This window comes from Jaculus jaculus, chromosome 8 (genome assembly GCF_020740685.1).
Source record: "Jaculus jaculus isolate mJacJac1 chromosome 8, mJacJac1.mat.Y.cur, whole genome shotgun sequence".
In the NCBI taxonomy this organism is placed as follows: domain Eukaryota; kingdom Metazoa; phylum Chordata; class Mammalia; order Rodentia; family Dipodidae; genus Jaculus; species Jaculus jaculus.
The window spans coordinates 136895065-137038202 of NC_059109.1; the positions used below are offsets into that span (position 1 = coordinate 136895065).

Consider the following 143138-nt stretch of genomic DNA (forward strand, 5'->3'; position numbering starts at 1 on the left):
AGCATCGACATCTAAAGCTCAGGGACCATTGAGGGGTGATGGTGGAAAGAATATTAAGAACCAAAGGAAGGGGGGGAGTACTTCCAATGGTGTCTTCCAGACACAAAAGCGACCTTGATATTCATGGCCTCGCAGTGTCTGATGCTACCTATGCAAGACTTGCATCACAGGAGGAAAAAATTGTGTCATAATAGAATAGCGACAAGTTGGGAAGAAGAGATTCAGTGGAGGGGGCTTTGGAAGGGGGAAAAGGAGGTGGTGAGAAGGAATTATAATCATGGAATATTGTCTATTATAGAAGTTGTCAATAAACAGCTTAAAGAAAACTGAAAAGAACAAAGAGAACTTGGGTCAGTGGGGAGGCCAAATGTGCCCTCTTTGGGACTTGTTTCTTGGGCTTCCTTACAGCACAGGGCACAGGCCTCTGCTCTATGCCTTCATCTTGCTTTGTGGCTTGGGAAGCTGCTCTATTTTTGCTGTTTCTGGGGCAACCGCCTTCAGGTCCTGGTCCTCTGAGATCCCCACTGATGAGGTACATTGGCATGAAACACCCCTGAGTTCAGACGGTGTTTATTGGAAAAACTTGAATTTGGTTTAAACTTCACAAAACTTAGAGTGGACAGCATGGAGCCATGGACTCTTGGTGTTCCAAGTGGGCTGTTTGATTTTCTAGTAACTCTAGCTCCTGTTGCTGAAGTTGTAAAGAAGTCTGTGATGATTAATCTCCAGTTGTCAACTGGACATGATGTAGAATCACCATGGAAACAAACCTCTGGGCACATCGGTCAGGGAGGTTCTAGATTAGGCTAACTGAAGACCCACCCTTGATGTGGGTGACACCAGGGCATGAGCTGAGGTCCCGGACTGAGTAAGGAGGAGACAGTGAGTTGAATACCAGCTTTCCTCAGTGTCTGCTTCCTCATGTGGACTGAATGGGGCACCACCTGTACTCACGGGCTGGGGTCTCCGACTGAGTAAAAAGGAGAAAGCAATCGGGCCACCAGCAGTCACCTCTCTGCTTCCTGAGTGCCGATGCACTGTGAGCAGCCACGCCACGCTCTGCCACCACGCCCGCCCTGCCTGATGGACTTTTCCCCTCAAACCATGAGCCTTCCTCCATTTGCTTTCGTCAGGTATTTTATCTGTCACAGCAAAGACGAAAGTACCTCACTACCTGGAAACGGATCTGCTGCTGTGGCAAACCTGACCATGTGGTTTTTAGGCCTTTCGAACTGACTTGCGGGCGGCATCTGGGCATGGTCAAAATTTCAAAGGTAGATTAGCACTGTCCACTAAGCCTAGTGGGGCAGGACCCATCTCAGCTATTCGGGAGGCTAAGGCAGGGACACTGCAAGTTCAAGGTCTGCTTTAGTTACGGAGTGAGCTCAACACCAACTTGGATAACTTAGTGAAAATAAAAAAATAAATAAAATAAATAAAAAGTAAAAAGAAAGGGGTTGGAAAGATGGATTAATGGTTAAGGCGCTTGCCTATGAAGCCTAAGGCCCAGTGTTTGAATCCTCAGAGCCCACATAAGCCAGATGCACAAGGTGGCACATGCGTCTGGAGTTCACTTGCAGTGGCTGGAGGCCCTGGCATGCCTATTCTTTCCCTCTCTCTTAAATAAATAAATTAATAAAAATAAAAATATATTTTAATAAGTAAAATGAAGGCTGGGCTTGTAGCTCCATGGTAGAGCACATGCCTAGCACGTGCAATGTTCTAGGTTCAATCCTTAGTACTACAAAAAAAAAAATGATTAAAAATTTAAAAATATAGCACTTAGGGAGTTGAAGGAGGAGGAAGGGAAGGAAAACAAAACAAAAATTGTTTGAAAATCAGCATAGTGAAACCTGCTTCTTTGTATGCTAATGAAGACTAAGTAAGTAAAGAGGATTTGTACTTTTGCCAGGCATTACAGCTACACCTGTAACCTTAGCACGGGCTGTGGAACTGGGTAAATTAAGCCCTGGCTGGAGCAAGGCAAAGCCATGCATCAGTTAGGTTGGTGTCTGTGCAGTTCATTGAATGAACTTGGCCTCCATTTCTCTGGCTTAACTTCCTGTGACTTCTTCAACCATCTTATTGCTAAACTGCGGGGCCTCAACTCCCCGTACAGAGACGATTTCTTGTGCTGGGCCCAGGGACCCTGTTCTTTGTGTAACACAAGCCGGCACAGCCCCCCTCCGTTAGGGAGGGCTCCCCTCTTAATCGGAGCAAACTTACAAAGCACTTTATAGGTTGTCCCTTTCCTGTCCTCCCCCCTGCCAAGACCCTGGGGAAAGCAGCACTTTCACAGCACGGCATTTTCTTCACTTACTCGATCGAGCATGTGGCATGCCAGGATTCTATTCCTATGATAGCTATTAAAAGCTACCACTCATGGGCTGCAGAGACGGCTCAATGGTTAAGGCGCTTGCCTGTAAAACCTAACGACCCGGGTTCAATCCACTCAGTACCCACGGAAAGCCAGATGTACAAAGTGGCACATGCCCATCCTCTCTGTCTCTTCTAACTCTCTCTGATTATAAATAAGTAAAAATGTTTTTTAAAAAGCATCACTCTTAGTCATAGACACAGCTTCTCCCCAACTCTGATTCAGCCAACGACCTGTCACGTGTGTCACACCTTTCCCCAGAAGCTCATTCATTATGAGAAGACCAAGCCCTTTAACTGGAGGGTGCCCAACAGTCACTGCTGGCTCCCAGGGGTACCACAGTTAGAAAGAGGACATAAAGTACGTTAGAACCAGCTGTAGGTTCTGAGGCTAAGGAAGTGGCATTGGGGTGTCCATCCAAGCTAAGGCTGAAGATGTTCAGCACCCTAAGGAGAGATTCCACAGAAGATGCTCCGGGCATCCTCACACCCTGTTCTTCCTTCTCAAGAGGAGCCCTTTGGGAGAATCAGACCAGCAGTTCTCCCATTTTCTTTTGTTAAAAAAATATTTGTGGGCTGGAGAGATGGCTTAGCGGTTAAGCGCTTGCCTGTGAAGCCTAAGGACCCTGGTTCGAGGCTCGGTTCCCCAGGTCCCACGTTAGCCAGATGCACAAGGGGGCGCACGCGTTTGGAGTTCGTTTGCAGAGGCTGGAAGCCCTGGCGCGCCCATTCTCTCTCTCTCCCTCTATCTGTCTTTCTCTCTGTGTCTGTCGCTCTCAAATAAATAAATAAATAAATAAAATATATATATATATTTGTCGCTGGGCATGGTGGCGCATGCCTTTAATTCCTGCACTCAGGAGGCAGAGGTAGGAGGATCACTGGGTATTCAAGGCCACCCTGAGACTACATAGTGAACTGCAGGTCAGCCTGGGCTGGAGTGACACCCTGCCTCGGGGATATATATATATATTTGTGTGGTGTGTGTGTGTCTGTGCGCACGTGCACACATGCAGGTGCATGCATGCACATGGCAGGACCTCTTGCCACTGCAAACAAATGCCAAACACATGCACCACTTTATGTGGTCTGGCTTTCAGTGGATTCTGGGGAATTGAACCCACGCTAACAGGCTTTGTAAGCAAGCGCTTTTAACCACTGAGCCATCTCCCAGATGCATTTCTCCCTTTTCTTTTTTTCTTTCCACTGGAAAGTTATCAAGGATCATATCTGCCCCCAACGCAGATGTGTTCTTAATCATTGCAGAAGTTTGACCCGGACAACCTCATGAAAGGGTAGATATTATTTTATTGTAACACTGCCTGGCCTCAATATAGACTGGAGGATGAAAAGAGATGGTCCCAGAATGGCTGCCTCAAACTATAGTACAATTCTTCAATTAGATCTTTTCAATACATGCCAAGAAAGCACTAAACAATGTTTGTGGCCCCATGCTCTTAAGAGGGTCGCCTGTCTTTGAAGAGGAACAATGAGTCTCCTTCCCATTCTTCCTTGATATGTTATCAAACCAAACAAAATAATGCTATCGAGGTAGTACCTGAGACCTGTGTCAGAGATCTCCCCGCTTTGCTGGAACCTGCTTATATCACGTTTCCATCTGTGTATTTCCAACTGCCTTAAGGAGAGCGGGGGAGGGGATGGAGGAAGAGTTAACCAGAACTAAAGATTTTATAAATAAGCCATACAGAAACCTATGGTTTTGTTAGCTAATTTAAAGTATATAATTTAAAAAAAAAATGGACAGAAGTACCCCGTGGGGGTACATAATGCTATGGTCAGAGCAATGAGCTGTTACAGGAAAACCCCAGTGCCCAGGGTGAGAACCCTCCCAGTGGGCTGCTGATAGGGGGGCCCTAAGGCCCTAAAATAATGCAGGCCACTGCCAGCACTTAGATCCCCACCAGAACTGCATGGTGAGGTCCTATTGCTGAAGACAGTACATACTCCAGTTCCAGGACACTGGGAAATCAAGCAAAAGCGGAACTGGAGCTCTCCTGCAGACTCGCTGGCAAGTGCTCTCTATGCTGGGCATTAAAGTAGAAATGTCAACAGTCTTAACCCCCAGGGGACCCTGTGAGATTCACAGCTGGCCAGCCAGGGAGGACTGTCCTCTAGTGCATTAGTATCATGACGGTTATGAGAGAAACCAACTGCTCTCTGGTTGGATCTGAGGCCTGCTCCATGGGCGGGAACCTGTGCCTGGTACTGAAAGCCTACTCAAAGGCCTGCAGCTGGGAAAGTCATGGGCCCTGGGGACGGGCCTGTGGAGCTGTTACTATTGTTTGGCTAAATAAACATGTTTTACCCATCATGTTGCCCTCTACATATTTATGTTTATGCCCATAGATTAATGCTGCTCTTAGTTTTGGTCAGAGAAGCTTCCTTTATACAGACGGCAGTGACCACAGGGGAGATTCAGAAGCCATCCAAAGAGGGGCTGGAGAGATGGCACAGCCCTCATGGCACTTGCTTGAAAAGCCCACTATTGCAGTCAGACTCCCCGGTAGCCATGCAAAGCCAGATACACGAAGCGGTGCACGCATCTGGAGCTTGTCTGCAGGAATTAGAGGACTTGGTTCACCTATTTCTCTCTCTCTCTCTCTCCTTGCAAATAAATAGAAATATTTTAAAAAGAACTTATCACAGGGCTGAGAAGAAGGGACAGTGGAGTGTTCAACCCTAAATGAGACATCTTTACCACGCCCTCCAAGGCTCAGGCACCACGGTGGGTGAGGTGGAAGAAAGACTGTAAGAGCCAAAGGAAGGGGAGGAAGGCTTTAGAACACTGCCTTCTGGACACAAGGTGCCTATTGCCTCCTTGACCTCACAGTGGCTGCTGTTCCCTGTGCAGCATTGAGCCCTCAATATATCCTCACGGGTGATGGAGGAAAACAAAAGAATAACATTAAAATAGCAGGACTAGTTGGAAAGATGGGTTCAGTGGAAGGGACATGGAGGTGGGAGGGGAATAAAAGAAAAGTTTGGGGAACAGAGGGGATTATGCTCAAAATACATAATGTAGAATGAGGAGATCATAATCAAGAAATATACATATATATGGAGGTTGTCAATGAAAAGTTAAAAATATATTATGTACATGTATGAAACCTGTCAATAAAAAGTTAAAAGAACAAGAATAAATAACAACATCTTGATTAAAGGCTGGAAAGATGGCTTAGCAGTTAAGGCACTTGCCTGCAAAGCCAAAGGACTCAGGTTCAATTCCCAAGTACCCATGTAAGCCAGATGCATAAAGTGGTGCATGCATCTAGAGCATAGTGGCTAGAGACCATGGCACGCCCATTCCCTGCCCCATCTTCCTCTTTCTCTCTTTCTAATAAATAATAAAATAAAGTATTAAAAATAAAATAAAATGTCTTGACTTATAGCCTTTGTTCTGTTACTATAAAAGGAACTTCATTACATTAAACAGTTACCATGTGAGGATCTGAGGTAACCTCATTCTGGGGTCCTGGGCTGCGGTCACTCATATTCAGCTCTCCATTGTGCCATCATTACAATTTCTCTTTCACAGTGTACTCGGGACCATGGCGACTTGTGTAAGCCTTCCTTCAGTGTTTTGAGTAAGATGCCAAGAACCTGGAAACACCCACAGACCACCGACAACACCTAGAGCTTCCAGGCTAGCTGGTGCAAGTAGGTCAGTGAGCTCTGGTTGCAGCCAGGGAACCTGCCTCATAAATACAATAAGAGCAACTGAGCAGGACGCACATCACCCTCCGGTCTCCACACTCACGCACTTGCAAAAGCCCCCCTACACACATATGAACCCCCACACGCACACGTACACACCCCAGCATGACCCACGCACGATTGCCCCAGCGTGGCTGTGATTATCTCATAGATCGGCACGGCTCTTGGTGTTGCTCAGAGAAGCTTCTTTGTCAGAGGGCGGTGACTACAGGGGAGATGCAGGACTCATCAAACTGGGGCTGGAGAGATGGCCCCAAAATTCTAGGAGGCAGCATGGTACATGGTTAGGTGCGTGACTGACTCACACCTGACCTGCCGTGGTCCTTTCCACACCTCAATATTCTCCTCATGAAGGCTGGAGTGAGATTCAGCAGATGAACTGATGTGAAACGTGTGGGTCACTTAACCCAGAGAAGACGCTGGCTATGTTTCCTAGATCATCACTCATTTGTCCCCACCACAGCCTTTTTCTGATCTCTTTTGATGCCAGCATACTGAATGCATCTGCGTGTGTACATGGTGCTGGGGGTGGAATCTATGGCCTTGTAAGCAAGCATTCTATCATTGAGGCACCTCTCTTGCATGTATATATATATACGATTAAGCCTTGATAATCTTCTCACATACAATTTTTTTTGTTGTTGTTTTTGAAGTAGAGTCTCACTCTAGCTCAGGCTAACCTGGAATTCACTGAGTAGTCTTGAACTCACAGTGATCCTCCTACCTCTGCCTCCTGCATGCTGGGGTTAAAGGTTTGTATTATGTATTTTGAGCATAATCCCCTCACATTACTTTCTTTGTTCCTAGTGCTTGGTGTCACACCCTCCAGGTCCTGTGTCCTGTCTGTCTCCAGAAAGACAAGCTGGGGATTCAGCAACTGCAAGCTGCTCAACAAACAGGACCTGGTGAGTGTGGATTGGAGCCAGCACTGGCCACAGGAGCAAGTCAAAAGCCAGCCTCATTTCCGAGGCCATCCTGCTCACCTAACAGCTCTGGCAAGACCTGGGACTATCCCCACCTGGCTGAAGAGAACAGGCTCCAGCTTGGCGTACAGGGACATCTGCGACACCTTGCCACATGGGTAAGAGAGCAGATCAAATGCACTGGGGAAGAAGTTTCAGACTACACCGTGGTTCCTGGGAGGTCAATGACTCAATGATGGCTGCATTTCCTTCATTAGTTCTCAATTTCCTCACAACTTCTGTCATGATCAGAAAAGAGCTTATGCCACAGAAACACAGAAAGATAAGATTAGAAGAAATATGACTCCATATTCCTTGCTAGAGCATCACAAGGTGCAAGAAACATTGGAGGAGGAGAAATGTCACCAACCGTCTTTCCCAGCTGTGGACTGTGCATGCCACCCTGGTGCGATGGTGGTGTGACTGTCACGGAGGTAACAACCACTTTCTGATTGGGTTTGAGGCCCATCCACAGAAAATAATGTGTGCCTTGTACTGTAAACCTAGCCAAAAGTCTATGACTGGGACAGCCATAGGCTTTAGGGAATTAAATATATCCTATACATACATATCCTGTGATATAAATCCTATAAATACATATGCTAGCATACACACACAGACACACACTTAAAAGAAAAGAAATGCCGGCAAGAAGGTCTGGTAGGAATCACGAAGGACGAGTGTTCAGCTCAACAGCCAGTGTGGAGCCATGAGAAGAGCTGCTTGGAAGGTAATCTTTCGTCTCTTCCAGTGGGACTTTAGGTACAAGGCAAGCTGGGCTGTTACACTGGATCTTCAGGTGGATGACAGATAACAGCTCTGTGTTGGGAGCTCTCTGTGAAGCTGGGCCCCAACCCCGCCAGTGCCGACTTCAAGGCTACGGTCCCCTGAGCATCCACCCATGGATTAGACTAGGGCTCAGAAGACCTGGTAGGTTTCCCATGAGAGCTGCTGTGGGTGCACAAGTGGCATGGCTGTGTGCCAATAAAACATGACAGGAGATTCAAATTTGGATGCCACACCCCAATCCCCATGAATCAAAGAAGACAGATGTTCTTTTAATTTCTTTTCTACAAGTATTGAAAAAGTGTAAAAAAAAAAACAAAAACAGGGGCTGGAGGAATGGCTTAGTGGTTTAAGGTGCTTGCTACAAAGCCAATGGGCTCAAGTTTGATTCCCCAGGACCCATGTAAGATAGATGCACAAGGTGGTGCAAGCATCGAGTTCATTTGCAGTGGCTGGAGGCCCTGGTGCACCCATTCTCTCCCCCTGCCTGTTTCTCTCTCTCCTTCTCTCTCTCTCTCTCAAATAATAAAAGGCAACTTTAAAAAATTTTAAAAAAATTCTTTGTTAGCTAGCAGGTAGGATTGGGATCATGGGCCACAGTTTGCTGATCCCAGTCCTGTGCTTTCTACAAATCCTCCCCTCAAGACTTCCTCCACTGCCCACCACAAAGGCCCTGAGAAAACTCTGTTCCATCTGATAGGCATAAGAAGATGATTTTGTGGAAAGATTGGAAGGGATGGGATTTTCAAGCTGAGTCTGTCCTTCAGTAACCTGCAGGAGGCTTCCAGGGGTACTGGATGTCTCCAGAGAGCTAGCTGAAGGTCCGGGCGTGGCTCCTGCTCCGGGAGTGAGCTCAAGGTTTGAGGATTGGAGGCGCCATGACAGAAAGGCCAGGCGATTCACAGCCCGCTGTGCTCACCCAGCACAGCCGAGGGAGAGAAAGGCAGCGAGGCAGGTACGAGGTCGGGCTGGCGGCCCCGCCGGACATGAGCGCAGGACAGAGAGGCTGACACTTCGTCAGGAGGGGCTTGCGAAATCAACCTGGAAGGATTAGATTCTGGCTCTTCCCAAGTGGTTTGTGAATTTTCTGAATTTTTTTTTTAAAAGGAAATAAATAATTCTATGGATTTTTTTCCCCTCAATCAGTTGCCTGTCTGAAATTAACCATTCTTCTGGCCTTCTTTCTGATTGGGATCAAGGCCTCCGGTCCCCCGAAGTGCTTTGGACTGGGTGTTACTCCTCAGCCACACATAATGTAACTTGGAAATGCGATGAGAAAAAATTAGCACTTCCAGTGAACTGCAAAGAATGCAACTGATTCCAAAATGTGTACTTAAAAAAAAAAAAGAAACAGAAAAAAATAAGTGCAACCAAATTGATTCTACCAACTATAGGGCCATTCTGCCTAGCCAAATCCTAAATGCATTTTTGCAAAAGGACAACTTTATTTATAATTTTTTAAAGGAAAGAAATATGAAGACCCAGGCACAGGAAGAAAAAAAAATGCATCGTGAGGAATTAATACAGCTTGGATTAATCAAAGTGCCTGCTTTTAAGCAGAATGCCCCCATGGAGGAGTGAATTAATGAGCAATTTATGCTATGAATATATTTTTTTTCTTTCATTATCTAGGTATTTCAGAGGAACGTGCTTCTTCTGACTGAATTCTCCAGATACTTCTCTGAGATTTTAGCTTTGCTTTGCATGTATAATTACAGCCTCGAGTTGTTTGGAGAGCAAGTCTCAAGGTGGTAGAAAACTTCTCGCGCCCCCCGCCCTCATGCAAATCAAGCCTGGCTTACCACTCCACCTCAATTCTCATCTGACTCCTTCCGAGTGAAGAATCCACTTGGAATTGTCCTCGGGCCAGTATCTCTCTAGGGCTGGCTTGGGGAGGGGGTTTTCACAGGAACGCAGATGACCAGCCCCCTTCGAGGAGACTCAGGACCCAGGCAAGACCTGGGAACCCCTATTTTTCAAGGTCCATGTCGTAGGGGGGGGCCATGGCTGGTTCCTGTGATCACAGGTAAATGTTCGATTAGGCAAGCTAATGTGTGTGCGGCTTCAGGAGGGCAATCTGCGCACCCAAGGCTGAACCTGACAATAAGGGCAAAGCCAGCCCTGAGAGCGCGGGTTCGCCCTCCCCCCCACACCTCAAGCTCGGTTATAATGAGGACCCCCGGGTAGTGCATGGGGTCTGTGAACAGGACATGGCTGCGCAACCTTTCTTGCCCCAGCAGTGCCTAGCTGGGCTAGGGTTGTGGTCTAGCCTATGTTCCAAGGTTGTGTCCAGTGTCCAGGAAACGGAGACCAAGTGGGTGGAATTCCCAGACCCACAGCCTTAGCTCTCTGCAGCTTTGCCAAACTGTGAGGCCACGTTGCCAAAGACAATGGTTGCACACTGCCAAGGAGGCTGCAGCGGTTGAAAGCTCTGGGCACAGATGTCTGTGTGGTAAGTGGAATGTCTCTTCTAAAAAAAAAAAAGAAAAGAAAAGAAAAGAAAAGAAAAGAAAAATGCACCTGAGGGGCTGGAGAGATGGCTAAGCAGTTAAGGTGCTTGCCTGCAAAGCCTGAGGACCTGGGTTTGATTCCCCAGTACCCACTTAAAGCCAGATGTATAAGGTGGCACATGTGTCTGGAGTTCGTTTGCAACACTAGAGGCCCTGACACACCCTTTCTGTTTGTCTTTCTCTTCTCTCTCTCTCCCTCTGATTGAAGATAAATAAATAAAAATATAGTTAAGTTTTTTTTGTTTATTTTAATTTATTTATTTGAGCCAGAGAGAGAAAGAGAGGGAATGGACGCACCAGGGCCTCCAGCCACTGCAAATGAACTCCAGATGCATGCACCACCTTGTGCATCTGGCTTTAAGTGGGTACTGGAGAACCAAACCCAGGTCCTCAGGCTTTGCAGGCAAGTGCCTTAACTGCTGAGCCATCTCTTCAGCCCAGTAAAAATAATTTTTAAAAAATCTAGAAAGCACCTGAGAGCAGAAGCTCAGCGACAAGCCTCGGAGGCGGAGCCCGGACGTTGGCACGGCCCTCCCACCAGTGCTTCTGCGCTCTTCCTGCCCCAAGCACGCCCCATCCCTTTTCTGCATGTATATGTGTGTACGGTGCTGTGTTTGAATGTATGCGGGTGCGTGTGTGTTATCCTTAAGCACCCCTCCCACCTCCTTTGAGATAGGGCATCTCACTGGCCTGGAGCTCACTGTTCAGGCTTGGCTGGATGGCCAGCCAGCTTCAGGAATCCTCCTGTCTCCGCCTCCTCCGTACTAGGACTACAGGTGCCCCCTAGGCCCAATGTTTAAGATGTGTGAGTATTGGGGATGAACTCAGGTCCTCATGCTCATGAGGCAAAAAACTTTACAGGCCAAGCCATCTCCCCAGCCCCTTTAAAGGAGTGGTGTTGATCACAAGAAAGAGCTACTGTGAGCTGTCTCCCTCTCATTTGCTGTCCCCACCCCCACCCTGTCTCCTGTGTTGAGGTGCTCGCATCTGTTTCTGGGTTCGCTCTTTCCCATTTAGCCACACTCATGATTAAAGAGAGGGGAGGGGGCTGGACCTGCAGCAGGCTGAGACAGTTCCCTGGCTGGTCTCTGATCTCCTCCACCTGAGCCCTTTCTGGAACCAGAAACTTCAAGTTCAGGAAAACAGGAGCAACCCTCCTTCCGGCCACCCTCCCCTGCCATATTTCCATTAGCACAAGCATTGCGGCATCCGGAGCCTTGAAGGCTTCCCGGCTTGGATAATTATTTTCTCATTAGTTCCATTCACATTCACCTGCAACCTTCATTAGACATTGGTATATAAAATGGTCATCTGTCTGTGCACACGGCCAACGGGGGCTGAGCCAGCCAGCCAGCCTTCCACCCACGCCTGCCCCCTCGATGGGGACAGCTGGCAGTGGTTCTGTGTCCCCACTGTATGCAGGAGGAAGAGCTGTGGAGGTAGGACAGGACATTGGCCTTGCACTCTCTCCAGATACCCTCCCCCCTGCTGCCAAAGTGCCCACCATTAGCAGGCCAGTGTGTCTGGGCTAATTGCCATCTTCCTGTTTCTGGGCCAGGTATGGTAGGATCACATGGGAATGGCAAGGCCTCGGAGACACCTGTAGCATGTCCAAACCTAATGTCTTTCCATAATTTCCAAGAGCTGGTCCTGCCTCTGGGACTGGTGGCCCAAGAAGTCAGCATGCCTTCCCCATTCCTGATGGCCCAAGAAGTTGGTATGTCCTCCCCAAACGGCTGCCCTTGCTCATTCACTCAATAGCGCTTATCAAATGCTTACTTGGTGACATACTGGACTTCAGCAGGGACCCCAAGAAAGCCATGCTCCCACAGAATTATCAGGTCAGAATGACGCTGGTGATACGCGGCTGTCCTGAACAAAAGCTGTAGTGTTATCTTGGTTCAGGCAAAGAAAATTATAAACAGAGGCCATGGGCAGACACACTGTTGACGCTGATCTTGTGGCAAATGAGCAGACAAGAGAAGGCTGGTGAGGGGTGGGTGGGGAGATCCCAGCAAGATCTCTAGGGGCAGACTGCATGTCATTGTCAAGACTGGCCCAGGGTGAGGAGCTGAGGTGGAGAAGGAGGCAATTTCTAATGCCTTACTGGGAGAAGCCCATCTTCACCCATGACACAAGCTCAGAGGAGTCTGGGAAGGTAGAGACAAGGTCAGTGGACACAAGCTTGGGCCAGAGCTGACTGGCTGGACCACAAAGGTGGACATTTACACCGTGGGCCTTGCCCAGTTCCTCCCATAGGCCTCTTCTCTCTCTTTGTGGGAAGGGGAGATGACATGCTGAAGAACCAGCTGCGTCTCTCACCAAGACCCTGAATTTGGAACAAACAGCAGTGTGGTGGGCTCTGAGTCCACCGTAGCTCCAAGGCTGCTGCATCCTTAGGCATCCAGAGGTACTTTCAGTTCCTCTTCCCCATCAAGCTTCCTGGCATTAGCTCCTGGTGTCATATTTGGTGTAGAGACCTGTTTCCAGAGTATTCCAAGAAGGAGCGTCTGCCTCGCTCATGAATGGGACCAGCACCGCACACCCTCTAAATCTCAGCAAGTTCGATTCCCAAGCCTCAGGTAGCTGGAGGAGAGTCCCTGAACACAGGTCTCTCCTCTGCTCCAGCCCTCCGCTTCCAGCACCATTCTAAGGATTATCTTAAAAACACACAGGATGGCACATTTCTGACCATTCAGAATCATCTCTGTGGACCAGCAGGAGCTCGGGCGCTCTAGAATTGGCTTCCCCACGTCCACAGCAGAGATTAACATTGGATGGAGGGCTCAGAGGCTTTCTGGCAGGAAGAAGCAACAAAGACAAGCTTGCCAGGCAGCAACGTGAGGGGACCCCGCTGGCCACTCACAAGTAGACACCTTGGGTATTTCAAAAGTTGGGTTCGAGGACATGCTCTTCTGGGTGACAATGACTCTGCAAAATTTCACCTCAGCCTATGTTTCCTTTGTCCCAGGTTGCCTGCTCTGAGAACGCCTGTCCTGAACCCCCCGCAGCGCGGCACCGCCCGCACTTCTCCAACTGGATCTCCAGGGCGGTGGGCTTTATTCCCCAGCCCAGCCCTGGTGCTGTCCGTCTGTCTGTGATCTCTGGGAAAGGACTGCAGGCAAGTGTTGATCTAGCCAAACCCTGGAGCTCATTACGACCTCCCTTTCCAGTAGGATCTGCAGCACTTACGGCGTAATTGACATGAGAGGACGTACAATACATTCTAAAACAGAACAGAAAATACACTTTAACATGGAATAGCCAGCGAAGGTCACCCCGCTGTTTAGAGATGGACAGGGCCAGCAAGGAGCATAGTGTACTTTGGGGAAATGGTCTCCCCCACATCTGATTTGCTGCTCAACAGTCTCTGAAAGCTTACTGCAAACAAGTATTTTCTCTCTCTCTTGGTCTCTTCTGTTTATCACTGATTTAGAAAACTCAAGAGGCTTTGGAAGCAAAGCAGATTTTTCTGGGGTGATGGATGCAAAACTGTTCACCCCAAATCTGAGCCACTGGAGTCCTGCTCTGTGGGTTTTGCATGCCCACAGGCCTAGTGAATATTTCCTTAATCTTGCTTTGTTCTTTCTTTATGTAAATGCATGATTTGGAAAGGAAATTTTATACTCCCACAGTGAATGGAAAAATCTATCACTTGCCACAAATAGGAAATATCCGTAATAACCGTCCACGACATGCCGATTAGCATAATAAGCGCCACCACCCCAACCATGGGCACCTCCCCCTCGCTCTGGGAGGCGGCAGGCTAAGGCACAGGAGCTGTGGGACACGCCTTGGCCCATCACTGGAGGGTGTTGATGCCTTGGGTCTCTGGAAAACCCCAAAGTATCACGGAATATTAACAAAGCAAAAAGACCCTTAGAAAATGATGCAAAGGGACTTGGGGTGTGGCGCGTTGGGGAGAGCGCCTGCCTCACATGCCTGCCAGCCTGGGTTCTAGCCCCACTGCCACCTAAGCCCATTTTGGTGGTACACACTTATAATCCCAGCATACAGTGAGTTCCAGGCCAGACTGGGCTATGTGAGACTCTGTGTCAAAAAAGCCAAAAGACAGGAAAAAAGGAAGTAAAAAGGAAAAGAAAAGAAGAAAGGAAGGAAGGTAGAAAAAGAAGGAAGGAAACATCAGCAAGGAAAACACGCTGAGAACCAGATTGGGGGCACAAGTTGCTTCTGGTTAAGAGATGTGTCTGGGGCTAGAGAGGTGGCTTAGCCATTAAGGCACTTGCCTGCGAAGGCTAAGGACCTAGGTCTGACTTCCCCAGAACCCAGGTAAGCCAGATGCACAAGGTGGCTCATGTGTCTAGAGTTTGTTTTCAGTGGAGGGAGGCCCTGGCACACCCATTCTCTTCCCACCTCCCTCCGTCTCTGTCTCATAAATAAATATATAAATGAAAATTTAGAAAGAAAAAAGGAAGAGATGCATCTGAGTTTATGTCTCTGGAACCCACTGGGCCTACCTATGGTGTGACGTAGCTTTCATAACAAAAGTAACACTGATTGGTTTTAGTTATTTTGCTTTCCGCAGGCTGTGCGCGAGCCAGCTTCGGTTCTTCTCTTGTAACCGAGATGACAGGTAAACACGGCTCTGAGCCACGCGTCGACCGCGCGACGACATGATTCTCATCACCACACGGTGAGCCTCACAGCCTCACAGTTCTTTTCCCTTTTTCTTCTTCTTCTTTCTTTCCTTTTCTTTTTAAGCCCTTCATGGTGACGACTACCCAAGAGGCAGAGAGGAATGGGATGTTGAGCCAGCCCTCGGTGGCGGATGCCTTCCCTGTTCTGAGGCCACTGCTCATGCGGACTGCTCCACATTGCGTAAACCTGGCTGCTCACCACCAGAGCCTATGTGGACAACAGTAAGATAAATTCCAAGCAGTGTGATTAGCATGTGTTTTAGAAGGCTGTTTAGCACATGTTTATAATGTTCCCATCCCTGTGGGGTGGAGAGGCCATGTAGCAAGGAAGTAAAGACCAGGGGATATGAGCTCAGAAAAGTAAACAGAAAAAGAGAAAAGTTCTTCTCATGAAAATGCCTCTCCCAGCCTCCTCAGTCTGTAGAAAAAGATAAAAAAAAAAAAAAAAAAAGATAATTCAATTTGAGCTGCACACCCCTGACTGGGTTCTGTATGAATTATGGATTTTTAAAAGACAGGAAGGGAGGTGAGATATTGGATTTCCCAAACTGGTTTTATCTTACTCAATTTAAAGTTCATCTTCTGTTCTGATTTGGGTGCTGGCGTGAAAAGTGGGCGCGCGGCCTTTCTCTGGACCTTTTCACAATTAGTCCGTGGGTTTATGCAATCCTAAGAAACAAGGGATTTATTTTGTGTGTGTGTTTGTGGGCTTGTTTCTGTTTCCTGTGAGCCAGGCTGCTGGAACATTGCCTACCTGCCCTTTGATTATGTGTAGGAAAACCAGAGCCCCAGCCCCCGGCTTCAAATGGGTGTAGGGACTTGTCAGAAAGAGCTCTCAGGCCACCAAGGGGCTCAAGGGGCTTGTGCCTGGGAGCCTGGCTGTCTCGGAGGGACCAGACACAAATGGAAGATTTTTGACAATGGAAAACAGAGGCAGTGACTCAGAAATGCAGCCCACCAGGATCCTGACGCAGGAGCCCGTGTCATCTCTATGAAGTCTTTCTGTGCAAACACCAGGCAGCCTGGAGCCCAGGGTCTGCACCAGCCTTGGCCTTGGCCACCCCCGCCGGACATTTGCCCTTGTCTGGAGACATTTTTGGTTGTCACGACTTGCTGGCGGGAATGCTGTTAGCATTTAATGAGAAGAGGCCTGCCACGCTGCTAAGAGTCTCACAGGGCCCGGGAACAGTCCCCATGAGAAAGAATTATCTCGCCCAGATGGCTGGTGGCACTGTAGTTGAGAAACCCAGCACTGGCGCAGCCTTGATATAAATTCAGACTTACGCCCGGACTAAAAGCTGTCTTTGCAAGGTGGGTGCACCCATCTCCGCGCCCAGGGGGAGGAGAGACGCTGGGCCCACCCCGCCCATGCTGTCCGGGCAGCTGGCACCAAAGGCCTTGCAGAGGCTCTCTGTTTTCTGCGCGGCACCACCGCACATCACCTCAGAGGGAAGATGCACGAGAGACGCAGCATGTTAGGATGCTCAGCAATTTTTCTCCTCTGATCTCAGAGCGCTTCTTCAGGACAATGTTACTTTGTATCCCTATAATATAATGCAAGCAGCATTGCTCTGCTCGGGTTCCAGATAGACATATTTCCCGGAGAGCTGCTTGCGACAGCTAGTTAGTGAGGGGGCTGGGTCAGGATTGATTCGTACTGAAGCCCTTTTTTATTTTTACAAAATGAAAACAGCTCTTTTTTTTCTGATTATAAAAATGATACATGCATGTTGTTTCTTAAAAAATTCAAACAGTACAGGAAAACATAAAAAAGAAAGAAAAAAGATTACCCAAATCCTTTCAGCAGGAGATAAACAAATGTAGACATCTTGGTGCTTATCTTTCTAGCTCTTTCTCTGGTGTGGGCCTGTGCAACTTTTACTGACACCATTCTCCTGAAGTCAGGGTGTCTCTGCCTCAGAACTGTTGATGTCTGAGGCTGCATGGATTCTTTGGGGTGACTGACGTATTTTGTGGAATGTTGAGCAGTATCTACCCACAAGATGCCAAGAATTTACCCAGCCCCAATTGTGACGACCAAAACAGGTCTCCAAGCATCACATGTTCCCTGGTCCTTCTCCCAGTTGATAACCTCAGATAAACCGAAGCCGGCACTAATTATGGCTGGAGATATTCAGAGCAGAAAAAAGTAAGGATTCCTTTGAGTTTTGTGAGCTTGGTTTTTAGTATGATAGTTCAGGGTCAGGGCTCAAAACTTTCTTTAAAAACTTTGGACAAGGCTGGAGAGATGACTTAGTGGTTAGTGTGTTTGTCTGTAAAGCATAAGGATCAGATTTGATTTCCCAGGACCCATGTAAGCCAGATGCGCAAGGTGGTGCGTGCATCTGGAGTTCATTTGCAGTGCAGTAGCTGGAGGCACTGGAACACCCATTCCCTCTCTCTCAAATAAATATTTTTTAAAAAGAGCTTTAGGGCTAGAGAAATGGCATTTGCTTGTAAAGCCAAAGGCCCCAGGTTCAATTCCCCAGGTCCCATGTAAGCCAGATGCACAAGCTGGCACATGTGTCTGGATCTCATTTGCAGTGCCTGGAGGCCCTGGTGTGCCCATTCTCCCCTGCCCATCTCTCCCCCTCTCTCTGACTCTCACTCTGAAATAAATAAATAAATAAAATATTTTTTTTTTAAAAAAGAACAGCTTTAGGTAAATTATTTATCTTCCGGAACCTCAGTTTCCCCACTGAGAACTAGGGGCATCTGCAGTGAGTAGTTACAGGGCTGTGTCGTGGCAATGGTGGGTGGGAGGGAGGTTGCCTGAGCCCATGAAAACTCCATGGCTGCTGGGTAACATGGGTGCCTGGCATTGTGCTTCCTGTGGGGGTTGCTGAGAAAGGAGACAGCAGCTGATCCTGGCCAGGAAGCCCAGGGTTGGTTTGTTCCAAGCCTGAGGTAGTATTGGGCTCCAGGGGCTGGTGAGGAAAATGTCAAGGTTGCCTGAGACTTGGTTTTAATTCAATTTTTTTGGAATCTGGAAGACATAAATCTGCCTCAATCTAGTTGGCTGAGACTTGGGGTTCTGGGGGTCTTTTTTATATAAACTTTGATTTCTTTTGAGCTTCAGGTGTTAAAGAAAAAAAAGGATAAGGAAGACAAATGTTTGAGACCTATGGGGGACCTGAGCAAAGCGGGGGTGGAGGGTGAGTCACAGCCTAGTTTTGCTGGATTTTTCACTCAGCAGCCTGTGGTCTCAGTGCTGCTGAGAAGCACGAAGGGGCCCTGGAAGCTTGTCTGTCCAGCCGGTCTGCATTTCTGCATGTACCCCTGCACCGCAGCATGGTCACGGGAGGCCTTGCGGCCCATCTTGTTTGTGTCAGGTTTTCATGGACAGAGACCACTCCCCCCTTCTGTGGTCCCCAGGGCAGACCTAGAGGGTGGCCTCAGTGAGCCCTTGCCCTCACTGACCTCTGTTCCCGTGTCCATGGTATGATGACGTACTCACCCTCCTGAGACGTCAGGTCCCTTTGGCACCGTGCTCCCTAGGGGCCCACAAGCCCCAGAAGGCTGGCTGTTTGCCCTCCTTCCCACTGCCCTCCAGTGTTGGCCTTCTGTGGAGGGAGGGGACCCTTTGAGTGTGCCACTCCAAACCTCCTGACCCTCAACCTTGGGCCTTTTGTCCTTGGGGTCATGCTGGGCGTGTTTCAGCACACTCTCTCCTTCTCCTCCTCCTCCTCCTCCTCCTTTTGGCTTCCTCCTCCTCCTTCCCCTCCCTTCCTCCTCCACCTTCTCCTCCTTATTCTTCTTCTGAGGTAGGGTCCTACTCTAGTCCAGGCTGACCTGGAATTCACTATGTAGCTCGCCTTAAACTCACAGCGCTCCTCCTGCCTTGGCCTCCCGAGCGCTGGGATTAAAGGTGTGTGCTCACTTCTTTAAGAGTTTCACTCTCATGCTGCCTTCATTAACCCATTCAGCTCCATCTCTCCATGAGGCTGTCAGCACCCTAAGGGCTCACAATTGACAGGTACTATCTCACACATGCACCTACAGCATCAGTGGCTATTTGGGGAGAGGCTTCCATCAGTGAAAGTGTGATTTTGCCATGCGTGGTGGTGCAAGCCTTTAATCCCAGCACTCGCGAGACAGAGGCAGGAGGATTGCCATGAGTTCAAGGCCACCCTGAGACTACATAGTTATTCTAGGTCAGCCTGGACTAGAGAGAGATCCTACCTTGAAACATCAAAAATAAAAGTGTGATTTTATTTTCACTTTAGCCATCACTATCTTCCACATTCATCTCTCCCATTAGTGGACCGAGGAAGACACATACATTAAGCTACCTGCCCGTTGGCCCCGGAAGGACCTTTGCAGAAGTGATGACTCAGCACTGCCTTGCTCAAGTGACCGAGGTGGCCCACCCCAGCCTTTCCCAGGAGCGACCTCAACCATTCTGGAGAAACGGAGAGGTGTGATTTGTAGTACAAATCACACGGGCATTAATTCTGGTGAGCCAAGCCTGCAGGAAACAGCACTGTGCTGCTGTGGATGGAGGCTGCAGCTAAGGAGGTCTGAGCAGCAGGAAGCATGCTGGGGCCTGACCCCTTCTTGGTGGTGTGGTTTGAGTGTAAAATGTTTCTCGTATTAATTGGGCCTTCTGGATCCAGAAGACTTCGTCGCAGGTGCTAGATGCCGGCACGGAGCTGCAGCACCCACGCCTGCCCTGCTGGTGTCGGCCTTCATTCTGCAGCGGCAATGCTTTACTGGGCCACAGTGTGCTGGAAAGAAGTGAGTTCTGTTAGTGTTGTTTTTTAAAAGTTATTTTACTTATTTGAGGGAGACAGAGAGAGAACAGGCACACCAGGGCCTTCAGCCATGACAAACAAACTCCAGATGCGTGCACCACTACGTGCATCTGGCTTATGTGGGTCCTAAGGAATCAAACCTGGGTCACTTGGCCTTGCAGACATCTTAACCACTAAGCCATCTCTCCAAACCACAACTTGAGTTTTGATTTTACAGGGATCACAGTTAAGGGACAGTAGACTTTAGACTTTTGAAGAGTGTTGGGCTTGATAAAGACTACAGGTCTGAGTGCGTTGTAAGATGGTCATCAGTGTATGGGGATCAGGGATGGAATGTGGTGGCTTGAATATAAGAGTTTATGATTAGGGTACCTACTTAGTACCCAGCTGGTGGAGCCACACTGCTAGTGTGCTGCCAGGGATAATCTTGGGGGTTGATTAACCCAGCCCACTGGATGTTCAGAACCAACTTTCTTCTCTCTCTCTCTTTGTCTCTCTCTCTTTCTTTCTCTCTCTCTCTCCCTCCCCCTCTCCCTCTCGTAAACCAGCTTCCTACTTATGCTAAGCTTCTCCTCACCACAATGAAACTTCTCTTTGAAACCACAGGCCTAAAATAAATCTTTTCTTGTCACAGGTTGCTCCTGGCCAGGTATTTACACACGCCCTCATCACCTTTGTGGGGGAGATCTTGAGCTAGGTGGGATCATGTAGCATGTGGACTGTCACAAAGGGAGCACAAGACCAGGTAGACAGCCAGCTTCCTCTCCTGCTATTCCTGCAGGTATCTTCCCATGACTGCTTTGTGCCCCCCTCAGCCCTTGGAAACCAGAGCTATAAGGGCTGCTTAGTCTCATATCGTTCTCCTTTGTCACCTCCTTTCTCACTGGAGCACTGTTACCTCTCCAGGACATCATCTCCACAACCCAGGGCTATGAGGACTGCCTGCTCTCATATTGTCCCCCTTTGTCAACTACTGTTACCTCTCCAGGACATCATCTCCACTACCCCCTGCTATATCTTCTGGTTTCTGCTTTAGCTTCAAATAGCATTCTACAAAGACTTTTTCAGAAAACACACAAGTGGTGTCACCTGTCTCTAAGAAACATGCCAAGGGTTTTCTTCCATCCCTGGTAAAATCTAATCTGGGGATGCGGGGGGCTCCGTGAGGTCAAGACTTTCCCGTGTGCTGCCCTTTCTACCCACTCAGACTCCACTTCCTCCAGGAAGCCTGCCTGCTATTGTCTCTGCCGAGTGCGCTTGGGACTGATGGTGTGTTCCACAAAGGCAAGCCTGTGTCCATCTTGCCTTACTGCACTTGGGATACCCAAAGCAAGGCCTTCCAGCAGTGGGTGCTGTATGTCCTGTGGACGTTCTGCAGAGTGCTGGGAAGTGACCAAAGTGGGGATGCTCCAAGGGGCCCTGTGCTTTTTATCCCTCCCCCTCAGCCTGCCATAGACCCTGTCCCAAAGGAAAGCTACAGAGGGAATGGGCTACCCTCACTCCCAACCCCTCCCCACCGCAGGCCCCTCTAGTCCTTGGCAGTAGGCCGTGTATCCCTCTCCCTTCCAGGGGCTAACTGGCAGCTAAGACAACCCCTGGGTGTGAAGGCGCAGGCCACAGGTGGCTCCTGTTTGCAGGTGTGTGTGAACACCTAGTACGTGCGTACACTTTCTCTCAGAGGATGGCACCAGCCCAGAACCACATCAGATTAACAGAACGTTCCGCCTTTCAAGACAGTGAAGAACTTCAGGGCAGTGTACGGAGACATGCTGGGTGATCAGGGCTCCCCTGAGCTCCTTCTGCCAGGTGTGCCCCGGATTCTCCTCAACCTGCGGAAAATGCCACTGACGGCCAGGCTGGGCCCAGAAGGTGGTTCTGGCCGATGGGACAGGCTCTGCTGAGCAGAGCCCGGCTGGACAGAAGGCTCCTGGCCTGTGTGTCTCCCTTTCAGGTGAGCAATGCCTTCCCCTGGACTGTCTCCCTCCCAACACCCACCTGTATGTGGAATTGTCCCTTCTCATCTGAGCTGTTACAGCTGCCAACGCACGGCTCGTGAGAGCACGCACCTTCTCCCAGGGGTACATGCAGACCCCACCAGCGTGTATTCGCGTGCTACACAAGTTCATACACATGTACTCCTTTCACAGCCACTTCAGGCACAGACACTAAGCATACATGCAAACACGCCCCCCACGCAGCTGCTCACCACACTTCACCCCTGAAGGTTCTTGTGGGCTCAGTGAGCCTCCATCTGGGTCTGACACTGGCCATGGCTCACAGGGGACCCAGCCGCCTCCCACCGAGCCCCTGCGTCCTCTTCTCACCTTGCTCATGGGCTATCAGGTAAGAGGCCTCTTGTTAGAATGTCAGAAGTACTGGGCAGGAACTGTTTACATATGTGGCCAAGAACATTTTAAATAAACTTGTGTTTTGTAAAATTACAAAGCTTCAATAGCCCAGAGCTCTCCTGTGCCTGGACCTCAGTTTCTCCCCGTGTAATTCTGTCAGGTTCTGAGCCAATCCCAAGGCACTGTCAGCTACCCTTGCACCGGCTGACATCGCTGGTTTCCCCTAACAGCCCTTCCAGGTTAGGCGCCAAAGGATGCTTGGACCTCACATCTTCCCAAGCTCCTTGTTCCCCATGCCCTTGGCTCTTTTGAGTACTTGTAGAATCTCTCTCAATTTGGGTTGTCTGTTTGGCTTGTGGTCAAATTGGAGTGAAGGGTTTGGGGAGGAAGGCTATGTGATGAAGGCTCTCCCTTGTCATCATGTTGTACCCCCAAGTATGTGTCATGCATGGTTATTGAAGCTCTGTCCGTCCATCCTTCCATCCATCAATGCACCCCAACCCATGCCATCCCGTCTACCCAGCCCATCCATCTCTCCATTCATCTTTCACTTCCTCTACCCCATCCCATCTACCCACCCACACATTTCCTGAAGGGTTCTACAGTGCTGCTGCCCTCTTAGAGGTGAGTCTAGTCTAATTGGTGGGGGATAGACCCTAAGAAAATGCGACTTCACAGAGGATGTCTGCTATTACCACCTGGCCGAGGTGTAGCCGACCTTGCTGGCTTATCTACCGGGGGCTCAATACCCTCCAGGACCTTACAGTAGAAGCCCATCACCAAGTGTCACATGGTGGGGGATTGCAGTTCGTTCTTCCCTGTTGAATTGTTAGTGGCTCCATGACTGACTGTTCTCCCTTCCTACCTGTTTCTTCATGTAGTTGTTCCTAGAGTGTTACGGATATTTTATGTTGGGCTACCATCCACTAGCGCTTTGCTAGTCCAACTGACTCAGCCTCGATGCCTGGAGCTTTCCTTTGGCTCCCATGCAACCCTAAATGCTCCCGTGACCGGTCTGACTTTCCTTACACCCACTCCCTGTGCAATGTTCCAGGCTTATCCAGTGGCCCAGTGGCAGCCAGCAAGTTCTACAGGAGCCTGGTTCTTTTCGCTGATTAGCACTGCTGTCACCAAGACATAGTCACTGCCTCTGGGCTTCTTAGACAGCCAGGCCAAGTCACTCCTGTCTGCAATGACCGTGGGCTCACATCTGTGTAGACCAGGCCAAACCTGATCCGTGTGTACACATACCTGTGGAGAATCCACCAGTCTTTGTAAGAAGCACTCTACCCTCACACCACCAGGGCGCTTGGAGGTACCAGGACATCCCTGTTCCCAGTGCTCTGGGCAGCACAGTTAGGCATACTGGGGAGATGACAGGCCATGTGGCAAATGCACTGGCCTTTGCTTTCTCAGTAGAGCTGGCACAACTCACGAACCCCACTAGTCCAGCCTGGGGTGATTTGTCCTCTAAGAGCACATGGGGCAAATGTCTGCAGACATTGCTGTTTGTCCACTTGTTTGTGGTGTGGACTTACTAGCGTCTACTGACTAGGGTCCAGGGTGGGTGCCCCTCAGAGCCCAGGAGGGCCTCCACTGTCCTGGCCCGGCCCCATGTGTGTAGTGCCCTGGTGAAGACCAGGAGTGTGCTTCCAAAAGGAAGGACCCTTGGGGAGCCCCAAAGGGCAGCTCCACCTCCCCAGAGAACATCTTCTTCAGACACAAAGTAATTCACACACTCTTTTTATTTTGTTTTTTTGAAAGCACAGAGATGGGGGGGTGGGGGGGTGTAAATAGGTGTGCGCCAGGGCCTCCAAAGCCTCCAAGGCCTCTGCCAATGAACTCCAGATGCATGCACTGCTTTGTCCATCTGGCATCATGTGGGCACTGGCAAATCGAACCTGGGCCATTAGGCATTGCAGGCAAGTGCTCTAACTGCTGAGCCATCTCCCCAGCCCCGTAATTTCCATCTTCTTGATGCGATTATTCTGTTCCCTCTAGAAGTGCACCCCTCAACCCAGGAACCTCCCCTGCGAGGAGCGGCTAGGGATAGGGACTGTGGTGGAAAGACAAGGAACAGGAGGCATTACCAAAGAAGCAGCCAAGTCTGCTCGGAGCTGGGCAGCAAGACAGCAGACCTGACAGGGTCTGGTGTGGGTGGGAGATGGTAAGCCAGTGGGGAAGGCTCTGCCTCTGTCCTGGGAAACGAAAACTGTTCCCCTGAGGTCATGTGCTTCAGGGTGGGGGTGATCCTTTTTTCTATTCTCAGGACAGCTGCAGAGACATACTATTCTCTGACACCAACTCTCCCTCGTTCTGTGTTGGAATGGTTATTGAAGCTCTGTCCATCCATCCTTCCATCCACCCACCCAGTCCATCCATCTCTCCATTCATCTTTCCCTTCCTCTACCCCATCCCATCAACCCCCCCACCCACATATCTCCTAAGCGTTACTGTGTTCTAAAATGCTCCTGCCCTTTTAGAGTTGAGTCTAGTCTACATGGTGGGGGACAGACCTTATAACATATGACTTAGAGTGAACAAAAGAGACAGACATCTACTTGTCCTTCTATACAAGTTTATTAGGCAGACCCTGTGCCATGCATGGGGAGGCGTGGGACGACTTAACAGCTGCAGAGCTGCTGGGCCTCGCCCCTGGCACTCAGGCAAGCAGAGGTGGTCAACTAAAGAACTGTCCAACACCGGGTGCACTGGCTCACATCTGGAACACCAGTGACTTGTGAGTTTGAGGCCAGCCTGGGCAATTTAGCAGAACCCTGTCTCAAGATTAAAAGAGGATGGAGGTGTAGCTTGGTGGCAAACCCACTGTCCAGCATGTTGCACCAAGTTCAAAAGAAAGGAGGGAAGAGGGAAGGAAGAGAAGGAGAAGCAGAAGGCAGGGGAAGGGAGGAAAAGGAAAAGGAAAATAAAAGCCATGCACAACAAGGCCTGGGGGAGGAGGATTGGTGCTGGAAGCTGAGTGGAGAGTGGATGGTTGAGGGTCTTCCTGAGGAGGCTGCAGGGGTGTAGGAAGACCCTCGAGCAGGTGCTCAGCATCTAGGGCAGTGGGCCACTGGCAAGCTGAAGTAGACACAGGGCAGGACCAGATTCCCACTGCCACATCCCTAGGCACAGTGCAGGTACTGAAGCAGAATAAAGTCCAGCTGAGGTTGTCACAGGGGCCCGGGCAGCAGACAGCAGCCGTTCTCTTGTCCAGAGCAAGCGTGGCCTGTCTGTGGATGCGCAGCTGTGCAGAGCCCTTCGGGAGAGCCTCCATCCAACCCTCTGAAGCCAGCACAACAGGATTGAGGGGGGGCCCTCTGGAAGGGTCCTTTCTTGTCATCTTCCACACAAGGCTATTTTGTTTCCAGTTCCCAGGCCTCCCAACTGTACTCCTTGGTGGCCTGTGGGAGTCCCAGACAGTCCCTAGGGTCTCTCTCTATACAATGTCTCACATGATCACCAACCGGGGATCTTCACACATCCAGCCTCTGAGTGACAGCCTCCCCTCCCCGCCCAGTCCCAAGGTGGCAATGTGCACTAAGAAGCAATGGCCTTTGACATCCGGGTGTGGTAGGGGCCTGGGCAGCAGTTGACCATGAGAGAGAGTCACAGTTCTGCTGGTGCCTCATGTGCTAACAGCTATCCTTGGCACTGTCTTATCTCTGAAAGCTTTATCGCTACCTTGATAGGGGTGGGTAGGTGTTGCTAAGGTTGGTGCTACGTGAGACCCTGGGGAAAGGGCTAGAGGTCACCTGCTGGGTTCTCAACAAAGGTAGCTGTTGGCCCATTCCTAAGCAGAGAAACGGGCTAGTTCCTCCCAGTCACCAAAACCCAAGGGAAGAACAGCCCGCCTCTGCCAAAGGCCTGAGCCGTGTCTGCTGGTGACAATCGTCAGGCCATGCAGCTGCTTTCCAGGATGGGACTGCTGGGAACTGTCCCATCTGCCCTGCAATACTCTCTGGGGTGATCAGGGACAGTTTGGAAACTGTGGATGGGGTGGAGCTTGGAGGAAGCCCTAAGGAACCCTTGAGGCCAGGGAGAGGACTCTGCTTGGGGTCAGAAAGCCTCAGACTGAAACCTGGGCTGCCCCATGGACTCTCGAAGTACTGCTGCACTAGTGGTCAGCAATGAGCCTTCACAGCAGCTGGTCTCCTGCGTACCAAAGCCTGACATGGAGTAGCAGGTACCTGGCACAGGAAATCCTCTCATTCCAGGTACTCTGTGAGGTAGGGTCGCCACCACGAATTAACCGAGCTGTCTCTAAGCAGCCCAGCGGAGATTCCAAAGCGAGCTCTGACAAAGAGTTTCTGAGAGGCCACCTTGCCGGCTCTGTAGTCTGGCAAGGTCGGCCTCCACTCTACCTGATGCTGTGTGGAGACTGCATGTGTCATTCAGAGGCCTGAAGGACAGATGGCTCTTCACCTCCATGGGACCTGCGTCTCCAAACTCTTGCTTAGCAAACCTTTTCTCCAGAGGGCACAGGCTGTAGTCCTAAGCAGAGAGACTAAAGAAACATACGTTTCAAGTTAGGAAGGGACACCCTTGAGGAGCCACGCCACACAGAGCAACACCAGGACTTCAGAGGTGGTGGGGCCACCAAGGGCTCCAAAACACCTGGAAAGAAGAAAAGCTCAAGGTAGGTAGAAAGAGAAAACGAGACAGACACACACAGAAAGAAACAAGGCAGAGGATGTAACAACAAACACACACAACCTCTCAAGGTCACACTTAGAATACTCTTCAACTTAATGTCTTTCTCCTAGTGGCCCAAACAGCCATCAATGAGACATATTTATGGGCAATCTTCAGGCTATTGTCTATTGATGTGAAAGAAAGGCAGCCATGGCTTTGAAAATATGGCTTTTTTTCCTGATGAGTGAGAGCAGGTCATTAATGAAATGGACTTGGCAACCCCATCTCCAAGGCCTCCATGCATGATCTTAGACAAATCACCTTCCCAGAGTGCACTTCTTCAGGCCCTTGGCCAAGTGAGCAGAGCAGGCGAAGAGAAGAGATCAGGAGCCATTTGTGAAGTCCTTCAGTAGTCCAGAAAGAGGGGACAGAACCACGGTGCTCCCCCAGCTCTGATGAGCAGGGACCAGGAAGGGGGAAGAAAAGAAGCAATGAGGCCACGAATCCAGGCCAGCCTATGATGGAATGAGGGGACTGCGGGAAACCCACCCACCTCTGATCCCAACCACTATCAGAGACAACAAACACAGGTCCTCACAGGTGACTTGACTTACCTATGACCTCAGAGCAAGACAGAACAGCTTGGGATAGGCTATCAGGTCCGAGAACTGCCCAGGGAAGAAAGGTCCTAGGAACCCCCACTTGCCCCAGCGGCTCCCCTTCCAAGGGGGACATACTACCCCGTAGCATCATCGCAGCAGCTGTGCCATCTAGTGGTGAGGGCCCTCACTGGAGCCCCCAGAATGTCAGCCACCCATCCCGAGACCACATCTCCAGTGGGGGCCTCAGGAGAGTCAAGGAAACCCTTTGATGAAGACCCCAATATGGGGACCAGCTGCTCATGTCTTATTGGAGATGAGGTCCATGTGATGACAAGTACAAGGCCCACCTATCAAAAGATGAGAAAGCTCACAAGGCACTAACAACTTGCCGTGATGACCATGACCTCTGAGTGCTCCCCTCCACCCGTGAGGGTGCTCTGCCCCAGGATGCTGCTCTAGAACCTCCTACAGCACTCAGCCCAGCGGGGGTTCTGGGGTCTTCCCACCACCCTGGGCAGCAGTCCATCCTAGGATCACACTTGTTCAGCACACTTAGAACGACAAACACTGGTTACAGGCTGAGCTCCAAAGAGCTGAAGACTTCAGAAATACAGAAAAAAGCATCTCCCAGAGATGCCCACGTCAGTGAACACTCCCCAATATTGAGCATGAGGGAAGCTTAGACCTGTCAAGTACCAGCCACCCTTGGGTTCCTGTTCACACCCAGGAGTGAGCGTTGTTCCCTTCCATGCATCAAGGCCACCATCAGGCCCAGCGAGCCCTTGCCTGGACGAGGCTGTTCTCTTGCCACTCCTGCTCAGTTAGAGGCCTCAGCACTTCTCACTGCAGGCGCCAACAAAAGCTACTGAGGGGCCTCTGCACAGCCCACCCACCCCCCCCTACAGCCTACTTCCTGCTTCCTGGCAGCTCCCCGCCACTTCTCTCTCCCACCGCCAGGCCTTTCCGCCAGCTGTACCTCGGCCCAGCAGCTGAGCGAGCTCCAAGCCTGCTACAGGGAAGGCTCCCTACAGCACAAGCATCTCCAGGGGACCCTCTCGCAGGCCCTGTTTCCAACTGGCATCTGAAGGCCGTAGATTGCAAAGTGGGCTCTGGAGCCCAACTGAACCCCCAAGTTCAAATCCAGGCTCTACCACTTTCCAGCTGTGTGGCCTTGGGCAAGTCACAGGACCTCCTCGTAGTTCTTTCCCTGTAAGTTGCCGTGGAGAGTAAGAGAATTACCAATATATTCCTCGAGGCCAAACACAGGCCAGCCGGACAGTCACTGAAAGCAAAGACCCAAGCATGAGGCAGGGAGCAGCTGTGCAGTGTCACCCTTGAAGCCAGAGGACAGGATGTATGGTCTTGAGGAGCTGGGAGCTAGGTCTTCATACTGGTCACAACTACCACAGATGAGCAAGGGAGAATTCTGAACTCACAAGGAAATGAGACTGTGCAAGAAGAACAGAAATAAGGGTCAACTGAGGGGCTGCCCAGCGCCCACGCAAGGACCCACTCCTACACCCTTCAGCCCTCTGCCCACCTGCTCCTGCACTGAGAAGCAAGGCCCAGGTTCCAGAGCCTTCTTGACCTCCTCTGTGTTTCCCAAGTTAGGCCTCACCCAGGGACGGCACACGTGTTAGGTTGCCATGGTAACTACTTAACCCTGCTGCATGGTTCAGGTGACTCAGGGGCCATGGAGGGGAGCCGGGAGCACAGCCATGCTGGCTTCCCAGACCCCGTGCACATTTATCGCCCTCTCCTGTGGTCTTTCTTCTCAGGCCCAGCCACTGGACACACAAATCTAGGCCTCCAGACCAATGTCAAGGCAAAGTCAAGGAGGGCCCAGCCAGAAACTCAGTTGCTGGGTCCCTGCCTAACTCTGACAGCCCCGTCCTCCTGGGATAATAATAGCCACACTTCACTTCAGGAAGAGCAAACGCAGATGCCAACGGGGGCCATGTCCCTCTCAGAAATGAGTGATGGGGCCATGTGGCGACAGGCGCAGGGGTGGGTTTGCTGCTGACCAACAGGGGGCGCTTGCCCCTTGCCCATGGCCATCTGTGGCCAGGCGGATTACAAGCCCCAGAAAGGCAGAGACTCCATTACACCATGAAACAAATTATCTAAAGGTTTGGAGAAACATAAACATTAATGAATGATTTATCATCATTCAAATCAATACATAAATAAAAAGAAACAAACCTGCATGTCTAGAACACAGTGGCTCTGGATGGAATGAGGCCTGAGGGCAGTTATCAACTCTATCCCACAATGTTCACAGATTAAACCATCTTGCTAACCACAGGGCCATGGGCCAGGGAGACTTTTCTGAGCCCCAGGGCTTTGCTGGTTCAACTCAGTATTCACCTACCACTTGTGTCTGGGCAGATGGATGTCAGTGGCCTAGTGGTCTTGGGGAAGAAAGTGGGGTGTGGGGTGCTCTTCTCCAATGGCTCCTTTGAGCTGGGGCTCAGTTTTGACCACTCCACTCTACCCGTGTCCTTAGACCTCTCCTCACAGGCCCCTGCCCAGCCCAGCACCTGCTCTCACCTTCATCTGCCCCTGGTGCTCCCACTACCTCTTCCCGCCGGTACTTCACAAGTTGGGTTACTTCCAGAACCTAATCCTGCCCAGCTCTCCTGACCATATCTAGGCATCAGAGCAGTGTCCTCGGAACCCCCATTCCTCGATTCTGTTGCCAACTGAACTGCCATGTGACCTGTGACATTTAAAAGGATCTGTCCAGCTTGCCATATAGAACCCAATACCCTCAGCTGTTGGAATGCCATCGCCTCGCTTGGCCCCACAGGCCTGCGTCTCCAGCACACAGGCATGCTGACCAGTTTGGACCCTCTTCCAAGCACTCTGATCTTAATTTGGCTCTTTCGTTGCCTCAACTGCCAGCAAGAGCCCATCCCCACCCTATAAGGAGAAGTCGGGCGGAGGCTCCAGGGGGCTTTTGAGCGGCAGGGCAAGGTGCGGACCATCTGTGTGCTGTGACACAGAAGCACGTGCCTAGAGCATGGTGTGGTGTCCGCCACAGCTGTCCCCTCGCTGGCTTCCAACCCCAGCAGGGCCCCATGGCCTGCTATTAATATAGTGCAAAGAGGCCCAGCAGCTGGCTGGGGCAAAATCTTTCCACAGCGTCGATGGTGACAACTGCTACCATGCTGATTTGGGCTCTGAGCATCATGAGCAGACATTTTTCCAGAAGGGGCGCAGCAGAGCCCTGCCCAGTGTCTGCTAGTAAGAATGTGCCCACTGGACCTTGGCCAGGAGAGGAATCTGCAGAAATCAATTTGGGGGCCTTGAAAGGGGCTCAAAAGGACGAGTGTGAGCTGTGGGAACGCTAGGGTTGGCAGGAATAAGGGGGGCCTGCATCTGCCCAAAGGCCCAGGCCCCCCAGGGGCTCTCTCTGTGCTTCCATCCTCCAGGCCTAGAATGGCCCCACCTCATGAGGAGCAGGGAAAGTTGCTTGAATGCTCCCCATTTGCTCTTTCTGGGGACAAAGAGGATGGCTTCCACTTAACCAAAACGAACCCGGGAGGAGCTGATGGCCAAGTGCTACGGAGCCACACACGGAGCAGGGAAAGTCACTGTGCTGTCCACACCTGCCAGGGATGCTGTGCGCCTTTCAAGACCTGCCTGGAGGGTTCTGGGAGACAGGGGCTAGACGGAGGGGAGCAGAGAGGCAGAAGCCACATGCAGCACCCTAGCTGGGCTCCAGGTCCATCGGCCTCACTGACTTTGGTGTGCTTGGGAATTCCTTCTGCAAGCTTAAAAATGCACACGTGAAAACAATATCCTGCAAACGTGCATAGTAAAGGCCATGAGCGCATTAAGAACTTTCCTAGGCGCCTCTTAATTTGTGTGAACAAAAAGGTGAGTGAAGTCTCGCCACCCACTGCCTGGAAACTATTTCCTGTGTTGCTGCCAGAAATGGACACTCCCCGGATGTCCTGGGCTGCTTCCAACTGCCCTGGACCCACAGACAGGCTGAACCCACGCTTTGAAAATTTAGTGTTGGGGGGCCTGAGGGTGTTGGCTCAGTGGCAGAGCACTGACCCAGCATGCTTAAGGCCCCGAGTTCTGCCCATAGCACCATCAAAAGTTTAAAAAAAAAAAACTTAAAAGAAAATTGCTGGGTGTGGTGGTGCACACCTTTAATCCCAGCACTCAGGAGGCAGAGGCAGGAGGATCGCTGTGAGTTCAAGGCCACCTTGAGACTACAAAGTGAAGTCCAGGTCAGACTGGGCTACAGGAAGACCCTGCCTCAAAAAAAAGAAACAACAAATAAACAAACAAACAAACAAATAAATAAATAAGAAATTTAGTATTCAAAAATCCTGCCATAAGTGAGTCTCTGTGAGAACCATGGACCAGCAGTGACCAAGGACTGTCGTGTTCACGCAACGCTGACAAGAGTCGGGCTCTATCTGTGAACTCTGAAAGGAGTCGGAGATTACACGCAGGAACCCGCACTTTCAGCAAGGCTCTCTCTGGCTCCTCAGCTAACACAGATAGCCCGGGGCAAGGGGCCACCCCCTCCCCGCACCCAACGCTCTGGAAAAGCTGAGCGGGTGTGAGGACAGAGGGTAGGGGTGCATCCTGTGAGACTGCCTGGAATTTGGCTGGAAGCATGCCAGCTCGAAGCAGAGCCCGGTCCCCAGGCCAGGCCCTCTGCTCCACAGGCTGCCACTGAATCGGCAAGTGACACAAATGCCGTGCTGAAGGCACACCAAGACAAGGACTTCTGCCGCTCATTATTATGAGACAAATGTCAGGGAAAGAAAACAGGCCAGTCCTTCATCTGGCCGAGACTCAACAGACTTCAGAGTCACTCCTGCCATGCCTAAGGAGCAAGACACCTCACTAGACACTCAGCTCAAAATCTAACTGACCCTGTCCCCTTGATGGCAAATGTTTGTTGTCACACAGGAAGACCGACCACCTCTTGTCATGTTCTCCAGGGGGCAGATGAGCATTCTTCTACAACAATGAAGAGACTGAGCAGGGCTGTACAAGATCAAGGTTGTGTTGGCATGGGCCTGCAAAACATAGGGGGCACTGTCCATTTTAAGAGCTATACTCTTTTTTATATATAATTTAAAAAAATTTTTTTTTGGTTTATTTTTATTTATTTATTTGAGAGCAACAGAGAGAAAGAGGCAGAGAGAGAGAGAGAAAGAAAGAGAGAGAATGGGCATGCCAGGGCTTCCAGCCACTGCAGACGAATTCCAGATGCGTGTGCCCCCTTGTGCATCTGGCTAATGTGGGTCCTGGGGAATTGAGCCTTGAACCGGGGTCCTTAGGCTTCACAGGCAAGCACTTAACCGCTAAGCCATCTCTCCAGCCCTTTATATATAATTTTTAATTGACAACTTCTATACTTACAGACAGTAGACCATGATAACTCCTTCCCCGCCCTACTTTCCTCTTCACAATTCCACTCCCCATCATATCCTCTCCCTCTGTTAGTCTCTAACAGCCATACTCTGATATTCAGGTGCATTTTTAAAACATTTGACTAAAAGCCAAGTGATGTGGTCCATATGTGTGTGCGCTTGCACATGTGTGTACATATGTTTTTGAGACTGAGTCTCCAAAAACTTTAGACCAGGCTGGCATAGAACTTGTTCTGTAGATAGGCTAGCTTTGAACTTGCAAGACTCCTGCTTTAGCCTACCAAGTGCCAGGATTACGAGCTTGTTACCAACACACCTGGCTGTTGGCGAATTTGTTTATAGCAGAGGTATAATTCCCCTTTAAAAATAAGTCTACTCCCCTGGGAACATGAGTTAGCTGACAGAGGGGGCTGGGACAGGACACCTGCAGTATAGGACTGTGGCAAAACTGTGATGACGATATGGACGGATCAAGTTAGAGACAAAATGGCCATGAAGCTGGGCGTGGTGGCGCACGCCTTTAATCCCAGAACTCGGGAGGCAGAGGTAGGAGGATCACTGTGAGTTCGAGGCTAGCCTGAGACTACATAGTGAATTCCAGGTCAACTTGGGCTAGAGCGAGACCCTAGCTGGGGGGGAAAAAAAAAAAAAAAAAGCCTTGCTAGTTCTGAAATATCTCTGCGCTAAGGGGCTGTACATTTCTTCTGATTTATTTCGGTGGCTGCAAATGGCTACCCCACACCCTCAGTCAACAGCCTCCATCTGGTTGCTGACTCCCTCTCTGTTTAAGACCCACATATGGCTCTGCTGGACAAGGGTGTGCCAACCTCCAATCCAAGGCACTCTGGGAGAGGTAACCTCCAGCCTTCTCAATGATTACAGACAAAAACAGATGAGCAAATGAGCGAATGTCTTCTTCCACGTGGCGTTTACCCAGCGCAACATGGCTCATGAGAGGGCCTTCCCTCTACACCGAAGTCTGATCTAAAGTCGTAGAAGGAAGTTACTTCTCTTTAAAATGTGCTAAGAATATTAATGTCACATAATTATACCCTATGTTACTAGGACCTCTTACTGGGCATAGCCCAGTCATCCCCCTCCCCCCAACCCCAGTTCTCACTGCCTTTCACTCTCAAAAGCACCCTGGGGCTAGAGAAATGTCTTAGCAACTAAAGACACTTGCTTACAAAGCCTGTTGGCCTGGGTTCAATTCCCTAGCACCCATGTAAAGACAGATGCATAAAATGACATGTGTCTGGAGTTTGTTTGCAGCAGTAGGAGGCCCTGGTGCGCCCATTCTTGCGCTCTTTCTCTCTCTCAGAAAATCTTTTTAAAGAAGCACCCTGGTACTATGACAGTGACATGGAAGCCCTAGTTATACACCGTAAGTAGCACAAAGACGCCTGTGACAGGGTGGAGGCGGGGCTGTGTGGTGAGGCGAGGACAGGGACCTGCGCCTCGAAGGTTGGAGAGCATTCCTCAAATTGTGGCCAGTCCTGATTTAAATGTGTACGTCCTGAATTAGAAGGGCGGTCTCTTGTGGGTTCAACACTATCACGTGGGGAGTGCTTTGTGTCTATAATGGGAGCGTTAAGAGCCCTTAGGGGTCACCAGCAAGAGGGGCGAAAAGAAACACAACCCAGAACAGGGAGCTCATCCTTCTCTGACACCTTCCTGTTGGGCGCCCACCCCTCCCTTTATGGCAAGCCTCTGAAATACAGATCACAGCATTTAACTCCTCTTTTGGACAGGCTAAAGAGTGACAGAGCCAAGGTCCCTGCCTCACAAGCCTGCTTCCCACAGGAGAGCAGGTAAACGCAAGTCTTCCCTCTGCATGGATGCTCTGAGCACACCAGTGGTCCCAAGCAGGCTTCTGCCTTAGCTCTATCTCTATATAGCATCTTGGAATTATTAGATAATATGTGACAGATGACCATATGTGCTGAAGGACACTCCTGGTCTGCCATGAGCTTTACAAGTCAGACATCTTGAGAAAGATGTAGTTGTTCTTCCTGTACCTTAATTCTCATGTTTTGGGAGCCAGTTTTAAGTAATAACTCGTGCTTTTAGAGCTGGCTGGATATTTGAATAACCAGCATTCACCTTGGCCAAGTCCTTCCCGGCTGTGTGTGGACTGTGCCAGACTCGATTATTCAGGGCATGGTATAGCTGTTTCTAGCGTCCAAGCTGCGGCTAGCCAGCACTTGCTTGGCTCTGTCTTTAGCAAGGAGCCAGCGGAATGCAGGGTCTAAAGTGAGCAAGGAAAGAATGCGAAGCAGTGAACTGTCCAGTCGGGTGCTGACAAAAACTATCTGATGTCAAGAGGCTTGACATCTGAGCCCTTGGTTCACCTTCCACTAACAGCATGAAGACTGCAAGTGCAGGGAATGTTCTGGAGACAGCTAACAGTAGAAAGACAACCCGAAAGATGGCTTTGTCATCTACTTGCAGGTCCTACTTTCCCCCTTGTAGCCCATATGCTGCCTATAATGTGAGGGGCTAAGACCTGTTCTCCAGCCCTTCCAGCTCTGGGATGACTCTGTCCTCGTCCAGCATGTCGAAACTCAACATTGAATATCCCTCTCCATGCTCTCCTTAGCACCAGGTTTTTGTCTGCTTCCATCACAAGCACTTCTCCATCAAGCACTAGACGAGGATGTCCCTGTGGTGCCTGATGGCTTCTCCCATGAGGCTCAAAGTCACTGCACAGGCCAAAGGGAGAACTCAGTGCCTCCTCTCCCTCACACACCTAGATTCTTTCTCCACTTCCCTTGCTCTGTGGAAGGTACAGATATCTTTTTAGTTCTATCTCGGTGTCAACCCCAACACAGCCACTTCTCCACATCCATTTTGTCCCCAAACTTTGTTGGTCGGCCTCCTAAATAAGTCCAGCAGCTATTCTTACCACTGCCAGGCTTGGTGTAATTCGAGAACCAACCTTCTTGCTAGGCCTAGCAGCTACCAACTCTAGCTTTCCTTCTAATTCTATCCCCCAACCCTGGCGCCAGTGAGATCTTTCATCAGGCACCTCCAGGTCATCAGGACAAGGGCTTCCCACCACTGAAGGCTATTCAGCAGCCTGTTGTCTGGCCAGGCTGGTGGTAGCCTCTGCTCTCCCCCTCAGACTCCTCTCCTCCATGTCCCAGCTCTGCTGACTTCCCATTAGTTCCCCCCACAGGCTCAGCTCCTTTCTGGGGGGGTGAGGAGGGGTGCTGAGTGACACGACACTCCTCCCCTCTGCCTGCCCCGGCCCCCTCAGCTCCACCACTTCCTGAATGCCCAAGTCCAGGACAGCGTCCTCTGCCGTATGCTGTGAGAAAACCACAGCTTTTTTGTTTTTCAGGACCCTGACCCTCCTTAGGGTGATGAATTATTTCTTCCAGAAGCCCACTGTGTGCTCAGACTGGCGAGCCCACTTTAGTTTTCCACGGAGTCTTGGTGCCTAGTATAATGCATGACCCACAGTGGGTACTTAATGTGTCTTTATTTTATTTTTTTAATTAAAAAATTTTATTGACAACTTCCACAATTGCAAACAATATCCCATAGTAATTCCCTCCCTCCCTAATGTGTTTTTTAAGAAATAATTAAGTTATTTATTTGAGAGGGAAAGAGAGGCAGGCAGAGAGAGAGGGGGGGGAGGGAGAGAGAGGGAAGGAGGGAGAGAGAAGAGAGAGAATGGGTACACCAGAGCCTCTAGCCACAACAAACTACAGAAGCATGCACCATCTTGTGCATCTGGCTTTACATGGGCACTGGGGAATCAAACCTGGGTCCTTAGACTTCACAGGCAAGCGACCTAACTGCTAAGCCATCTCTCCAACCCCTTATGGTGTGTTTGAAGATCAAACTCCTAATGGCCTGCTACACTTTCCATCAAAATCCCACTAAAACCAAGATGTGGTATCTCACACCTGTAATTCCCAACTTGGAGTATGAGGTAGGAGAACTGCCTGGACTGGGATACACGGTGTGTTCCAGGCCAGTGGAGCTACACTGGAGAGAGAGAAAATAAATTGGAATTTCATTTTATAGAGAAAAAAAATCCAATCCAAATTGCCTGCATTTTCAACTTTTAAGCTCCTTCTGCCTAATTAGAATTCTTGAAATCATTCTTTACTCTCTTGTCTTTTGGACTTTACAACCATTGTTATCATAACCATCATTACCACCACCACCACCGTCATCTTTATCACCACTACCATTGTCACCACCATCACCGCAATGACCACCATTAGTCACCCGGCCTCACTGGTCAGCTAGCAGAGGCGCAGGACTGACAAGGAGGACTGACTGCTTCTGCGTCTGCTGTTTGCCGCGTGCTCCAGCCACTCTGGGAGCCCCTCTCACAGTGTCATCTCACCCCCTTTTAAAATGCAGAGAAAAGGCATTAGAGAAATTTTCTTTAAAAGCAAAGAATATGAAGGTGCCTCTTGCATCATGCTCATTAAAGATTCTTCTCTCTCAAATACTTTTAGAAAAATCAGAGTGAAATTGAAAGATTAAGAAATTAGAAAAGAATGAAGTAATAAAAACATCAATCTAAATGACATGAATGACTAGAAGAATCCAGAACAATAAACTAAAATTTATTTTAAAAGAAAAAAGCCCAGACTTATTAGTAAAAAGCCCATGAGGACACTAGATTCAGGAGTGATATTTGGCAGCAACATGGGGTTGTTGACTATCTTTTCAACATGCTAAGTAAAAATTCTTAAATAAAGAATCAAAAAAAATAATAATCTAAAACTGGGGGAAGAGAGCAAAATTCAAACAGTTTGATTTTTAAATCATTTCCTATTTTAAAATGTCTAAAATTTTAAAGCAGAACAAATGAACAATCAAAAATAAAATCTAACCATCATCATCTTTCCTTCTATAAAGACATAACACCACAACCCTAAAAGGTGGGAAACTTATGTGGCCTCACAGCAAGATGAGTCCTTTCTCTCAGTGGACCCGCCACATCCTCAATGCTGCCCTTCCTTCAGGATGACCAGCACTGGGGATCGCTGACTTCCTTCTGCTCCCCTCCCATGGAGGCACTCCCACAGTCCCTCAGAAGCAGATGAGCTTGCACTTGGGAGCCACTGGTGGCCTCATCGACCAGCCAATTCCAGAACTAGCAGAATATGAGGAAAATGTACAGAAATCAATAAGCTCCTATAAACACATAATAAACAGCCTGAAAATCTAATGAAAAAAAGACAGCCCATTCACAAGGCAACAAAAGTATCAAATACTTGAGACATATATGTACAAGGTCTATTCATGCATCAAACTCCACATGATAGATTCAAATTGTATAAAGGAAACACAAATCCTTAATGTGAGAAAGAGACACTTGTATAAACAGAGAGGCCATACGTCAGGCTTAAGACTAAATGCAGAAAAGACAACGGCATGTCCCTACTTAATTTATAGACTGAATACAATTCCAGGCAAAATATCACTGAGGTCATTACAGAACTTGATAAAAAATGGTTCTTAAATCTGTATAGGAAAATAAATGGGTGAAACTGTCTTGAGAGCTCTGAGATAGTATGCGGGAAGAAGGTACATGCCCTGAGATCTTAAAATACAGAATAAAACAATGATCACCAGGCTGTAAACCAACCACGGCAGAACATCGGGGAAAGATGCTGCAATTTAACAAACAGAACAGGAATAAGCCAGTTCATGATAAAAAAAAAAAAAAAAATGCAGACCCCCACGATGCCACAGAGCTGAGGACAGAGATGTCTTTCAAACCCTCACAGCTCCACTGAGGAAGGGAAGGTTATTGTTCTTTTTTTTTTCTCATTTTTTAAATAACTGAGCAACCTCAGAAATTTTCAAAGGGACAAGATGGAGATTTCCTGACAGTGGGGGGGGGGGGGGAAAGCCCTTTCTAATTCCAGTTTCCCGAGGTCCCTCTCAAGCCCTTCATTCCGGGAGTACTTACAGTCAAAAGCATGCTGAGGCAGCTAATTAAATCCATATTGTGCTCTAATTATGAGTGTGAGTGTGTGAGGGAGGAAGGAGTCTCTTCTGCCTGCTTTCTTGCCAGGGGATCTGTACCACCTCCACTTGGGCACCCAGCAGATACCACTGGGCCTTGTCCCTGGGCCAGCTGCTCTCTGAAAACCCAGGTTACTGCTCAAGGGTGAGTCCCTGACTGGAAGTTCTCACCTGCCTCAAATGGCACCTTCCCTGGTTTTTCCACCTTCCTTCCCTCCCTCACAGGTGATGGGCCTGGAGGCAGGTAATGGCAGTTTTGTGAGGGAATTTGAGGAGCAGCAATTAAGAAAGACTTTTTTTTTCACCAGAACAATGGCTAGGGGTAGGAGGGCCCAGGTCACCACCAACCTACACATTTTCACTTCCAGTTCTGAGACCAGTTTTATCCTGAGGGATGTGCATCCTTCATGGCCATGTTAGGAATCATCTCAGCGCTGGAGGGGCCTCGTGGCTCAGCATCTCAGCTTAGGAGTGGGCAGAGAACACGAGACAGTGTCCTTTGGAAGGCCAAGGGCTGACGGCTACACCACGCCTCTGCACTGGACCCCGGTATGCCGAGCCGCTCGGGACCACACGGCGCAGCCCCCATGCAAGGCAGAGCTCGGGGTCCAGCGGACGGCCTCTGTGAAAAACAAAGGCAGCGAAAACAACAAACAAGTACCTCAGAATTCTCCTAACTCGAAGCAAAGCTCTGTGAATGAGGCCGATTTTGCCCAGTTATCAGGACAGGCTGATTACAGAGCCCAGCTTCATTTGCCTGAAGATAATTGCCTCAATTCTCCACTTCACTTTGCACATATAGAAAGAGTCCCAATCTACCGGAGCCTCAGTGACTAGACATGTAAAATTGGTCTAATCATAGTTTGAAGAGCTCAAGCTGAAAGGATTCTATGAGCGTAAGCCTGAACCATGACACCACTAAGGGCTTCTCCCCTCTGGGCTCAAGGCTAGCTCCCTCGCTCCCTCCTCCTCCAGGTCTGAAGGGTGAGTCAGATCATCAGTAGCGATGAAAACAACTTTGAGATTCTCTGTTCAAGCTGGTGGCTGGAGTGGGGGGGACATCCAGGAGAGCTGAACAAAAAACAATGCTTCCAACAGCAGCTGCAGCCCTCAACCTGCAGTCCCCTCCCCCCTGTACCACCACCCCTCAGCTCCTGGCTGGGAAACATTGGACATGATGTCTCAGCGTAGGCACAGGAAAGAGGCGGACAAGCTAAGTCCAAATTCAAGGTAGGCAGGCAGGCAGATAGACAGAATCCAGTCCTGGACTCTCTACAGAACAAAAAAGGCAAGGGGTCGAGGCCTAGGGGCTAACACAGTGAGTCCATGAAGAAAGACCAAGCTCCAGGGCCAAAGCCCCCAACGGAGTCACCATACTCAAGAAGGGCCTGGGTATTAAAGTGGAAGTGAAAGACCTTCTAGAATCATCCTTGGCTCCCAAGTCTAGAAATTGTTTTCTGTGGCTGAGGAAGAGAGGGAAAAGCCCACAAAGGGCACAGACAGGCAACCTGGGAAAACAGCTCCCACAGGTCTGTCCACAGGACCAGTCAGCTCTGATCCATCTCCCTTCCACCAGGGGCGGCACAGATACGGTATTGTGAGGGCAACAATGGCTGGGGCAGAACCCAGCCATGTCCAAAAGAGGGTCATTTCCCCCTATTGTTTGCTTTCCGCTCTAGACGGCCTCACCCCCAAATCACAGAATCAGAGCTTGGGGTTTTCACCATCTCTACTGGTGAGAGCCAATTGAGATCAGTACAGTCTGAGTAGCGGCAAAATAGCACCCTAGAGAGATGAGCCGAAAGCTCTAGCATTGTGCGCGGTCACTCGGAGGAATGGGTGGGAGGGGCCGTGCCAAATTCTCAGTGGGGTTGAGCCTTTCTGACTGATTGCCACAGTGAGGGGTGGGAAGCACTTCAACATCCCTGAATTCATTTCTACCCAAAGGAAAGTTTGAAAAGCCCTATCTCCAAAAATAATCCTTTCCAATGACTGTCCAAAAAACATGTTCAAGAGCGATTGTCCCCACTTGCCAGCAGAGCAGAACCAAGCCTTTATCTTAAGTCTCATCTAGGACCTGTGACAATAGCCTGCAAGCCTTCCACTAACTCGAATGACCCACTGGTCTCCCAGAGCGACCAGCACATGGTAGGCACACGGGAACAGGTGGATTGGAAGCAATCCTCCCATGGGCTTTAAAAAAATAAAAATAAAAAACTAAAGAAAATCACAAAGTCTGACCAGGGTTTTTTTTTGTTTGTTTTTTGGTGGTTGTTTTTTCCTTAAAAAACAAAAACAAACTCTTTTAGAAAACCACAAGAACAGCAGCTCTAATTTTAATCAGCATTACCTGCTTCCCTCCCGGGTTCATCATCTGGTGTGGAATTTCTTATTCTGCATGTGGGTTGCCTGTTTTTGATGTCTGGGGCATTTCACATGGACCTGAGCTGCGGACTTGCTCATCAATGACTTCGATCTCCTCACAATGCCAGGAATAGTGTCTTGGTCATAGAAGTGACTCAATTCATGATTGCTAAATAGCCAATTTCATTTGTAATTTCCGAGACAGCTCCAGGAGGGGAGGCAAAGAAGGCCGATGTAATTAATAGATGGACTTGACTAATGTCTCTACTCCAAAAAGTGAGTGTTGTGGGCAGCGAGCCTCAGAGCCCTGCTGCTGCTGGGCCCATCTGCATCTACCTGTCTGTTGTGAAATGGCCACCCTGATATGCCTTCCTGACACTGAGCTGCTGGTGCTTGAATGTGTTTCAGACCAAACAGCAGTCAGGCGTTTGAGCCCCTAGTCCCCATGCCCCCCATGCAATCCCCTTGGAGTTGAAGAGGACTGAAGCCAGCCTTCTTCAGTGCCAGCTCTGCCTGGCTAGCGCACACCATGGAAAACATCTCCAGTATGTGGTCATCCATTCCTTGACTTAGCACAGCTCCTCATGAAGAGCCAACAACTGCCTGACAGCCCACTCCACTTCAGAGCCCTTATGGCTAGAATATTCTTCCTTGGGCTGAGCAGAACCTTATCTGTACATGCTATCCATAGTTTCTCATTTTGCCCTCTCCGGAGCTATATAAAGTAACTCTTAGATCCTCTTCCACACGACAATCCTTTAAGGAGCTAAAGACAATATTCTCCACAGCGCATCCAAATAAAAACTTACTATCGATATGGTAATAACTGTGCTTTCCTGTCCAGCTGGTTTAGGAGGCTCCCTCTGGCAGAGCCCGAAGGTAATATATGACCACAGTTTATTCACCGGCAGACAGAGAGAGCCCCTTGTTCCTTAGCCTAGTAACAACCAAGGTCGTTCATCACCCACTTGGTCCTTTTTGAAATTCACTCTGCAGCAAGCACTTTCTAAAGTCACGCACATGATGTATTTTAAAGAGTGTTTTCTGCACAGACCCGTTTGCGCGACCTCGGCACTAAGTGCGGATGAAACGGTATTTCAGTGCCGTCCCCACTCCTCCTGAAGCCTGTTCCGAATGCACACCAAAATGCATTTGTAACTATACATATGACTGGGGCTAGACAAGGCAGTGTTTTGTTAAATGTCCGCTGGCTCATTAGAATGCATCTTTGCAGGGCTAATGCAGAAGTCCAGTAGTGTGTATTATGTAATGCGTGTGCTTCAGAAGCGAGGGCAATCTCAGTGTATCTACATTAGTGATCAGCTCTGGGCTGCCATCTCCATTCCAGGCATAAAACACTCCGTCTGAAAAATGACGTGCTTTCCTGCACACCACAGAATCACAGCCCACCTCGGTGCTGACGGCTAGCATTCATTATAATAAAAGGGCACCCACAGGGTCCTGATTTCTTCCCTCAGGGTGCCCTGATATCAGCTTGAACCACGTCTTTATGCTCCACACACTGCCAGTAGAGCTGTGCTCACTGAAGAGATAAAGAGGGTGGGTCGACGTGAGCAGACCCTTCAGAGACATGCCCTAATCATCAGGGCTGAGAGACAGAGATTGCCACGTGATACATACCATGAAGTACCCCTGACCAGGTCTTATCATGACCCTGCGTGCTGGTTAGAGCCACAGTGCTGCTCGCTGTGACAGACGCCTTGCATGTCTCTGGAAAGCATTACAGTAAGGCACAACTGCAATATAGCCATCTGTCCTTTTATGGGGTTTGCCCAATCAGTCCCACTCGGCTGACCAATTTAGTGTTTTAATGCTGGAAATGAACTCTTAGACTTACGACCTACAATACATACAGAGCCAGGATGCAAAACAAAATCCTCAGCACATTCCAAGCAGTAGTTGGGAAATGACTAAAACATTAACTCTGCAATAGGCAGCTTTAGTGCAGGCTGGTGCTAAGGGGTGATGGTAACTTCCCACAGCGAGGAATGGCTAGGAAGGCATGAGTAGAGGACTCAGCCTCCAGGAGGGAGTGACAGGAGGAAAGAATTTTAAGAGGTAACACCTCTTCTCTGAGTTTCTTCCCACAGCCCCAAGGAGAAAGCAGCCCAACCAATGATCCCGTGTGCCCCACGTCTAGCAAACCCTGCAGACACTTCACAGACCCGAGGAAGATGGCTCTGCTCCCCACCATGGCAAATGAGCAAGCACCCCACAATTAACAGAGGGGGCAAGATGTAACATGCCAATCCCAAGAGCAGCAGTCCCATGCAGATGGAAGCTGGGGTCTCACCACACTGCAGAGGCCCTCCTGGACCGGCGGCGCACACGTGATGTTCTAGGCTCTGAACATGACTAGCGACCCGGTTCCATAGCCCTCAGAGTTCGATGCTGCAATCGAGAGTTGTCTGCCAGCCCTCGGTCCCACCGTCTTCCCACACTGAATTCACGCTATACTAAACACCACTGGTGGGTGAACCACTTAGCATTCCAACAAACAGGAGTTTAACCCTCAATAGCCTTTCTTTAATGCAAGACCTTTTCTGGCTCATACTCTGCAGTGAGCACCTGCAACAAGATGTTGGCATGAGGGAGGCACTGCCCATGGAGTGTGTTAGATGGATGGATGGTCTATGTTGAAAACCTATTAAAGTAACAGCTCCCAGGTGCCCAGTGAAGATTCCATGCTAACTGATCACCCTAAGGATCCCCGAAAAAAAGAAAAAGAATGGGCCACACAAACTGATCAGCAGTGGCACTTTCTAGCACACCTCATCTGGGCAGAGGTGGTGGGAGCCAACCATGGGTTGGCAGACCTTTCTTAAGGAAAAGGCTCGTTTGCGTATGGGTGACACACACACACACACACACACACACACACACACACACACGCACACACTTTGAGGAAGCATCTCTAATTACCATCACTATACCAGACCTGTCAAAGGTGGTGTCATGATTAATGGCTGCTGAAGCTGCCATCCTCAAATCATAATGCCCTGGCAAACGCCTGGGTGGGTCGTTAATACTCACGCACAGACCCTCACTCCCCGGAATGCCATTTTGTGGTCTGGTTCTCAAGTTGTTCAACAGCTATGCTCATGCAGAAGTTGAGGAAGGGAACAGACCCCACGGGAACCTATACCCAGCTTACCGGAGGACTCTAACCTGTAGCTATCTTGCTTGCTTGATCATTCGTTGGCATTCGCCAGGTCCCCAGTCCGATGCTTTGGTCAAATCCTCTCAAACGAAGTTCCCTCCTGCCACCTGCCGGCCCACTAGGGTCTGCGCCACCGCGCAGCTCGCGGGGAGGCTGGCCCCCACCGCGCTACTGCACATGCCCGGCAGAAGTCTGGGCGCGCAACTTCACTGAACCTCGCCGCCCCGCCGCTCCTCGCCTCACTCTCCTCTCTCCTCTCCCAGGCGAGAGGACCAGCGGAGGCACCTCTCCGGGTCTTAGACTGCACAGTCTGAGACTTAGCGAGAGGAGCCCTGAGGAGGCAGCCCTTCTCTCCCTTCCCATCCCTTCTTTCTTGCTGGGCGAGGCGCAGGGCTTTAGAAAGTTCTCAAGTGGTCAGGCAGGTAGGTGGTTCCTTCCTCTCACCTCGCGGTGGGACCGGGACCTCAAAAGGTTCACCTTTTTGGGCTCCAGCAGCCCATGAGCATCGGAGCTGCTCTCTGCAGAGCCAGAGGGCAGGTCAGCTTCTCGGTGTGCGCCTAGGATGGATCGCAGGTCCCGGGCTCAGCAGTGGCGCCGAGCTCGCCATAATTACAACGACCTGTGCCCGCCCATCGGCCGCCGGGCAGCCACCGCGCTCCTCTGGCTCTCCTGCTCCATCGCGCTCCTCCGCGCCCTTGCCACCTCCAACGCCCGCGCCCAGCAGCGCGCGGCTGCCCAGCAGCGCCGGAGCTTCCTTAACGCCCACCACCGCTCCGGCGCACAGGCACTGCCCCAGTCCCCCGAATCCGAATCTGACCACGAGCACGAGGAGGCCGAGCTCGAGCCGTCCCTGCCCGAGTGCCTGGACTACGAGGAGCTCGACTACGAGAGCGACAGCGACAGCGAGACCACCGAGTCCGAGACCGAGACCGAGTCCGAGACCGACTTCGGGACCGAGCCCGAGACAGCCCCCGCCACCGACCCCGAGACCGAGCCCGAAGACGAGCGCGGGCCCCGGGGCGCCACCTTCAACCAGTCTCTCACCCAGCGTCTGCACGCGCTGAAGCTGCAGAGCCCCGACGCCTCCGCGCAGCCCTCCACTCAGGAGCCCCAGAGCGCCAGCGAGGGGGAGGAGCCCGAAGACAAGGATCCGAGGGACCCCGAAGAGTCTGAGGAGCTCAAGGAGGAGGAAGAGAAGCAGCAGCCGCGCCGCTGCAAGCCAAGGAAGCACCCCCGCCGCGACCCATCCCCGGAGTCCCCTTCCAAAAGGGGACCCATCCCCATCCGGCGTCACTAATGGGTGACTCCGTCCAGATTCTCCTCGTTTTCATGGGTCCAGGTGAGTTGCCCCTGGTTAAACTGGGGACCCTGAGGGCGGTGTGGGTGCTGTGGGAGGAAAAGGAGACAGGCTGGGGCAAGGTGGGAAGGGCGCGGGGCTCGGCCCAGCAGCCCCAAAATGGAGGGCTAGGGTGAGGCGGAGGGGCTCCCCTAATCTTTCTAGGGTGTTGGGGGCGCTCAGGAGGCCAAGGGCTTGTTGGACGGCGAGGCGCTTCTGGCGCCTCGCTGGAGACAACCTGAGGTCTCCGAGCCGATGCCCGGGCGCAAGACCGAGTTGAGCGCTGGGCGCGCCCAGGTTTGGAGCTGTCCCAAGCGGCAACGGTAAGTTACTTGTTTTATGCCTATCTTTTTCCTCCTAGAAACGTTAGTCCTGAGCAGGTTGGCTTTGGCGGGAGCCCGCTGGGCTTGGCTCGGAGGTGCGCGCGCCAACTTTTGCAATTCCAGAGCAGCCGCTCTAGCGACACTGTTGCGATGTGTGGAAAGTACCCGCGACGGGATTGGGCGAGAACTCCGGAGACTGCTCCGGAGGAAGTCGCACGCGCGCACGGCGCCTCCCAGGCTCTAAACCTGGAGCCCAGGTCCCGGCGGCCAATTTGGGGCAGTGGGACCTTACCCCAGTCGTTACCCACTGCAGAGGAGACAGTCTTGGCTATCACCGCTTGCCTACAGGCGCTCGCGGAGGCCAGAAATCCCGAAAACTGAGCGCGCGCACCTGCCCGTGCGCCCCAAAGCCAACCTTTCTCCGCGGACAGGAGCCCCCCCATCCCGCGAACGACTGGTGCTTGGAGGGCAGGTAGTGGGGGTACAGGGGCCTTTGAGGGTGCCCCTATGGGCTACCTGGGTTGATGGTGCGGGCTTGATCGCGTCGGGGTGTCGCCAATCTTTTGGCGCAGCTGGTCTGGCAGCGGAGCTGGCTGCATCTTGGTTGGAGAGGTCCGGGCTGTGCATGAGGCCCTAGGGGCAGGAGAGAGGGGCTAAGAGATCCATTCGGTGGACTCGAGGAAAGGTAAAGCGGCACCAGGCACAGGCTAGGCGAGGAGGTCGCGTCTGTCACCCGGACATGGTGCAATGCGTCCCCAAAGAGTGGGGGGAGCCAGTCCTCTGGCCTTGGTCACGGACAGGGGGGCGAGAGCGGCGGCTTCGGCGGCCTCGGGACTGGGAGGGCAACCTGGCCATTTGCATCCCGGTGGAGCTAAGTTTGGAATCTGTAACCCGAGGGCAAATCCCCACCAGCTTGCGGTGCTTTCTCTGCCACACCTGGGGCAAAAGGCTAATAAGTGAAACGTGTGTCACTCCGTTTGGAGACATTTGGGAGAATTTGTTTTTGGGAGGGGGGGCAAGCAAGCGCGTCTGGCCTTGCCCGGGAAGAGTGATTTTAATGGGGATGATTTGGGAAATCTGGGAGGGAAAGCGTGTTGACGACTTGAAATTAATGTCAGTCGTGTGATCGCGCTCCTAAGAGGAGGAGGGTGCTAGAAGAAAAACTATTTTCCTTCCAGGACCTACCTCTTCCTGGGGACAGCGCCGTGGCCCCCAGAACTTAGCGGTGCTGGGCTGCACAGACTAGCTGGATGCGTCTTTGGTGTCAGGAGATGGATGATGCGCGGGGTGTCGGCAGAAGGGGGGGTGCTTTGGGCTTGAAAGCGAAATTGCCTAAGTGAGATGGATTTCTCCAAGTTGAAATTGTCTGCAACATAAACGATTGTGACGTCATATGTCCTGTTTTTCTCTAGTGATGTCTTAGTAACCCGAGTTCACAAAGCAACAAGTCTCTAGTTAACAGGTGGAGAAGCCCGGGGCGGGCGTTGCGCGCGCTCTGCGTCTCCTGCAGGAGCCGTCCTCACGGACACAGGCTCCCCCCGCACGCGCTCCACGGCTAAAAGAGCTTGCTGCTTTGCTCCCGGGATGATTATTTTAAAAATGTAGTTGATGTCAGCCCACACTTCACCTGTCTGGCTGGTTTTATTTTTTTAAGTATTTGCTTTAACTGTACGGAGTGTACCAAGTGTACATGTGGGGTACCCAGCTAGGAATAGTGTGTCTCCCAAAACGGCCTGGGTCAGAACAGAGGACGTGCTTAACAACCCAGCCCAGAAAACCTGCTCCCCACAGCCCACACCTGCCCCACTCAGCACCCCTTTCCCATTTCTTACCAACTTCCGATTGAAAAAAAGTGCTACCCACCAGCACACACCCTCCCCCACTTAGCACCCTCCCCTTGCCTATTTCTTACCTGATCCTGGTAAAAAAAAAAAAAAAAAAAAGCCATTAGGAGCCATACAGGAGTGTACACCACCCCTGGGGAGTACCTGCACCCACACCTACACCCACACCCACACGACACCAAACATAGACACTTCAAGCCCAATTTCTGCCTTCATTTTCCAGAGATTTTCCAGCAAATTCTCCAAACATTCCCAACTTCCCGGTAGTCTTCCAACTGGCCCTTTGTCTCACCCTGCTAAGCTGGGTTAGCATTTGAATAGGCTAGCTTGCCCTTTAACTAAGGTAGGTTGGCTGTGAGGCAAGCCTGGAAAAAAAAAAAACTTTTACCACAGAAGTGACTTAGCAGCCCCTCTTAGTATTTCTAATGGGGGGGGGGATGCTAGTTACACTGTGTGCCACAACATGCTCGGTCCTTTACTACGTCAGTCACTTACCTAATGGAAAATGTTCTGGAGAGGGGCAAAAGGGCTCTTACAATTGAATTGTTTTTGAGTTGGAAATTTATGTAGTGATGGACAGATACTGTGATGTCCAAAATATTTTGGTTTACTTTTCGAAGTCTGTAAACAGAACATTTACTCATGTTCGCCAGAACTGAAACACTGGGAGGGGGAAGTGTGGGGGCATCTAAATGTCCAAATCGCTGACCACCCTTTACTCCTTAGCCTTCATTCTTAGCAGCTATGATGGGTTACCAAGGAAGAAAGCTGAAACCAAAGTGCTGGTAAGAATAAAATGCTTTTTAACTGCATGGACTTCACAAATTACTTTCTCAGTGCTTCACTGTTCCTCACGACACGGGGAGGGCCACTGAGAGGCAACTGAGCAGAGACCATGGTGTAGGGAAAACTTCCAACTAGGAAAGTGACCCGTCACAAAAATAAAGAAGTTACAAAATCACTAACATCAAATTAAGCGTCCAGAGACCAGTGATGTCATGCCAACTCGAGTGCTACTCTACTCTCAAATGCTGCCCAGCAACAGGACAAGAATCCACTTCACACCTTTAACCCCCATGATAAAATTTCTTGTCCTGCTACAGGGTCTCGGCACTAATGACTATTTAGCACATCCTGGTGCCCCAGACACAGGCAGCAGGATCTAAGACAAAAGGCAGATGCTGGATTAGCCCAGGCTGCTGCTACCCTGTGTTGCTGAGTGGCTACTTCCCTAAACACCTCTGCCTCAGTTTCCTCTAAAAGTACACTAGTGAAAGAGATGGTTCTGTGATCTCTTTCAGTGCGGGTGGGTCAGTTGGCTCAAGCAGCCTGGAGTGTCCAGTTTGATTGTCAAAGCATTCAGCACTAATGGAGCCCAAATCTCAAAATTGCTGATCAAATAAAAAAAGCACCCACTGTGAAGAAATCGTTTTGTGTTGGCTTGATGTCAGTTTTATAAAGTCTGCTTTTCAACTGGTGGCAAAAATGACTGGGGGTGGGGGGTAGAGAACGCAGAGCTCCCTGTGCCCTCCCCGATGGGGGAGGCCATTCTGAAGAGTAGATTGGGGGTGGGGGTAGAGAACGCAGAGCTCCACTGTGAGTGTGTGTGTTGGGGGAGGGGGGTTTCTGAGCAGCCTCAGTGCTGGGCCAGCGGGTCCCTGCCTCCACTCCCAGACCTTGCTGCTGCAGTAAACCTTCCAGAACTAAGCCTGGGGGACCCTGCTGCATGGGGGCAGCAGACATTTAAGTGACCATCAGTGTCTGAGGCATTATTTGGAAACAGCTGAAGGTGTCCTCTTCAGGGTAGACCTGGGAACACCTTAAATCTGGGCTTAGACCAGTTCTTTCACCATTTTTCTTTTGATTGCCCCTCCCTCCCAGGAGTTTTTTTCTTCACCTTTCCCTATTTGTCCCCCTTTCTGTGAAGTTTTCATAGTACTGATGTAGATATGTCCTCTGTTTATATAACGCAGGATATATGACAGCTAAGCTGGTTTTGCAAACACACAACACACACACTCACACACATAATTTTGGCTTAATTGCAGATGCAAGAAGTTAAAACAAGGCAAATTTCTGCCCTCACATTGATGACTTAGCATCTTTTTAAAAATATATATATATTAAGCCGGGCATGGTGGTACACGCCTTTAATCCCAGCACTTGGGAGGCAGAGGCAGGAGGATTGCTGTGAGTTCGAGGCCACCCTGAGACTCCATAGTGAATTCCAGGTCAGCCTGGGCTAGAGTGAGACCCTACCTCAAAAAAACAAAGAAAAAAAAAGATATATTAACCCTTTTTTGGCAACTTATAAAATTTGTAAAATTATACTGGCATTTGTTTCCTTTTTTCTTTTTTTGTTTTTCACTATTATTATTTTTTAAATCTTACAGTTGGGTCAATCTTACAGATTTGCCTAACATGCACAAAGCCCTGGGTTTGATTCCCAGTAACAATGGCACATGCCTATAATCCCAAGACTTGAGAGGTGGAGGCAGGATGATCAGAAGCTCATAGGTCATCCTCAACTACACAGTAAGTCTGAGGCCAGCCTGGGCTACTTGAGATACCCTGTGTCAAAAAAAAAGTTGTTAAGCCGGGTGTGGTGGTGCACACCTTTAATCCCAGCACTCGGGAGGCAGAGGTAGGAGCATTGCTGTGAGTTTGAGGCCATCGTGAGACTGCAGAGTGAATTCCAGGTCAGCCTGGGGTACAGTGAGACCCCACCTCAGGGAAAAAAGTTTCTCAGATTTGTTTCATAATCATCTAAGTCCCCTAGGTGCACAGTTCATTTACATGTCAGAAGGGCCACAGTGAAGAGCCCGGTGAATGTCCCTCAAGACCTGTAGCAGGGCCATCACCTGTTGGCAGCGCTAGGCCAGTAGGGGCAGAGCACCCAGAGCTGGTGCCAAGCTCTTTCAGGACAGCTGGGGAGGCTGCCGTCCCAGCTCCAAGTGTGGGCACGGCCTATGCATTACTCTGTGGACCTACGTCAGGGTAAACGTGTTACACATCAGCAGACTGCCCCAGAGTAAACTCAGGCTTCATGGATAGAGAGAATTGGGAAGACAGAAAAAGAAGAGTGTAAGGATCCTGGGGTTAAAAAGGAAGGTGTGGGTGACAAGTGAACTTCCAGTAAGGAACAGCAGATGAGAGTTAGAAATAAGGAAAAGAGTAGCCGGGCGTGGTGCGCACGCCTTTAATATCAACAACTCAGGAGGCAGAGGTAGAAGGATCACCTTGAGTTCGAGGCCATCCTGAGACTACATAGAGAATTCATGGTCAGTCTGAGCTAAAGTGAGACCCAACTTCGAAAAACCAAAAACAAAAGAAATAGGGAAGGGATGTCACAAAGTCACTAAGTTTTAGGATTATGCAAAACAATTTGAAGGGCTAGAGACTTGGGGAGAAAAGGGTTGAGTATGGACACAAATACCACTCTGAAGGCTCAAAGGTTAGACCTCATGGAGGCTCTACGGTGTACACCCAAGGGGGTCAGGACTCAAGAAGGCTCTACTCTCTAGACCCAAGGGGGTTAGGACTCAAGGAGGCTCTACTCTCTAGAGCCACGGGGGGTTAGGACTCAAATAGGCTCTACTCTCTAGACCGAAGGGGTTACGACTCAAGGAGGCTCCACTCTCTAGACCCCTTGGGTTACGACTCAAGGAGGCTCCACTCTCTAGACCCAAGGGGTTAGGACTCAAGGAGGCTCCACTCTCTAAACCCAAGGGGGTTAGGACTCAAGGAGGCCCACTCTCTGACCCAAGGGGGTCAGGAGTCAGGGAGGCTCTAGTCTCTAGACTAAGGGGTCAGGATTCAAGGAGGCTCTACTCTATAGACCCAAGGGGGTTAGGACTCAAGAGGGCAATACTGTGTAGACCCAAGGGTTAGGACTCAAGGAGGCTCCACTCTCTAAACCCAAGGGGTTCAGGAATCAGGGAGGCTCTAGTCTCTAGAACTAAGGGGTCAGGACTCAAGGAGGCTCCACTCTCTAGACCCAAAGAGGTTAGGACTCAAGAGGGCAATACTGTGTAGACCCAAGGGTTAGGACTCAAGGAAGCTCTACTGTCTAGACCCAATGGATCAGGACTCAAGGAGGCTCTACTCTATAGACCCAAGAGGTTAGGACTCAAGGAGGCTCCACTCTCTAAACCCAAGGGGGTCAGGACTCAAGGAGCCTCTATGCTCTAAACCCAAAAGGGTCAGGACTCAAGGAGCCTCTACGCTCTAAACCCAAGAGGGTCAGGACTCAAGGAGGCTCCACTCTCTAGACCCAAGGGGTTAGGACTCAAGGAGGCTCCACTCCCTAGACCCAAGGGGGTCAGAACTCAAGGAGGCTCTACTCTCTAGACCCAAGGGGTCAGGACTCAAGGAGGCTCCACACTCTAACCCAAGGGGGTCAGGACTCAAGGAGGCTTTACTCTTTAGACCCAAGGGGGTCAGAACTCAAAGAGGTTCTACTCTCTAGACCCAAGGGGTTAGGACTCAAGGTGACTCCACTCTTAGACCTAAGAGGGTTAGGACTCAAGGAGGCTCTACGCTATAGACCCAAGGGGGGTTAGGACTCAAGGAGGCTCTACTCTCTAGACCCAAGGGGGGTCAGGACTCAAGTAGGCTCTACTCTCTAGACCTAAGGGGTTACGACTCAAGGAGGCTCCACTCTAGACCCCAGGGGGTCAGAACTCAAGGAGGCTCTACTCTCTAGACCCAAGGGGTCAGGATTCAAGGAGGCTTTTTCTATAGACCGAAGGGGTTAGGACTCAAGGAGGCTCTACTCTCTATACACAAGGGGGCTAGGACTCAAGGAGGTTCCACTCTCTAGACCCAAGGGTGTTAGGACTCAAGAAGGTTCTACTCTCTATACCTAAGGGGTTTAGGACTCAAGGAGGCTCTACTCTCTAGACCCAATGGGTTAGGACTCAAGGAGGTTATACTCTCTAGACCCAAGGGTGTTAGGACTCAAGAAGGTTCTACTCTCTGTACCTAAGGGGTTTAGGACTCAAGGAGGCTCTACTCTCTAGACCCAATGGGTTAGGACTCAAGGAGGCTCTACTCTCTAGACACAAGGGGTTAGGAGTCAAGTAGGCTCCACTCTCTAGACCCAAGGAGGTCAGGACTCAAAGAGGCTCCACTCTCTAGACCCAAGGAGGTCAGGACTCAAAGAGGCTCTACTCTCTAGACCCAAGGGTGTTAGGGCTCAAGAAGGTTCTACTCTCTATACCTAAGGGGTTTAGGACTCAAGGAGGCTCTACTCTCTAGACCCAATGGGTCAGGATTCAAGGAGGCTCTACTCTCTAGACACAAGGGGTTCAGGACTCAAGGAGGCTCTACTCTCTAGATCCAAGGGGTCAGGACTCAAGAGGCTCTACTCTCTTGACCCACGGAAGCTCTACTCTCTAGACCCAAGGAGATTAGGATTCAAGGAGGCTCTACTCTCTAGACCCAAGGAAGCTCTACTCTCTAGACCCAAGGGGTTAGAATTCAAGGAGGCTCCACTCTCTAGACTCAAGGAAGCTCTACTCTCTAGACCCAAGGTGGATTGGATTCAAGGAGGCTCTACTCTCTAGATTGAAGGAAGCTCTACTCTCTAGACCCAAGGGCGTTAGGATTCAAGGAAGCTCTACTCTCTAGACCCAAGGTGGATTGGATTCAAGGAGGCTCTACTCTCTAGACCCTAGAAGTTTAAGACTCAAGGAAGCTCTACTCTGTAAACCCAAGTGGGTTAGTACTAAAAGGGGTTAGGACTCAAGGCACCAAGACAAAGTGCCCTAGAGCAAATGTCACATAATGCCAGGAAGAGGGTTTTTTTTTTGTTTTTTGTTTTTTTAAGTAGGCAAATGGAACTGAAGGGCCACTAGTGAGGACTCTAAATTAGGTGCCCTTAAAGTCACTGTCCCCTAACAATTCTTTATAGACCTGGCTCAGGAATTTCAGGTCCATCCAAGTACCTTTAATGCTTCAACAAAAAAGAAAAAGAATTAAAAAGCAAGTTATCTTTTTTGTTCTTCTTTAAACAGTTAAGAGCCTAAGCTTTGGACCTTTCCTCAAGAGGGGCCAGTCTCTGAGGCTCCTGCTTTCAAACTAGATGGATGTGGGAGGAGCAGGGAGAGATAGGCCCAATGATTGACAGTTTTTCCTCCCCCCAGGCCTGAGCTGGTTTCTGAGTGTCCTGGCTTATGTTGCTGTCCCAATTAGACTTCATTAGGAAAATTTGCTCTGGGTAATTGAGGCTGTGTGAGAAGGTGAAATATACCATCCCCCTTACACTCAAATAGGACTCGGTGCCCAGAAGCCCCCAGGGTACCTAGAATCTCCACCATGACTTACAGCAATTACAAATTATAAAATTACAAACAGTGCTTCCATTAAATCCACGTCCGCCTTCCGGGACGGGATCCCTGCTCGTGCTGCTCCCCCGGCCCTCTCCTAGCCTCTTCTCTCATCTGGAAAGGCCACTTCTCCCCTCCATCCTAAGCTGCAGCTGCCAGCCTGGAGGGACAACCCACAGCACCGCCGTGTGTGCGCACGTGTGTGGACACCCTGCCTGAGCACAGGCGGCAGGGACCTGTGGGGACAAAGCACAATTTGCTGGCCTTCTCCCTAAAACTGAGCCCATAGCTAGCCACCCTGCATGTGTGTAGGGAGCTCTGAATTCACGGTGGGAATTGGTGGTCTGAGCAGATGGGAGTGTTTTCATAAATAGCTTCCACTGCGTTTAACACCAACCAGCCCTGCATCTGTCCCTAACCTAGTATCTCACTGGGTGGGTGAGAGGCATCTTTCTCTGAAACAGGCCAACCCCACAGCCCCTGATGCAAACTGCATGGGATGCTGCTGCCTCTGCTGGCCAAGGCTGACAGGGATGCTGGCAAGAAGGAGGGCCGCAGCAGTCTTAATTGAGCGGTAATTAATTGCACAGCTTCTGAGTCTTACTGCTTCTTGGGGAAGCACTCAGAAGTCCTTTGTCACTGGGAGGCTGAGAAACTTAAGTCATTGCCTGAATCCTTTCTTATATCTTGGTCTGTGTTTGCTTTCTTTCCCTGAACACTAAGGACAGGAGTGGGCTGCAGAGCTCCCCTCCATGCTTCCCCTTCCCCAATTCACAGGCTAAATAAAGGGAACCTGACTGCCAACAGGCTTGCTTTTCTTGGCTTGTTTCCTTCCTCAGTCACCCTAACCCTCACTTCCTTTCAGGGGACCCTTAAGGCTTCACTTTCTCTTTTGTGGCTAAAGGTATAGAAGGAAGCTTCAAAAAAGCTACTTAAAAGCTGCTTGAGCATTGTGCCTTGGGCCGTAGGAACCCTGAATATAAGCAGAAACAACCGCACTATGAGCGGTGTCCACAGCAAACAGCAAGGGTCTTCCTTTAGGAACTGGCCCAGGTCTTGCCCGTGGAAGTCGAGGACTGTCCTGCTGGCAGTGGTGGCATCTGAGAGCCAGTGACGAGACAATCACCTTCTTTCCATGCGGGTTTGTTTACAAAAAGGCCACGGATTTCTTACTCGGGCATATGGGCCACTTGCACCAGAAAAGCAGAGTGTAACAAAGCGCAAGTAGTACAGTCCATTCATTTCTAATACACCAAGTGTAAAAAGACCATTACTGTTAGGTAGCCAAGCATAGACTGTTTTCCAGAGAGCACGGTCTGTGCTTCGACGGCAAACCCTGTCCTCCACTGGACACGTCATCTCACTGCTGGCAAAATTTCCCCATGGGAACAGGGTCAAAACCACACACAGCCATGGTCCTACATCCTTGCTTGGCCTTCTTTGGCCTTCTCTTGGCTTCCCTTTCCTGAGTTTCAGGAACCATCACGGATTCTCCTTATTCTCCAGTATCTACCTGTCCTTGATACAAATTCAACCGTAACTGCAGATTTAAGAACCTTTGCTAATATATACTTATAATGGCAGACTATAAAAACCATGCCCTTAACAGGACAAAGCCGCAGCCTGGGATTGCCTTCAGATACCCGGTGCTTTCTCCAGTCATGTTAAAGTCATGGTTCTGTCTTGGTGAGAACAGCAATCCTCAGTGCCCACTGACCCATGTAGGCGCTCCCACCTCCAGCCACCCTGCCCTCCGATCACCCCAGCTCTTACCACATTCAGTTCTTTGTGTCCCTTTGACCACCTCTCCCAGCTGCTTTTTGTGTTGGGTTTGTTCCTAAAACATCTGGTCCTACAACTGAGGCTTTCTAGAGCCCTGCTCCTGATGGACAATAGAGTCTCAACTCTTAGCTCCACTTATCCAAATGAGTTGGAATTTTCAGATTCTGGAAGCCAGGTCTATAGAAAAATAAGAGTGGCAAAAAATAGGGAGGGGGGCGGAGGGAGACATCAGGATTGGATACAGAGACCTGCTTTTCACCTTTACAGAAAGGTGATTTCTATTCAAGTATGAGGGTCTTTATAACAGTGCTTTTCAACTGGGGGTGATTTTGCACCCCCAGAGGATATTTGGCAAAGTCTAGAAACGTTTTTAAGTATTACAACTAAGGGGATGCTACTGGCATCTAGTGGGTGGAGGCGACGGAGGCTACCGGCTGCCTACGGTGCGGGAGGCACCCCAGCAGCACATTACCCAGAGCCACGCCAGTGTGGAGGCCATGATCTGGGTTGAAGGTGCTCAGTAGCTCCAAGGCCTTTTTCTCTAGAGGCTCCACCTCTCCCTGCAGAGCCCGCCCCCTGTCTCCTCAAGACACACTGTCTTTCCTCTCCAGCATTCCACTTGCTCTTGGGTCACCACATGTATTTTTACCCTGGAGTTTTACCTGACCCTGTGGTCTGAAGTCCTAAGAAGGCTGACTGCCAATTTGAATTTATGCCTTCTTGATCTTTTTTATTTCTCTCTCTCTCTCTCTCTAAAGTTTGTATTCTCCCTCTCCCTCCAATCCGGCTGCCAATCTTCAGTTCAACCTCTGCCATGTCTAAAATCAAACTGGCCACCACACCAGCCCCTCCCATCATTCAGGTGCCAGTCACTGGCCCACATTTCCATCTTTTTTTCTTTCTCTAGAAGGTTCTTTTAGCCCCTTCTTTCATTGTGTCTAGGTCTCTTTCAAAAGGTCTTAGCCACAGCCTTTGTGCACATCTGTCCTTTGTTCCCTTTCTCGGCAGCACAGTCTCATATCGGGACCACACACTCATATCGCTTCTGCCTTTCCTCAAACTTCGCTCAAATCTTCACCTGCAGGGCAAAACAACCATTAAAAAAAAAAAAAAATCCTTTCGTATTCTCTCCACTTCCTACCAAAATGGCATCAAGTGTTTTGTCAGAATGATCCTGTCCATTTCCCCCCCTGCTTTGTCGCTCACTGATTTTCCGGTTGTTTCCCCAGCCAGGCCCCCTATTTCCTCCCATTGGATCCTTTGTTCCTGATAGGTGAAGGTGCGCGCGCCCCGCCCTTCGATTCACAGTCCAGGCCTCGTCCTTCCGTGGAGAGCCATTTAGAAGCGCCATTTTCTTTGCAATGCCTCCCATAGACGGTCTGCTTCATTTTTACATCGCTGTGCCCCCCAGTAAGGAGACTAGTTTTAGCCCCATGGCAGAGACCCATGACACACAACGTTGAACAAAGGGGTCCTGCGGACCGACGAGGACGCTGAACAAAGAGACCCAGAATTCATTTTTCTATGAACAGTGCTTTTGAGGGTGCGAGGCTTTGTGAGCCCAGTCCGTGGCTGTGGGACCCGCATCGCTGCCTCCCTGGGGCTCCAACCCAAGGCCTACTGACCTCCGCTGGTGCAGGACTCAGCATCCCTGGGAGCTCAACTCCATTCTGGGTGGCTTCATTGCATCGGGGCAGTAAGCCCTCTCTCCAGGGTCCTGGACCACTACTTCCAGGTTCTGGAAATCTTGCTTTGCTCTGTGAGATGTGTTAGCCTACCGCCGTCCATGAGCCCAAGAGCTGGTCCCCGACCTTCTCACGTGGCCTTGGAGACTTGGGGCACCGGGAAGACTGACCCCACGGCGCTCAGGGCGCGCTCGGCCTTCGAGGCCTGGCCGCCATACACCAGCCCCCAACCGCTTCCAACCACCCCAGCATCACCTCTTAGGGCGTTCCAACGCGGCGCCCCCTATTGGACCTCCCACCCATATCCGGTTTCCGGTCCGACGCCCCCTGCTCATTCGCCAAACAGCCTTGATTGGCGTGACCCCGGCCCAATGGCTGACCTGGCACTGGGGTCGGAGGGGAATGAGTCGGTGGTCGTGACCCAGTTGGCGGGTTCAGTGGGTGTTCGAATTGTTCAGCCATTAGTCATGGGGGTACTTGGCCAAAGTTTGCACCAAAGTTCAGTGTTCCCATGAGGAAGTGTGTGCAGCCTTGGAGCAAAGGTGACACACCTTCGGCCGGTCCCGAGCCTTATTAGGGGTCGTCTTTGTCCGCACTCCTCGGCGCTCGGCGACCTCGTGGGTGGATACTGGGTGCAGGGGGCTGTGGTGTGCTGGGTCTGCGGTGCCCTGGTAGGAAGAGGGATGCATTAGATACATTTAAGACGTTCAGACTGCCGCGCTCCGCCTGCGTATGGCTCGGGCACCGCCATCCGCGCGGTGTACTTTTTTTTTTTTTCTTTTCTTTCCTTTTTTTTTTTTTTTTGCCACAGCCCACCCTGTGTAAAGCTCACTCAGGTGTCCTTCTCCGGGGTCCTGCCAGCCAGGCGACCACATGCTCCCTGTCTAGCTGCTCCAAAGCGAAAGATGCCTCGTTAAGTCGCTGTTACCTGCTGGCAAAACGGACAGTGACGCGGGCATGCCGAATTTTTACACGATCCGGGTGCGGCAATTTACCAACCCCAGGATTAGAATTTCTGCGCAGACCCCAGACCCAGGGCAGCGCGTGCGCGTGCGCGTACCGAGCCCACCAGGCACTGCGGCTGTTTACCTTCTGCGGGCTCGGAGCCCACCCAAGCGCCGCCAGGGGCGCTCAGCCGAGCCGGCGGCCATGGGGCTGGGATCCGTACCTAGTGCCGCGGATGCCCCGGCTGCTCACATGAGGGGAGGGGGAAGGGGGCTTATGGGGGAGGGGTCTAGAGAGGGGCGCGAGAGCTGCTGCCGACCCCGCAGTGTGCGCCTGAGGCGGGAAGCCGCGCATCTCCGCCGCTGTCTAATGCTGGCGCGGCGCGGTTTATCGGTGGGTTAAGTGCGCATCAGGTTTTTTCAGTATTTGAGACCACCCTAAGTCTGCCAATAAAACCCACATAAAATATCTTTTAACCCTCTCCCCCAGAAACCCGAGGTCCAAGGCTTGCGCTACGAGGGGGTACTTCGGCAACCCTCACGCCCCCTCCCCAGTCGGCTGTTCGCGTCTACCGCCGGGGGGCTTGTTTGATTCTCTGCACTGCACCCGGCAGACCCTCTTAATTGAACTGCGTCACCATCCACATAAACAGGGAAGAAAGAATACCGACTGCGCCACCATGGGCCACTGCTAAGACCCCCGAAACGTAATGGGGATGGGGGACATTTGAGATTTACTGACGCCAACCTCGGCTGGTGGGCAAAAAAAACAAAAAAAAAAAAAAAAAAAAAAAAGAAAATGAAAAAAGAAAAAGAAAGGAAAAAAAAAAAAGAAAAAACACCAGCCGAAAACACGAAATGCCGCAGAGCATTTTAAAAACACACTGCGTAACTCGCATTTGGCAGCCCCTCGCCCCCTCGCCATCCTTCCGGTGGGTTCACGACCACCTGTCGCATTTCCCCGCGCCTGCCTCTACCCCCTTCCTGTGTAACCAAAGCCCCGTTCTCCCGACTTAAGAAAGATCCAGATCGGGGGGCCGCCGGGGGCTTCCGGTAAGGGGCTAAGGGGTTATCTGGGGTGATGAAACCCTCCTGCAGTCCCTCCTCCCCCCGGGAGAGCGGCGGGCGGAGGGAGGGTTTCAGCCGCTGTACTCCAGATCCCAATGCCCACGTCTTGCGTCACGTGTCCCAGCAACGCAGGAGAGAGCTTTCGCTCTCGCTCGCTCTCTCTGTCTGGCCAGGGGAGAAGCCAGAAGAACAGCTCCAAATCAGTCGGAGAGAGGCGAGAGGAAGGAGCGGAGTCATCCCTGCGAGGCCTGCGCGCACCAGCCCCCTTACCCAAAGTCCGGAGCTGCCGGGCGCCGGGCGCCGGCTCCCGGAGCCGGAGGCGGCTCCTCGCTGGAACCGGCGTCCTCTGGTGGCGGAGTGAGAACGCTACTGACGATTTTCGGAACGATTCGGCACGCTCTTCAGCTGCAAACAGACAGGGCTGGCCTGGAACAGAGAGAAGAGGAAGCAAGGGCAGACCCACGGATGACTAGCCAAGGGACAGCCCAAGAGGATAAAAAGTGATCGGAGATGAATTACGATTCCTCAAGCAAGATTTCAGCTGCTTTTGCTTTGGTACAGGGTGCTAGGCCCTGAGCCCCCCAACCTCATAGAGGCTGGAAACTGAGGCTGGACAACTTTCCAGCCGTTGCTTGAATATTTTTAAGGATTTTTTTTTCACCCTAGTTTGGTTGGGTGCTCCGTCTTACGGAGCCCCAAATTTATTTTAAGAAACCGCCACCGTGTTATGGGCATGCGCAACTGCCTCAACGGCAATAATATGTCAGGACAACGCAATATCCCCCCTGAAGTCGGGGGGCAGCCCCAGCAGGAACCTCTGGAGGCCCCAGGGGCAGTTGCCCCCGGTGCTGGGCCTAGCCCAGCCGAAGAGATGGAGACCCAACCGATCAATGAGTCCATCCCCATCGAGGGCAGCAAGGAGGCCTGTGGACCCCCAGAAGTCGCCAGGCCCAACTTACAAGGCCTCAGCCCAGTCATCGAGGCAGCCCGAGCCCATGGAGGCTACAGCCCACCTCCTGAGGAGGCCATGCCATTCGAGGTCGAGCAGCCCAGCTTGGGAGGCCTCTGGCCTGCCCTGGAACAGCCTAGACCCACTGGGGCTCAGGCAGGCCGAGAGGCCTGCAGCCCTGCGCTCTTGGAGTCCGCCTTCGGTGGTACCAGGCCAGGCCTGGGAGGCTACAGCCCTCCCCCAGAAGAAGCCATGCCATTTGAGTTTGACCGATCTGCACAGGAAGGCGGAGGCCGACCTCTCTTGCCGGCCCCAGACCAAGCTCCAGGCGGCCCAGGGCCAGGAGTCCCCAGAGCTCTCACTGCAGAGCCTGGCACACTCAAGTCTGCAAACACTGGCTTCGGAGGAGGCTATAGCCCTCCCCCTGAGGAGGCTATGCCATTTTGGCTTGATGGAGAAGCATCTGGGGACGACAGTCCACCGCCTGGACTCCCCCGAGTTCTCCCACAAGTCGGCTGTGTCCGCCAGTTCCCGGCAGTCGCGGTCGCGAGTGAGATCTGCCTCGCTCCCGCCTCAAGCGCGCCTCCCCTCTGGGTCTCCGGCGCCCTCGGCAGCGCGCACGGAGAGGCTGTCAGATCTCCTCCCAACTTCGCGCGCGACAGCCCCCCGATGGAGATCTCCGGACCCCCGCTCGAGATTGGTAGCGCCCCCCTCGGGGTCGACGACGCTCCCGTCAACATGGACAGCCCCCCAATCGCAAGTGACGGCCCGCCCATCGAAGTCTCCGGAGCCGCAGATAAGAGCGAGCGAGCAGAGAGACCCCCAGTCGAGGGAGAGGCAGCCGAGATGGAAGGACGCTCAGCTGCCGCCGCTGCGGAGAACGTCCCCTCTCCCGGGGACGGATCTCCTGCCGCCCCAGCCGCCCCAGATGCCGGGACAGCTGCCGCCATGCCCGATGTCTGCGGAGCTCCTGCCGCCCCAGCCGTTCCCGGAGCCGGGGCAGCCCCAGACAAGCCCGAAGCAGGCGGGACCGCCGCCGCCGCAGCAGCCGTCCCGGCCGTTGCCGAGGCAGGAGGAAGCCGGAGCGCCCCAGCGGAGCCTGACGCCGCCCGCCCGATCCCCGTCTCCGCCAGGCCAGTCCCCATCACCGCCCGGGCGGTCCCTGCCAACCCGGGGAAGCTTATCGCCACTAGGGCGCTCTCTGTCGGCCCTTCCGCCAGGGCCACCCCTGCTGCCCCGGGAAACCCTGGTCCCCGGGGACCTGCAGTCGCCCCAGCCGATCCGGCTATCCGTCCACTCCCGTGCGCACCAGCGAAGCCCGCCCTTCGCTCGGCGGCTCCCCGGTCGGCCTCGGCTGCCCCTGCCTCCTCCTCCGGGGCCCGACGCACCGGCCAGCACCTTAGACCCCCCAGCCCCGAGATCCAGGTCGCTGACCCGCCTACTCCGCGGCCTCCTCGGGCTTCCGCTTGGCCCAAGGCCGACAGCGGCAGCGGCAGCGGCCGAGGCCGCCTCCGCTACGAAGACGAGCCGACCACCATTGAGTACGACTCCTCCAGCGACGAGTCCGAGGAGGCGCCCACTGGCTGCTTCCAGTGGATCCGCGGCCGCCGAAACCGTCACCAGCTGCCGCCGCGCAAGCCCCGGGGCGGAAGGGGCAACTTATTCCGCAAGTTCATCCTGCAAATCTTCGGAGTCTGCTTCTGCCGCTCTGACGGTTCCGAGCCCAAAGCCCCGAACCTCGGCAGGGCCAGGAGTGCACCCCCGGCCACCGACCGGCGCAGCCAGATGCGCCAGGAAGCCATCGAGATGCGCGCCCAGAAGCGGGCCGACAAGAAACGCAGCAAGCTCATCGACAAACAACTCGAGGATGAGAAGATGGGCTACATGTGTACGCACCGCCTGCTGCTTCTAGGTAGGGCGGCGGCCACTGCCCCTTGGGCAGCAGGGTCACCGGGCACCCGGGGAAGGGGTGGCTGGGCTCCACGGTGGGGCTCCGGGGCTCGGTAGTGGGAGGAGGGGTCCTAAAGGGGCTGCTAGAAGTTCCAGGGAGGGACCCTTCACCGTGCCCTGGGAGCGGGAGGGGACCGCGGGAGGGTTCGGGTGGACGAGGTATGTACCCTCTAGGGAGAAAAGTGGTGCCGAGCGACACTGAGGGTCGTTTCCGGCCGGAGGCCAGCGCCAGCGTCAGCGGCGGTAGGCTGGACAGGCAGGGGCTTGAGGTGAGCCAGGACCTGCCGGGAGGGACCCCCCGGGGCTCCCCTGGCTCGATCTGTTGGTGGGCTAGGGCCATTGGGGATGGCGCGCCCCCGCCTCGCCTGGCACGGCTGCTTGGATTCAGACCAGCTTGTCGTTGGTGTGTGTCGGTGTCCATATTATGTGTCCGCCTGTGCATGATATGCTCAGTGTGCCCCCAGCCCTCATCCCTGGCACTCTCATACTACCCGCCGATTGTGTGTACTTGTATTCTGGAACGGGCTGTCTTGTGATTTGCGCCATGGTGCGGGCAGAAACTTTACGTGTTGGCACACTGTGGGCCCCGCGCGCGGGCCCTCTGCAGCGAGCGGCGCCCATCGCGCAGGGATCATCCGTGGCGGTGGCGGGGCATCCTGGGAAATTCGCTGGGCCGCTGGCCGGGGCTGGGGAGAGAGGGCCGCTGCCCGCCGGCCTCCATAACCTTTTTTTACTGTATGTCTTTCTCTCTTTTTCCCTTTGCGCTAAGCTTTTCCTCACTTCTCATTCGTTCGCCAAACCCTCCCGCCTTAACGGTTGAAAAAACCAGACACACAGGTATCTGGGGCTTTGGGGTCGCAAAAACATCATCTGTCTGTGGTCTGTATTCTGCGCACACACTCCGCTCACCTGGTGGGAGGGTGGTGGGGGAGGGGGCACACTCAGCCATGGCTGGCACATCCAGATCCAAAACCATATGGGGCTGTTTCCATCAGGGGTGGGCGTGGCTGTGTTGTGCTGTTTTTTTTTTTTTAATTTTTCCAAAAAAAAAAATGAAATTATGTCTTTTCCTAGCGAAGAGCCCGAGGTAAGCCAATCTACTTACACTCTTACAAGAGCCAGTAGGAGGGGCTTGCTTTTAAAACCATGGGGCTGTGTGTGTTGGGAGTGAAAGGTCATCTTTGTGTATGAAATGTAATTAAAATAAAAAAAATAAATACTCTGAGTGTGTTTCAAGTGTGTGCCAATGTATGGACAACTAGAAATGTGTCTTGTGAAATCTGTAAATATCTGCATGTGAATTTTCCAAGCAGCTTTAGCTGGGGGCAAAGAGGATCTAAGGTAAGGTCTGCAAATCGCCTTTGGATTAAAAAGAAAAATAGATCTTGTGATTAAGATTAAGCTAATGATATGCCAACCAGAAGTGTGCCTTTGGTGCCCCTCCCCACCCTCCTCTGACCACCTTCCCCAGTTCTCAGAGGCCCCTCCCACACTCTGGGAGACCCCCCCACACACACCAGGGATCCCTCCCCCTCCAGACTTCTTATCTCAAACCTGAGGCATTAACTCTTCTTGCCACAATTAATCAGAGCAGCAATTAACCATGGTCTGAATCTGTGGCTTAAATAAAATTTTCAAAAGTGACTGTCCACAATTAATTCCTTTATTTTATCTCCTAAGGCCTGCCAGGGGATTTCAGGATCACACTTGCTTGGGCTGTGCTGCCTTGCTCAGTATCTGACCGCGTGTGACAGTTGTTATCAGTGATTGACATGACTCTGTGGTTGTGTGCCTCCCACAAATCACCATTTTAGATGTGATGGTCATTTTATTTATGCCTACCTGGGGAAATAATGACATTATCATTGACCCAAACACATGCAAAGGGGAGAGAGTTTTAAATTTCAAATGTCCTACCTACATCAAACCATAGCAGCTTAGGTGACAGCAGACTGGCTTCACTGCAGATGGCTAATTTTGCTCTGAGGGGTTCATTTCAGTATTTCCTAGTTAAGCTCTGGGAAGTAGACCTGTGAACTGGGTGGGGAGGGGGGTGGAGAGAAGGGGTGACTCAACTATATGCAGACAAGAGGCCCAAGTGACATTGTACACCTGACCCCTTAATTAGCAAACTAGACAGGCCTTGTACATGCTACGGCCTCACTGTTTTATTGCAAAGGTGCAGATTTCCCAGCACATTTCACTAAGGATTCCTTCTGCTCCATGATTTGAGGGTTCTGTACCATGTCTGGGGCCAGGTCTTCAGAAGAGAAGTTTCCATTACATTTATCTCTAGAGAGGAAAGTTAATCACAACAAAAGGAAATGTGGTAGGTGCCTGGCCCTGCCCTGTCTTGGCTTCCGGAGTGCCAGTAAACAGCACGTATGGATGCAGCATTGTCCTCAAGACAGACTAGCAAGGCCTCGGCCTAGCATGAGCCTGAGCTAAGATGGCCAGCACTCCCTGCTTCCAGAAACTGCAGCGATGTAGTTTGTCAAAGCAGGCTGCAGCTTTCCCACCAGGCTGGCTTCGTTTTGTTCAAGTGACAACAGCAACTCTATATGGGTCTGAGTTACTGACTGGGGAGGGGGAGAGAGAGAGAGTGAAGGGCATAACCACCATTACGGTAAGACTTGCTTATTCACTGTCTAGTCCCAGTGTGGAAAACAAGATGTCCATACCTTCTGACCCCTGAAAGTACAGATCAAATGGCCATCCTTCACCATGGTTCCAAGTCATGACACCCAGATTCATCTGTTGCTTTAAATCACAATGTGTGCTTCCGTGCACACACTCTGTTTTTATTGCCCGAACAACTTAATCAATAACTGGACATCCTAAAAAGATAAATGATAGATACATATCAATGATTTGAATTTTTAAAAATTTTAGAATATATAAAGAGCTAAACATAGTCCAACCATAGATTGTTTCCATGTTTTTGTTGGTCTTTTCAATAATTTTGTGGTTTAACCTTTTATTTTTCCTTTTTAAAAAAATTTTGAAACTTCATCCAGGTATGATACCCTCACGTAAGAGTGGGAAAGGGATTGCAGGGTCAGAATTTCTCGGTAGCTGCTACATTTTTTAAGGCAATGCAGGAGAACAGTAGGTGTCATAATGGTCAGCCTGCAACGAAGCTTTTATTTATTCAGTGAATGACAATTACTTGTCTGATTATTTAGGCCACCAAGTGCAAAAGCGATGTACTGCACCTCACTGTGCAAAACCATTTTTATTTTTTTTTTCCAACAGACATTTTCTGGATTCAGAATGTCTCCCCTGAATTGTTTTATGCAGTGGGGAGGGTATAGTTTCTCAGGCCCAAGAAAAATTTAGAGTTAAGATAGATCTTTTTTTTTTTTTTTCCCTCTTTTATGCTTCCAGTCATATGCCTGCTATGTAGAGGTCCATCTAGAAAGCAGTTCCCCACGTATTTCTCTTAGAAACATTTTTTCTATATGGGTAAGTTTTGGTTTTTAAGATTTGCCCACATGACCTACCATGAAAAAGTGATATTTAGCACAGAGAACAGGGTGAGAGGTGGCATGAAAAGGGGCATCTTCTTCCAGTATATGCCCTCTCAGTACTGCTACTGGCCAGTGGTGGTACTAGCACATTCTTACTACATTTTGCATTTTTAAAAGCTTTTTATTGAGTAAGATTTGTCCTTTGAAACAGTTCTGGGCAATAAAAACATGTTAGCACCCCATTTCATTAGCAAAGAGATTAAATATCAGAGTTTTTTTTTTTTTTTCACAAAGATTGCAAGGTAAGTAAGAAAAGCTTGATGTTGTTGATTCCAGTGAGGTGATGGCTCAGAAACATGATGATGAGAATGCTACACAGCATTGCCTAAGTGCAGTCATGATGATGGTCAACGCACTGTGTGATCCTAAAATCCCTTGTCAAGTGTCAGGTGTCCAACTCTCTGCTGCTCCTCTCTGAATGATAGCCAGATCCTGACAGATCCCTGATTATCAGTGTCTGTGGAGTGCGCATGAAGCGTGAGCCGCCCTTCTGAGGTACCTGCCACTGTGCTGTGCTGACGTTTAGTTCCCATGTTTGCTTAAACTCATCTGCCAGCACTGCAGTCCAGTTTGTAGGATGACTTTTTTTTTTTTCCACTTTTTTCTTTTTCTCTTTCTTTTTTAGTGCAGGTTTTCCTTAACAACTTTTTTGTTAAAAAGCAAGATATCCCAGGGTTTTTTTTTTTTTCAAAGCCTAAAGCTTTTCCTCTTGCTCAGCTTTTATAATAATAGCAATGATAAAATGCAGTTGTTTTTATGCATAGCTCCCTAAATGTACAATGCTAATGCAGAACTTTGGCTAATAAGATCTAATATTAAGCATATTAAAATAACTTTTTCTAGTTTTTTTTTTAAATAATCTTTACTTTTCCTTCATAGCTGAGTCCCGTTTTCCTATTTAGCCTTGGTTTTATGCAGGAAAATTGGTATTAAGCAAAAAAAATTTTTAAAGAGAAGGTAATCTGATTAGGTCTGAAACTCCCAATACCAGGCATAGCCCTCAAACAAAATGATCACAGACAGCAAATGAAAACTGGTTTCTAAATCTGCAATTTGTTCTTTTGTTTTACTTTTCTTTTTTTCTTTTTCTTTTACTTTTTCTTTTTTCTTTCTTTCTTTTTTTTGAACCCATGGCAAAGGCAGGGCTCTTCCCAAACTGCCTGCTTCTCCCAGGGACTAATCAAAGGCTAAATCAGTATGTCATTTGTCTGCTTTAAAATCAAGCTGAACAGGCAGATATTTTCCAGACCCAAAGGACAGGGTCCAAGGTGGGAGTTAGGAACAGTGGTGGTCAGTGTGCTCCTCAGCAGCAGACCCCAAGCCTCTGGCCGTGATAGACACCTACCTTGACAGGGTCCATTGGGCTACAGTGAAAGGAGCCTTTGTTCCTGTCACATTCCTGTGCTGGCCTGTGGTCACCCTGACCTAAGATAGAGTTCTTTTCAGGGAGTAAGAGAAAAATAGGCCTGGCCTCTGCTGAGGAGTCCCACTGAGGAGTCCCCAAGTCCTAAGGGATCTCCATAAAGCTTGGAAAGAGGAGTGACAGCAACAGCAGCAAATGGGGACCAAGAGCTGTTGCCTGAAGAAGGGGAGGGAAATTTCTGGAAGAAATCAAAGGACGGGTTTATTATTTTTTTTTTTCTTCTCTTAATTTAAAAGGAAGGCTAGATTTTAGAGGTGAAGACTAGTGAAGAAATTTCCAGACGCCTGATCTGGCTAGTAGTCTAGCAGCCAGCCCATATACCCACCCCCACACACACACACACACACAATATTGAGTACTTTTTTGGTTTTCTTTTTTCTTTTTCTTACTCCAAGTGAAATTTTGGGCTTTGTTTTGTTCTTTGGGTATTCCGCACATGTAACGATTAGCAGCTGTTCTGGAACGACCATGCACGTCCGTCTGTCCAGCAGCTACATTCCATGCTGTCCTCTGCATTCCTTTTTATGAACAGAAGTCAACCCAAGCAGTAGGCAAATGACACCTTGCCAAATTGGTGGTGTGAGGTCCCTTTTTATTTGTCCTGAAACAGTGTCTTCTGTCACTCTTGCCTCTCCTGTCCTCCCCCCTTCTTCCTTTATTACCTCCTATCCCATAAATCAATGCAGAACTGTACATTGGCCTAAGGGCCTGAACTTAGATTGCTGTATGATCATCTCACATGCCAACAGACCGTGTTTTTAGTTTCCTTCCCAACAGCCAGAAGGTGAAGCAGACCAGCAGGCAACAAGTGAAGAGGACGTGACCTCAGCACTCCAGGAAAGAGGTAGGGAAGCACACAGAACCTTGTTGACTTCTAATTGCTGTTGAACAACACATGCTACATGGAGGCAGAATGTTCTAGTCTCTGGTAAATAGCACACACGAGGCACACACCTTTTCAAGTTAGAATGAGCGGAACCATCTTCTCCCTGCAACAACGAGGAACCGTAACCAGGGAGGAAGGTTCGCTAGTGATCTGGCACAAAACAATGAAAGCTAAGGGAATGCATACCTCTGTTGTACCCACAGGGAAAATCCCAAAACTGCATTTCCGAGTCATTTGTTAAACCTCAGGAGAACTCAAGGGTATTTTGACTCGTAGAATTCTGCCCACAGAACTTGAACATTGGTTCTTCTTACTGAATGTTTTTTAATGATTCAATTTGGGATGAGGGGAGAGGCACAAAGGTACTATAAATTGTTATCCAATCTCAAATTCATTATGAGTCAGTCACTGTTTCTGACATTGTCACACACATTTTGTGTGGGGGACAGAGTAAGTACTTTAAACTTGCTCTAATGTGTTGATAATGAGAAGAGGAAAGCCCGTGTGCCTACCTTCTCAGGAGTGTCACAGCTGACTGTTCATGAGCTCAGTGTCCTTACCAACTACGCCTTCTGAGAAGGACGCCAAATGCAGTCAGCAGAGGCCTTTCTCTTCTGACTTGCTTGGCTCTTGCCTCTGTCAAAAGATCCCACTGCCTCTCTCCTCCATCCCATGTGAGCATTGATTGCTAACGTGTGAATAATTTTGAAGACATTCCTACAGGGAACCCGCATCCAGGTAAGTCAAAAGTTGTATTTTTGAAAACAGACTCATGAAACATATATTAATGCTCACAATAACACAAAAGAACCAAAGCCAGGCATCAGAATAGAATCTAGGACCCAAGAAAAGTTGTTTGACAGGAAATAGGAGTAAGTGTCCTGTGGATTACCTAGTATTCTCCCAGAGTCCCTTGGGCTCTATATTTAAATCTGTTAGCAGTAGCTTATTGGTCCCACTGACCCAAGCAGAATAAAAAAAAAAAAAAAAAGAGCCTGCCAAGAATAGATGGTGTTACTAAGGAAGTATACAGGTACTGAAATGTCTGGAACCATTCAAACATATTCTTCAAATAGGTGCCATCTATGGTAGCCTGTAAATGTCTAAAAGACTTGGGCCAAAGATCAGAAGGCTCTTCCTTAGGGAAGGCAAACTATATTGGTCATTATACCTTTGAGGTTTTTTTAAGTCTTCAGAAGTGTCCATTTTAACCCTTTATAATTCTTTTCTGTACAGCTCTAGCACGCTTATAATAGGCTTCAATTCCTAATCAATGAAATCATGTATCTCATACAGGGGTCTCCTGCTCACTGCCCCTAAAATAAGAATTTTCCAATGATTCCTTTTAAAAGTCCAGAGAGAATGAAGGTTGGTTGATATTTCAGGTGGCCACTAGATGGTGAGACAGTATAAGGCAGAAGAAAGGTATCGTATTTGTGGTGCAAGTGAAAGGGGATAAAAAGAGCTGGCAAAGTGGGGAAGGACCTCATTTTACTTTGGCCATTGTCCACACCCCCAAATGGAGCCCAGATAGCCCTCAAAGCTTTAGTCAGACCTACCTTAAAAAAAATTTTTTTTAAATTTTTGAAGCTATGGCTTACTCCTGTTGGCAGTATACTGGGATTTTAGGAACATTTGGAGGGGCTCTGCTAACAGAGGGGTCCTCCATATAGTTCCACTAACATTTTGCCATGGGGGTGGGGGTGTCCCTGCACTGGGGGACACATATAGCAGCATCTCGGACCTCTCATGTCAGACACGGACCACCACCGCCACCGCCACGACTCCAGCAATTGCACACAGTATGACAACCCCTACCACCGCCACGACTCCAGCATTTGCACACAGTATGACAACCCATACCACCGCCACGACTCCAGCATTTGCACACAGTATGACAACCCATACCACCGCCACGACTCCAGCATTTGCACACAGTATGACAACCCATACCACCCTAGTTATCACCAAACGTCACCTGCAGTTGGGAACTGATTTTCAAGACCTTAGAGACCATGCACAACACAACCTACACACCCAGAAACAAACAAACACCTGGAGAAAAGTTGTTCCTCAGTTACTACTGACCAAGCAGCAATGTGCATGCTAATTTGGGGGCCTACATTCTTAGGCAGAAGCAGCTTCCACAAAGCTCAAAGAAGGTGACCCTACGTAGAACATAAAAGGAGATGATTATAGGAAAATAAACAAGGGATTTCTCTAAAACTCTGGCCAAGTCAATGTGCAGCTACCCCATAGGCAGGCAGAACGGGGGGCAGGGGTGTATAGATTTTAGCCCTGTAAATTGCCACATCTACAACTTAGGTGTTCTTTGGAGTTCTGTAGCAGGCTAGGGACTCTCCCACTGCCCACTGTTCACTGGCACCTTCCCTTGTTGTAAGAAGAGATGTCAAAGGGTGTTTAAAACCTTCCCCTGCCCCCCATCCTGCTATATGTGGACCCCAGCCACAAGAACGTAGATTCTGTGCCCTGGGACTCCTTACTCCTAGGCACAGAAAGACAGCCTGCACAAGAAGGATAGACAGAGAGAATGGGAGTGCCAGGGCCTCCAGCCTCTGCAAACAAACCCCAGACCCATGAACCACCTTGTGCAACTGGCCTTTGTGGGGTTCTGGGGAATTGAACCTGGGTCATTGGCTTTGCAGGAAAGTGCCTTAAGTGCCTTAACTGCTAAGCCATCTCTGCAGCCCTTCTGTTTTTTGTTTTTAATTAATTTATTTATTTATTTGAGAGAGAGAGAATGGGTGCACAGGGCCTCCAACCACAGTAAACAAACTCAAGACACATGCGCCACCTTGTGCATCTGGCCTATGTGGGTCCTGGGGCATCAAGCCTGGGTCCTCTGGCTTCTCAGGCAAGTGCCTTAACCACTAAGCAATCTCTCCAGCCCCCTCCTGTTTTTTAAAAAAATATTATTTTATTTGTATCCTAATTTCACTGCAAGGACCATATAAAGTAAAATGAGACAAAAACTACCTCTCTCCAGACAAAAGCACACAGATTTAAACATATTAGTACTATAAGGATTTCTTTGAGGCCAGAGTTAGAAATGGGTTGGTAGTTTGACAACTTGGATGTTGCACACGTGACATGAAATGAAAAGTATCTGGCATCCAGACGTAACCGCAGGCTAGCATGTTGTGTTCTGATGTGCCCCTGATCCCTGATTGTCACACCTCCTTACAGCCCAGTCCTAGAAATGACTCTGGTCTTCAGAATGTTGACTTTGATGTTTTGCCAGGGACCAAGTACAACATCTTTCCAAGGAGATGCTTAGAAGACTCAGGGCTGAACCCCAAAACAAACGCCAGGCATTAGGGGAAAATTTTTTTAAGTTAGATTGCCAAAAAACTTCCTGCTATTTATAATTATAAGTTCATGTGATTTTAGCTCTTTTTTAATTGCTAGAAGGAATGCACAAGAGATCATTGTATTTTGCCAAATCAACAGGCTTAAAATGGACACTTTGGAGGGCTCCCCCTTTCTAGTGGGAGTATTTAGAAATGTCCCCACAGGACCCAGTCACTCTGCAGCATCTTGGGAAATCTAGGGCACCCTAGCACACTGAGCTTGCCATAACCAGTCTGTGTTTCCACCATGGGAAGGAGTTCAGTAATAGGGAAACGGGTGGACAGAAGAGCCCCAGCTTTTGGAGAGGGTCCTAGGATAATGGAGAGAACACTGGCTTAGGCATGGGGCAAAGGTTCTCCTGAGACTTTGGTTGATTCTAGTACTTTCTTCTAGGATTCCTTATGTTTGCCAAAGTGGCATCCAGAAAAGAAAAAAAAAAAAAAGATTCTTTAAGGTGTTGACGAGGCTACATGTTGAGATGACCTGAGCGCCCGCCGTGGTCAGGGAAAGGACCAAAATTTGATGAGAAACCTTGTTTCTGTTTTCAGTTTTATGTAAAGCATCCCAGGGTGGGGCAGGACAGAAAGAGCTTGAGGAAAAGGACGCAAGGTAGACCCACCTGTGACAAAGCCCAGACTCAGGGTGACAGAGAGTGAAGGTGCTCGTGCACTTCCCCCCATAGTGACCCTGAAGTTACAGTCCAAGCTCAGAAGTAGAGTTACTCCAGGTGCGAGTGGATCATCCAGGCTGCCTCAGGTAGAGAAAGGGAGTCAAGCTCATTTGCCTCAGAAATCTGTAAAAGTCAGAAATGGGGGACAAAAGTCAGACCTCCTGGGAAATTTTACCTACTTCCCTTCTTCCTTATTTATTCTTTCTTTCAAACTTTTTTCTCTCTATCTTCAGATATTTTAAACAATAGCATTCTTGGGCTGGGGAAAGGGTACTTCCCCAGTCAAGAATTTAAAAAACAAACCTTTTAAGAGAAAGAAAGGGCACACACTAGGGCTGAGAAGTTGAAGCAACTTAACAAAGCAAGTCTGCTCAGACTGGCTGCCAGATGGCGCTCGGCCTTTACAATTGAGAGCCTGGCTTTTCAAAACTCTACTGCGCCTGCCCAACGCAGAGCTCTGGGGCTCTGTGTCTCCCCCTTAATCTTCTTTCCCAGGACATAGCCCTGTCCCAAGACCTAGGGGCATTTTTAAAAAGGGTTTCAGTTGAACAATTGATAAGTGAGGTCAGCCCCCCAACCCCTACCCCCTACCGTGGCTCTGTAGACCTTATGCAGGGAAGAAAAACAGACGTTGAAGTGACTTTCAGGGTCCTGGCATTGACCTCTAGATACACAGGGCTGTGGAGAGCCAGTTCTGAGATCTTAGGAACATTTCTTTTATCTCCTGGATCCCAGTTTCCTTCCTATGAAAAGGAGTGAGGGGTATCTTTCTCATTTTAAAACTTTTTAAGACTCTTAGGGAAAAAAAAAACACTAAAAGAGGTAGTCATAGTGGTCTGTTCCCCGCTCCCTCTCCCCTGACACAAACCTTCCCAACATGCCAAAACTGGTAGTAAATACATTTTATGCCATCTTTTATTCTTTGATAAATGATCAATTATTCCTCATTCCCCATCTCTGGGAGAATCTTCCAAACTCCATCTCAGCACCCCATTCTGATATTCTTTCTCCCTCACTCTCCTAAAATTGAGAAGTCAAAGGAATAGAATAAAATGTTAACTCAGACAAACATTTCCTTTACCAGATCCTTCCTCTTGCCTGTGTCCTGTGAACCTCTGTAGAATTTCTAAATCCTCTCCTAGCCCCTTCTTTCCCCACCCCCCAGGGATCCTGGTGTGTGCCCCTGAGGTTGGGGGCAGGCAGGTTAGCATGCCCCTTCCCAGGTGTTAGGGTAGGTAGGCTGCCTCTTTCCAGCACCTTCTCTAGGTCACTGGAGCTCCTTCCCACCAGAGGTCAGCAGAGAGCTCAGAATAACTCTTAGGAAGTGGGATTTCTTAGAATTCTCTAGACCAAATGTTAGGAAGCCCATGCAGAAAGAAGACCCCATCTTAGGGATGTCTTTGGTTAAGGGTTTCATCCTGTCCTGGGCCCCTGGAGACTCAGTTTGAGGACCACTGTAGCCCTTTCGTGTCTTGAAGGGGGACAGGACCTTTGATCTGGTGGTATTTGGTGGCTCGCTTTCTCAGCCCTCTCCAAACACAAAACCTTCCTTGCTAGGGGACCTGTCCTCATACAGCGCTCCCTCTGCCACTTCCCACAGGACCGAAAACCCACACTCCACACTTGTCCTGGCCCTTTTGTCTCCCATAAGTTGTATTTATTGTTAAAATGACATAATATTCCAGTAGGGACCCCCTCCCCGCCCAGCCCTGACCAGTAACTGTTCTGGGGTTAGTTTTCTGCCTCTACCCAAAAGCAAGAGATACTCAGGGGAGTGTTTGTCAGCAGGTAGCTGTTCAGCTAGCGTCCCCTGCCCTCGGCACACCGCGCACGCCAGCTCTCTCTCCATCTCCTCCTTCAGTCCTCCCTTCTCTTGTTATGAGCTGGAAGCCTAGGTTTCTTAGGCATCTTAGGCTTCAACCTACGGTAACCAAATACAATTCCTTATTATTAATGAGGGAAAGTAGAAGGAATGAGGAGAGAGAGATTGGGAAAAATAAGTACAGAAATGAAAATTTCAAGTAAACAAACAAATAACAACAATAAAAAGCCTGAAGAGAAGGAAAGGAAAGAGAAAGACAGCACCTTTGCCAAGTTTATTGCTGAGCACCAGGTGGGATCCCTACCCTGGAGACACTTCCAGTATAGAAAAGGATTGGGGTGCAAGTTATAAGAACCCACGCAGGGAGGGACAGCTGCAGGCAGGGAGCAAGCCTCCAGGTCCCATCTGGGAAAGCAGGGACCAAGAGGTTGACGGCCGGGCCAGGGCGCACTTCTGAGCTCCAGCCCCTGCCCAGCATTCCCCATGGGTCCTCCTCCTCCTCCTTCTTCCACTGTTCTCATCTGAGCCTAATATAATAGTCCAGTTTTTTGTTTGACTTTTAAATTTAGAGCACCTACCTTCTTCCCCCCACCACCCAATGCACACAACCTCACCTTCCAAGTTTTCATGTGCCTTTCCCACTTAGTGGTTTTGTTTTGTTTTATTTTAAGCAATCTGGTACACAGCGAACCTTTTTGTCCTTAAAAAAAAAAAAAAAATCTTCGTGCATTCTTTGATTCAACAATCTCCCAGAACAAAGTAAAGGCAAACTTGAGGTTAAAGGTGAATGTTCTCTGTACCTTGAGTATTCCTCTCAGAAGTTGAGGAAATCCTGAGAATGTCGCAGGTTGATGCCTGGAGAATTTGGCTTCATCCAGGCCCCATATAGGCATTGTTTTCTGTCTCCCCCCCCCCCTTTTTTTTCTTTTTTCCTTCCTTCCTCCCTTCCTTTCACCCCCCTCCTTTGAAAAACAGCCTTTATTCTCCTGGGGTACCTTGGGTAGAGAAAGAAGATAGTCTCTTCAGTGAGGAAGGGTGAGGGAGAAAGGGGGTCTTGATTAAGTCACAGGGGACCCAAGACAAGACTGGTAGCTCAGTGCTAAGGTCAAGGCAGGGGTGAGACACCACAGCCAGATACAAACCACTTCAGCTTCCTGGCCACCGTGGGGACGATCTTCTGTCAGCTGCCTCTCTGTTCCCTGTACTTTATTCATGAGCTCAAGGGGCAAAAATACATTCCAGACCAACTCCTATCTGGTCATGGTAGGACTCCATTCTCCTATATGTAGACCTTTTGGTCAAACATGGAGAGAAGGTCTCCTTCTCATAGTTCAGCCTCCTCAACCAGGAACATTCTCTGCCCTTCCCAGCAAGTGCCAAAAGTTGAGGGGTGTGTTGCTAATTGATTTGAGCTGAATTTGTATTGCTTTGAGGCTTAGCAAAATGGCCTGCTGGTGATGGGGGGGGGGGCACACAATTGCTGTTCTAATAGCAGAGCGAGGGAACTCACCACAAATATGTTCATACAATGAACCTTCTGTGGCATTTTGAAATTACTGGAGAAAGGGGAGGGGGTAATGTTCATGGTAGTTCTTCAAGAGGGAAGAAAGAAAGATTGTTGGGAAGTGTTTAATGGAAATTTAGCATAAAATGACATGCCTGATTTAGGAAGAGTCACTTCATCATGGTTTTAAAATCAAAACAGTTGTCACAAATGAATTTTTCAGATTTTTTTTTTTTTTTTTGACCATTGGCAGAGCTCAGGATGACTTAACATGTAGGTTCTGTCCAACTTGGCAGAGTACATGGACGACTGTCCAGCCTGCAGGACACATGCTCCCATTTCCCTCACTGATAAGTTATTCCTGTTTTGATGAATTTGTATGTCAACATAGCCTTGTTTCCTTTCTTCCTCCTTAGTAGCCTTTTCTAAGCATGCAGTAGGTACCCACGTGTCTGCCACACCTCTCAGGAGGACCAGTCCCTGCGGGTCGGTGAGTTTGCCTTGATTTTGGCATTTTTATTTATTCATTCATTCAATAGACACACCTTGACTACCTAACATGTGCCCTTTCCCATGGGGAAGATGGATAGCTAAGACATTGCTCCTCCTGTGGTGGTCTCCCAGTGGCAACAAAGCCAGAAGGTAGACAGTGGTGGGTAATTTCTACTAATGGATTTTGTAGATGATAGATACAGCAACTGAAAAGATGGAGAAATTATCAAAAGACAGAGTCTGAAACCCTCTCAAGAGCTCTCTAACCCAGTTGAGCAAACAAAATCAGAGCTTACATAAAATTATTGTGTGGACCAACAATTAAGTCGCAGAAAATCCAGAAGGATCTGCTTAGGTTCACACAAGCAGCTGTGTCTAGACATCATACAGGTTTAACCTTGCAGATAGATTTCCATTGTTGTCTGAAGCTAAAAATGAACAGCAGTGATTGGACCTTCTGTAGTCATAGGGGTAGATGGTGTTGATAACTTGACAGTCACAGTACCAGAGGAGAGCTTTCTAGAGTGGGCATGAGCGGCTCAGCTGTGGTGCTGAGCACTACCTTTAGACAGCTCCCCTCTTTCACATTGACTCTATTTAGAGCCCTTGTGCTTCCAGGACTGACCCTCTCTTAGAGGGTGTGCTCAGAGCTTTCCACACACCTTGAAATTTTCTGTCAGTGGCAAGGATTACTATTGCAGCTGGTTACATGGGAAGTGCTTGTGATTTGTAGCCTGAGACCTGAAGTACTAAGGTATACTTCCACTGGACTGTAGCCCTCCATCTTAGGTCCAGTCCTCCACCTTAGATCCAGGCCTGTCCTCCACCTTAGATCCAGTCCTCCACCTTAGATCCAGGCCTGTCCTCCATCTTAGATCCAGTCCTCCATCTTACGTCCAGTCCTCCACCTTAGATCCAGTCCTCCACCTTAGATCCAGGCCTGTCCTCCATCTTAGATCCAGTCCTCCATCTTAGCTCTAGTCCTCCATCTTAGCTCTAGTCCTCCACCTTAGATCCAGGCCTGTCCTCCATCTTAGATCCAGCCCTCCATCTTAGATCCAGTCCTCCATCTTAGATCCAGTCCTCCATCTTAGATCCAGTCCTCCACCTTAGATCCAGTCCTGTCCTCCATCTTAGATCAGTCCTCCATCTTAGATCCAGTCCTCCATCTTAGCTCCAGTCCTCTACCTTAGATTCAGGCCTGCCCGCCATCTTAGATCCAGTCCTCCATCTTAGATCCAGTCCTCCATCTTAGATCCAGTCCTCCACCTTAGATCCAGTCCTGTCCTCCACCTTATATCCAGTCCTCCATCTTAGGTCCAATCCTCCATCTTAGCTCCAGTCCTCTACCTTAGATTCAGGCCTGTCCGCCATCTTAGATCCAGTCCTCCATCTTAGATCCAGTCCTCCATCTTAGATCCAGGCCTGTCCTCCATCTTAGATCCAGTCCTCCACCTTAGATCCAGGCCTGTCCTCCATCTTAGATCCAGTCCTCCACCTTAGATCCAGTCCTCCACCTTAGATCCAGTCCTGTCCTCCATCTTAGATCCAGTCCTCTACCTTAGATCCAGTCCTCCATCTTAGGTCCAATCCTCCATCTTAGCTCCAGTCCTCTACCTTAGATTCAGGCCTGTCCTCCATCTTAGATCCAGTCCTCCACCTTAGGTCCAGTCCTCCATCTTAGATCTAGTCCTCCATCTTAGATCTAGTCCTCCATCTTAGATCCAGTCCTCCACCTTAGATACAGTCCTCCACCTTAGATCCAGCCCTCCATCTTAGGTCTAGTCCTCCACATTAGATCCAGGCCTGTCCTCCATCTTAGATGCAGTCCTCCATCTTAGATCCAGTCCTCCACCTTAGATCCAGCCCTCCATCTTAGGTCTAGTCCTCCACATTAGATCCAGTCCTCCACCTTAGATCCAGCCCTCCATCTTAGATCCAGTCCTCCACATTAGATCCAGGCCTGTCCTCCATCTTAGATCCAGTCCTCCATCTTAGGTCCAATCCTCCATCTTAGCTCCAGTCCTCCACATTAGATCCAAGCCTGTCCTCCATCTTAGATCCAGTACTCCATCTTAGGTCTAGTCCTCCACATTAGATCCAGGCCTGTCCTCCATCTTAGATGCAGTCCTCCATCTTAGATCCAGTCCTCCACCATAGATCCAGCCCTCCATCTTAGGTCTAGTCCTCCACATTAGATCCAGTCCTCCACCTTAGATCCAGCCCTCCATCTTAGATCCAGTCCTCCACATTAGATCCAGGCCTGTCCTCCATCTTAGATCCAGTCCTCCATCTTAGGTCCAATCCTCCATCTTAGCTCCAGTCCTCCACATTAGATCCAAGCCTGTCCTCCATCTTAGATCCAGTACTCCATCTTAGATCCAGTCCTCCATCTTAGATCCAGCCCTCCATCTTAGATCCAGTCCTCCATCTTAGATCCAGTCCTCCATCTTAGATCCAGTCCTCCACCTTAGATCCAGCCCTCCATCTTAGATCCAGCCCTCCATCTTAGATCCAGTCCTCCATCTTAGATCCAGTCCTCCACCTCAGATCCAGTCCTCCACCTCAGATCCAGTCCTCCATCTTAGATCCAGCCCTCCATCTTAGATCCAGTCCTCCATCTTAGATCCAGTCCTCCACCTCAGATCCAGTCCTCCATCTTAGATCCAGTCCTCCATCTTAGATCCAGTCCTCCACCTTAGATCCAGCCCTCCATCTTAGATCCAGTCCTCCATCTTAGATCCAGTCCTCCACCTCAGATCCAGTCCTCCACCTCAGATCCAGTCCTCCATCTTAGATCCAGCCCTCCATCTTAGATCCAGTCCTCCATCTTAGATCCAGTCCTCCACCTCAGATCCAGTCCTCCATCTTAGATCCAGCCCTCCATCTTAGATCCAGTCCTCCATCTTAGATCCAGTCCTCCATCTTAGATCCAGTCCTCCACCTCAGATCCAGTCCTCCACCTCAGATCCAGTCCTCCATCTTAGATCCAGCCCTCCATCTTAGATCCAGTCCTCCATCTTAGATCCAGTCCTCCACCTCAGATCCAGTCCTCCATCTTAGATCCAGTCCTCCATCTTAGATCCAGTCCTCCACCTTAGATCCAGCCCTCCATCTTAGATCCAGTCCTCCATCTTAGATCCAGTCCTCCACCTCAGATCCAGTCCTCCATCTTAGATCCAGTCCTCCATCTTAGATCCAGTCCTCCACCTCAGATCCAGTCCTCCATCTTAGGTCCAATCCTCTGTCTTAGCTCCAGTCCTCTACGTTAGATTCAGACCTGTCCTCCACCTCAGATCCAGTCCTCCATCTTAGATCTAGTCCTCCATCTTAGATCCAGTCCTCCATCTTAGATCCAGTCCTCCACCTCAGATCCAGTCCTCCATCTTAGGTCCAATCCTCTGTCTTAGCTCCAGTCCTCTACGTTAGATTCAGACCTGTCCTCCACCTCAGATCCAGTCCTCCATCTTAGATCTAGTCCTCCATTTAGATCCAGTCCTCCATCTTAGATCCAGTCCTCCATTTTAGGTCCAATCCTCCATGTTAGGTCCAGTCCTCCATCTTAGCTCCAACCCTCCATCTTAGATCCTGGACTTTAAACCTTATTTTTTCCTATTCCCTAGAACAGAGATTCTGTGTTCGCAGACTGTCATTGACCTGGGAAGAGAAAACATATTTTTAATATTTAGAATTTATTTTAAACTTTTCTTTTGGAAATATCTTTATATAGTACTCTGGGAATAGTGTGTTAATCTATAGGTAGCTGTTGTTCTTCTATGTGGGTGACTGAGCTGAAGGACCTCTTGGATGTGTTCTATAATTAATAAAATTCAAGTTTATAAAATTGCTAAATTTTGACTTCTCTTTTTAAAAGTTGCCATTCCTCAAAGAGTCCTGAAAGAGGAGATTTGTTCGTTCTAGGTGTTCCAGGATGCGTCCATGGCAAATTTGAGAAGGGAGGATTTGGCCTAGGCCTCCTTACAGGCCTGCAGGTGGCTGTGTCCTGTTCAGTTAATCCCATTAGCTGGCAAAGGCTTATAGGGTTACTCTTAAGGGACATTTACATTTTAATAAAGAGCTCTGTGAGGACAAAATGCAGAGAGTGACTCACATTTTTAATAATGAAGGTCTTTGCAATAGGATTCTAACAGGAGGCATTGGGGAGGGCCAGACAGGGTACTTGGGTCACCTGCTCTCCCACCCCCATTCTCCTCTGCCCAGGACTGTAACTCGATAGCAGACTCCACTGTAGCAAATGAACTTTCCTTCACTGTGATCCCAGGATGCTGAGGCCCTGGGAACCCCTTCCCTCTTCACCCCAGTGGTTCTCCAAAGCAGCATGTTGTCTTTGGTAGTGTCACTCCTGACAGCATTTGAGTGAGATCCGCATGCAGACCTCAGAGTACGTGGTTCATCCGTCTCAGGTCCACAACAGCAGGCTGTAGTCTCCTTCAGTTCTTAGCTAGACACAGAGCAGCCAGGGAATGGCTACGACATACACTAAAGTTGTTTTCTTGAACAAAACAACATAACATAAAAGTGAGGGGCATGGGGAGAAGAAGCAAGAAAGGAGACCAGGCCAGCAAACAGGCTGCCAAACCACCCAGCTATTGATCTGTTTCCCAAATAGCCCCCTGACTATCCTGTGGCTACAGCCAGAGAACCTGGTACTTGGCATTTCACACCTTAGCTTTCAGTGACTGAGGCATTTTAACCACTAATGATTCAGCGGAGGGAGGCCTATATTGCCATTCTGACTTAACAGACATTAACATACCCTTCTAGAAGCCCGGAAGCCTGCCAATTAAGCTCCCTAGTGTAACTTAAAAGGGGTCTTTCCAAGACACATGATCTTTAGGAAAGGGAAATTAAGCTAATTTTGAAAGCTCCTGACACTTGAGATTCCTTAAAATGTAAGTCGTTGAAGGCTGGGATGAATATTATGAGTTCTTCCCATCATATGTATTTGAATATATGTCATGTGTTCTAACAGCAGATCTCAACATCACTCAGTAGGTAGGGTTCTTTAGGCTTTTTTTAAAAAATTATTTTGTTTTGTTTTTTAATGACACCCACCTGAAATGTGCCCTGTGAAAAGTTCTGTGAAGGCTGACAGGACTCAAATAACGTCACAAAATGAGATGAGACTTCAGAAAGACCCCTCAGTATCGCCCACAGCACACATAGAAAGTGCCCTCCAGCGCTCCTCAGCTGGGAGCAGGGCCGTTAATCATGCGTGTGCGCTGCAGCTTGACGGCAATGCGGGCGCACAGCCATGCTTTCCCTCCAGCCTAGAGGCTGTGGGTTTTATCTCCCCTGATCAGGCTTCTCCACTTCCTTCTAAAGAGCTTCCTCTTGCCCCTGAGCGAAGTCAACGGGGAGAATTAGCTTCTGAGTTTTTTTTAATTGTGTATCCTGACAATGACTTGTCATTAGGAGATCTTGTGTGGACCTAAAGCCAGAGATGGCCGCAGCCACAGTTCCTGCCGATGAAAATGGCCTCGCCGGCACCTTGCGGCAGACACAGGCTGGCTTCAAACATTGATTTTTCTCCCTACCTTCACACGGTTAGGATTCTGCTTAGAACTCTGTGTTTCCAGCTAAAATTTCCATCCGCAAAGGGCCTGATTTCAGGCAGAGAAAGGACCACTTTAGTAAATGAGAGAAAGGGAAGGAGTGGGGAGGAGGGTCATTTCAGCAGCAGGAAAAAAAATCAGCCGTGCCATTTCCCTGACAGCTACTTAATTACGATGAAAGAACAAGATGTTTTTGGTTTTTACCAAGAAGGCTTGTGGGGGAGGGAAGGGACCTCTGAAAGAGACACGGGCTGCCAGGGTGCAGAGTGCAAGGCAGCTGTCAGCTCTGGGTGATGGATGCGCTCGGAGGGGGCGCCCAGCCCCTCCACGCAGCCCATGCCTCCCTCCCCAGCCAGGGCTTTGAGACACCTTGCTATGTTCAACCTGGGTGACCATGAATGAACAGAAGGCCCAGAGAGGCAAAGATATGCCACCCACTAGGTGCTGACTTTTTCCTCTGTGGGGCAGGATGTGATTTTTAACCACCCCCCCCCCCCCGCAGGTGACCCTGCTGAAGGGTGCTCAGCTGCAGTGGCTGGAGGGCTTCTTAAGTGGTCACACAGCCACTGTTGAAAAGCATGTTTTCTTGAAGGTCACTTGCTAAGTCAGGTGTCCTGTTCCAGTGGACATGCAAGGGCCTTGGTGCTAGAGAGAGGGATGGAGGCAGCAAGCCTGGTGTGCATGCTCTTGAAGGCTGAGGCCGTGTTGAGTCGGAGCCGTAGGTGCTGGAGGGTCACATTCAGCTGGTGTAAAAGCAAGGGGAGGGCCTTATCACTCATCCTCCCTGAAGGGAAAGCACTGGGGTGCTCTAGTCCCCCAAAGGCAGCAGGAATGCCAGGCTGGCAGTGTCTAGAAAGAGAGAAAAGTGAATTGTAGATGCTTGCTCAGAACTGGGAAGAGCCTTGGCTTCCGGGAGCCGGGATGGAGCAGTAGGGCGCATGTGTCCAGGGCTGGCTGGGGCGTCCTTGGGGCACGGGGGCGGCGGGAGTAAGAGACACACAGCCGCATGAGCTTGCCCTTCCTCCTCCCTCCTGTTTGGGCTCCTGCATGGCATGCCGCACAGGACTGAACCGAGCCCATGACATGGTCTCAGCCATGCATCTCGGCTGCCTTTGTGTGACTGCATCACATACAGTCTGTTAGAAGTGATGGCGCTGTAGAGGGGACCCTAGCCTTGAATTAAATATGAACCCTCATGTTTTGCCATTCCCCCCCCCCCGCCGACTCCAGGACATGGACTATGCAGCAACTCCCTCCACCACCACCACCCCAGACAATTTGTGATTTTTTTTTTTTTCCTGAGGTTCCTTACTCCCCACATGCAATCGCATGCTGCTGGAGACACTCGTAATTTTGATTATTATTACCCGGCAGCTGATAATGAAACAGCGGGGACCAGGGGCTTTGTGGTGGATGGAGCGCGGACATTTCTGAGTACAGCCACTTTGTTTTCTACACTTAGAATGTGACATCTGCAGCATCTCCCGGGAGGAGGGCTGGTCCTGGGATGCTGAGGGCTCTGCAGGGATGCAGAGCTGTCTGCTTCACCCACAGCTACTGCAGTCTCCTGAGATAAGCCAGGTCCAAGAAGGAACCTATTCCCTGTCCCCATGCTCAGTGCTTCTGCATGCGACCCTGATGGGGGAACTGTGATCTCACTGATTGTTTTTTTTTTTTTAAATAAACTCATATAGGGGAAACACTTGAAAAATATATTAGAACCTGTTTTGTTTTGGTTTGGTTTTTTCCTACTTGAAAAGCAGTATCGGGGCCGGCATTTCAGTCTGAAAGAAAAAGATGTGAGGATGGCATCCTAGCTTATGATACTAGCTGCTTGGATATTTTATTTTAAAATGATCATAATTTGGAGGAGGGGAAAATTCCAGAGAGATAAGATTTAGAGGTGTACCCAGCTTGGGGGGGGGGGAAGAAGCCCACAATAGGCAATTAATTATACATTTTCAGTGTCAGAATAAACAAAGTATTAGAGGATTTTGTCCCCTTTAAACATTAAGTAGGCACTACAACAAAGGCAGATATTTGGGTTTTGAGAAGCACCGTGAGCTGACCTGTTAGGGTGAGGTGGTAGAGATCGTCCTGTCTGAAGGACCGGACTCATTTCTCATGTCAGAACTAAGGTTGGTGGAGACTCGATGCACTCTTTGTTTACGTGTTATCGACACTGACTAGAGGAGGGCTCCCAGACATATTCTAACATCAACTCTCACAGCCAGCCTGACCTTAACAAGGTTCCTTCTTTCATTGGTAGCTTGGCTTTGGTAAAGTTTGAGTCATTTTGGCACAGCCTAAAAATTAAGATTTTCATTGCTAGAAATATGTCATGCTTCCAACTATTCCTATAGCTTTTCATTGTCCACTCATGTCCCATTCTGGTGACCTTTTTGACTGGGTATTTTTGTGTGTGTGTGTGTGTGTGTTTTGACACCAAGGCATCCAATCAGTCTAGTGAGAAAGTTCACTTGTGAGAAAGTGTCTGGGTGTTTTGTCTGCGAGTATCCAGCTTGCCTGAATTTTTAAGCAGGTCAGTTCATACAGTCACCCCATACCCCGATCTCACCCTAATACAACCCACATGTTGTGGACTTTTTAGGGATCAGAGCGACCACAAAGGTAGCCTGAGCTTTGAGTGGCAAGGAAGGAGCTAAGGCACACAAGTCTCTTGCCTTCTATGCAGTAGCCATTCGAAGTCGGCCACAGACGGGCGAGGTGGGGGTGACTGCGTAGGCTTGATCCCTAGGGGCAGGTGCACAGAGCAAACTGTTGGGGAGGAATCTTCCTGGCTAGAATGGAGGCAGCATGGTGATCAGAGTTGTCTTACGAGTTTAGAGGAAGCTGAAGCCTTTCATATTCATTTTTGTTGGGCTTACAACTAGCTTGAGCCAGCTAGGAGAAAAATAAGGATGACAAGTGTTTATATAGCAAAAGAAAAAAAAAAAGTTCTTGATTATGTTTTTTGGCAAACTGACCCAATGTTTTCTCCATTTTTAAAGTCCCCCAAAACAGATGAGATAGTCAGTTCCCTCTCTCTTCTCGTCTGCATATCCAGTTTAGACTTGACTGCCGTTGTTCCTTACCCCCAGCCACCACCTTGTTTTCTTAATGCAGTGAAAAGCCAGGCAGGTGGGAGAAGGCCCCATCACCGTGAGGTCAGCAAGGCCTGCTGCCATCCCCAGACGCCACTGGTCTGGAGCCTCCTTCCTTCCCTTTGGGCACAGTGCAGCAGATCCCAGAAGCGATCACAGATCAGACCTCCAAAGTCCAGACTTGATCCTGCTTTTGTTTTTGTTTTCCTTTTCCAGCAATTTACCATTTTCAGTATAGAATTTTGGGAGATAAACAAAGAGGTCAGGAATTGATAATTTAGATTTATCTGTAGACGCATTGAATACACCTCCAAATTCTGATACTGGGTCTTTGCTACACAAATCAATGCCACATTTCTGCAAGAAGATAGGTAGCTGGTTGAGTTGACAGGATTATCAGGCATTGGGAAGAAGGTAAAGTGAAGGTTCCATTCTGGTAAATTTCAGTGACAGTTTGTTTCCCTATGGCTTTCAGGCTGTTTATAGGTGTCTTTCCTCCTTCTCTCCCTTTTATCCCTTCTTTTTGTTTTTTAAATAGATTTACTTTTTTTTTTTCTCATTTTAGAAATGATACATTTATCTTTTTCTCTAAGCCTGTTCTTTTAGGTCCATGTTAGAAATGGAATATTTGTTGTAGCTTTCTCTTGACATTGTCTTTTTTTTCCTCCTCCTATTTTTTAATTTGTTTTTTTTTGTCTTTTTTCCTTATTTAAACAAAATATCCTTTTCCCTGTCTTCTCTACCTCCCAAGGCATCTAGTCAGTGTGCAGTCTTGTCAAGCTGGGGAAAGCACACTGAGCACATTTCACACTGGGCACGGTGGATAAAAGGTGAAGGGCATGCTTATAATTGAAATATTAAGCCTGCTTAGGGATCACACTACCTAGCATTGGTTTTGTTTGTATATACTTTTAACTAATTCACAGTATCTCTCGTTGATACATTCAAAGCAATTATAGATTTAATTATGAAGATTATTTAAGAAACTCATTTTTTTTCAGGCTGATAATGCTTTTTAATTACTTTGTTCTGGGACACCTCCTAGATGCATGGGCTAAATGACACCAGTGTATGGTTGCACAGGTTTTTAGACTGACATGGCCACTCATGGTTAAGTAACTAGTGTACACTTCCACACTTCCACTGCAGCTTAGTCTTCTCCTGACTCCACCTGACAGTCATGCCGGCCTCCTTTGTACAGGTTACCCATCCCGCGCCATCTTGAAGGAGGACGTAGTCCAGGGCCTTCACTCCCAGTAGAATGGGCCAGCAGAGCCTCCAGTAGTGTCCATCATGACTTCACAAAACCTAGCCTGGCCTTCTTGCTTTCTTTTCCGGCCCAAAACACTTTCAGCGTTTCCCTCTCAGCAGAATGTCATCATGTTAGAACTTGCAGGGTTTGGTCTATATCCCCTGCTTGTCCTCTTTCCTGGTTCCAAGGTCACCAGCCTCCATAGAGGACAATCAATGGATTCTCATCTGGGGCTTTACCAGAGGGGCCCGGGAGAGCTCTGCCCTGTGCTCACAGCCCCAAGGTGTTTGCCTTTTCTACAGGTGAAGGGATAGTTTCCCAGTCTTTATTTCTTGGTGTTAGGTCACTGTAACCCTGAGATAAAAATAGGTGTAATTAGTATGTTACAGTCAGACACTGAATTTCTAGCTTTGTGCCACCTCCTCTAATAATAACAATTTTGGTGACACATATTCCTAGAATCCTAGGCTTGAGTGGATCGATCACGGAAACCCTCCTGCAGCTAAACTGCAGAGCTGCTCTCCCACCTGTCTTCTGAGATGGGGGAAGACTATCTCTGCTTCCTGGTTCTAGGATCAGGGAATACCAACTCCAAGTCCACCCCCACCCACTGCCTCACTACCCCCAGGCTGACATTCCTGTTGAAGTGTTGAAGGCTAGGTACACATGGCCTTCTGTGACTGTGGTAAAGGCTCTTTCTTGGCTGGCTATAGAGTTGCCATCAGTTAACTGGGAAAAAATTTGAGTTAGGCATCATAGTCCCAGCCAAGCTGGGCATGCAGTGGGTACACCTGTCACTTCAACCAGTGTCCAAAATTTGGCCCCACGGATCACAGCTGTAGCATTATTTCAGCATGAGTAAGTCAGTGTTTAATGTTCCCTAGGAAAAACTCCTAAGCTGGTACTGCTCACCTATTAACCTTTGGGGGAATTTGACACTCATCATTTACTTGGCCAATGGGGACAGTATTTTTTAATTATATCCTTTTGTTGAAAGGTCTTTTTCTTCCTTCTGAGATAGGATCTCTGTAGTTCAGGCTAGCCTTAAACTCATGGTAATCCTCCTGCCTCAGCCACCAGAGTGCTGGGATTACAGGTGTGAGCCATCATCCTTGGCTTAAGACTTCTTTGTCTTGTCACTTCATTTGTATTTACTCCTAGTGCAGACACTTCTTCCTACAGCTGCTGGCTTCTGTTTCTTTCCTTCTGAATCATCTCATCATCCTTGGCAAGTTTTCATTCACATGTGCCGGATCTTACTATCTCGTGTAAATGTTCCCCCAAAACAACATGTTTTCTAATATGTTCCTGATAACTATCCTTTCAGTCATCTGATTCTTCATAAATAAATTGCCCATCCACAGCTAATCCATGAAATACAAACTATTTGACAGCCTGCTCATCTGGATTTGGACAGAAATTGGCTATATTTAATTTTTAAAACATGTCTGTTCTGTGATCTGTTTTGTAAAGTCAGTGATATTCTTTCAATTTTTGTTGGGTGTAATTAGCATGTAAGGAGCCTTAACCTGAGGATTTTGAAGAATTGAGGACAGTAAAATTTCCTAACATATTAACAATAGTGATTTTTAAAACGTTAAAAAATATTATTGTATCTTGAGACTGTAGCCCAGGCTGTCCTGGCATTATGCAAACAAGGTTGGCATCACACTTGCAGCAATCCTCCTGCCTCTTCCTCTTGGATGCTGAGATTAGTCATGAGCCACCACATCCAATAACAACCAAAAACTACTTTTCACTAAGGAAATTTCATTGGAATTTCAACTTTCTCTTTATCTCAGCATCACATCCCTAGTTATACCAACTGAGTTTTTGTTTTCTTATTTGTTCAGTGAGATGTTAGGTCCCCATGTCATTTAAGTAAAGCATGCCTATTTGTAACTTGTCTCTCTGTGTTACTTCTGGTCCTCGTCAAGTTTCCATCTTCAAGTCCAAGTGAAAAGTTCTAAGCAACAAGTTTTCCCATTACCTTCATCTTCACAATTTTTTCCCCCAAAGGAAGTGAAGTATATTTTAGTTTAGAAAAATTAACTTTCCTACTATAGACTGGAGACTCTTTAATTTTCTTTTAGCCAACTACAGTTGCTGTTATGCAGGTCCATTGGTCTCTGTTGATGTTGGTTTACCCCATAAAAGCATGAGGCTGTCTTCGTTCTGGACTTGACTTAGTTTTCTGGTTCACTGTTCTGCAGAGAAGGTCTCCTTTTGGTTCTGGGAGTGTGTCTGTTTTCCCTTCCTTCTTACAAATCAAATTGTCCATGCAAAATCAACGAAGGCTAATGGATGTACCATGCTATTTAGAGTTAAGTTTCAAAGGAAAAACAGTAACCCCCACATTCCCCCTCTGTGGATGTCCCCTCCCTCTTCTTTTTTCCTTCTAGATAGGGGCTCACTCTAGCCCAGGCTGACCTGGAATTCACTGTATAGTCTCAAGGTGGCCTTGAACTCATGGTGATTCTCCTACCTCTGCCTACCAAGTGCTGGGATTAAAGGCGTGCGCCACCACACCTGGCACCCCTCCCTCTTTTAAGGTAGATAGTGACTTTGAACAAAGCCACTTCCCATCCCAGGGAACCTGTGAAAAAGATGTTTGATGGCCTCTTGGATTGGACTTTTGTGGGGACCATGAAGTTCCTCTGGATCTCTGCCTGTCTGGATCATAAACAGTTAATGAAGGCTGCTAAAAGTCTCAGGCACCCTCATATAATAAATAGTGTGCTGTGGTTGTAAATAGATGCTGGTACGGCATCTCAAAGCTGCTGGCTCAAGAAATTGCGTCCAAACATATTGGCTGGTGTCCCTTCACATTTGGTTTGAATTAGAGTGAGAGTGTGTTCTGAATTAAGACATTATTTGAGAAATAGTTGATGGATATTACATAGGGAAACTTCCTAAGGTCGTGTGGTTCATTGATCCATAGTTGACTTTAGGTCTTTCAAAATGAAGTTTAACATCACACTTAGTTTGGAACACAAGTTTTGAGTTGCTTTGTGGTTGAAATACTAACTAGTGAATATGACAAGAAAAAAAATGCCCTAGAATGATCATTACATTAGATTTCTAAGAACTTTTATTGAACTCTTAAGTATTTGAACCTTCTTAGCAGGATTAACCTGGACAAGAAAATGCTTTTTACAATACCTTCTTTCATCTCTGATATGACATAGACTTCAAGTAACATTTATTTGCAGTAACAGTTTCAGTCATTCTGGCTAATTAAAGTGCAAAATGTGCTTTGAAGACAGAATTCACTGTGGACGTGCTAAATACTATTATTAAAGCCTTGCAGCTAAAGTTTCTGTTTCAGTGGAGGCCTCTTTATTGTTTCCTAGGCTGTTAAAATAATATTGTAATTATATTTTCTCCAGGCTCTTAGAAAATAGCTCATAATAACCCCCAACTAATGAAAGACCAAGGAGACACTCTTGTCCATAAGTGAAGTTGAACATTGTCAAGATTGTAAGCTATAGTTGCAATCCTCTCTAAAGCACAAATGCAAAACATACAAGATCACAGAGCTCGAACTCTAGTGTGTGAGTTCATCTATTGTTGTGGAACATTAGAAAGAAGTTTTTCCAGGCCCCCTCTTGCATGTGACGCCATTTTTGTGTGCAATCAAGTTGCATGTTAGGTGACTGAGTGTTTTAAGCAAGTCACCAGATCCAGGGAAGGACCTGGGCTCTCCTTGAGCATTTTATACTCAGGACATTCTGACCCCTAGTCCCTCTCTGGAGTGCACAGTTTCTATAATTTTTATATCTCACTAAGCCCAATGAGGGGCCCCTTCCATTGGAGAAAAACTCTATTCTGGGCTGTCCCACCAATTATGCGAATGGGTTGCTGTATTTTTAGTGCTTAAGTTGATTGCTTACAATGGACTGGGCTTTACTCAAGCCACTAGCTAATTCATGTAACAAGGTCACACATGGAGAACTCCAAGTTGGAAAGACCATATAACTTTTAGGGCCCGAGTAGGTCAGTGCTAGTCCAAACACTGTAGATGGTGTCAGTTCACCATACCTATTAAGTAAAATCTCTTCTTTCACTGTGTCTACTGACAACAGAAAACTTGAACAGACCGCAAGGGCACTTGTGTTTCAGGACCTTGGTGTCATCTGCTTACCTGTAAACCCTGAGGTCCACCTGCTACCATGTATTTACAAAGTAAATGATTTATTTGTCCATCCATGATTAGTCATAGTAAAATATAGGCAAAGCCTAAACTTAAAAAAAAAAATTTGTTTTTGAAGGATGGCCTGCTCGGTTAGAAGCTGAGAGGAGGCAAACCTGACCTTGTGTTAACACGTTTCTAGGACAGTGGCTTTGATTGAGCCTTGCCTGGAAAGTGTATGTCACCAGACAGTTTCACTCCTTTGAAAGTTCAGGTATGGTCCTTATCCAACAGGGAAGGCCCAGAGACTTCCCAATAAGGACTGTGCTCTTCATTACATTTACTCTATAATTGTCTGCCTGCTGGTGCACACATCAAGGTCAAGTCGTGCTGGCTGCCACCTACTTTTACCTATTTAGTACAATGTATTTGAGCTTTACCATAGTACAAACAGGCAGGAAGAACTCTTGACCAAATGAAACACAGGCAAAAAAAAAAAAAAAAAAAATCTGGCCAAGTCTCCCCCCTTTTAGAACTTAGCTAAGTTTGAAAAATGCCAGCAGATGAATCAAATTCAAGTTTTGTTGACTATGTAAACATATGGAAGCTAGGCCAAGTTGGTGAATGACAGAGTTGGCCTCAGAGCGGCTGATGGGAGGCCACATGTTCTATTCCTATGAGCATGCTGGGGTCCTGGTTAAATCTTTTTATCCATTCCAGTTAGAAAGGGGGGGAAAAAAAGCACCGGCCTAGAATGGTCCTTCCTTTGAGCTTTTCACGTCCTCACACATACAAATGTGTATTTTTGTGGATGAGATTTCAAAATCAGCGTGACAAACACCTGAGGGGAGCAGCAACTTTTCCTTAGTTTCAGACAGCCAGAGGCTGGGCAGCAGGCGGGGGCCGGCTGGGTCTGGCTCCCTGTCTTCATAATGACAGTGTCTGGGTTACTTTCAATTGTCTTTTGCCCTTTCAGATCCTTAAAAAACAAAAAAAAAAAAAAGAAGAATAAGGGTAGAATGGGGGTAGAGGTATACCAAAAGGAGCCAAGAAAAATAGCATGTGACATCTTTATCTGTCATACTTTCTCTTTGAGTTGGGCAAATTGGGGCAAAAGAGGACCTCAGAAGTGTTCTGTCTGTTGAATGTGTCTTTCTATTTTCAAAGACAAAAGTGTCTACAAGGGTTTGTTGAAGGCCTGAAAGTATCAATGTCCTCACGCTCTTGGGGACTTGTGTTTGCACTTAGAAATAGGACTTCGCTTCTCTCCACACTCAGCATCCCAAGTTTTGTGAACTGCTTCAAAGTGAAAGTGAACTGAACTTGAGAGTTTGGGATTACCGTGCAGATTTGGGTTTACTGGTGTATAGGCCCAAGACCCGTTCAAGGCAGGAGCCATGTCTTAGCTTGACCATTGGCTCACCTGGGCACAGGGTGGGCATGGACCAAAGAGTTATTGAATGAATGAATTATGCCCAAGCAGACACCCCCTGCAGCAACAAGTTACCCAAGTCCACCTGAGGAAGGTGGTTTAAAACTTTAGTGTCCCTGCCGGGTTAAACCAGTGTTCTCTGCCATGTCCTAGCGTGGGCACCAGACAGGAGGGTGGGGCACTGGCGAGTTGTGAAACAATGTTCAAGAAAGTTCGTGATCAATAAACTACTTTCTCCTTTGTTCCAGAGTCTCTCCACGGCGCCCGTACCGGGCCACCGCCTCGCCTCTCCCACCTGGGGAGACAGCGTATGCCCCGATCCATCAAACGACCCCACCGACTCGGGTGCATCCACCACCTCTCGGCTCTCGCCTCGCCCGTGTGGCATGCCATGTTATCCGCTGGCTTCTTGTAGGAACACTAGTCGTGCGTTCACATCACACTTCTCATCAGAAGATTTGAACTCCCGTGTGGGACATCGCCGTTCAGTTAGCTTTCCGACACCTACCTCGGTGGGCACGCGCCACCGGCAGGGGAGGGGTGGGTGTCGGTGCCCGCGTGCACGCGGATGGGACGCTGGAGGTAAGGAGACGCACAGTAGGGTACGCGCCGCCGCCGCCGTCGCACACTTTGCACGCCGCCCAGGGCTACACCACTCACCGAAAATTAGGAGGCAGGTCTGGGAGGCGGGGTCGGGTGCCCACCGTCTTGGGCGCGCTCGTACCCCCGACCCCCGTGCCCGCCGCGCCCCCTGCCCACACCCGCGTGGCCCCCGCACCGGCCCGCGTCCCCCCACCTGCGCGACAGCCCATTTGGGCGCGTCCTCGGTGGACCGATTTTTCGCGCTTCCCCTTCGGTTTATAGGGGCCGCTGCTATGGGTCGGTCCTCTGAAGAGGTTGGGGCGTCATCAGGCCGGGTAGAAAGCGCCGTTCCCCGGCGGGGACACTCAGTCGCCTCGGCACCGCGGAGCGGGCTGCGTCAGGTGGCTGGCCCTGCGCGGTGCTCGCTCGCTCGCTCCTCGCTCTCGGGCTCGGGGCTGCGGCACCGGCTGGAGCGAACCCCTGTCCCGGCACGGGGCAGCGGCGGCGGGCGGCAGGCAGACAGGCAGGCACTGCCTTGCGTGTGAGTGCACCTCACTCACATGTAAGTCGGGGAGCCCAGGGACTACCCGCGGAAGTGCGAGTTGCCTGGCACGGGCGAGAAGAGCCGGGCCGGGACAGGGCAGGGGCGCTCCAGTGCCGCTGCCCTGCCCCGAGCTCTCCGGGCATCCCCCAATTCTCTCTTTTTCTCTTTTCTCTTTTCCATTGGCGTGCCCAACAGCCAAGCTAAGGAGCGCCTGAGGGTAACAGCGAACTCGTGCCATCGCGCCTTTTGCAGTCTTCCTTTTTGAGTTGTTGGGCATTTCTCGGTGCTTTTTGGTTTGTCGCTGTTGTTGGGTGCTTTTTGGTTTGTTCTCGCCCCTTTTTCGTTTGCTCATCCTTTTTGACGCTAACTCTTAGGCAGCCAGCCCAGCAGCCCCCTAGCCCGGGCAGCCCGCGCTCCTCCGCGCCGTCCCTAGGACAGCGCCGCGGAGACCGCAGCCGAGCCCCCCGACACGGGGCGCACAGGGGCCGGACAGCCCGAGGCCGGGGGCAAGCAAGGTGCCCGGGCCAGGCGCGAACCAAGCTCCCCGAGGTGGCCGGGTCACCATGCTGAAGATGGCCATGAAGCTCAAAGCCCGAGCGGCGGAGAGCGAGAGGAAGACGGCCGCGGCTGCTGCCGAGGTGGCTGCCGAAGCTGCGGCGGCGGCTGCGGCGCTGGCCGAGCAGAGAGAACCACTCGCAGCCGCGCCGAAGAGCGGGGACGCCGAGAAGACCCCGAAGAGCGCAAAGTACCCCAAGAACCCCGCACGGGACGCGCCGCCCGCCAAGCTCCTGTCCGAAAAGGAGCGCAAGAAGCTCGAGAAGAAGCTGCTGGAGCAGAGAAGGAAGGAAGAGAAGAAGAGGGAGAAGGACAGGAAGAAGTTGGAGAAGATGTTGAAGAAGACCAAGAAGAAGGTGCCAGAAGCCCGGGACGAGGCCCGAGGCCCCGAGGCAGGCGGCGCCGCTGCCGACGCCGACGCCGACGACGAGGGCGCCACGGCGGGCGCCGCCGGGGGCGGAGAGGGCGCCGCCGCCGGGGGCACGAGTAGGGCCTGGGCCGAGTGGGACACGGACTCGGGTGACGAGGATGATGCCTACTACGCCGCGCCCCGCGTGGGGGGCGTCGTGTGGAGACCGGGAGCAGGAAAGGCCGGCGCGCTTAGCGCCCACCTGCCCCTGGTCGTGTTCCTGGTCTTCTCGGTGCGCAGCCCCTCGTGGGTGCTCAACTTCCTGCTGCAGAAGCGCACGGAGCAGGGCCGCGGCTGCGGCTTCGTGTTCGGGGCGACCTGCTGCTTCCGAGTGTTCCTGGGCTGCGCCTTTTTCTCCTACTTGAGCGGCCGCACCAGGCGCAGAGGCCGTGGGCGCTCGGGGGCCAAGGGCGCCTTTGGCTCGGGCCATGGAGCCCGGCGCCGGGGGCGCGATGAGCGGCTCATCTAGTCAGACCCCCTCCCCACCACCACCACCACCACCACCACCACCACCTTCACCACCACCACCACACACCACCATCGCTGTGTACTGTGGAGTTTTATTGGTCTTTGTGTATGTGTGGACACATTTTAATTTTCGGTTGCTCTGTCCTTTGGTTCGTGCTAGCCTCGCTTTTTTCCACACTCCCTGCTCTCTGGCTCTATCTCTCTTCTTCTTTTCGAAAATTTTCCTAAGTCCGGGCTCGCACTCCCCCCCCTTCTTCCGCCCACCCCGGCCCCTCGGTGGCGCCCGCGGGAGGAGGGGGGGGGCCGCGGCCTCTGGGGCCGAGGGGTGACACAGTCCAGGGAGGGGGGGTGGAGCGTTGGTGTCGTGCGAGGGGTCGTCACTGGCACGGAGACGCCCCCTCACCCCCCGCCTCGAGGCCCGGCCCGACTTGGGGCCCCTCTGGGCCAAGGGGGTGGGGGTGCGGCTCCGTGGCCCGTCCCGGCCCGGGCTGAGCGCGGGCGGAGGGACCCCCCTTCCCGGGCACCCGGAGGGGACGCCTCCCTCCGCCGGCTCCCGCCCTCCTCGCCGCCGCCGGCGCTGCTGCTGCTGCTGCTGCGGCCGCTCAGCCCTCCTCCTCCTCCTCCCACCCCCTCCGCCGTCGCCTCCTCCTTCCCCCCGCTCCCCCCGCCCGCCGCCGCGGCCCGGGGCCGAGGCAATAAGAGCGGCGGCGGCGGCAGCGGCGGCAGCAGCTCCCGCAGCTCCTGCTCTTGGTCCGCCTCGGCCCGGCCGGCGGCCAAGCAGTCCCCTCGGCTCGAGGGGCGGGGAGCCGCGAGCTCCCCTCGGTGCCGACCGACACCCTCCTCCCGTGCCCCGTGCGCGCCCGCAGTCCGCGCCCCGTAGTCCGCGCCCGGCCCGCCCGCCCGGCGCTGCCCCGGCCCGTGTCTCGGCCCCGCGTGAGGCCGCCGCCCGCAGCCCGCAGCCCGGCCGCGCCCCGCCGCCGCCATGGGCTGCCTCGGCAACTCTAAGACCGAGGACCAGCGCAACGAGGAGAAGGCGCAGCGCGAGGCCAACAAAAAGATCGAGAAGCAGCTACAGAAAGACAAGCAGGTCTACCGGGCCACGCACCGCCTGCTGCTGCTGGGTAAGGGGTGTCGGGGGGGCGCCGGCCCGGCCCCGGGAGCCCCGACCCAGGGGCGCCCGCAGGCCGCGCGCGCCGAGCCCGCCCCCCGCCCCGGGCGCGCTCCCGGGCCCCGCCGCCCTCCTCTCTCTCTCTCTCCCGCCCTCCCTCCCTCCCGGGGCGCTCTCTGTCCGTGGCGGCGGCGGTGGTGGGGCGGGGGGCAGGCCGGAAGCAGGGGGACCCCCGGGCGCACATTCGGCCGGGCGGGGGGCTCAAAACGGGGCGCGGGTCCCCCTTTCCCGGCCCGCCCTCCCCCCGTCCCCTCTTTGCGCTCTCCGCCGCCCCGCGAGGCCTACGCGACGCCAGGGGCTCGGGTGCGTGCGGGCGGGGGAGGGGCAGGCCCGCGGGGCCCCCAAGACTGCGACAAGAAAGAGGGTTTGGGGGCACAGGAAACAGGGTGGCGGGCCGAGGGAGGGGGACCCGCCTCCGTAGGGTGTGTGATTTGTTGGGACCGGGCCCGCGGGGTGGGGGGAGGTGGAGGAAAGAGGGGCTGGCGCTGAGTATGGGGGGACGCGCCTTGCTGGCGCGGGGGGCCTCGCCGGAGGGCTCTTCGGCGCGGGGAAGTGGCCGGGAGGGTTGGGGGGGCGGGTGACATCAGCCCCTCGGGAAGGACCGGAGCGTAAAGGTGGTGCAGTGGGGGGAGGGGGCGCGGGCGAGTCGTGGCGCCGAGGGGGGGCGGGGCGGGAGGGAGGGGAGGAGGGAGCGCGGCGGCCGCTGGGCGCGACTCGGTGCGATTCGGGCAGGACCGACTGTGTGCGGAGCAGACGTGTCCTGGGCCAGGCCGGGCCGTGGAAGGAAGAGAAGGAGAATCAAATAAAATAAAACCAAAAAAAAAAAAAAAAAGATAGTACGCAAAAGTGCCCAGTGAAGCCAAATGACACGTCATTTTGCAGTGTGACCTTTTTTCCCCTTCCAGACTTTGCAGGCTTTTTTTTTTTTTTTGAAAAGCAAAAGAAGAGAATTAATGGTAGCAGCTGTCCCCCCCCACATCCTCAGCTGCGCCCCCCCCCCACCCGTGCAATAAACCATTAAACACACACGCATAACAGTTTCCTGTTAACTGGCCACATTGAGAGTGCTTTGTGAAAAAAAAAAAATCACAAATCAGATAAAAACTGGAAAATGACATTTGTCTGTAAATGGCTTCATGATCTGGAAATGGCGTTTAAAAAAAAATCTGTCCTTTTCAAGGTGGGAGGGGGATTGAGACCATGCTAAGGACACTTTCTCAGGTTGGAGGAGATCAAAAGACATTAATTAGTTGTCAAGTGTTGTTTGGTTTTTCTTCTCTTTTTTTTCACTGCAGGGTTTTCTTTGGTGAAAAAAGGTGGGAGGGAGGGGGATCCTTAACTGAGGAGAGACGGGGGGGGGGGGGGGGTCCCTAACTGAGGAGATGGCCTTTCCTCCTCTTAAGGTGCTGCGGGGGGGGCGGGGGGGGGGAGAGCGCAAAAGCACAAAAAATTGTTGAAATGACCAAAAGCATTACACAAGCACTAATTAGAATGGAAGCTTTCCACTTCCTTAGCATTTTGGCTATCTGAATAAATTTGTGAATTTGCTAGGTTAAGATCAAGTTCATGGTCACATTTCAACAAAACAGCTTAATTATCAAAAAGTAAAATGCAAAAAAGGCAGTATTTGTCTGTGGTGGGGCTTGGGCTGCTCTTCTTGAATGGTCACGTCTTTCTTTGTTCTCCTGGGTCCAGATTTATAAAAGCAGAAAATTATTAATTAAGTGAAGATAAGTCTCTTTGGTGTTTATCCATTTGCGATTTCAGTAATTAAATGGCACATATGTGGAAGTCTTGTCTAAAACTTCTGAAGGTATAATTATGCTATGTGAATATTAATGTTCATATGCTTTGATTTCAAAGTTCAAGCCTGGAACAATCTAGAATCTTCTCTGAGTGCCATCTTGCTGTATGAATACTAATTTAAGTCAAGGGTGATGCTTGTGGCACTTGAAGTTTCTAATGCCCTTTTATGCAGTGATTAAAGTCTCCCCTTAATTTGAGACTTACTCTGAACACACCTTGACTGGTCTTTTTGAAGGTAACCTAGCTGATATGGCCTCATTTGTCATGATCTATTGATGGCCCCTGACATAGAAATCAAAGGCACAGGATAATGGGAACATTTTGCATTTTTTAAAAATGGCAGTTTTTTGCCCATTTTAATGACATGAAAATTAAAGCAAATTAATTAAAAAAGTTACTGACAGTTATTTTTCAGTCCAATTCTCGAATTTCACAAATGTGGAAACTGAGGCATGGAACTGTTTCTGCCTGTAAAAGACAGGTGACATCCATTTTAACACTTCTGAAATCAGGATATTAGCGATCCTGATTAATATTATGAGTTCTCTTACTGGGAGCTCTTGATAGTGCCTTTTATATTTTAATTTATGAGAGTTACGCTCATTAAGATAGCATTAGCTTTGAAATCAATGCTTCTGTGGAAACTAATTTTAACTTTTACAGGTATTGATAATACAGCCTTGTGAAGAGAGAGGCAAAGAGGGAGGAATGCTTGGCTATCTGGGCATTAAAGCAACAATAATTAATACAATACAAAATAAAAAGAGAAAGGTTATAAAAACACAAGTTTGTGTGGGAGGAGGGCAAAAATGCTGTTTATATAGGGATTATTGATTGGGGAATACATCTGCAAAAAAAAATTAAAATAATAGAATAGCAGCAGTCCTCCCTCTAGATTGATGGACTTGTGCGTGTGTTTTCCTATACAATGTTACCTTTTTGAACAAATGAAAGGTGATTTAAAATGGAGGCCTGTGTTCTTCTATTGAGCAGGGGCTAAGAATCTTTAAATTCAGGGGCTTCCAGGGAATTTGACCTTGCCATTAAATTAGCCTTGCCCTTTGGGTATCCTCTCACTGCTATTGCAGGTTGCCTGATGCTAATAAGGTCTCCAGTGCTATGTTTGATATTAAAATATGTGGGGTTGTGTTTTTTTTTTTTTTGAGATGACAGATAATTGATGGTCTTCCATTTTCCTTTGCAACATGGTTGCTGTAGCCAGAGAAAAATGTATCTTTAGAAACATTTTCCTTTTGTGGGATCAAGTGGATCAAATGTGATGCTGTGGCTTCAGGGGTGGGAGACCCGCAGCAAGGCCGCTGCCTGGCGCAGCTGGGAGGGAGTCGCTGCAGCAGGACGTGACCTGCGGACACTGCAGTGTCTGGGCATCGTCTGTGGACCCTGGGTATTTTACCAGAAGCTTCTGACAGACATTGGATTAAGTAGCCTTGTACACTTATGTCTACCTTTTAGCATTCCAAGTATTCATCACACAGTTTTAACTTCAGTCCCCTCCCCATGACAGAATTACGTCATTCCTGCAACACTCCTCAATTTTTAAAACAACTATCAAAAGAGAAAAACAAACAAAAACAAAACAAAATAACTAAAAACAGCAAAACCTTTCATTCTTGTTTGTCATCCTGATGGTGAAATACTCCAGGTAGACACTGAATTGAATGTTTCTTTCGTGTTTTTCCCCCCCTCTGCGTCGAAATGTCATGGAACATCGCAAGTGTATTCTGTCGTGTTGTGTCGTGTCGTGTCGTGTTGTGTTGTGTGGTGTTGTGCTGTGCTGGCTGCTTCTGTGGAAAAGCAAACGCCAAAGCCCGCCCTGGCCCACTGTGGGAGTGGGAGATGCCTCTCTCTTAACCCAGCCCTGCTTCCCTCCCTAGGCGCTGGAGAATCTGGTAAAAGCACCATTGTGAAGCAAATGAGGATCCTGCATGTTAACGGGTTTAACGGAGAGTAAGTGTCAACTCTGCACAGGGCACTGAGGTGGAGTGACATTGTGACACACAGCACACTGACCTTTGGGGGGTTCAGACAGGGCTGCCTTCCCCCTTTGGCTCTTCAGTGCAACAGAAATCAGTAATAATAATAGTGGTAAAACCCCGTGTCTTCGGGGCACATACCCCCCTCCCCCGAAAAACAGGACCTGGTCACAGAGGACAGTGAACGGCACTTGGCCCTGAGACAGCTTCTCTGGGGCCAGGCCCTCTGCTGCGGTGAGTGTCCAACATGGCCGCCTCGGGCTTGACCACCCGGGTGAGAGCTGCCGGGACCCCCCCCCCCCCACTGCCCGGGGTCTCAGCATCAGGAACCTGTGGCGGGGCTTGAGCTATTAGGAAACTGAGGCAGGATGCCCCCCCCTCCTTTTTAATTAATGTTTCAGGCAAATGATTGTTTCTCTTAAAAAAAATCAATCCACCTGCCTGAGGACATGAGAAGAAACACTTAAAGTGACGGGAAGTCTAGGAGTTAGATACTTGTAGCCAGCTCAAGGGCATTTTGCCTTTGAGATGACCTTCACGTGTCCCTCCTGAGGACACTATGACAGCAGTGCATTGAGAAAAAGATTTTCTTAGATGGGGTGGGCCGGGGGTGGGAGACAAAACAAATGTGTAACAAGGGTGGGGTCCTGCCTTCCATGAAAGATGCAAGCCAAGGAAATATTTAATAAATTAGGGGATCGAGACCCCTGTCCATACCACATTCTCCTGTAACAAAATGGGGGAAACAGGAAAAAGCTCATTTAGGCGGCAGTCTCAGCGGTTCACCTCGGTAGATTGGATGCACCTGAGGGCGCTACTCGTGTGCTGTGAAGCAGCTGGCTAACGCCCCCCACGTCTTCAAGGTGGACTCACTTGGCAGCTGGTCCTGCTTCCCACTCACAGTGGTCTCAGTGGGTAGACTGGATCAAGGCAGTATCCCTGGACAAAACAAAAGCCTGCCTGTGTGCTGGCCCCACTACACATTAAACACTGGGGAAACAAAGGTGAACAGAGTGCAGAAAGTGGTACTTTACAGAACATTCTCGAATCTGTTAGATAAATAATGGGATTACAAAATGGTGACATCGCCCATGACAAATGGTCGGGCTCCAAATTCTCCGTTATGTCATAGCCCCAAATTTGGAGAGATTAGGGTACAGAGAGGGGGGAGTAGTTTACTAATTTTTATTTATGGTTCCAGTTATCAGTATGTACCTATAGGCTATGAAATAAGTCACCTTCATTAATCAAAAACCAGTTCTGGAATTCTTAATTACTGACACACCCTTCTCTTAAGGCCTTACCAATGGAGGTTGTAGTCCTGTCGGCAAACAAGAATAGACAATTAGCCGGGAGTCTGTACCTTAAAAAATTTTGGGCAATTTTCCTTGCATCTTGTGGGAACTGCTTTATCATGAGGCTAGTTAAGCAAAAATAATTTGATAATGCACCCTCCAGATAAATATTTTGATTAAAGCTGGACAGGACTGGCATTTTTAAAAGATGCAACAGCCACTGTTTACCTTAGTTTGACTCAGATGAAAGATAAAGTCACCCTTGAAATAATGCACTTGAAGTTTTATTACTTTACATATTTCCTTAAAATGCTTAAATCTTTTTACCAAAAGCATTCTCCCTGAGAGAGCCAGTCTAATTCTAAACTCGAGCTTCCCTTTTCCACGCTGTTTGTGTGACAAGGAAGAGACATTTCTGGTTTGCCTCCTTTGTGGAACTCAGAGCCGAGGGTATCCCACTTGCCTGATCTGGGACACGGCAGGCTGCGCTTACAGGGTCTTAGAGCCTTATTTTTGCCTGGGTCGGTCTCGGCCTTCTTTCTTTAACCTTGCTGCAGTACGGCAAGAGCTAGCCCTTCTTAGAAATGCTGCCCCTCCCCAGCGCCCCTAAAGGGATTGTTGGGGTTTTTCTTAACCCTGTCCCCCTTCTCAGTCTGGTCCTGTGTTCCTTTTTAGGCTCAGCAGTTGCATTAGCCTGCACGTCCACAGGTTGTCTTGTCATTACACTTTTAGGGGTCACATATTCATTTGGCCTTCAGAAACAACGAAGGTCGAATTTAGACTTTCTTAATGCAACACTAACTCTTTTCCTTCAACAAAAGGGGGGGGGGCAAGGGCGGGGGACATCATTAACCTTGGCTGAGGTACTCAGTCACAGCTTCGGAGAAGGCTTGGCCATCCTGCCATCACAGCTTCCAGGAGCACTTTCTACAATTTCTGAAGATCAGGTTTGGGGTTTGTTTGTGGGTTTTGTCACTTTTTTGATGCTTCCCGGTCCAGACATGGTTTTAATTTCTAAGGAACAATTATTTATAACTGTCAACATGTATAGATAGTTTCCCCCCACCCACTGCAAGAAGGGGGGTATTCATTTTGCACCAGGAAAACAGGGACAAAAACCTCCCCCTCCTTTGAGCTTTTGTGGGTTTGGAGAGGACTCGAAGGTTCTGACCTGCGAGCGTTAGGGGCCCTGTGCGCTGCCCTGTTCTCAGAAGGATTGTGCAGGCCTCGCTGCTCTCGCTCCCTGCTCAGTGGAAGTGCGAGAAGTAATTATGGGTCCCTCCCGGACCCAGCCTGAGTCCCCCGGGCTCTGTAAGCGCAGCGGCGAAGGTGTGCAGTGCTCCCCCACGGCCTGCAGTCTCGGGAGACATTCCCACTTAGCCAGAAAGGCGACCTAGGAATTATCGGGAGGATGGATGGCGCACAAACTGTCGCCTGGCGCTTGGCTGATTGTTTAGGAATGCAGAGAGGCTGTGGGGTTTGTGTGACATTGCGGTGCCTTGCAGACTAGGTGAGCTTTCAATCTCTCTTTACAAGGGGCGGCGAAGAGGACCCGCAGGCTGCAAGGAGCAACAGCGATGGGTAGGCACATTCCAAAACAGAAAAACTTCTTAAAGCCAACATGAAGATCCTAGTGGGAAACTGAGGACACAGACCTAGGGAGAGAACACACGTCATCTCAGGGTCATCAGCCATCTCCCTGTACATTTGCTAATGATGTAAACAGCTTGTCAGAGAAAAAAGTGCAAAACGTTTTTCTTTTTGGCCGTGCCTAAACGAATAATTAGATCCACCTGGGGGAAAGTTACAGATTTCGGCATTTGACGATAGTTTAAGATTTTGAGAATTGGTATTTTTTCCCCATATTGTTTCCATTTCCCCCCAGTTCTCTATTTGAATCAAACACTTGTTTTTTAAAACTTACTAAATTCTATCCTCTGGTCTGTCTTTAATTTTAAAATTTCAGGCCTTTTTGAGGTAAAAAAAAAAAATTTTTTTTTGCCTATTAAAATTCACATTGGTGCCTCAGCCCCTCATGGCCCCTCACTGGATGGTCCCTGGGAGCCTCCTGGCCTCTTACAGTTGTTACTTGAATCCAAGGCACTTTGCATTAGCTAATGGCTCAGGGCGTTTGTGATGGCACCCTCTTCTCCCATTCATTATCATTTTTTGTTTTGCTTCCTCATCCCCACAACCATCTCATGCACGCGCACACATGCACACGTACACACGCATGCCAGGTGACCCATCGTAGCTCATCTCGCTTGCCCAGCATGCAGGGTGGAGCAGCTCTTCCTCATGAGGACACACTCAGCCCATTGACTTAGCCTAGGGTATCTCAAAGAAATGGCTTCCATGTTCAGGGATGGGAGGGGCAAAGGATCCGGGTCGGGGCAAAGTTGACTGACTTCTCTTTGTTCATCTGTTTCTTTTAGAATCTATTACCCCTACTAGATGGTGACCACAGTTTCTCATCTTCCCGACCATGTCCTATCAGTTTGCATGCTGGAAACGCCTGGTCTTAGGAACTTCTAATAAGAATACTATTCTGTTTCGGGGGGGAGGGGGGAGGGGACCCCTACCAATTACCTAACCTCTAATGATGGAGTGATATCTCTGATTGGCAAAATTCTAGAATGACAATGGAAAGGAGGCACCTGTATAAAAATGACTCATTGAGAATCTGCTGTACCAAAAGTTGGTTTTTGAGAGATGACTGTATGACATGCCAACCCCTGACCCTACTAATACCTTGCCTGCACTCTTTCTTCTGTGACTCTGCTCTACAGTAAACATCAGCATTAACATTCGTGATAAATAAAACTCTATGCATGTTGCAGCAATTCCTGTATCTTGCGTCTGTCTTCTGTCTACTCTTGTCTGTCTTTCCCCACAAGCACAAAGATAAGGTGTAGAGCCAAATAGAACAATGCAATATAACCTTCCCCACCACTTACTACAATGAGGAGGGCAGGGCCTACTAACAATTCTAACCCTACTAATCGGCCTGATCTATTGGGGGGTGGGGTGGCACTATGCTCAAAGTACTTCCAGCCTAACTTTCTCGTCAGTCAGAAGTCTGGAAGGTGGCATGTGTTTTGCCTCTGTTAAGTAGTTCAAAGGCATTTGAGGAATCTTTTCTGAATTTCAGAGTTAAATTCATTAAGCGACGGTATAAAGGATGATGAGCCCAGCCCCCAGGATCATATCCCCAGCCACACAGTAACTGCTTCAATGGAAGTATTGTATGTTTTTAGTATTACACACCCGAATTAGACTTTAGATTTCTATTTTAGCTGTTTTATACTTGATACACTCCCACACCTATTCACGTACGTGGATGAATACTGAACACGTTCTCAAAATCTCCGTATTTTAAGACTGGAATCTTTCCAGTTATCATACTACTACTTAGACCAAAATATCAAACTGAATGAGAGAATCTCACTTCTAGAAATACTGTTCCCTATCCTCATGTGGATTTGGGCATTTAATCCCTGTACATCCCGCACTTTTCTCTTGAGGGACCCAAGAACCATAGATTTGGAGCTTTGCGTTCCGGTGACAGGAAGCCTGTGAAATGACGGGCAGCACATTTGTCCCAGGGCTGGAGGGAGGGGTAAGGGGTATGCACACGTGAACACTAGGGCTGTCAAATGCACCTGTCTTTAGCCTCTGACGTCTGAATCAATGATTTTAGAGTATAACACCAAGTCTACAAATTCATAATATCCAAAGTGGGCTTCAGTGGCACATAGCCCAAGCAGAACAGCCACACTAAGTGGTCAGGGCCCTTTAAGTACCAGGGGTACAGGACTTTTAAGAGTCTGGGGTTCCTAGGCAGCTCTCAGGTTTGCACAGCTCTCATGCCCTGGGTGTGCAGACCCCTCCCCCTCCCTGGGGTGGCCTGTGACTCTTCCCCACAAGCAGCAGCACTTTCATCTAAAAGGCCACGATGGCCACGAGATGTTGTCCCCAGCATCCCTCACCCCATTAATGAGAGCAGCCCTCCCAAGCCTTGTCTGAAGGTCCTCTTAAGCTGGGTCCCCTAAGAGAAGCATGGCATGAGGCCATGCAGATAAAGAGGGCCCACTCGCTCCCCAAACGACACAGAAATGCTTATCTGCAAACAAGGAAGCACTTGGGAAGCATCCTGCGGGCAGTCACACACATGACCCCCCCCCCCCCCCAGCTGCGTCCCTGAGCCCCTGCCCCATGTCCCGTACTCCCGTAGACCCTCCTGGCTGAGGTCACTGCTGGGTCCCCCTTGCTGGCCCTGCCGCTTGTCTTGCTGACCTCTAGAGGTTTAATTACAAATGGAGGCCACAGCTCCTGTGTGTGTTGCCCCCCCCCACAAAGTCTTTGTGACTAGGACTTTCCAAATGAGCCTCAGTTTCCCTACAAGAGGGATTGGGCTATAGCCCCTGCCTCCCCCTGCATGATGTCAGGATCTCACCCTGTAGTGGGAATGTTGTTCTACCCTCTACTAACATGAGGTGCAGGCAAAGTACATGTCCTTTGGGGGGGCTGTGTTGTCCCCTAATGATTTCCCCCTGAAAGTGCCTGTCATAAAGGCTAGTGTGTAAAAGGCAGACATATGCACCCATATCACTGACCTGCTGAAGAAATTAATATTCTGCCCAGGGATAAACCTGTGAGACCAGTAACTGAGTACAGATCATTCCAGAAAGACTGCGTGAGGTTGGTTACCTTATAGGTTACATCAATCAAAGGCAACAAACATGGAGCCTACTAAACAGAGGAGCTTAGACTCTGCCCCCCCAAACTCTCCCCGGCAATCAGGACTCCTTGGGGGCGGGGACTTATTACTATTCACATTTGGGAACCAAAGTACGTTAACATACTAGAAACACGGCTATGCACTACAGCCACTATCTCGATTCCCTATGCTAGACACCATTTTAAATAATAAAATAAATACATAAGTAAGAAAGAAAATGCAAACACGGATGGGCAGCCCTGGCATCTGGCTCAGTTACTACCACCACCACTGCTGTTCACTAGTTCTCTCAGTGTTGATGGAACAGCCCAAGAATTCCAAACCCAACTTGTAATGACACCCTGCACCACCACACACACCCCTGCTAATGAAGACTTGTAATGACACCCTGCACACACACTCACGGTCATCCCTGCTAATGAAGACTTGTAATGACACCCTGCACACACACACTCACACTCACCCCTGCTAATGAAGTTCAGGTAGAAGCCTAGGTGTCCAGCAGATGAACCAGGTACAACTTATGGTACAGTCGATAATGATCTCAGTGACAGTTCACTAATCTGCCCCCATTGGGCATGTCCTCAGGACACATTGGGAGGTCATAATCTATCCAGGTGCCTCCAGTCTCCGGATCTGAACCCACAAACTCTTTGAAGAACAGAATACTATGCTTCTTAGTTGGCATATCATGATCAAGGCGACACACCTGGTGGGCAGGATGCAATATGATTTTCTTTTCTTTTTCTTTTCAATTCCACTGTAGTGAGAAGGCCACCAAAGTGCAGGACATCAAAAACAACCTGAAGGAGGCCATTGAAGTACGTTCCCAGCCCCCTGCTCTCTTACCTTTTAGCACTCCCCTCCCCTTGTGCACTCCCCTGACCACTCTGCTGACCCACTTTCAGACCATCGTGGCTGCCATGAGCAACCTGGTGCCCCCTGTGGAGCTGGCCAACCCTGAGAACCAGTTCAGAGTGGACTACATTCTGAGCGTGATGAACGTGCCGGACTTTGACTTCCCACCTGTAAGACCCGCCCCCACCCTGGGTCACCCTCTCACCTCTCCCCCTCATTGTGGCTGAGTCCCATGAGACTACCAGTAATAGCCCCACACACTGGCCAGACACATATCTGCGATTAATTCCACGCATATCCTTAACGCCATATCAAAGATAGCTCATATTAGTAAGGCTTTGTCCAGGATGGATGAGCCGGCTTCTGTCGCCCCTTATAAATCTTGGCTCACCCACCCCACAAATAAACATCTCACTTCATTAGATTGTAAATTTTTATGGGGGAAAAAGTCCTGAGCTCTCAGGCTTAATTACTCCCTCATTCACGTTAAGACAAACAAAAGTATATGTTACATTACGGCCCACTGCCCGCTTAATCCTGAGATACTGTGCAATATGTAAGTGAAGGCCAGGGGCAAGACAGTTACCTTTTAGCAATATTAAGGTTTTCAAAAAGCAATCCTTGTTTGGAGCAGATATTTTCTTACTCTTAAAGTAATACCTATATTAGAATTGAAACATAAATTATAAAAGAGAACATTATAGAAAATATTTTCTTCTCTGCCCTCTGACTGTTGACAAGGGTCTGCTGGCCTCTTAAGGAGCTACTTTTAGTGCAGAACTGTTCCACCCAAGCATATTCATCTTGGCCCCTTTGTGGGGAAGAACAGTTTTTTAAGAGGGGAGCAAAAAATGTAATGGAAAGATGTGGGGGTTTTTAAGGCTAAATGAAGACACTTGGTCTCCAGTTAAAACAATGAGTTATTGTTGCCTTTTAAAGGCTTTTGTGGGAATTTGTGTACATTTTAAACAGGCTTTGGCTGCAAATTTAGGTCATTAGGGAAATTAATATGAATAGGTAATTTTGTAATTAAAAGCAAATAGTGAATACAGCACCAGTGACATAACCCTGGCTTCCATGGTTCTGTGTTGTGGAAGACAAAATGGCAGCCTGCCTTACGTGCGCCTGACAGTGGCTGTCGCCAGCCCCACTACCGCCAGATGACCTGGTATCTGGGCAGTATTTGTAGTCCTGGCATATGCTAACGCAGATCACTATACATTCTTCCTATATAAACAATTCTGCAAAACAAGGAAATGACCCCATTGTTAATACATTCCCTTCCCCCCAGAAAATGACAGAAGCCACCAGCCCCAGTCATCCGCCATCAGAGAAGGGAAATGAGCTTTACAGACCCAGAAGTGTTGAGAGGGGGGTTCCCCTGGAGTTGCCTAGCGCCACGGCCTGAACATTGAGGTGAGGGCTCTGGGCCTGATGCGTGCGCACATCTCTCACTCGGCACTCTTTCTCGGGTTCACTTTCAGGAATTCTACGAGCATGCCAAGGCTCTGTGGGAGGACGAAGGAGTGCGTGCCTGCTACGAGCGCTCCAATGAGTACCAGCTGATTGACTGCGCCCAGTAGTAAGTCGCCATCACTGCAGAGTCCACACAGCCCAGCAGCCCCCTCGGCCCTTTCCGTGGTAGCCAGCCACTTGCCCCACTGGCAGTCAGAAAGTCCTAGCCTGATTCATTTGTTTTATAAAGCCCTTAGTTGCACTTTTTAGTACGGTGGCATTGTTTTACATAAACAATTAACCTGTTAGAGCAAAATGATAATTACTTGTAATAAAGTGGTCATGATGAATTCACTCAAAAGGAATTCATTGAAATGACCTGCAAGCATTTAGGGAAATAAGAATGTAAGTATGTTCCATGTTATTTATGTAATTTCAATGCATAACAAAGAACAGCAGCAGAAACAAAAACATGCCATCCCCGCCCCTTGGCAGTTAGCTGTTAATTGCCTCACAGTTTCCGCCATGGCAGTGACTCCAGCAGCTGCTACGCTGTGAAGTACCACGTGTGTCCCTCTGGACGGAGGTGACTTTTGAGCTTTGTCTCTCTTTATGCCATCACACTGGGAATGGTGGGTAGACCCTGGATTTTAGGTCCTAAGCTATAACCCTGAGCAGAGCTATTTATTTACATGGGGAAACTGGGTAAGGCTAACAGCAACAGTGGAAAAGACATTCCCCCAAAGTTGGCACAGAGGTAGGTGGGCTCGCCTGATGATGCTTATTGGAAAATGATGAAGGAAAAGATTGCAGAAGTAGATTTGTGTGCACACCTGTACCTGTGGACATGGCAGTCCTGGTCATTTAAAAAAAAAAAAAAAGCAGAGGTGTTTGTTGCTGCTGGTTCCTTACAAAGGCACAGAGTGACTCGCCCGTCTTGTTGAGGGCAGTACAGTGCTCCACACCCCGCCGGCGGGTGCTGGGCTCGGAGCACTCCGGAAGTTCACTTTCCCTGGCCCTGCTTTCCCATAGGAAGTTCCTTCGGTTATTTTCAGTGTCACACACATAGATATGTGAGGGTTTAATGCATCAGAAAACTTGTATATTCTTTCAAAGAACAGAAACACAATCCCTCTGGGCCCAGCCCCCACTCCTTCTACAAAGTCCCTAATTTTTCTCAAGTTTGTACTAAAAGCTGGAAGCACTAATTATAGTAACGCAAAACAAATGGAAATCCTGGAATTGTTTGCGATTTGTGTTTTGGATCTGAGTCAGGATTTGAGTGCAGGTCCTGGAGCGGGAGGCGCAGCCCCCCCATATGACTGGGGGGGCAGGTTTCATTAATTAACAGTGGTTTAGCAGGGTTCTTGTTTATTAGTCACACCATGCAAAAACGGGTTTTGTGCAAAGCAGCACAACATTACCGCTGCAACTTTATCTGGACCTGGCACCCACACGCACAGATTGTGGGAAGTTAAAGAAACTCCGAGGAGAGGAAGACACCCTGACTTGAAAGTTGTAAGATGTCTCTCCAGCTCCTGCGTGGTTTCTGATGTAACCATTTAGGTCCCGCACACCCAGGCCCTGCTTCTGGGCCCAGTTCTCACTGCTGGTGTGTATTTGTTTGAGCTGGAGTTTGGCTGGCCCCACTCCAGATGTCTTCTCACAAGATTTGGTGCTGAGGATCTATTTATAGAACTGTGGTTCCGTTGCCATGGCAACATGCTGGAGGCCAGGGTGGCTGGGGAGCTATTTCTGGACTGTAAGATTGGTTGGGCAAGTTAGTATATCCTCTAAGCCAGACTAACTCGGAACTGGTAGAAAGGAAGGGGAAAGGGGGAAAAAAACTTAGGGGATTTCTTTAAATAGAGTTTACTGCCTTTGTGATTAATATATTTTCCGATTAAAATAATTCTGACCCCCCCACACACAAAAAAACTTAAACTAGTAATAAAATTAATTTTCATAGTAACTCTTATCCAAAGCTGGACAAACTTGATTTCCCTAAACTTGTGTCTAGTCCAGCAACGCAGGCCAGCTAGGTTTTAAAAGTACAAGCTTGATATCTGGAATGTTCTGTTTCACAGACCTGATAGATGGGAAGGGAACTTTGTGTTTGCTTCCTGTTCTGTGGGGCGAGTTGCAAGAAGGGCCTCTTTGTGCCCACAGAGTGTGTTGGCGTTGTTCTCATTAATCGATGAGATTCTTAAAAATTAAAATCGAAGGACTTTCTGAGTAACCCAAACAATCTCATTTGCCCTTGAAGGGAGATCTTCCTCTGCAGCTCCCAAGCCCACAGCTTTCATCAAAAATGGAGGGAAACCACTCACGCTTTAGTTCACACCAGACAATTTGAAATTTAATTTCTTTTAATCTCTGCAAAATCAAAAGCCAAAACAAAGCTCTGCACCACCTTGGGCTCTTTGTTAGCTCTCTGAGACAGTAACTTCCATGAGCCAGGCCTGATTAGCAGGTGGGCGCATACTTGCTGTGATCACCTCAGCGTGTGTGTTTTTTTTTTTCTTCTCCAAGCTTCCTGGACAAGATTGATGTCATCAAGCAGGCCGACTATGTGCCAAGTGACCAGGTACGCACATTTCTAGTCAGATGGGTACCCAAGGCTGGAAGCTTCCAGCATGCACTTCTTGTAACCATTGGTTCTGGGGAGATGTGCTGACCCTTGCTTTGTCTTAGGACCTGCTTCGCTGCCGCGTCCTGACCTCTGGAATCTTTGAGACCAAGTTCCAGGTGGACAAAGTCAACTTCCAGTAAGTGAACTGTTGTCTTCTTATAGTGGGGGGCTCATCTTGCTCTCTGGTGGTTCGGTGGTGGGCCTGGCAGTGACAGGCTGTCCTTCTTCCCACCAGCATGTTCGATGTGGGCGGCCAGCGCGATGAGCGCCGCAAGTGGATCCAGTGCTTCAACGGTAAGGACGCAGTGGCCTTGGACACTCGCCGCATGCGGGCTTTGGGGGCTTGTTAAGGGTCAGTCACTTCTGCTTCACACGCTCACTCTTTATGCTTTCTCGGGGTTCAGATGTGACTGCCATCATCTTCGTGGTGGCCAGCAGCAGCTACAACATGGTCATTCGGGAGGACAACCAGACCAACCGCCTGCAGGAGGCTCTGAACCTCTTCAAGAGCATCTGGAACAACAGGTGTGCTGCAGGGCCTCCCTCAGTTTGCCCGAGAGCCTAGGTCTGGACTCTGGTCCCGGTGCTGACCCCCGCCCCCTCTGTTCCAGATGGCTGCGCACCATCTCTGTGATCCTGTTCCTCAACAAGCAGGACCTGCTTGCTGAGAAAGTCCTCGCTGGGAAATCGAAGATCGAGGACTACTTCCCAGAGTTTGCGCGCTACACTACTCCTGAGGATGGTATGTAGGACTTCTGTTCTTGGTGGCAGTTCAGTTGGGTGGGTCTCTTGAAAAGGGGATGTTAATTAAAGATTTCATAATTAAGAAAGTACTTATATTCCATACAGCGACTCCCGAGCCTGGAGAGGATCCACGCGTGACCCGGGCCAAGTACTTCATCCGCGATGAGTTTCTGGTGAGTATTTCCCTTTTCTTTCCCTTGCAAAATATATTTAATGCTAGATTTAGAGATTGAACCATCCAGCCTTTCCATTTTATTATATCAGTATCCAACACACATTCTAGCTGTGTGCCCCATTCACTGGTCTTAGTTTTCATATGATATCAGTGGTTCATCCAAAAGGCCTTCAATGGCACTGGGGTCGTGGATAGGCTTCTGACCAGGTCTCACTTCTCCCCACAGAGAATCAGCACTGCTAGTGGAGATGGGCGCCACTATTGCTATCCTCACTTCACCTGCGCTGTGGACACTGAGAACATCCGCCGTGTGTTCAACGACTGCCGTGACATCATCCAGCGCATGCACCTTCGCCAGTACGAGCTGCTCTAAGAAGGGAACTCCCAAATTTAACTAAAGCCTTAAGCACAATTAATTAAAAGTGAAACGTAATTCTACAAGCAGTTAATCACCCACCATAGGGCATGGTTAACAACGCAACCTTCCCTTTCCCCCAAGTGATTTTGCGAAACCCCCTCTTCCCTTCAGCTTGCTTAGATGTTCCAAATTTAGTAAGCTTAAGGCGGCCTACAGAAGAAAAAGAAAAAGAAAAAGGCCACAAAAGTTCCCTCTCACTTTCAGTAAATAAAATAAAAGCAGCAAACAGAAATAAAGAAATAAATGAAACAAGTGAAATAAATGAAATAAATGAAACAAATGAAATAAATATTGTGTTGTGCAGCATTAAAAAAATCAAAATAAAAATTAAATGTGAGCAAATAATGATGTAACTCTTGTGAGTTCTTTATGGTTCCCAATTCCCAGAGAGCATGGGTAGAACTTGGTCCTTCAATCAAGAGGTGAGAACCCCCAAGTAGGGCTGGGGAGATGGCCCAGCAGTTAAAGAGTTGGGAGGCCCCAGATAGAGGTACAGGCCCCAGGGCCAATAGGACAAAATGTCTTTATGTATTTGGGGAGGTACCTAATCTTCACAAAAGCCCACCCCTTACCTGAACCACTGCACCTTAAACTAAGGGCTACGCTCTGGACGATGGCTGCTGCCCATTGGGAGTTGTCTGGTGTATAGCACTGCGTCAGCACACCTATTTGCTGGTCTGCTACAAAACAGGTGTTAGTAATTAGTCTAAGACAGTCATGAACTAAATTATGAGGAAATCAACAGACTGTTTCCAGGGTGTAGGAGGTGGGGTATTCAAAATCATCTGAGTTCACTTCATACACCTAAGTAATCTGGCTATGGGGTCTTTCACACCGAAATTTCAGAAAGATAATTCATCAAAGTGACTGCTTTTACAATTAGGATAGGATCTTATGTCCTTTAAGCATGACTAAGACCTAAAAGCCCTAAGGGGAGAGTCACAGAAAAATACATGGGGGAGGGAGATGGGTAAAACTGAAGAGTTAAGCAAAATCATGAAAGTGGGAAAAGTGCATGATTATACAACAAACTAAGGGAAGATACAATAATTAATACAAGAATATGGAACATCACTCAGTAACACAAACATACTGTGGGGGTGGTATGGTTGCCAGTATTCATGGAACCCCAATATTAAACACAAGCCAAACTGCACTATAGCTAGGACTTGGACCTGTGGTCTCCTGTTGTCCGATAGTCATTAACCCCCAGGCTCAATCCTCATTCTGTGGTCACCATGGTTGGAATTCTTAAAGTTTGGGATGGGGAAGAAGCCCTGTGGTGACCTCAGCACTGCACTGTGGCTTTCAAATGAATAATGCGACATGAGTTAATTCTGCAACCCAGGCATTGAGTTGACGTCCTATTATATTTTAAAAATCAAATGAATCCCAGCCAAATTAATCATTAGGGATCATTTACCTCATTTATGAGCCCCAATGAGGGCTGTAATAGCAAGTATACTAATTTTTGCCTCCATAAGGCTTCCCGAGGCCTACATAATACCAAATTCATACAATTGTATTTTGAAGATTTTGAAACAAAATAGTCTGAAAAACCCTCTACCCTTGAAATAATCATACAACTGAAGCTAAGATGGAGGCCTGCTATAGAAGTAGCCAGAACACCACCCCCAAAAAGAAAAATTTGCCATAATACTTCAAAGAAGCCAGTAAACATACAATCCAAGATGGAGGCCTCCTGTGCAATCAAAAGCGCCACCAAATTGCCATAATCCTCCAAAGACACCAGTAACCACACAATACAAGATGGAGGTCAGCTGTGCAAACAGAAGTCCCATCCAAATATTCCCACAATCCTCCACAGGCCCCAGTAAACATACAATACAAAATGGAGGCCTGCTGTGCAAAGAGAATCCCCCCCCCACATTCCCATAATCCTAAAAGACCCCAGAAAACATAAATCCAAGAAAGAGGCCTACTGTGCAAACAAGAGCCCCCCACATGTTCCCATTATCTGCCAAAGACTCCAGTGAACATACAATCCAAGATGGAGGCCTGCCGTGCAAACAGAAGCCCCCCCATATGTTACGATAATCCTCAAAAGACCTCTGTATACATACAATCTTAGACAGAGACCTGTTATGCAAAGAGAAGCTCCCGACATGTTCCCATAAACCTCCAAGGGCCCCTGAAAACATACAATCAAGATGGAGGCCTGCTGTGCAAAGAGAATCCCCCCAAATATTACCATAATCCTCCAAACCTCAGAAAACATGAAATCCAAAATGGAGGTCAGCTCTGTAACAGAAACCCCCACATATTCCCAGAATCCTCCAAAGGCCCCAGAAAACAGACAATCAAGATGGAGGCCTGCTGTGCAAAGAGAACCTCCCCCCCCCCACATATTCCCATAAACCTCCAAAGACCCCAGTCAACATACAATCAAAATGGAGGCCTGCTGTGACAAAAGAAGCCCCCCACATATTCCCATAATTATCCATATACCCCAGCAAATACACAATCCAAATGGAGGCTAGCTGTGCAAAGAGAAGCCCCCGTATATTTGCATAATCCTCCAAAGATCCCAGTAAATTTACAATCCAAGATGGAGGCCTGTTGTGCAATGAGAAGCCCCCCACATATTCCCATAATCCTTCAAGGACCCCAGTAAACATGCAATCAAGATGGAGGCCTGCTGTGCAAAGTGAACACCCCCCCCCGCCCACATATTCAAATAATCCTCCAAAGATCCCAGAAAACATACAATCAATATGGAGGCCTGCTTTGCAATGAGAAGCCCCCCACATATTCCCATAATCCTCCAAAACCCCAGTAAACATACAATCAAAATGGAGGCCTGCTGTGACAAAAGAAGCCCCCCACATATTCCCATAATTATCCAAATACCCCAGCAAATATACAATCCAAATGAAGGCCAGCTGTGCAAAGACAGGATCCCATATATTCCCACAATCCTCCAAAGACCCCAGTAAACATGCAATCACAATGGAGGCCTGCTGTGACAAAAAAACTCCACATATTCCCATAATCCTCCAAATACCCCACTAAATATGCAATCAAGATGGAGGCCTGCTGTGGAAAGAGATATCCCCCACATATTCCCATAATCCTCCAAAGACCCCAGTAAACATACAATCAAATAGGAGGCATGCTGTGCAAACAGAATCCCCCCAAATATTCCAACAATCCTCCAAAGATCCCAGTAAACCTACAATCAAGATGGAGGCCTGTTGTGCAAAGAGAAGCCCCCACATATTTCCCTAATCCTCCAAAGACCCCAGTCAACATACAATCAAGAGGGAGGCCTGCTGTGTAAACAGTAGCCCCCCCCATCATGCTCCCATAATCCTTCACAGGCCCCAGAAAACATATAATCCAAGATGGAGGCCTGCTGTGCAAAGATAAGTCCCCCACATATTCCCCTATCCTCCAAAGACCCCCAAAACCATACAATACAAGATGGAGCTCTCTGTGCAAACAGAAGCCCCCTCATACTCCCATAATCCTCCAAAGACCCCAGTAAACATGCAATTAAGATGGAGGCCTGCTGTGCAAAGAAAAGCACCCCACATATTCCAATAATGCTCCAAAGACCCCAGAAAACATACAACCCAAGATGGAGGCCTGCTGTGTAAAGATAAGCCCCCCCACATATTCCCATAATCCTCCAAAGACCCCAGAAAACATAAAATCCAAGATGGAAGCCTGCTGTGCAAAGAGAAGCCCCCCACATATTCCATAATCCTCCAAAGACCCCCAAAACCATACAATACAAGATGGAGCTCTCTGTGCAAACAGAAGCCCCCTCATACTCCCATAATCCTCCAAAGACCCCAGTAAACATACAATCATGATGGAGGCCTGCTGTGCAAAGAGAAGCCCCCCTCATACTCCCATAATCCTTCAAAGACCCCAGAAAATATACAATCCAAGATGGAGGCCTGCTTTGCAATGAGAAGCCCCCCCCCCACATATTCCCATAATCCTCCAAAACCTCAGTAAACATACAATCAAAATGGAGGCCTGCTGTGACAAAAGAAGCCCCCCACATATTCCCATAATTATCCAAATACCCCAGCAAATATACAATCCAAATGAAGGCCAGCTGTGCAAAGACAGGATCCCATGTATTCCCATAATCCTCCAAAGACCACAGTAAACATAACATTAAAGATGGAGGCCTGCTGTGCAAAGAGAAGCCCCCCACATATTCCCATATCCTCCAAAGACCCAAGTAAACATACAATCAAGAAGGAGGCCTGCTGTGCAAACATATGCCCCCCCCCACATTCCTATAATCCTCCAAATACCCCAGTAAACATGCAATCAAGATAGAGGCCTGCTGTGCAAAGAGAAGCCCCCCACATATTCCCATAATCTTCCGAACACCCAGTAAACATGCAATCAAGATGGAGGCCTGCTGTGCAAAGCTAACCAGCCCCACATATTCAAATAATCCTCCTAAAACCCCAGAAAACATACAATCAAGATGGAGCCCTGCTGTGCAAAGAGAAGCCCCCTACATATTCCCATAATCCTCCAAAGACTCCAGTAAACATGCAATCAAGATGGAAGCCTGCTGTGCAATGAGAAGCCCCCCACTTATTCCCATAATCCTCCAAATACCTCAGTAAACATGCAATCAAGATGGAGGCCTGTTGTGCAATGACAAGCCCCCCACATATTCCCATAATCCTCCAAAACCCCAATAAACATCCAATCAAGATGGAGGCCTGCTGTGCACAGAGAGTCTCCCCACATATTCCTATAATCCTTTAAATCCCCAGTAAACATACAATCCAAGATGGATTCCTGTTGTGCAAAGAGAAGTCTCCCACTTTTCCATAGTTCACCAGAGACCCCAGCAAATATACAATCCAAGATGGAGGCCAGCTGTGCAAAGAGAACCCCACCACATATTCCCATAATCCTCCAAAGATCCCAGTAAACATATAATCCAAGATGGAGGCCTGCTGTGCAAACAGATGTTCCCACATATTCCCATAATCCTTCAAAGACCCCAGTAAACATGCAATCAAGATGGAGGTCTCCTGTGCAGACAGAATCCCCCCACATATTCCCATAATCCTCCAAAGTCTCCAGTAAACATCTAATCAAGATGGAGGCCTGCTGTGCAAACAGAATCCCCCCACATATTCCCATAATCCTCCAAAACCCCAGTAAACATGCAATCAAGATCAAGGCCTGCTGTGCAAACAGAATCCCCTCAAATATTCCCATAATCCTCCAAAGACCCCCGAAAACATATAATCCAAGATGGAGGCCTGCTGTGTATTCCTATAATCCTTGAACAACCCTAGTAAACATACAATTCAAGGAAGATGAAGGCTTACTACATAGCTGGAACACACCAACAAATTCCTGTAACTTCTGAAATCATCCCATAAATACATAATCTAAGATAGAGGTGTTCTATGCAAACCGAACACCCTTCCTTGACACACAATCCTTTGGCGCCCCCAAATAAACAGAAGTAACCAAATGCAATCATCTGTTATAATCCCCTGCAAAGACACCTACTAGAAACTTGAGTCCTGATCACTTAACACCATAAGTCCCCTCCTACACAGAAATTCAGGAACCTTCTTTGGAGAATATCTGTAAATTTCAGAACAGGAATCAAATATGATTTGAAATGAAAGCACAGATTCCAGGCCATAAGTTAGTTATTACTTTCCAGGACCCTATCTTACCAGTCAAAGTTGGCAGCAACTTCATGGTATCTTATCGAAGGAGGCCATAGAGACAGACATCAGGTGCTTCTATGTGCCAGTGCTCTAATCTTACTAGAAAGTAACAGGGGCCTAGAGAACCTGAGAGAGTAAAAGCCCACTGTTGACCTCTGCCAGACCCTGTTGTCCTAGAAGATTCAAGAAGACGGGATGAAGGCTGCTGGTGTTTCACCTTGACATCAGTTGTCAGGAGTCTAGGACCTGTGACCTTAAGGAGAAATCCTGCAGAGCACCAAGGGATGCCCTATCCCCTGGAGGGTGGATCCTTTTCCCTCCATGGTCTTGAGCATGCTCGAACTTGCCCACGGGTTCTAGTCCTTCTCACCTCTGGTTGCAAAATTGTGCTCAAGCCTTGCTCCCCTGCCTGAGGAGCCACCCTACTTTTATTTATTTATTATTTATTTGCTTATTTGAGAAAAAGAGAAATAGGCAGATCGAGGAACAGAATCCCCATTCTGTGTCAGGGTCTCTAGTCACTACACAGGAACTCCAGACACCTTGTATATCTGGCTTTCATGTATACTGGAGATTCGAGCTTGGGCCTTAGGCCTCGCGGGCAAGCACCTTAACAGCTAAGTTATGTCTCCAGCCCAAGTCAGCCTATTTAAAAGATTTTTATTTTCATTTTCCCTTTAGCTCTGGAACCAAACACAATTTTCATGAGGCTATTGTAAAAATCTAAATCCTAAAATCCTCAGCACTCAAATGGGGGAGGGGTATCTAAATTGATCTTAAAAAAAAGTTTAAGCTGAATTTTAAATCTCTGTTTAGATACAAAACAACTCACTTTCTGATAGCAACAGTTGGTGCCACACTGTTTTATGGTGTGCAAGTCAAGCAATACACAGGGACATTCTACTGACCTTTTGGACAAGAGAACATGTGCCACGGGGCCCCTTGCAGTGGAAGGAAGGTCTAAAACGAGGTAAGGGTGTTTCTGCCTGCACTCTCATTTAAATTTAGGCAAAACTGTACTGATGAAGACCATGCTGGCATAGGATCGTTTATGGGATGGTTTAGGCCATCTTTCCACTCAGCGTATGTACAGTATAGAATTTGTGTGGGCCAGCAAGAGTTCTGCTACATGGCATTCCTTTCCTGGCAGGGAGACCTCCAACTACCAAACAAGTAATCAAAACAATTTCAGGTAGGTGCAGATGGTGGGAAATAGGATGTTTAGAATGGCAGAGGAGAGCCTCCAAAGAAGGGAAACTTTAAATGGGAATGTGGACAATGAGAGGGAGCTAGCCATTCAAACACTTACGCTGAGGTTGTCACCAGGATTATTATCATTGTGAGTCATTGGAACACACACTTAATGTGTGTCACCACGTACTGTCTAGGCCTTTTTTTTTTTTAAATGATTTAAAAATATCTTTTATTTATTTATAAGCATAGCAATATAGAAAAAAGAAAGACAGAGAATGGGCACGCCAGGGTTTCCAGCCTCTGCAAACGAACTCCAGACGCGTGCGCCCCCTTGTGCATCTGGCTAACGTGGGACCTGGGGAACCGAGCCTTGAACCGGGGTCCTTAGGCTTCACAGGCAAGCGCTTAACCGCTAAGCCATCTCTCCAGCCTTATTTTTATTTATTTATTTGAGATCGACAGACAGAGGGAGAAAGAGGCAGATAGAGAGAGGAGAGAATGGATGCACCAGGGCCTCCAATCACTGCAAACAAACTCCAGACACGTGCACCCACTTGTGCATCTGGCTAATGTGGGTCCTGGGGAATCAAGCCTCGAACCAGGGTGTCTAGGCCTTTTAGATGGACATCTCATCTCAGGGTTCAAAGCCCTGGAGGGTGTTATCTGTGACTTCCTCAGCAGCCGCTGCTGAAGCGTACACATGCGAGCTACGTGTAAAACATATGCTACATTGACCATGAAACATGCATGTGAATTGGGCTTTTCAAATGAGGGCTACACAGCAAAGGCATTTAAAGGAGCACTTTTTCTGTGTTACTGTTACCCAAATCCCTAGTCTAGACTTGAACTTTCTATCTTTTGGGATAGTTTCCCTGATGGGGTGTAGCGGAGTTATGTTATTTAATTAATCATTACATTCATGTGCTATGAACAACTAGAGGTTGTTGACTTTCCTACCTATTTGCTATATTGATTGAGAGAGTGTGATCCGGAGAAAAGTCATCAGCGGTCTCAGCAGTGGACCCTGCAAGGTGTATGGTTGGCCAGCCAGGCCCAAAGTGCAACTGGTGCAATAGTGGCATGTCTGTTATGGGAGAAACCAACTGCTGTCTCCACAGGAGAGAAATTCCTGCCTGCCAAAGCCTATGCCTGGGGAGGTCACTAGCACTTAGGGAGTAATACCTGCTTGTTGTCTGGCTAAATGCATATATTGTGCCCAGAAAACTGCCTTCTAAATATTTGTGTTTATGCCCGTATGTTAATGCTATTCTCACTTTTGGTTAGAAAAGGTTCTCTTTTCAGATGGTGGTGATCACTGGCATGATGTGAAACTCACCAAAGTGCTGAGAAGTGACAGTGGAATGTTCACCAGCAAGTGAGACATCTATATCACACACTCAAAGGCTCAGGGACCATTGAAGAAGAGGTGGCAGAAAGACTGTAAGAGCCAAAGGAAGGGGAGGAGGGCTTACAATGCTGTCTTCCAGACACAAACTGGCCTTGATATTCATGGCCTCACAGTGGGTGATTCTACCTACACAAGATCTGCATAATAGGAGGGTAAAAATGACATAAAAATAAGAGACTACTTGGAAAGAAGATGGGATTCAGGGGAGGGGAGACGTGCAAGGGGAGAAAAGGGAGGGAAGTGGGAAGGAATTATGATCATAGTATATTGTCTATAGGTATGAAAGTTGTTAATAAATTTTTTCTAAATGTATTCAGCTGCAAAGTCAGAACCCTGTTCAGGTACAGACAGAACAACTTAAGTGCCTCTCACTCATCCTTCCGGAGGCAGGTGGCTTCTGCAGTTCTTGCAGAAGCTCTGTCTGCAGGATAGAGGCCTCCCCCATTGGTTCCCTCATGGTTCCACCATAGCCAAGAGCAGAAGGAAGAAAAAAACAGACAATTTACCCAATCTCTTTTTCTTCGGTCACTTCTAGATGTGGTGCAAGGTGCTCATAAACATCGAGATAACTGGATGGAGAGGTAGCTAGCAAAACACACCAATTTTTAGCAATCACTCTCACACCCAGTACACACAGAGAGAGGTATAATGTCCTTCAGGAAATACCTGGGAAAACATCTGGTGTCTGTAGTATTTGGGCTTAAGAGAAGACATCAGGTAAGAACAAAACCACACATTCATAAGCTATCAAGGGTAATTCATGATCTGGTACAATTTAGAAGCCAAGAAGAAACAGGTAATTGTCCAGAAAGAATGGTATTATCAAAACTGAGCCCAGTTGAGACAAAAATTTGAGGAGATCGGTTCTCATGGGGGAGAGGGGCAAAGAAGCACAAGTAGAAAGGCCCAGGGCCCAGGGACTGGGTGACTGTGGGACTGGAGCAGAGACAGCAGGAGCATGGGGAGTGTCCTTGGAGCTCACAGCTCTGCGTCTTGCCTGATGTGCTGAGCGCCTGCTCCACTGCGGAAAGCTCATGGAGCTACACATTCGTGACTTGTGCATTATAGTTTTGAAAGTTTTTGTTTGAGCAGAGTGTGGTGGCACATACCTACATTCCCAGTGTCTGGAATTCTAAGGTAGGAGGATCATGAGTTCCAGGCCAGTCTGGACTATGAGACTTGGCCTAGAATAAATAAAGCAAAATAAATAGATCAGGAAAAGGAATATATCACCAGACCTATGTGGTTTTACAGGAGAATTCCACTAAGCCTCAAAAGATAATATAATCTCAATGGTACTTAAATTATGCCAAATCCTAGTAAAAAGTAAATATACATTGACTCTGAAAGACACTAAAGATTGTACCAAAAAAGTAAAATTACAGATTAAGTTCACTTATGAATGCCAATGTCTTTTTATTTATTTTTTAGCCCGTGTGTTTATGTGACTGCATGTGTGTGTGCACGCATGTGCGCACGCACACCATGACCCATGTGTGGAGGTCGGAAGACAATTTTTGGGTTGGTTCTCGCCTGTCTACTTGATTTGAGGTAGGAGTTCTCACCCTGGTTTCTAGCTCTGCCATCCTTGCTGCGCTCACCATGTGCTTCTGGGAAATTCTCCTCCGCCGCCTTCCGTCTCGCTGCCAGCATTTGCATTCTGGGAATGAAGAAGTTCTTCACAGCTTCTACCTGTGTATGTGGGGTCTGAGGATCAAACTCTGATACTCCAGCTTGAACGGTGAGCATTTTATTCATTGGGCCACCTCCCCAGTTCCTCAATATTTTAAAAAATAAGTGCTCAAAATCTCATATGATACTGATAAAGATAACACAGCACTTTGATATAGGATTTCAAGGTGGGCTCAATATTAGTAAATGATAATGATAGTTACCAAAATTTAATGCTAATTTATATTTTAGAAATCAAAGACAGTATTAATTAATGTGCACTTTCTAAACATAATGATTGCATAACATATATTATATGTACCATATATCAATAGACAATACACATATATAGTGAAAGTATATGAAATCTCCCAAATTCACCATATTAATTAATGAAGAACTTCAAAGAGTTTTCTATTATTGTTGAAAACAAAGATGAAAGACAAGAAGGCTTCCTATCACCATCCTATTGTTATTACATAATATTATGGTAGACATTATATTGGATGTATAAGCCCATTCAATAAACAAACAAACAAAAAGGTAATTAGAGCCTTGAGAATTGGAGAAAAAGAAGTGAAATTGGAGCTGGAGATGCCTCAGCAGTGAAAACCTGATGGCCTGCATTTGATCCCCAGTACCATGTCAGGCCAGAAGCACACAGTGGTGCACGTGCCTGGAGTTGCCATGCAGTGGCAGGAGGTCCTATCATGTTTTTTTCTCACTCTTTGCAAATAAGTAAATAAATAACATATTTAACAAAGAAGTCATACTGTTTTTTTTTTTGCAGAAGATTTAATTAAATATCATAACTACCACCTAAAGAATCCACAGAAAAATAGCTATTTACAAAAGGAGAGGATATAGTCATGGATAGGTTTGCAAGCTCAACTTGAAACCTCAGTGGCGTGTAAAGGATAAAGAGCAGGTTTCTAGGACCCATGGGGAGCTGCACTGGCATGGGCCATGTTCTGCCTTTATATGCCATGTCTCACAAATCTTGTTGAATGCATGAGTTTACCTCTCTTTGTCCCCCCACTTTACAACTTATTTGTTTAAGAAAAAAGGTTGTGTTCACTCTAGAGACTCTTGTATCTTAGATTTTTCTAATTGTATACCCATCTTATAAACCTAATAGACTTATGTGGAATTCTGACCTGAACAAACCAAGTACAAATTTATACACACATACATACACATGTATATATATATATGTATGTATATATATTTATATACATATATATGTATATATTTATATACATTTATATAAAAATATATTTATATATTTATAAATATATATATATATATATACATATATATGTATATATGTATGTATGTATAGAGAGAAGGAGAGAGGGAGAGACTATATATAGATATATAGATGTGTATATACATATGTATATATACACATACATCACCTATCTATCTATATATATTTATCTATCCATCTATCTAGGAAGTTGTCACAGAATTTGAAGAGTCAAATGTGATAGCACTACAAACAAAACTGTTACCTTTTAAAAAATGTATAATACAGTGGAGATGGGTCAGGGGTTAAAGGTGCATGCTTGCAAAGCCTGCTGGCTTGGGTTAAATTTCCTAGCCACCCATGTAAAGCCAGACATCATTCGTTTAGGCAAGAGACCTTTGTATGCCCTTACATAACACACACACACACACACACACACACACACACACACACACACACCATGTGCAAATAAATAAAAATATGCAATACAGGTTTCAGGTTATTTTTTGAGTCCTTTTCTTCCTCCATGTAAGACCTGAAACTGAAATGAATAAAGTCTGGAAAACACTCCAAGACATAAATTGTAGGGAGGCTTTCTGAACAAGACCCCAGTAGCTGGAGGTGTAAGGCAAACACTCCACCATTGGCATCTCATAAAACTGAAAAGCTATTGTACAGCTAAGCAAACCATCAACTGAGTCAATAGACAACCTACTGAATGGGAGAAAATCTTCACCAAGATCTAACACAGATTTAATATGTAGAATCCTCAAAGAGCTCAAAATACCAAGTAATAATAATAATAATAATAATAATAATAATTTAAAAAAAAACTATCTGGGCATGGTGGTACATGCCTTTAATCCCAGCACTCAGGAGGTAGAGGTAGGAGGATCACCATGACTTAGAGGTCAGCCTGAGACTAATTCCAGGTCAGCCTGGCTTAGAGTGAGACCCTACCTGGAAAAACCAAAGTAATAAAAAAATCAATCTACCCACTCAAAAATGTGGCAGGGAACTGAAGAGTCCTCAAAGAAAGATACAAATGGCCAATAAACATCTAAAAAAATGCTTGACATCTTTACTCATCAGGGAAATGTAAATTAAAACTACATTGAGGGTTGAGGGATTGCTCAGTGGTTAAAGGCATTTGCTTGTCAAACCTGTTAACCAGGGTTTAATTCCCAGTACCCACATAAAGCCAGAGGCACAAAGTGGTGCATGAGTCTGGAGTTTGTTTATAGTGGCAGGAGGCCCTGGTGTACCCATTCTCTCTCTCTCTCTCTCTCTCTCTCTCTCAAACACACATAAATAAATACATAAACACTTTAAGATTCCACCCCACTCTGGTCATAATGGCTATAATCAAAAAGTTAAAAACCTAGTATGGTGGCACACACCTTTAATACCAGCACTCAGGAGGCAGAGGTAGGAGGATTGCCATGAGCTTGAGGCCATCCTGAGACTACATAGTGAATTCCAGGTCAGCCTGGGCTAGAGTGAGACCCTACCTCAAAAAAAAAAAAAAAAAATCAAAAGATGAGTTGGAGAGATAGATGGCTTAGTGTTTAAGACACTTGCCTGGGAAGCTTAAGGACCCAGGCTTGATTCTCCTGTACCCTCATAAGCCAGATGCACAAGGTGGCATATGTGTCTGGAGTTCATTTGAAGTGGCTAGAGGCCCTGGCACTCCCATCCTCTATCACTTTCACTCTCCCTCTCTCACAAATAATTTTTTTTTTTTTTAATCAAAAGACAAGTGGTGGTGAGGGTATGGGGAAAGAGGAACCTTCATCCACTGTTGGTGAGAGTGCAAACTTGTACAGCCACTATGGAAATCAGTACAGAAGTTTCTCAAAAATCTAACGATAGATCTACCATTTCACCCAGTAAATCACTTGTACACATACACCCTAAAAAGTCTACTCTTTATTATAAAGATATGTGCTCAGCCATGTTTGTTGCTGCTCTATTCACAATAGCTAGGGAAATGAATCAGCCCAGATGTCCATCAACTGATGAATGGATAAGGGAAATGTGATGCATATACACAATGGAATTTGTCCCAGTGATTAGAAAAAATAAAACTATAAGATTCACAGAAAAATGGATGGATCTGGAAAAATTATACTAAGTGGGTTACTCGGGTTCCCAAAGACAAATGAAGCATGTTCTTTCTTATATGCACATTGTAACATGGAAAAGTTTGATTTGTTTAGAAGTTGTAGTAAGTATCAGTAGTTCTGGTGAGGAAATTAGAAAGAGGCTGGGAGAGAGATGTTGGTTTCCAGGTAATCCAGTGAGGGAAGAGTCAGTGAGAGAGAAGCTAGATTTGTCTGTGCATTGAGAGCTAACTACCCAGTGACGTGGTAAGCACTTGAAGCGTATTTATTTTTCCCTCTGAGTTTCTGATATGTTAAAAACTTCTTTGCTAAAAAGAGTGGGACACAAAAGAAATTTTGACTCCAGCGTGTTAGAAGATTTTTACAACATATAAAATGTAAATTCTAAAATGGGGCTGGAAGCTGGGCATGGTGGCACATGCCTTTAATCCCCCAGTACTTGGGAGGCAGAGGTAGGAGGATTGCCACGAATTCAAAGCCACGCTGAGACTATATAGTGAATTCCAGGTCAGACTGGACTAGAGCGAAATCCTACCTTGGAACACCAAATAAATAAATAAATAATGGGGCTGGAAATATGGCATACCAGTTAAAGGCCCCAGGCTTACAAAGCTTGATGACCTGGGTTCAATCCCCCAGTATCCAAGTAAAGCCAGATGCACAAAGTGGCCCATGAGTACGGAGTTCATTTGCAGTGGCGGGAGGACCTGGCACGCCCATTCCAGTTGTCACTCTCCCCCCACCCCACTCTTTCTGCTGGCAAAAAATAAACAAATAAACAAACATGTGGTAAATGCTATAGTGGTGGCAAAAGACACTAAAAATGAACTTGAAAGAACACACAGTCTACTAGTCAAGTGAACAAGTGAGTGATAAAAGTTATTACAAGGCTGGAGAGATGGCTTAGTGGTTAAGGCATTTGCCAAAAAGCCAAAGGACCCAGGTTTGATTCCCTAGGACCCCAGTTAGCTAGATGAACAAGGGGGCTCATGGATCTGGAATTCATTTGCAGTTGCTAGAGGCCATGGAGCACCTGTTCTCTCTCTTTGTCTCTCTGTCTCTCCCCCTCTTTCTCTGCCAAATAAATAAATAATAAAAATATTTTTAAAACAAAAATGAAATAAATAAAATATTTTTTAAAAAGTTATTACAGAAAAACTAAGGGAAACCAATCAATGTATTAGCAGATGATCAACTTCAGGAATAATCAGAGACTCAAAATCAAACAGGCTCCATTTGTTGCCTGTCAAACACACACATACTAAAAATAGATTTCCCTTGTAACACAGCTAACTCTACCACTCCTTGGTATATGTCCTCAGGATCCTATGCTCTGCCTTAGAGATACTTGTTCATCCATGTTTATGGTTGCTCTATTCACAATAGCTAGGAAATGGAACCAGCCTAGATACCCTTCAATGAATGAATGGATAATAAAGATTTATAGCCAGGTGTGGTGCCACACGCCTTTAATCCCAGCACTTGGGAGGCAAAGGTAGGAAGATCACCATAAGTTCAAGGCCACCCTGAGACTATATAGTGAATTCCAGGTCAGCCTGGGCTACAGCAAGACCTTTTCTCAAAAAAAAAAAAGAAAAAAAAAGATTTCTTAGTGATACATTTATACAATGGAGTTCTAGTTAGTGGCAAAGAAAATTAACTTGTGATATTTTCAGGGAAATGGATGGATCTAGAAAGGATTATACTAAGTGAGGTAACCCAGGCTCATAAAGTCAAGTGCAGCATGTCTCTCATATGTGGATCCTAGCTTTACATGTTTAGATTTGTATGCGAGTTGGAGTAAAAGTCAGTAGTAGAGGCCAGGAAACCAGAAAGGGCGATAAGGGTGGGCAGAGAGGGGTGGGCTTAAGCAGAGGGCATTGTAGAGTAGGAAGCACAGGGCAGATTGCTGGGCTGGATGGTCTCAGTGGGATCAGGGAAGGCATTGATAAAGGAAGGGTGGAAGGAGGTTTAATCAAAATTTAATATGCTATAAATAAGCCATATAGAAATCTAATTTACTGGATAATGGTGCACCCAGAAGCCACAGATTGTCACTAGAAAAATTCTCAAGGCCAGGGATGGGATACCTTCCAATGAGTTGTTGGCCAGGGAGATCCCTGATGGTCCCAAAACATGATAGACTATTGTCAAGGTTCTCAATTGCCCACCAGAGCTGGATGATAAGACCCTCTTGCTGAAGAGTCTATTTAAGACTCTATATACTTGGGCTGCAAGTCACTGAGAAATCAAGCTGGAGCTCAGGTGGAAGCCTCCTCCAGCTGACTGGAAGCTGGAAAGAGCTATGAAGCCTTAGGGAGAAAGAAGTCATCAATGGTAATAAAGAACAGTGGAAATTGCCTTGCAAGCCTTAAGATTGGCAGCCAGGCCAAATGTGCCAACTTGTGCAACAGTGGCATGCCTGTCATGGGGGTAACTAACCACAGGAGGGAATACATACCTGGTATTGAAAACTTAATGAAAATCCTAAGCCTGGGGAGTTCATGAGCCCTGGGGGAGCCCTATAAGCACCTTTGTAATGTTTATACCTATATATTAACGCTACTCTCACTTTTGGTTAGAGGAGCTTCTGTTTTCAGATTACCTTAAATATGAAGCTATCACTGATCCCTCAACTGCAGATGCAAACAAGACTCTTGTGGAACCAGATTTAGTGGTTGGGAGATTCAATTCAGGATAATGTAAAGTATGTTTTATATAATTTGACTTTTAAAAACGTATTTATTAATGGAGAAGTATCACATGTACTCATGGTTTTAAAAGACATTTCAGTCCCCAGGGCTGCACTGGCGCAGACACACCTGCAGGGCGCAGGAGCACTGACTTTGCTTTCATTTTGTGTAATGCTATTTTCTTTTCCTGCCTAAAGATAACCCGTTGACAGTTTAGCACACATCCTTTCAGAATACTTCTAATGCATTTTAGATTTCTATTCACCTTTTTTTTCTTTCTCTCTTAAGGTAGGGTCTCGCTCTAGCCCAGGCTGACCTGAAATTCACGATGTAGTCTCAGGCTGCCCTTGAACTCACAGCAGTCCTCTTACCTCTGCCTCCAGAGTGGTTAAAGGTGTACACCATTATGCCTAGCTCATATTCATGTTTCACTTAATCATCTAAGTGGGAAGACTCTATGCCTATGCTTGCTAGATATTAGCGGAACCCTACTTCTCCATATCTGTACACCCAAAGCTACTTCTACTCCATTCCGGTCTAAAAGCTGAATATTTCTCTAGTTTATGGAGCGATGTTTCTGTTTTCTTTCTCCTCACGATTACAAGAAAATGTTCTTTCTTTCTTTGTTTTAATTCTTTTCATTGACAACTTCCATAATTATAGAAAATAAAGCATGGCAATTCCCTCTCCCCTCACTTTCCCCTTTGCAACTCCACTTTCCATCATATCCCCTCCCCCTCTCAACTAGTCTCTCTTTTATTTTGATGTTATCAACTTTTCCTCCTATTATGAGGGTATTGTGTAGGTAGTGCCAGGCCCTGCAAGGTTACAGATATCCATGCCATTTTGTGTCTGGAGGAGCACGTTGTAAGCAATCTTGCCCTTGCTTTGGCTCTTACATTCTTTCTACTACCTGTTTCATAATGAACTGAGAGCCTTGGAAGGTGTGATAGAAATGTTTCAGTGCTGAGCACTCCTCTGTCTCTTCTTCTCAGCACTGTGGTGCCTTTTGAGTCATTTCAGAGGTCACTGTCATCTGAAAAAAGAAGCTCTTCTAACCAAATTTTAGAGTAGCATTGATACATGGGAATGGACATTAAGAGAAGTACTTACTGGGCAGTTTGATAAGCATAATATATGCATTTAGCCAGACACCAGTAGGGCTCATGACCTCTTCCATCATAGGTTTTCAGGACCAGGCATGTATTCACTTCCATGGCACAGGTATCCAGTCCAATTAGAGAGCAACTGGTTTCCCCTGTAACAGACATGCCACTACTACACCCTTTCAGTCATTTGGCCTGGTTGGCCAAACTTAGGCTTGCAGTGCCCACTGTTTTTACTGCTGATGATTTCTGTCTCTCATAGGGCTGCATGCAGGGCACCATTTTCCAACTTTCTGTCAGCTGGTCTACAGGGAGGTCTTCAGCTCAGCTCCAGCTTGATTTCTCAGTAACCTTGTAGCCCAGGCATGAGGAGTCTTTAGCAATAGTGTCTTACCATCTATTTCTGGTGGGAAACCAAGAGCCTTTGCAATGGATTCTAATGTTTTAGGGGCATCAGGGACCTCCCTAACCAACAACTCATTGGAAGGCAGCCCATTCCTGGAACGGAAAAATTTTCTAGTAACAATCTGTGGCTTCTGGGTGCGCCATTATCCAAAAAGGTAGGTTTTCATAAGGCTTAGTCACAGCATCTTGAATTATGATTAGCCCTGCCCTCACCCTTCGTTCACTCAATCTCTTCCCATGACCTCACTTAGGCCATTCCACCCTCAGTAATCTGTTCATCTACTTTACATATATAGGATACCATCCCCTTAAGTCCTTCCCTCTGCTTCCTCCCTTATAGTCCTTTTTTAGCTTACTGGACTTTGTGACTGATTTTTACTCCAACTCACATAATAGTCTACACATTTGTAGCTAGGATCCACAAATGAGAGACAACATGCAACGTTTGGCTTTCTAGGCCTGGGTTACCTCAGTTAGTATAATCTTTCCCTGATGCATCCATTTCCCTGCAAATTTCATTTTTCTTTACCACTAAACAGAACTCCATTGTATAAATGTGCCACATTTTCATTATCCATTCATTAGTTGAGGAACATGTAGGCTGGATCCATTTCCTAGCTACTGTGAATAGAGTGGCAACAAACAATAAACAAGGCTGAGCAAGGTAGTGAGACGAGTCCTAAGGATTTATGTCTAGGAGTGATATAGCTGGGTCATATGGTAAATCTGTTTATAGCTGTCTCAGGAAACTCCACATGGATTTCCACAATGGCTGTACCAGATTGCATTCCCACAGACAGGGTAGAAGGGTTCCTCTTTTTTCACACCTTCACCAGTATTTATTGTTATTTGTTTTCTTGATGATAGCCATTCTGACAGGAGTGAGATAGAATTTCAAAGTAGTTTTAATTTGCATTAACCTGATGGCTAAGGATGTAGAACTTTTTAAAGATGTTTATAGGTCATCTGTATTTCTTCTTTTGAGAACTCTATTTAGTTCAGTTCCCTTTTTTAAATGGGTTGTTTGATTTATTATTTAGTTTTTGAATTTGTTATATACTGTGGATATTAATCCTCTGTCAGATGAATACCTGGCAAAGATTTCCTCCCATTCCATAGATTGCCTGATTGCTCTATTCACAGTGTCCTTTGCTATATAAAAGTTTTTAATTTCATGAGGTAGCAGTGGTTGATTAGTGGTTTTATTTCCTGAGCAACTGGGGTTATATTCAGAAAGTTGTTGCCTATGCCAATATGTTGAAGGGTTTCCCCTACATTTTGTTCCAGCAGTTTCAAAGTTTCAGGTTTGACATTAATGTCTTTGATCCATTTGGACTTGATTTTTGTGCATGAGGGAGGTAAGGATCTATTTTCATCCTTTTACAAGTAGATATCCAGTTTTTGTTAAAGAGGTTGTCTTTTCTCCAGTGAAGATTTTTGTCATTTCTTTCTTTCTTTCTTTTTTTTTGAAAATCAGATGTAGCTGCCTAGGTTTACATCTGGATCCTCTATTGTGTTCTCTTGATCTATATGTCTGTTTTTGTGTTAGTACCATGCTGTTTTTGTTACTATGGCTCTGCAATATGTCTTTAAATTGGGTATGGTGATATCACTAGACTTATTTTTGTTGCTCAGAATTGATTTAGCTAATTGAGGTTTTTGTGCTTCCAAATAAATTTTAGGATTTTGTTCTATTTCTGTGATGAATGACATTGGAATGTTGATGAACATTGTATTCAATGCATAGATTTTTTTCAAAAGATTGACATTTTCTGATTATTTCTTTTTTAGTTACAGAGAGAGAGAGAGAGGAGAGAGAGAGAGGCAGCATGCCAGGACTGTTAGCCACTGCAAACAAAGTTTAGATACATGTGCCGCCATATGCACCTGGCTTACGTGGGTTCTGGGGAAATGAACCTGGGTCCTTAGGCTTTTTAGGCATGCCCCTTAACCACTAAGCCCTCTCTTTAACCCAAGATTGACATTTTCACAATTCTGAGTCTTCTGACCCAAGAACATGGGATGTCTTTCCATTTCCTGGTATCCTGAAATGTCTAGAGTGTTTTAAAGTTTTCATTATAGAGGACCCTTTACTTCCTATGTCAGGCTTATTCCAAGGTACTTTATTTATATATTTTTGAGGCTGTTAATGGAAGTGATTCCCTGATTTCATCCTCGGCATGTTTGTTTTTCATAGAGGAAGGCTACTGATTTCTGTGTGTTAATTTTATATCCTGCTAGGTTCCTGAAAGTGTTTATCAGCTCTCCCAGGTTGCTGGTAGAGTGTTTAGGTTCCCTTATGTATAGAATCATATTATCTGTGAATAATGAAAATCTGACCTCATCCTTTCTAATTTGCATCTCCTTTATTTGTGTCTCTTTTCATATCACCATGACTAAAACTTCCAGTACCATATTAAATAAAAGTGGGATCCCCCCCATTCTCTCCCTCTATCTGCCTCTCTCTCTCTCTCAAATAAATAAAAATAAGAAGATAATATTTAAAAAGAGCTGTAAATGTGGCTTAGCAGTTAAGACACTTGCCTGCAAAGCCTAAGGACTCAGGTTTGATTCCCCAGTACCCATGTAAGCCAGATGCATAGGATGGCACATGCATATGAAATTTGTTTGCAGTGAGGGAGAGCATTCTCTCTCCCTCTCTCTGCATCTGCCTCTCTCTGAAATAAATAAATAAAAATGTAGTATTTTTTTAAAAGTGGGCACAGCAGACACCCTTGTCTTGTTCCTAATTTTAATGAAAATGCTTTAAGTTTTTTTCCTATTTAGTATAATATTGGCTATAGGTTTATATAAAGAGTTTATAGGTTTATATAAATAGTCTTTATTATGTTGAGATGTGTTCCTTCTATTCCTAGTTTCTATAGAACTTTTATCATGAAAGGATGTTGAATTTTGTCAAATGCCTTTTTTCATCAGTTGAAATGATCATGTGATTTTTTTTTCCCTTCAGTCCATTTATATGGTGTATTACATTTATCAGTTTCTGTATGTTGAACTATCTGTGCACCTCTGATAAAATCTACCTTATCAAGGTGAATGATCTTTTTGATGTATTCTTGTATTCTGTTTGCCAGCATTTTTATTTATTTATTACACAGAGAAAGAGAGAGAAAGTAAGAGAAGGAGAGAGCATGAGAGCAAGAGAGAGAGTAAGTGTACCAGAGCATCTAGCCAATGACATGAACTCCAGACACATGTGGCACCATGTACATCTGGCTTATGTCTGTACTGACAAATCAAATCTGGGTCCTTATGCTTTGTAGGCAAGTGCCTTAACTGCTAAGCCATCTCTGCAGCCTTCTGTTTGCTGCTATTTTGTTAATAATTTTTGTATGTATGTTCATGAGAGAGATAAGTGTAATTTTGTTGTTGTGTCTTTATCTGGCTTTGGTATTAGGGTGATGCTGACTTTGTGAAAAGAGCTCAGTAGTATTACATCCTTTTCTGTTTTATGGAAAAGTTTGAGAAGCATTGTTGTTCTTCTGTGATGGTCTGTTAGAATTTTCCAGTGAATCCATCTGGGCCTGGACTGTTTTTAGTTGGGAAATATTTTTTAATAATTGCTTTGATCTCTGCTCATTATATGTCTGTCTGAGTGGTTTATCTTATCTTACTTTATTTTTGGTAGGTCATATATACTAGAATATCATAAATTTCTTTCAGATCTTCAAACTTAGTGGAGTATATGTTTTTAAGATTTGTTCTTATGATTTTCTGAATTTCACTGATATCTGTCGCAATGGTGATTTTTCATGTCTAATTTTATTAATTTTTGTCTTTTCTCTCATTTCATCAGATTTGGTAAGGGTTTATCAATTTTGTTTATTCTTTCAAATAACCAACTCTTCATTTCATCGATTCTTTATATTTTTTGTTTCAGTTTCATCTCTGATCTTTATTATTTCTTCCCATCCACTGAGTTGCAATTTGTTTGTTCTTCTTTTTCCAAGGCCGTAAGGTGTAACATTAAGTTGTTTACTTGTGACCTACCTAACTCTTAAATACAGGCACTTAAAACTATACATTTCCCTCTCAGAACTGCCTTCATTGTGTCCCATAGGTTTTGATATGTTGTGTTTTCATTATCATTTGAGTCTATGAATTTTTAAAATTTTCTTCTTGATTTCTTCAATGACCCATTCCTCACTCAGTAGTGTACTGTTTAGTTTCCATGAATTTTTGTGTATGCACTGTAGTTTTTCTTGCTGCTGATTTGTATTTCAATCCCATTGTTATGAGATCGAGTACAAGGAATTATTTCAATTTTCCTATATTTGTTAAGATTTGCTTTGTGTGCCAACATATGGTCTGTTTCAGAGAATGTTCCATGTGCTGCTGAGAAGAATGTATATTCTGCAGCATTTGGATGGAATGTTCTATAGATATCTGTTGGGTCCATTTGCTCTATAATGTTATTTAATCTATTTGATCCAGATGCTTCTCTGTTTTGTTTTGTTTTGTTTGGCCAACATGGCCTGTCTTTTGGTGAGAGTGGGGTATTGAGTCACCCCTCCAATTGTGCTTGGTCATATCTGTGACCTTAAGTCTAATAGTGTTTGTTTAATGAAACTGGGAGTGCCTGTGTTTGATGCCTTTATGATTAGAATTGTAATGCTCTCTTTAATCAATATGAAGTGCAAAGTGAGGCCAGGGGAAGAGATTGAGTAAAGGAAAGGTGGAGGGAGGACTAACCAAAATCTAAAAGGATATAAATAAATCACATGGAATCCTACTTTTTTGGACAATGGAATACTCAGGAGCCATAGGTTGTTGCTAGAAAATTTTCAGTGCCAGGGATGGAATACCTTCCAGTGAGCTATTGGCCAGGGAGGTCCCTGATGCCCCCAAAACATTTTAGGCCATTGCCAATGCCCTTGGTTTTCCACCAGGAATAGATGGTAAGACCCTACTGCTAAAGACTCCACATACTTGGGCTACAAGGCCACTGAGAAATCCTGCTGGAACTGAGCTGATAACCTCCTCCATGTAGACCAGCTGACAGAAAGCTGGAAGAAGCCATTCTGTATGCTGTTCAATGGGAGAAAGAGAAATCACCAGTGAAGATACTCAACAGTGGACACTTCAAGGCTTATATTTGGCCAGCCAGAACAAATGAGCCAATGGGTGCAATAGTGGCACACCTGTCATGGTGGAAACCAACTGCCCTCTAATTGGACTGGAGACCCACTCCATGGGAGGAAATACATCCCTGATACTGAAAACTTAAAACAGGGGTAGTCATGAGCCCTAGGGGTGTAATGTCTGCTGATATCTGGCTAAATGTTTATACTATGCTTATCAAACTGCCCAGTAAGCACTTCTCTTAATGTTCATACACTTATATTAATGCTACTCTAACTTTTGTTAGAGAATCTTCTCTTTACAGATGGCAGTGACCTTGGGACGACTCAGAAGTTATCATGGTGCTAGAAAGAAGTGACCGGAGTGCTCAGTACTATAATATCTCTATCACACCTTCCAAGGCTCAGGGTCTAATGCAGAAGAGGTGGTGGAAAGAATGTAAGAGCCAAAGGAAGGGTAGGACTCCTTACAATGTACTCCCCCCAGACGCAAAATGGCCTGGATATCCATGACCACACAGTGCCTGACACTACTTACACAAGACCATCATAAGAGGAGGAAAAGATGATGACATCAAAATAAAAGAGAGACTGATTGAGATGGGGAAGGGATAAGATGGAGAATGGAGTCTCAAAGGGGAAATTGGGGGGGGGAGGGAGGGTATTATCATAGGATATTTTTTATAATCATGCAAGTTGTTAATAAAAATTTGAAAAAAAATAAAGTGACCTTCATCATTATCTTTCCTAACTCATATTGGTTTGAATTCTTTCCTGCCAGATATTACAATAGCAGCACCTGCTTGTTTCCTAGGCTGATTTTCTCAAAATATCTTATTCTGTCTTTACACTTTAAGGTGCTATCTGTGTTTTATGTCGAGATAAGTTTCTTGGAGGCCACAAACAGAAGGATCTTGCCTTTTAATTCAGTGTGCAAGTCTGTGTCTTTTGGTTGGCATATTGAGGCCATTGTTTCTGAGTTATGATGGAAAGGTGTGTATTTATCCTTGCCATCTTCTTGACTGTATAGTGTTTACTGTCTTTCTGTTACTCTTCAGTCTGTTATTTGAGCAAAGATTATTTGTTCTTTCTTTTTTGACCACCAAAGAACAGCGTTTACTTGCTAGTACATGCTGCCCAAGTGAGCACATGCTCTTATTTTCTTATGTGTGTGCTTTTCCTTCTCTTCAGTGTGAAGAATTCCTTCATGTATTTTCTGTACACATAGCTTAGGGGGTCATATACTCCTTTAGCTTGTTTTGATTATGGAAAATTCTTATTTCTCCTTTAATTATGACAGATAGCTTTGCTAGTAATAATCTTGGCTGGTAGTTGTTATCTTTCAGAATTTTGAATACATCATTTCACACCCTTTTGGCTTTTAATGTTTGTGTTGAGTAATTTGCTTCTGTTTTTTAAAGTTTTTATTTTTATTTATTTATTAGAGAGACAGGGAGAAAGAGAATGAGCATGCCAGGGTCTTCAGCAACTGCAAGCAAACTCCAGATGCATGCACCACCATGTGCATCTGGCTTACATGGGACCTGGAGAATTGAACCTGGGTCCTTAGATGTTGCAGGCAAGTGCATTAATCACTAAGCTATCTCTCCAGCCCAATCTATCACTATTTTTATCTTATTTAATCTTGCCATTACAGGTGACTTGATGCACTTCTCTTAACTGCTTTCAATATATTATTTTCATTGGTTTGTGTGTTTAGTAGCTTAATTAGAATATGGCAAGGAGAGAGTCCTTTCTGATCTTATCTGTCTGGTGTTCCAAAGGCTTCCTGTATCTGGATTGGCGTCTCTTTTCCTACTTTGGGGAACTTTTCTTCTGTGATTATATTAAAAATACCTACTGTGCCTTTAGAGTAAAATTCTTCTCCTTCTATACCCTGAATTCTTTTTTAAAAACTTTAAAAAACATTTTATTTTTATTTATTTATTTGAGAGGGAGAGGGAGAGGGAGAAAGAGGCAGAGAGAGAAAGAGAGAGAGAGAAGGGCGGAGGGGTTGAACATACCAGGGACTCTAGCCACTGCAAAGAAACTCCAGACACATGCGCCACCATGTGCATCTGGCTTATGTGGGTCCTGGGGAATTGAATTGAACCTCGGTCCTTAGGCATCACAGTCAAGCGCCTTAAATGCTCAGCCATGTCTCCAGCCCTATAACCTGAATTCTTCAGCTTGATCTCTTCATATGTCTGGAATGTCTTGAAATTCCTATTCATATCTTCCTACTGGTTGGTCTTTCTAGTTCTCGGATTTGTTTTCTTTTGGGTTTTTTGTTTTTTTGGGTTTATTTTTTTGTTTTTTTGAGATAGGGTCTCACTCTAGCCCAGGCTGACCTGGAATTCACTATGCAGTTTCAGGCTGGCCTTGAACTCATGGTGATCCTCCTACCTCTGCCTCCTGAGTGCTGGGATTAAAGGTGCACGCCACCACGCCAGGCTTGGTCTTTCTATTTCTTGGCTCACACCCTTAATCCTGTCAAGTAGGAGGCCGAGATTCCTGGTCTGTAATGTGTTCCAGGTCAGCGTGGACCCGAGTGAAACCCTGCCCCCAAGAAACACAGAAGACAGAAGAAAAAGAGAAAAAAGGCACCAGAAATCAAGAAAAGTGAGAAAAGCCAACCCAAAACCCAACTTACGTAAGAATTGCAAAGCTAACCAAAAGTACACTCATTAAATCTGACACATCAGTATTTTTGTCTAAGGTGGCTGGGTTTGAACTCTTTCCCTCCCTGGCGTTGTTTAGCAGCCTGTCTTGCTGTAGAAGGTGCAGGTAGCAGCCGCAGTGCAGGCCTGTCTGTGCACCTGGATTCGGGACAGGCCCTGCCGCACTGTAAGAAGAGCCTGGCACCTTTTCAGGCGGCTTCCAGTCTGCCCTGTGCTGAGTGCCAGGCTGGTTCCCTCCTTGTTGTAGGGTGGGCTCAGCTGGGCTGGGCAGGTCAGGAGATCTGCTCTTCATGTCAGCTGGGCCGCACATTGTGTGGGTGAGGGGCCTCCCAGCCCTGCTGCTCCCTGCTGCGGCGGGGGCGGGGAGGCTGTGGAGAATGCCGAAAGCTGCCCGGAGCCGCTCAGCTGGATCCCGGTGTCTTCTCCAGGCTTTTGACTTCGCAGGGCGCACGGGCGTGGAGACGCCCCTCCCGGCAATTACGCGCCTGCGGCGGTGAGCGGCTCTCCCAGCAGACCGCAGGTGCGGCCAACGGAGCCAATTCTGGCTGCTTGTGTGGTTGCTAAAAGCTCTGGTCTCTCCTGCTTCTCTGCTGGGGTTCATCATTCCCTACACACCTGCACTTTTTTGGTAGAAGAGTGTGTATTTTGTGCATTTCTGTCTCTTCCCCCCACCCCTAGGCTGTTTTGGCATGGCCACTACTCAGCCATCTTAACAGAAATCCCAAGGATAATTTTGAATCAGGTGAAAAGACTCCTTCTAGCCGATCCCAGCATTTGGGAGGCAGAGGTAGGAGGACTGCTGTGCGTTTGAGGCCACCCTGAGACCTCATAGTGAATTCCAGGTCAGCCTGAACTAGAATGAGAACATACTTTGAAAAAAATAAAATAATCATAATGAGACTCCTTCTATTTGAGACGCTAATTCTGAGGGTGATATGTATTTCAAAGTGACCAGATGGGACGGGCATGCTGGTCACCTTCAGCAGTAGACTCGGTAGAGGGGCTGGAAGCTGTGACTCCTGGCTGCTGCTTGTGACCCAGGCAGGGAAGAGCTGTGGCATACACCCCCTGGGAAACAAGGGCCTCTCCCCGCACCGCCTCTCCCAGCAGAAGGGCCTAGGGCTCTCTGACTCCCTCCTGCCTCACCTATGGGGTTCTTCAGGCTTATCCCTACTGTGCCAGAGACAAGTTTGAGGCTCATGGCACCAGCACCCGAAACAAGGGACAGACAGCAGCGACTGTGGCTCTTTCTCCAAAGGAGAGCACTAACTAGAGAAAACAGCACAGCTCTTCACCAGGTTGGAGTACTTGAAGGATGGAGAGATTCCGATTAATTAGGTTTCAAGGAAGAAGGAGTTGAAGCGATGGAACATTTTTATATGCCAGACTATGTTCAACAAACAGCCCCTATGGGCAAAGGCTCAGAACACTCCTGTGTTCTCCATCATCCACTCCCTCTCCTCTGGAGGCTGTTTTAGGGGTTTACAGATCATTAGCAAACTGGACCTGTTGCGGTCTCTTTCTTGTTGCTGGGACAAAAACCTGACCCAAAGCTGGTGGAGGAAAGCACTCATTTTGGCTTACAGTCTCAAGGGGCAGCTTCACCCCGACACGCAGAGCAGAGGGCCGGCTCACGTCTCATCACACACCTGCGTGGAAGTAGCCTAAGCCTGGCTGACTCCTGGGCTAAGAGAGCCCAAGGGCCCCTCCAGCAAGGCTCCGCCAGCGGGGGACTGAGTGTGACGCCCAATCCCAAACATTCAAACTGCTGCAGGACCCTTACAAGCTGTAGTAACTGGCCTACACGGGCATCACAGTGCTCTACTGAGTTTTCTACTTCACAGTATCTATGAAACAACGAAAACCATGAAAAAGGATGTTGCAGGGCTGGAGAGATGGCTTAGCGGTTAAGCGCTTGCCTGTGAAGCCTAAGGACCCCGGTTCGAGGCTCGGTTCCCCAGGTCCCACGTTAGCCAGATGCACAAGGGGGCGCACGCGTCTGGAGTTCGTTTGCAGAGGCTGGAAGCCCTGGCGCGCCCATTCTCTCTCTCTCCCTCTATCTGTCTTTCTCTCTGTGTCTGTCGCTCTCAAATAAATAAATAAAAATTAAAAAAAAAAAAAGGATGTTGCAGGCTGGGAAGATGGCTCAATGGTTAAAGGCATTTATTTGTAAAGCCTGTTGGCCAGGATTCCATTTCTTGGCACCCACATAAAGCCAGATGCTCAAAGTGGTATATCCATACGGAGTTTATTTGGGGTGGCAACAGGTCCAAGTGTTCCTATTCTCTCTCTCTCCTTCCCATAAATAAATAAATATTCTTTAAAAAAGAATGACATTACATTTGATAAATTTGAAGTCATTGAATATTTCTCTCTTGCTTTTGGCTTTTCTTCCCAACAGTGATCAAGTAGTCTTTGATGGCAGGATCCAGAATGATAACGTTTTTAAAGACTTAAAAAAATCATTATTTATTTGCAAGCAGAGCAAGAGAAGGAGAGGAGAGATGGGCACACTAGGGCCTCATGCCACTGTAAACAGAACTCCAGGGGCAGGCGCCACTCGGTGCATCTGGCTCCATATGGGTACTGGGGAGCTGAATCCCAGTCACCAGGCTTTGCAACCAAGTGTCCTTCACCACTCAGCTGTCTCTCCAGCCCCTCTAGTAGCTTGTTTTCCAGAGGTGAGGGTCAAACTCAGGGCCTCACACATGCTAAGAGCACAGCCACTGAGCCTCACCTTTCCCTTATTTTTTTGTTGTTGAGGCACTAAGGTAGCTCAGTTTGTCCTTGAACTCACTCTCTAGCCTATGCAGGCCTTGAACTTGTGATCCTCTGCCTCAGCCTCCTGAGTAGTTAGGATTAGAGGTTCACCACCAGATCCAGTTCTGACAGCTCTCGAGGTTGACATGACTTGGCTTCTTAGAGTTTAAGGCAGGATCGGCTTCACTGCATTCAGCTGCTTCGTTCTAATTGTTCTACCTAATTCAAGACTGAGAACAGGGCCAGCGTGATGGCGCACACCTTTATTACCAGCACTCAGGAGGCAAAGGTAGGAGGATCGCCATGAGTTCAAGGCCATCCTGATACTCTGTAGTGAATTCCAGGTCAGTCTGGGCTAGAGTGAGACCCTACCTCGAAAAACCAAAGAAAAAAAAAGAGCTGAGCACATTTCTAGTCTCAGCACAGGAGTAAATTTATCCCTAATATGTTGGTACTATAAAAACCAGAAATTACAGACATAGCGATCCCCGAGGAAACGTGGAGACCGGTGAGAGGTCAGACTGCTGGTAGGCAGCATCAGGAGGACAGTGACAAACCGTGTCTCTGGAACAGCAGGGATGGCTCTTGGGCGACTCCGAGGATAAGAGCCAAATGCAGAAGTGACCGGAATTCACAAAACAGGTATCTTCTTAATTAGAAACTGGAAATTGAAGAATCAGCAGGCAAGTAGGTTAAATTCAAAGTGCCGGTACATCACAATAAAGCATTAAATCTTCATGCATAACAATCATAGCTCATTGTACCACCAACTGGGAAGTTGCCCCATATGGGATTCTGCAATCACTTCTGCCCACAACTATAACCTGATTATCTTCCCACAGAGGTTCAGATAGTTTCAGCAATATATTGGACTTGTAAGAATAGCTTATCATTTTCCCCAAGGCTTCTCTCTATATATATTGTGGGGGGAGGGGAGAGTTGAGGTAGGGTCTCACTCTAGCCCAGGCTAACCTGGAATTCACTAGGTAATATCAGCGTGGCCTCAAACTCACGGCGATCCTCCCACCTCTGCCTCCCAAGTGCTGGGATTAAAGGTGTGTGCCACCATGCCCAGCGGCTTCTATATTTTATTAAATAGTGATAACAGAAGAGAAGGCATCGGAGTGAGTGCCTGGGATGATGTAAGATCACTCGGCTACTTTTAGATCTCCATGAAACCCATTTGCACAGACAGTCTGTGTGTAAAAAACACACAAAATGGGCTGGAGAGATGGTTAGCGGTTAAGCGCTTGCCTGTGAAGCCTAAGGACCCCAGTTCGAGGCTCGGTTCCCCAGGCCCCACATTAGCCAGATGCACAAGGGGGCGCACGTGTCTGGAGTTCGTTTGCAGAAAAGCCCTGGCGCGCCCATTCTCTCTCTCTTCCTCTATCTGTCTTTCTATCTGTGTCTGTCGCTCTCAAATAAATAAATAAATAAATAATTAAAAAACAAAAAAAAAAAACCACACAAAAAACAAAGTTTTGAGTTTTGTATTTCAATTTACACTTGCAGGGCTGGAGAGATGGTACAGCCATTAAAGGTGTTTATCTGCAAAGCCTAGTAGCCTGGGTTCGATTTCCCAGTACCCATGTAAAGCCAGATGCACATAATAACACATGTATCAAGTTCATTTGCAGTGGCAGGTGGCACTGGCATGCCCATAATCACTTTTTCTCTCTCTGTGTCTCTAAATAAATAAACATATATATTTTAAAAACACATTATTTATTCAATTTATACCAGCAAAACTCACATTTGTTCAGTGAAAGACATAATTCAGTACTGCCAAGCTGGGTCCTGACCATTGCAGAAGAGGTTCCCCACAGAGTTCAAAGGGTGAGCATCACAAGAAACCTGTCCACATTGATAGGTCAATAGAAAAGTCATAGTTGGGGCTGGAGGGATGGCTTAGCAGTTAAGGCACTTGCCTGCAGAGCCTATGGACCTGAGTTTGATTACCCAGTACCCAATAAGCCAGGTGCACATGGTAGTGCGTGCATCTGGTGTCTGTTTGCAGTAGCTAGAGGCCCTGGCACACCCATTCTTCTCTCTCAAATAAATATATTAGAATAAAATATTTAAAAAATAAGGTGGAGAGCTAACGAGTAAAGTAGGACACCTGATGTCAACATCTGGCTTCCACACGCATCTACATGCGGGTGAGCAAACACACACACATGCAAGCACATCACACACACACACACACACACACACACACCCACACACACACACACACATACAAAATAAGAAAGAGTGGTGCTCTGAGCAAGGCTGGTAAGGTGACAGAAGTGTCTGGACCTTCACTGGCTAGGGTCCTTTTCCCTGCCTCCTCCTCCCATTCTCCCCTGTCAGGGAAAGCAGTGGCCAGGCTCGGGGGAGAGAACACTGGGAAGTGAATGGCTGTTGGGTTCCCAGTTACAGCAGCAAAAGGGACTGGCATCTGCTGCTCAGCAGTGTGACTGTGGCTAACTTTAATGACCCATTCATTTCAAATTGCTTGGAGAAAGAATACTTAAAGCTTTCACCATAGAAAAATGATGGATGTCTGAGGAGAGATACATTTAATCTGATTTAAACATTATACAATGGATCTATGTATCCAAACATCACGTACACCATTAATATAGATAGATAATTTTTATGTTTTATGTATCAGTTAAAAATTGAACTTAATTACAATAAAAAATGTAATATGATAAATGCCAAGCAGGCAATTAGATGACAAGGTCAGAGGCTCTAGGGACAGGGAGGGAGTGCATGTGAAGCCTGAGATCTTTTCATCTGATCTGAAATGATACTGATTATCAGTAGCTCCTCAATTTTATATGCAATTAAGGCGCTGCCAGTTAGACCCTGACATGCCATGGACTGGAGAACTCTGCCTTCAGATCAGCTGGAAAAGACTTCACAGAATCACTAGACACTGGGTAGGCAAGATGTTGATTGGCTTCTTGTAAAACACGTTAAAGAAACAGGGTGCAGTAGGTGAGAGGTATTTGGGTATTTGGGGCCCAGGGTGTTCCATCTGGTTGGGTGTAGGGTGCTGCTCTTGTCACCATGGCTAGCATAGTCCACCAGCCTCAGAAGTATGCTGGGGAAGGAGAGGTGGGACCCTTCCCACTGGGTACCACACTGTCAGTTCATGTCACTTCCTCTCACTTCCCAGTGGCCAGAACTTTGTCACATGACTCTCTTACTGCACCTATCATTAGGAAGTATAGCCTTGTGATGATTCATTTTCAATGTCAACTTGGCTGGATTTGGAATCACTGAGGAGACGCACTTCTGGGCATGTCTGTGAGAGCATTTTCAGGGAGGATTAAATGAAAGGAGAACCTTGTATATGGGTGATACCATACCATGGGCTGGGGCCCTAGACTGAATAAGAAGAAGAAAGTAATTGACCAGAAAGAAACTGGCCTTGATATCCATGATTTTGCAGTGCCTAGCACTGTCTCCACAAGACCCTCCTAATAGGAAGAAAAGAT

General features: G+C 48.0%; 3 protein-coding genes and 1 long non-coding RNA gene across 7 annotated transcripts; 3 read left to right on the plus strand and 1 right to left on the minus strand.

Annotated features, from left to right (window-relative positions):
• The first annotated feature begins 44535 nt into the window (after window positions 1-44535).
• On the plus strand, window positions 44536-99216 carry LOC101613767 (neuroendocrine secretory protein 55-like). Its single transcript, XM_045156503.1, has 2 exons — window positions 44536-45655; window positions 99149-99216. Exon 1 carries the CDS (start codon window positions 44879-44881, stop codon window positions 45611-45613), a length of 735 nt encoding a protein of 244 aa, XP_045012438.1. The 5' UTR covers window positions 44536-44878; the 3' UTR covers window positions 45614-45655; window positions 99149-99216.
• LOC123462799 lies at window positions 46498-57759 on the minus strand. Its single transcript, XR_006638533.1, has 3 exons — window positions 57556-57759; window positions 47161-47341; window positions 46498-46608 (listed from the first exon to the last, which is right to left on the minus strand). It is a non-coding gene; the product is annotated as an uncharacterized LOC123462799 (long non-coding RNA).
• LOC123462905 (guanine nucleotide-binding protein G(s) subunit alpha isoforms XLas-like) lies at window positions 60316-62970 on the plus strand. Its single transcript, XM_045157074.1, is given in 3 exon segments — window positions 60316-62488; window positions 62701-62915; window positions 62917-62970. Coding segments are annotated over 3 exon segments (2403 nt in total). The 5' UTR covers window positions 60316-60354.
• On the plus strand, window positions 95237-111797 carry LOC101613114 (guanine nucleotide-binding protein G(s) subunit alpha). 4 transcript variants are annotated; one of them, XM_045156499.1, is made up of 13 exons: window positions 95237-95400; window positions 99149-99221; window positions 102079-102123; window positions 106047-106104; window positions 106192-106311; window positions 107626-107723; window positions 110129-110183; window positions 110291-110364; window positions 110464-110522; window positions 110633-110753; window positions 110840-110970; window positions 111078-111145; window positions 111374-111797. In XM_045156499.1, the coding sequence occupies exons 1-13, from the start codon at window positions 95262-95264 to the stop codon at window positions 111518-111520; spliced, it is 1188 nt and encodes a 395-aa protein (XP_045012434.1). In that variant the 5' UTR covers window positions 95237-95261; the 3' UTR covers window positions 111521-111797. The 4 variants fall into 4 exon arrangements, with proteins under 4 accessions (XP_045012434.1, XP_045012435.1, XP_045012436.1 ...); XM_045156500.1 differs by having other exon boundaries at window positions 106050-106104; XM_045156501.1 differs by lacking the exon at window positions 102079-102123.
• The last annotated feature ends 31341 nt before the right edge of the window (window positions 111798-143138 follow it).

Bases quoted from the DNA above. Each gene is read 5' to 3' on its own strand.
- LOC101613767 (XM_045156503.1), top strand. From the start codon at position 44,879: ATGGATCGCAGGTCCCGGGCTCAGCAGTGGCGCCGAGCTCGCCATAAT.
- LOC101613114 (XM_045156499.1), top strand. From the start codon at position 95,262: ATGGGCTGCCTCGGCAACTCTAAGACCGAGGACCAGCGCAACGAGGAG. The intron at 110,523-110,632 runs GTAAGGACGCAG...CTCGGGGTTCAG, and splicing joins GTGGATCCAGTGCTTCAACG to ATGTGACTGCCATCATCTTC. The intron at 110,971-111,077 runs GTATGTAGGACT...TATTCCATACAG, and splicing joins CTACACTACTCCTGAGGATG to CGACTCCCGAGCCTGGAGAG.